The 143,764-nt window shown below is 31.6% G+C and overlaps 15 protein-coding genes and 1 long non-coding RNA gene across 21 annotated transcripts; 8 read left to right on the top strand and 8 right to left on the bottom strand.

Moving 5' to 3' along the window:
- Positions 1-3,003: 3,003 nt before the first annotated feature.
- LOC100776539 (transcription factor bHLH25) lies at positions 3,004-6,004 on the bottom strand. Its single transcript, XM_003539168.5, has 4 exons — positions 5,819-6,004; positions 5,275-5,748; positions 3,464-3,814; positions 3,004-3,373 (listed from the first exon to the last, which is right to left on the bottom strand). Exons 1-4 carry the CDS (start codon positions 5,855-5,857, stop codon positions 3,296-3,298), a joined length of 942 nt encoding a protein of 313 aa, XP_003539216.1. The 5' UTR covers positions 5,858-6,004; the 3' UTR covers positions 3,004-3,295.
- A 5,222-nt stretch (positions 6,005-11,226) lies between these two features.
- LOC102669922 (uncharacterized) lies at positions 11,227-14,632 on the bottom strand. 2 transcript variants are annotated; one of them, XM_014763825.3, is made up of 6 exons: positions 14,514-14,632; positions 13,471-14,388; positions 13,135-13,368; positions 12,939-13,060; positions 12,660-12,748; positions 11,227-12,193 (listed from the first exon to the last, which is right to left on the bottom strand). In XM_014763825.3, the coding sequence occupies exons 2-6, from the start codon at positions 14,379-14,381 to the stop codon at positions 11,849-11,851; spliced, it is 1,701 nt and encodes a 566-aa protein (XP_014619311.2). In that variant the 5' UTR covers positions 14,382-14,388; positions 14,514-14,632; the 3' UTR covers positions 11,227-11,848. The 2 variants fall into 2 exon arrangements, with proteins under 2 accessions (XP_014619311.2, XP_040862521.1); XM_041006587.1 differs by lacking the exon at positions 14,514-14,632 and having other exon boundaries at positions 13,471-14,431.
- Positions 14,633-25,346: 10,714 nt separating this feature from the next.
- LOC100818224 (uncharacterized) lies at positions 25,347-28,731 on the top strand. Its single transcript, NM_001252957.2, has 9 exons — positions 25,347-25,784; positions 26,072-26,223; positions 26,371-26,466; positions 26,559-26,621; positions 27,192-27,260; positions 27,509-27,611; positions 27,716-27,787; positions 28,255-28,343; positions 28,448-28,731. Exons 1-9 carry the CDS (start codon positions 25,361-25,363, stop codon positions 28,592-28,594), a joined length of 1,215 nt encoding a protein of 404 aa, NP_001239886.1. The 5' UTR covers positions 25,347-25,360; the 3' UTR covers positions 28,595-28,731.
- Positions 28,732-29,957: 1,226 nt separating this feature from the next.
- On the bottom strand, positions 29,958-33,464 carry LOC100814676 (acetylornithine deacetylase). Its single transcript, XM_003539156.5, has 9 exons — positions 32,806-33,464; positions 32,607-32,715; positions 31,364-31,502; positions 31,221-31,278; positions 31,111-31,128; positions 30,814-30,936; positions 30,482-30,635; positions 30,363-30,396; positions 29,958-30,275 (listed from the first exon to the last, which is right to left on the bottom strand). The coding sequence occupies exons 1-9, from the start codon at positions 33,381-33,383 to the stop codon at positions 30,172-30,174; spliced, it is 1,317 nt and encodes a 438-aa protein (XP_003539204.1). The 5' UTR covers positions 33,384-33,464; the 3' UTR covers positions 29,958-30,171.
- A 13,252-nt stretch (positions 33,465-46,716) lies between these two features.
- On the bottom strand, positions 46,717-48,436 carry LOC100790748 (transcriptional regulator SUPERMAN). Its single transcript, XM_014763824.3, has one exon. It carries the CDS (start codon positions 48,156-48,158, stop codon positions 47,376-47,378), a length of 783 nt encoding a protein of 260 aa, XP_014619310.1. The 5' UTR covers positions 48,159-48,436; the 3' UTR covers positions 46,717-47,375.
- Positions 48,437-66,446: 18,010 nt separating this feature from the next.
- LOC100810911 (AT-hook motif nuclear-localized protein 23) lies at positions 66,447-67,763 on the top strand. The gene has a single exon (XM_003539151.5). The coding sequence runs from the start codon at positions 66,797-66,799 to the stop codon at positions 67,547-67,549; it is 753 nt and encodes a 250-aa protein (XP_003539199.1). The 5' UTR covers positions 66,447-66,796; the 3' UTR covers positions 67,550-67,763.
- A 5,480-nt stretch (positions 67,764-73,243) lies between these two features.
- On the bottom strand, positions 73,244-78,046 carry LOC100790229 (auxin-responsive protein SAUR78). 3 transcript variants are annotated; one of them, XM_041006586.1, is made up of 2 exons: positions 77,039-78,046; positions 73,244-73,830 (listed from the first exon to the last, which is right to left on the bottom strand). In XM_041006586.1, exon 1 carries the CDS (start codon positions 77,414-77,416, stop codon positions 77,051-77,053), a length of 366 nt encoding a protein of 121 aa, XP_040862520.1. In that variant the 5' UTR covers positions 77,417-78,046; the 3' UTR covers positions 73,244-73,830; positions 77,039-77,050. The 3 variants fall into 3 exon arrangements, with proteins under 3 accessions (XP_040862520.1, XP_025980145.1, XP_025980144.1); XM_026124360.2 differs by having other exon boundaries at positions 73,590-73,836; XM_026124359.2 differs by lacking the exon at positions 73,244-73,830 and adding an exon at positions 74,158-74,577.
- Positions 78,047-80,459: 2,413 nt separating this feature from the next.
- Positions 80,460-84,243, bottom strand: LOC100789687 (AT-hook motif nuclear-localized protein 8). Its single transcript, XM_003538730.5, has 5 exons — positions 83,594-84,243; positions 83,461-83,513; positions 83,205-83,336; positions 81,164-81,313; positions 80,460-80,967 (listed from the first exon to the last, which is right to left on the bottom strand). Exons 1-5 carry the CDS (start codon positions 83,988-83,990, stop codon positions 80,680-80,682), a joined length of 1,020 nt encoding a protein of 339 aa, XP_003538778.1. The 5' UTR covers positions 83,991-84,243; the 3' UTR covers positions 80,460-80,679.
- Positions 84,244-89,328: 5,085 nt separating this feature from the next.
- LOC100803452 (AP-2 complex subunit mu) lies at positions 89,329-94,921 on the top strand. Of its 2 annotated transcripts, XM_006590545.3 has the most exons (14): positions 89,349-89,661; positions 90,159-90,336; positions 90,415-90,465; positions 90,568-90,658; positions 91,244-91,338; positions 91,708-91,797; positions 91,878-91,926; positions 91,997-92,135; positions 92,377-92,493; positions 92,996-93,086; positions 93,178-93,320; positions 93,635-93,749; positions 94,410-94,454; positions 94,563-94,921. In XM_006590545.3, the coding sequence occupies exons 1-14, from the start codon at positions 89,579-89,581 to the stop codon at positions 94,641-94,643; spliced, it is 1,368 nt and encodes a 455-aa protein (XP_006590608.1). In that variant the 5' UTR covers positions 89,349-89,578; the 3' UTR covers positions 94,644-94,921. The 2 variants fall into 2 exon arrangements, with proteins under 2 accessions (XP_003539189.1, XP_006590608.1); XM_003539141.4 differs by lacking the exon at positions 90,415-90,465 and having other exon boundaries at positions 89,329-89,661.
- Positions 94,922-96,155: 1,234 nt separating this feature from the next.
- On the top strand, positions 96,156-98,038 carry LOC100799548 (uncharacterized). The gene is made up of 2 exons (NM_001253035.2): positions 96,156-96,409; positions 97,628-98,038. Exons 1-2 carry the CDS (start codon positions 96,242-96,244, stop codon positions 97,859-97,861), a joined length of 402 nt encoding a protein of 133 aa, NP_001239964.1. The 5' UTR covers positions 96,156-96,241; the 3' UTR covers positions 97,862-98,038.
- A 3,601-nt stretch (positions 98,039-101,639) lies between these two features.
- Positions 101,640-105,707, top strand: LOC100789166 (MND1-interacting protein 1). The gene is made up of 3 exons (XM_003538729.5): positions 101,640-102,274; positions 102,368-103,911; positions 104,980-105,707. The coding sequence occupies exons 2-3, from the start codon at positions 102,376-102,378 to the stop codon at positions 105,475-105,477; spliced, it is 2,034 nt and encodes a 677-aa protein (XP_003538777.1). The 5' UTR covers positions 101,640-102,274; positions 102,368-102,375; the 3' UTR covers positions 105,478-105,707.
- Positions 105,708-108,388: 2,681 nt separating this feature from the next.
- Positions 108,389-111,537, top strand: ALMT21 (aluminum-activated malate transporter family protein). The gene is made up of 6 exons (XM_003538728.4): positions 108,389-108,921; positions 109,033-109,173; positions 109,474-109,746; positions 110,359-110,480; positions 110,581-110,724; positions 110,825-111,537. Exons 1-6 carry the CDS (start codon positions 108,612-108,614, stop codon positions 111,446-111,448), a joined length of 1,614 nt encoding a protein of 537 aa, XP_003538776.1. The 5' UTR covers positions 108,389-108,611; the 3' UTR covers positions 111,449-111,537.
- A 1,651-nt stretch (positions 111,538-113,188) lies between these two features.
- Positions 113,189-116,211, top strand: LOC100791104 (protein ABCI7, chloroplastic). Its single transcript, XM_003539127.5, has 3 exons — positions 113,189-115,338; positions 115,416-115,675; positions 115,810-116,211. The coding sequence occupies exons 1-3, from the start codon at positions 114,538-114,540 to the stop codon at positions 116,117-116,119; spliced, it is 1,371 nt and encodes a 456-aa protein (XP_003539175.2). The 5' UTR covers positions 113,189-114,537; the 3' UTR covers positions 116,120-116,211.
- A 925-nt stretch (positions 116,212-117,136) lies between these two features.
- On the bottom strand, positions 117,137-122,691 carry LOC100788093 (protein phosphatase 2C 29). Its single transcript, XM_006590544.4, has 4 exons — positions 120,833-122,691; positions 119,554-119,667; positions 118,741-119,005; positions 117,137-117,874 (listed from the first exon to the last, which is right to left on the bottom strand). Exons 1-4 carry the CDS (start codon positions 122,546-122,548, stop codon positions 117,750-117,752), a joined length of 2,220 nt encoding a protein of 739 aa, XP_006590607.1. The 5' UTR covers positions 122,549-122,691; the 3' UTR covers positions 117,137-117,749.
- An 8,949-nt stretch (positions 122,692-131,640) lies between these two features.
- On the top strand, positions 131,641-133,635 carry LOC100785811 (glycine cleavage system H protein, mitochondrial). The gene is made up of 4 exons (XM_003539121.5): positions 131,641-132,079; positions 132,214-132,302; positions 132,724-132,894; positions 133,299-133,635. Exons 1-4 carry the CDS (start codon positions 131,971-131,973, stop codon positions 133,425-133,427), a joined length of 498 nt encoding a protein of 165 aa, XP_003539169.1. The 5' UTR covers positions 131,641-131,970; the 3' UTR covers positions 133,428-133,635.
- Positions 133,636-134,900: 1,265 nt separating this feature from the next.
- On the bottom strand, positions 134,901-137,902 carry LOC100782418 (uncharacterized). Of its 2 annotated transcripts, none has more exons than XR_416651.4 (2): positions 137,684-137,902; positions 134,901-135,357 (listed from the first exon to the last, which is right to left on the bottom strand). It is a non-coding gene; the product is annotated as an uncharacterized lncRNA (long non-coding RNA). The 2 variants fall into 2 exon arrangements; XR_416652.4 differs by having other exon boundaries at positions 137,720-137,902.
- Positions 137,903-143,764: the final 5,862 nt, after the last annotated feature.

Below are 143,764 nucleotides of genomic sequence, written 5' to 3'. Positions count from 1 at the left end.
ATATCTTTAGCGAGTTAACGACAATATTTGAAACCTTTGGATAAAACACACATGTTATTTATGACAAAAATAACAAGATTGAGGTTTAAAATAAAAGAGATCATGGTTTGAATATCTAAGTCATAATCAGATAAAGAATATTAACTCATGTCTAATAATACCTTATGAGACTAAGGTTTGAAAGATATACATATTGAGAATAAAGACTTTATAGAAAAATAAAAATGAAAAATATACAAAGAGAAAATAAAGACTAAAGTCATATTTATACAAGAGGAATTAGAGGGATACCATCAAGATATATATACGTCTTCAATGTAAACCTAAAAGTACTTTTTTTGAAGTGTATTTGATTCGTCAAACCAAAAAGAGAGAACAAAAATATGAGCTTTTAGGTTACTAAAATCACAATATATATATATATATATATATATATATATAACCTAAAATGGTTTTCTAAATCAATTATATCAAGAATTGATCAAGAAAGTATTCTTTATATCATGTTCTTACTACAACTGGTTTAAATTTTTTTGCCAAGAGTATCAAAAGTTGCAACGGATATGATATCCACAAGCTAAATGAGTTGATAAATTGATATGGAAAATACTTTTTATATTAATTCTTAATACAATCAATTTAATTATAAGGTAATCTTATTTGAATTGAATAAAATTATTTACAATAATTTTTTTTCAAATATTTAATATAACTGGAAATTCAAATTTTGAACTAAAGATTCTTAGAAATTGAGGTTGTTTACATTTTAGTTCTATATTACTTAAGAATTTGACCATCTTCAAATGCTCATTGCGATGTTTTGGAATTACAGAAGATGCAAGCGAACTTGCCTCATTATTGATGCCTTTGAACAATATAGTACGAATATTTTATTCAATAATTTAGGAGAAATGTTATAATCATTATCCTAACTAATGAATTAAAAGTGATTTTTTTCCATAAAAAAACTTCTCCAAAACAATTTAATCATAATCTTTAATAACAAATTATTTATCAAATTTCTAACGAATATGATTAAGACACTTGTTAGCATGGGTCTTAAATTTATAATTAAACATACAAAAAAAATTATACTAGTACTTTATTTTACAATCCGATCCATATCTATAAAAGATTATAAAGAACACTTTTCATATAAATGAATTGCTTCAACCCAACTGTTTTCAGACTGGCAACATTAGATATTGAATTATAAATCTATTTAAGCTTCGGTGCGGAAACTTCTCTCTCGCATCTAAATGAACCTTTCTCTTTAGTCTATATGTATCATTTTTCTTTTGGGTAAACTAATGATAGTTTCAAATATCGTGCAATCAAAATTTTATATTTAGTCTCCGTTTGTCTGTACTTAACTGCAAATCTTTCATCAGATTTTGTTTCAATTAGAGAACCCACACGAACGCAACTAGGACTAGATTTTAACAATTTCGAGCTATAATGAAATACGTGCGCGTTGAAAATTAATAAATGTGTGCAGTTGAAGAATCCTTCCAGATCATATAGTTATTTGATGAGAAGTTTAGAAACATCTTCATCAAGATTTCAGGTGATTCTTAAATATGGAAAACAAGAAGAAAAATATATTTGAAAATTGGGATGGATCGTACTTACAATTAGAATGCACCTACTATAGCAATATTCAATCTGTGCTTGTCTGCTTAAGGATATAGCTACGAACACCTCCTCTTCTACCACATTGCTATCATCACTTACTACCACCAATATTATCATTATTTGCATCACTGCATCATTATTCATTAACATTAGTTTCCACTTTCAATTCCATCACTATTATCAAGAGCAGAGAGAAGGGGGACATGGTCGGGCCATGGTCAACTCCAATTTTCTAAGATTCTTTAAATTACAGTAAAATAACTCTATACAGTCGTAACAATATATAATTTTTATTTATTTATTTATTCTATTTGTTTTCTCATTTTTTTTGTACACATAAGTTTATGTATTTTTTATATAAAATTATTATTATATATTAATTTTTTACATATATTATATGTGTGAAATTTTAAATTAAACATATTTTTTAAGTTCATGTATGATAAAGTTTTGATTCTCTTGATTATTATAATTATTTTTATCACTATCAATATGATATCATCACTATTAATATTATCATTCTTATCATTCTTTTTATAATCATTGTGATCATTAGTACTACCATTATATTGCAAATGTTATCCTTAATATTGTTACTACCATTTTTAGTCCTCACTATCAGTATATCATTGTTGCTACAAATATAAATTAAAAAAAAAAAAAAAAACTACGATCAGCCTAGATAATTGGGAACTGCGGAGGCGTTGGATTATCTAGGCTGGACATGGTTGTGTAGGAGCATCGGCCTCGTAGAACTTCATCCCAGAAGATACAAATTATTAATTATTGATTAACAAAACCATGCAATCCTTTGTCAAAATTAATTTATATATTGTGGCGTGTAAGCATTGAAAAGAAAAAAGTGATTAAAAAAATAAAAGAAATGTAGAAGAAAAAAAAAAAAAGGAAAGCTAGAAAACTCCTTTTCCAGCGATGCAACAAAACCCAAATGCGCGGGTCAAATCAGGCATAGGAGACCCAATGATTACAAGAACTAAAAAATCAATTTTAAATTTAGGAATTCAAAAACAAACTTACTTCAATTTTAGGAAGTAAAAATATATTTAAAATTTTACTCTTATTTAAAATTAAAATAATTTATAAGATTAAAGTTGAAAAAATATTATACTATAATTTAAAATTTTAAAACATTTTGGGAAAAAGAAAAAAGATAGTATAATTAAAGAGACAAAAATATACTAGCTTTGCATTCATACACAAGCCAAGATGACAAATATGAGATACAAGAATACACAAGAACATCAATACAATACACAAGACAAGTTTTAAGATTTGACAAGTTTTAAGATTGATTTAGCGATGAAAGAAAAAAAAATCAAGAATTTAACTCCATTTACTAACAAAAAATTAATAATTAATATTTATCAATAAAAAATTAATATTTACATTAAAATTAAAGTTTCATTTAATTAATTCACATAAGATTTTAAAACGAAAGTTCGATAGCATATAAATTTTGTGCATTGAAATTGATAAGGGGAGGAGCATTTGAATGAACATCCGAGTTTCAATCAGTTTTGGGCGTCTGTGCCCCACAGTTCACACTAACATTAAAATATCATTATTGATATTAGCAACCACCACCAGACCATCCTGCTGGGACCAGACCAGACCAGACCAGAACATGTTGACGTTGGTGTTATGACATGGATTTCAAAGTAGCCACGCGTAGGTTTTTTACAATATCATTAATGGTCAAATTGTACCCCTTTTCCATCTGCAAAATCGTGACCACTTATTCGTGTAAGTTAAATTTATAAGATCACGAATCTCTAAAAATTAAAAACTAGTTTTTTGTTTTAATTACCTGAGCAACAATGGTTATGTCAAGTATGGAATCCCCGAAAGGAAGGACACTGCTACTGACAACAAAGAGATGGAATTTTTGAATCTCGACAAGTATTTTGAGCAAAAGCCCCTTCTGCTTTTGGCAGTGGATCCGAAGGAGCACGTCCTTCTCTGACACTCTCGCTTCCACACGGGGGAGTCTTTCACTGCCTTCTTCATCTTCACGTGAAGCTGAACCATCGATATCGTCTTCGCAGCTGAGCTTTGCTTTGTTCACCATCACCTTGTTCTCTTCTTCAAGCATTCTCAGACGCTCTTGCAGCTCTTTCACGTACTTTATAGCATTTCCCAGCACCGATGCCCTGTCCATCTGTTCATTCACCCTACTAGTTAATTAACTAGCTAAAATGTTTTGTACCAATTCACAATGATTATTTTCTAAACCTGTAGTACATGTTTAGGAAAAGGAAAAAATAAATGAACACCCCCCCAAATGCAATTAGACACATGAAGAGAGAGAGAAATATTCGGGTGTTATAGAGTTTAAGATACAATGGAAAGACAGAGATGGACATAGATAACATCATATATTAATGGAGTGTTTAAAATGAAACAGTGTTTATGTATTACTGTTCATTATTCTTAAAATTGTTGAATTAATCTATTTTCTAATATACTTAATTTTAAGTAATATTATTTATTTTTTTTTACTGTAATAAATCACATGTTGTTCAACAAATTTATACGGTAAATAAAATATTGTTTAATCATTATAAAATTCACAAAATTAAATTTAAAAATATTAATATGTTGGGAAAACTCGGACTTTCTCGCTTCGTGAAGTTAAGATAGGCACTTAGTAATTAAAAGTAGTAATGGGAGCACACGATTATAATTCTTCAATATGAAGATTCTTCCATTATACAAAGTGATAGTAGGGTTTCCAAGCTATTTATCTTCTCTCTCAGAGAGGCTTACAGCTTGAGGATAGAGACTTTCCAAGCTATTTATCTTCTCTCTCAGAGAGATTTACTCAAGCTTGAGGATAAAGACTTCCCAAGCTATTTATCTTATCTCTCATAGAGGTTTACTCAAGCTTGAGAATAGAGATTTCCCAAGCTATTTATCTTCTCTCTCAGATAGGCTCTCTACTTGGATTGACTCACTCTACGGTGGCTCACTCAAACTTGAGGATAGAGACTTCTCAAGCTATTTATCTTCTCTCTCAAAGAGACTTTTCCTCACTCTAAGAAGTGGATTCACTCTTGTCTTGGGATGGATAAGAATGAAGGCTACTACCCTTATTTATAATACTCCACCTCCACAATGAATGGTGGAGATTACTTGTATCTTAGGGTGGAGATTAATTCTCTAGAATGCTCCACACATTCTAGGAGTCTTTACACTCTTTTACTCTCTTCCATACTCTTCCATAAGATTCTAGAAGGTTTCACACATCTCTAGAATATTCCAGAGGTTTCCACATTCTTCCACAAGCTTCTAGATAGTTCTACGCTACTCTAGAGTTCTTCAGGACGTTCTAAAAAATTCTACACTTTTCCAGAAAGCTCCAGAATTTTCTAGAACATCTCCAATTAAGGAGGGATCCCAACATAATATTACAGTAAATTTTATGTAAATTATTTAAATCTATGTAAAATCAATTTCAAAATTATGATAAACAAATAATCGTAATAATTATACAGACACTCTTGAGTGCTACAAAATGACTTCAAAAAAATTATATTAAATTCTTGTTACTAATAAATAACTCCTTGTACTTGGAAATCAATTTAATCAGTGCTTTGTATATAGCGAACTGAAGAGCACCTTCTTTAAGCCGGGAATAAGAGCAGCTAGAGCGATTAAGCTCTGGCTGAGCTTCTCTCTTCGTTTTCTCTCGGCGATGATGTGATCCCGAGCGTAAGATGGGGACTTGTAGCTTCTTGGGCCTTTGGGGCTTTCAGTTTGAAAGTTGTGGTTTTCTGATGAACGTTTTCGGGTTTGTGGTAGTGAAACTGAAACTGAAACACCTTTGTTCTTGATCTGATTTGGGCTTAAGGCAGCAGAATCGGAGGAGTTGTCGAAAGACAGAAGAATCTTGGAGGTTGGAGAAGAAGGGGAGGAAGAGGCATTCGTTTTGGGCTGCTTGGTGGACCTTTCAAAAGTCTCCGAATACAAAGGTTGGTGCAAGTTCTCAAAGGCACTTGCTATCTCATGCGAAAGTAACTCGTCATCATCGTCGAGCAACGTCTCAAGGTGACTGTGTCGGAACAAGTTGCAATCCTCCGTTTCCTTCAACATCTGAAATCAAATGATAAAAATGGTAAAAAGCATTCACAGAAAAATAATGATCAAGAAGCGAATTTTTTACCAAATCAGATAACCAGCTGGCTTCTGATGCGTCGTCCATCGATGTAGGATACTATGATTATCACCTTTTGTTTCCAATTGGGCGCAGCACAGGACTAGACTAGACTTGGCTTCGTGCCCTCTTTGTAGCGGTGTAGTTATTTCTTGGGCCGCAATGCACCTACCTGCGTCCCCCGTGGCCATAACCCATAAAAGAGGTGTAATATAAAATATTCAAAACAAATGCACGTGGAGAAACAAGGCTTTGTAATTTTGTACGGTAAATAACCAATTTTGTTGCTGAATGTATAATTTATTGATAAAGCGTTTTTGAAATATGAAAATACAAAATTTAGTAATAAAAAGTGTAAAAATGCAATAAATATGTTGTCATGCCGTTAATTTTCATCCGTCATCGTTAATTAGTCTATGTGGCACGGAAAGACAAATTTGTAACTGAATGATTGTCAACGTGAATTGTCAGCATAGAAACATATTTTTCATAATATTTTTTTTTATTTTTCGTTTTTCCACTCCGTTAACAAATGCGTTCCTAAAAGATAAAAATGCAAATTTAGTCCCCGAAAATATAAGAAGTGTGACAAATATATTCAGATGTTAATAATGAATTGTATAAGAGAGAAATTATGAAAAAAGGGATTAAAAAAAGTAAAATACAGCTCAAGATTTGAACTCTTATATTTTGATTATCTATCCATTTATTAAATTGTTAATTAGTTTTTAATTAATCAATATAACTACTTATTTTCCAAAATACAATAAAATTCTTTAGTTTTATGATATAAAAAAAAATTGAGTTACCATTTAAAAAAATGAAAGTCTTTTATTTCCTTAAATTTTTTGTTTCTTCAATTAATTATTAATCTTTATTACGTACTTTGTCACAGTATGTCAAATGAAATGTAAGGTCGCTTAACCCCTAAATCAACGAAAGATACAACTCTACGTCCCAAAGACAAAGAATAAATCTCTATATTAGTTTTTTTAAAGTTAACCTATGTATTAATTTGAACATTATTACATTTTTATTTAAATTTATTTAGGTTCTTTATTTGCTAATAATTATTTTTATTTCATTCATATTATGTTTAATAATGGAAACACATAAGGTTTATCCAAGAGATTCTATCATATTTGAGGTATATATATATATATATATATATATATATATATATTATTGATTAAGGAAAAAACTTATAATTCCACTTTAGTTTTATCTAATTTAAATTTTGTGAGATTTTTTTATAAAAAAAATAGTTGATTAAATTCTATTTTTAAAATAAATAAATAAATTTGGTCCCACGGCCGATTATATTTTTTCTACTCAAAACTCTCGACATATTATTTTCAATCTAAATATGAAAGCACTTAAGTTGAAATTGTGATATGGAATAATTTTAAATATTAAAAGTGAGAAATTTAGTAAAAATTTGATAAAATTATAAGATATAAGATAAAGTTTTTTTAACAGCAAAAATTAAGGTTTGATAAGAAAACAAAATAATATATATATATATATATATATATTAAAAGGAAATTTAAAAGATATATTGCATAAGTACAAAATGAATAGGAGCAGTAAATTATAAACCCATGATCATAATAATAATAATAATAATAATTAGTCACAATGTATTATCAACGTCCGAATATATTTATCGTACTTTTTATACTTTTAGGGACTAAATTTTACATTTTCATCTTTCAGGGACGCATTTATCAGCAAAGTGAGAAGACGAAAAAATTAAAAAAAAAATATTATGACAAATATGCTCTTATGCTGGCAATCCATGTTGACAATCATTTGAGTGACAAATTTGTTCCTATGTGTCACGTAGGCTATTTTATTAACGGTGACAGACAGAAGTTAACGACATGACATATTTGTAACACTTTTTACACTTTCAGGGACTAAATTTTGTATATTCATCTTTTAGGGACGCATTTGTCAGTGAGTTACATATTAAGAGACAAAAGTGACTATTTATCCTAATTTTGTATAAGGTTCTTTGGTTAGCACTTGATATAATGATATTCACAAAAAAACAAAAATGTTTAATAAACACCCACAAAGTTATCTAACACTTATTGAGATAAAGAAAAAAAAACTATATATATTATGATCAGAATTTACCCAACAAAAAATGAAACCTAAAGTGAAAATTGAGTCTCTATTTTTAATAAAATAGTTAATATGTGTGATTCTTTTATTTTTTAAAAATAATAATAAATATTGGTAGACCTAAAATTCAACTTTTAATTAATTTACCCTTAAGTTTAAAGTTTACCTTGATTATGCTGTGATATGAAGAGAAATAAAAAGAAATGAAATGAAATATATTAGTGAGATTTTTAAAATTAGAAGGTGCTCATAGAATCATATATCATTACTCAAAAGCTTATGATCATGGTTGGTCTAAAGAAAATGAAACCGTAAGTAGAAATTGAGTCTCTATTTTTAATAAAAGAGTGATATATATGTGAAATCTTTGATTCAATATATGTGTTTTTTTATTTAAAAAAATATCAAATACCGATAAACTTAAAATTTAAGTTTTAGTTAATTTATCTTTAGTCCTACCTTGATTGTGTTGTGATATGAAAAGAAATAAAAAAAATGAAATATATTAGTGAAAATTTTAAGATGTCCATATATCATTGTTCAAAAGAAAAATTTCAGCATGAAAATGAAAAAATATATAAAATAATATGAATAAAGATAAACAAATATTAATGGGTGATTGTTGTTGTCCATGTTCAAGAACTTTTATATTTTATGCAAATCCAATCACCAATTCCATGGTGTTCATTGTTCAATCTCACCGGTTCCAACAGAATCTCGAAAAAAGTATGATCACAATGAACAGATACGACTAGCAAGAGTCAGAACGATTGAGCATTACTACACCACCAGTTTAGGGAAGAAGCACAACACAAACGTCAAAATACAGAAAAAAGAGTAAACTCTTATTTTATTCTCGATTTTTTTTTTGACAGATCTGAATTTTTTAAGCATTGCTAAAACTAGTATTTAAATTAAAAAATATCAAATAAATTTTTGAAATAAAAATATCTTAATCACATTAGTTTCTTTCGTTAGTTTTGTTAGGGACTATATTTAGAAACTATAATGATACAATTCAAGAATTAAAATGACATTGATTTCAATTTTAGGAAGTTATTAGATTTTTTTTTTGTAATTTCATGAATTATTATAGCAACATCTAAAAAATTTAAGAACTAAAATAAAATTTTACTTTGTAGAAAAATAATTTTGGAATATTCCTTCCGTGTTTATATTCAGAAATATAAAGATAAGAGAGATAAATAATTAATGATATGACATAATAATAAAAAATAATAAAAAGTGTTGATGAAATATTTATAATTTGTAAGTAACCAAATATCAAACACTCTAAAATATAATTTGATTTAGCAGCCAAAAGACCCCGTGTTTAAAAAACTATAAACATATTTTGTTTTTTGTTTTATTCTTATTTTTTTTTAATTTAAGTTTAGTTAGAATATATTGATAATAGGAAATTTTATATGAATATTCAATAAAAATATAAAATATTATATAATTTAAAACTATTAACTTATATAATAATTATTTAAAAAAATTATTTAATAATATAAAAAATACACTAATAGTATATTAAAATAAGATATTTTTTTGCTCTCGTTCTTAATTATTTTCGTTCCTCATTTTTGTTAAGACAAATAATGTGTCAGAATAAAAACTTTGTTACCCTTACATATGCAAAGAGGCTGTTTCTGGATTCGAACCCATGACTAACAAGTCACCAAGGCACAACTTTACCGCTGCACCAGAAAAAATTCAACACGTTGTGCAGTTGTGCCACCAAAAAATGCAACGTGACAAATTATACTTAGCAAGCTATGGACAAATATTTTGCCTTTTTCTGACTTACCATAGTACTAATTTCTTCAAAAATACGCCGTCTTGATTGGGGCATCTTAAAACATGTGTAACACATGAAAACAAGAGGAATAAGGCTATACCTAATACTACCTAGCAAGCACACAAAATATTAACAAATTATAGTTAGCAAGTTATTCATCGTGATTGATTTAAGTACTGATCGTCGTTGCCCACAAAATAGAAGGCTTTATCTCAATTTGTACAAGCTATGCTATCATTGCTATCATACTTTGTGAACGATGACAATATAGGACTATGTTAAGTCTTAACCTGCCTTTATTATTGTCTTCAGCATCTTTTTCAATTTTTTGGATCTCATGCTCTGCCATTATGTTTCCCGCACATGGACGAAGCCAGGCGGTTTTTTTTAGGTTAAACTAGATTTTTATTTTATTTTATTCATTCAATTTAATTTTCTATTTTTTTTTCAATTTAATCCTCTAATTTCTTAAATCGATATAATTTGATCTTTCTATCTAAAATATAACAAATGAGAGTTTAAAACTTTCATTAACTGATTTTAAACCATCACAAAATATATATATTTTTTAAAAATAAATTAATTTTAAAAATTAAAAAATCAAATTAAAAAAAATTAGGGGTGTTGTATATAATGTCTTTAAAACTAGGGTGTTGTCTATAAAAAAAATTAGGGGTGTTGTATATATATATATGTTTTTAAAACTAATGTCTTTAAAAAATCAAATTAAAAAAATCAAACTTTGTGGTTTGTTGTATATAATCATTTTTGAATTCTTTAAGTTTTTCTATGAAGGTAGAAAATATTTCCTAAATTTTAGGGGTGTTTGGTTTGGGATTCGTTTGTGATACTGTCGAGCAAGAGGTGTATTGAGGGCGCGGCAGAGTAGGAAAAAATGAATGAGAAATTTAGTGGAAACCTGGCGGCAGGTTGCACATGCGCCAAGAAGTATTTAAAGATATGCAACACAACACCTGACTACCCACCCTTAACACTCCAAAAACCACCTAATTATCCACCACCCACTGAAAGTGCAAAGCTCAACAAACACACTCAAAAGTCTTCTTCATCCACAAACAACACTACATTCTTGTTTCTTCAAATATCATATTTTTATTTCTATTTTCAAATAAAATAGCATATTATAAACTAAACTTTAATGAGGATCATACTTGTCAATTAACATTTATTTTTGTCAGCTACAGTAACCACTAAAAAACTGGTCCACCGGGATTCATTTAGGCTCAAAATCATTTTTTTTATATGTACTTTCCAGAACAGTGTTTTGTTTTTAAAATTTCATAAACTACTTTTCATAACACAATTTAAACAATGATTTTTAAAATTTGATGTGTTGTTGCCATGAAAGAGGAAGTTTGTGACAAAGAGAAGTTGATTAGAAAAAAAAAAGGTTATTTAAACAATAAAAATATATCGACACTCAAATGTTAGTATACACCTAGCGAGAGAGAAAGAAAAAATAAGTATGATAGGTGATATGATGTGAGAAAGAGAGATGGAGAGGAATAAGAAATTTTGGTGAGATGTTTAAAATAAAAGGGTGTCAAAATATCATCATTCTTTTAAAACAATTTGAGTTAAAAAAAAAGGAGGTGAGTGTACTTAGCAAAAGAAAACCGTGAATATAGCAATAGCCTAGACCAATCACGTTTTTGAATTGGGCCAGGCCCACATGTTTTAAAGAACAAATAACCCAGATCATAAGTTTTAACATTTTTAGGCCCAGATCAAAAGATTTCCCATGGCAATCCAGATGTACGAACACCTATAGGCCAGAAAATAATAAGAACCAAGAAAAGGACAATAACTTCCAAAGTAAATCAAGTCAAGTGCCATAAATTTGCAACGACAAAAATTCTGGAAAGCAAAAACAAACAATTCCATTCTAGATTCTAAATTATACGAAAGGATTAAGGGTAGCTAAAAAAAAAAAAAAAAGCGTTCTTCACATGAGGCATTGAAGACTTATCCCTAGAGAGAAGAATGGAAGTACCCGCAGGTTATGAATTATGAATATCAGTGACCCAGTGACACGCAACATAAAAGGACAACTATAAACAAGAGGTGTTCTTCAAATGCAGCACTCAAAACTTTATGAAACCCTCAGCGAGCAACAACAAAGCACTCGCAGCTTGCAACTCGTCTGAATCTGGAGTTGAAAGTGGTACAAGAGAGTCCTCAATCCCAACAGAACCATTTTCTTGTGTTTCACTTTCAGGCCAAAGTGAAACATTAATATCTTCTATAACTGCATCATGCTCTGCATCTGCCACTCCTCCTTTACCATCGGAATTCTCTCCAACCAGCAAAACTGTGTCTCCTGAAGGTTCAGATTCAGGAATTTCATCAATTATTGCCACGGCATCTCCATCTTGAGGATAAACATTGAGATCAGATGGCAAAATTGTTGCAGCATCTCCATCTTTTAGCTGCAAGACAGTAAGTATGCATTAGCTCTGCTTACATCTGCATAGGTTATCCGATGTCCTAAATGCACCCACCCACATATATATATGTATATCCAAATTATTATCAGTTTATTATGCCACTCTTAAAGTAGGACTTTTTTCCCACTTGACTATGATAATTGACTGAATATGCAATTTTATGATGCAACATACCAGTTGTGTATTCCAACGATTTTTTTTTTTTTTTTATGAGTATAGTAGACATTTGGTTTTCCAGAAAAAATACAGACGAGGAGTATACTTGGTGGAAAGGTTATAAGAGACAAATGTCATAAACAATCAACACATAAATATAATATTAAAAAAAATAGCAAATTATGATCGTCTAGTATTTTCAAGCTTGTCAATCAATATTTAAGTGATGGAAAAGAGAGATATCTTTGTTGGTCGAAGACAGCAGGTAACGAAATTTCACTCATGTCAATACCTTGAGAGAATTTGACACTGGTGTGCTGGCTGAGTTATTCGCCTTTTGTCCTCTGAATACACCCCAAAGGAAGAACATGCCATTCCAACCTGGCAAGCACAAACAAGTAGGAAAGGAAAAAATATTAGAAAAATGAATTAAAAAATAATTACTTATATAGTTAAAATCTAAAAAATAACTGCTAATGTAGTTATAGTGATAGTTATAGGGAGACAAACGTAAACAGAAAATGTTAATGTAGTTAAAACCAAGATATATACGACCAAAAGACTTTCTTACACTGGGAATAACCAGGCAGAATGTTAGATGGAAAAATTAAAAGCTCAACCCCATCCAAATTTCCTTTCAGAGCCAAATCATTATTCATCATGTAATTCACCAATTGTTCATAATATATATAGCTGCAGAAAGACATACATATGAGTAGACAGTATAAAACCAAGCTTGTTAGTTACAAAAGAAAGACCTAACAAACCTATCAGAATCATGTGCAAAAAAGTAGAGAGCGATATCATTTTCAGTGACTTGACTTCTCATAAATTGAGATGGCCAAGTCCTCAGTCGAGGTAGTTCCTCCAATATAATAATAATCTCAGAAAGCCTATTCGCCACTTCAAGAACTTCAACTGATGCACAATTTGATAAGTGAGCTTGAATCCCATCCCAAGTCCTTGCAATCCCCTCACTGTTGTGTATCTGAAACTTGCCTCTGCATGAATAATCACAAATACACAAGAAAATTCAAATTTGTTCACCCTTGAAGCAAAACAAGCTGAATAGTTAAACTAAAGACAAAGAAAATGGGTCATACAGCCATTTGTAATCAGCCTTTGGGACAACACGATGTGAAAGATATGCTGCCTCAACATGCACCAAGTTTCTCAAGTAGGTCTTTTCATCAAAAGCAGGATCAGTCCTTAGTTCATACATGGTCATGGATGTAGCAGCTTTTGTGGGCTGTTCACCTTGCTGACTCTCATTTTTCTCCTTTCCATTTAGAAAGTTTGGGTCTTTGTGAGTGTTGTGATTGCTTGCCAGGTTTCTCAAGTAGGTATTTCCATCAAAATCAGGATTCGTCCATAATTCAGACAAGCTCATTGATGTACCAGCTTTTGTGGGCTGTTCACCTTGCTGACTCTCATTTTTCTCCTTTCCATTTAGAAAGTTTGGGTCTTTGTGAGTGTTGTGATTGCTTGCCAGGTTTCTCAAGTAGGTATTTCCATCAAAATCAGGATTCGTCCATAATTCAGACAAGCTCATTGATGTACCAGCTTTTGTGGGCTGTTCACCATGCTGGCTTTCATTTTTCTTCTTTGCATTTGGAGAGTTTGGGTCTTTGTGAGTGTCGTGATTACTTACCAGTATTCTATGTCCAGGAAATGAAGTTTCACCACTAGATCTTTCCGGCCCAGAATAAAGTATTTTGTTTACCGATTTCAATTTAAACTTTTTAACAGGGACTAGTGGTCTTCTAGATAATAACTCAGCACCATTTTCCCCACTTTTACCAGTACATGAAGATCTAGATTTTAATTTTGAGCCTTTACGAGATTCAGAGTCTGTTGAACTTTCAAATAGATGCCCCTTCCTTTTTCTTTCAGCCACTTCAACTTCATCTTGCACTAATTTGTTAGTACCTTCCCTCGGCATGCACTCTTGACATGTCCAATCTTTACGAAGTTCCGGTTTTGCTTCTAATTTTGACTGCTCATCAGGATCCATACAATAACTGGTTGATGAAAAACAAACACCACAAATTTTACTACCTCGGAAAGCAAGAAAAAAAGACTACATAGATGTGCAGGTAATTGGAAAAAAAAAAGATAAGAATATGAAATAGTTTCAAGTACATACGTGTGCTCTGCGCCTTCATTGCACTTGTGACAAACAACGAGTTCATTGTCAAACCCTGATGCCCCACAGGTATCACAACGTAGAACCTGTTATCACATGGAAGCCAAGAGAGAAATAAAATATCCAGGAACAAGGTGTTAGACATAACTGATTTTTTTTTCTTTTTGAAGGGTGAGAGGGGAATAAAAGTAGAGAGATGCAGAAGAAAAATAAAGAACCATTGATAATATTAAAGTGAATTATATGGGAACATGCAATATGAGTCCTGAATTTTACATATAGAGAGGCAGAGAGATCATGAGTCCAAAATTAAAGATCCAAAGAAGCCCCATTAGATAGCATTTTTTTTTAAAATAACAAAGCAAGTGTCCAGGGCCCACAAAGTGGGCATGATAAGCTATGTGATACTCCAATACACACGTCAGCCCGGGCAAAGGACCACGGATGTATCACCCTTGGCAGTTAGACTCCCTGACTAACAGGTTATCTCTATGCATTTCATTACTTGAATATTGATGATAATGTTGCAACTTCCTTATCAAGTGTTAATTATCTGTAAGATACACATTATCTATAAGTTATAATTATCTACAAGTTGATAATTTTCTATAAGGGTTGTTACATCACTATAATAGTCTCTACAAACAAGGACTCAAAGCTCCTACTCCACTCTATAAGTATCAGGTTCTATCTCACCTTTTTCATCTCTCATTCTCACTTAATTCACGTACTTACTTAAGCATCGAAAAGTCCTTTGTATGACTGGTTCCCCTTCTTGTCCTCCTAACAAAGGATACTCATAGTCCTACATGTGAGATCATGGAGCCCACCTTGACCATGTCCACCCTGATGTTGGCCGGCTCCATATTTTGGTAAGTACAACAAACTTGCATTGAAATCTCTTTTTATGTGTGGAGGTGTGTTTCTAAAAAGAAAAAATTGTAACAGAACAACGAAACCTAGTTTTTAAAAACAGAAGACAAAAATAATCCAGCCTTTACCCACTCACTAGGTGGGTTGGTTAAATGTATTAAATGACCCCATAATGTTTAGTCTTAAACCATATTTATAAACAAAGTATTGACCTTCCTAATTGTTTCATTCATATTTTTTCTTGGTCTCCATCCAAGTGGTTGGCCTACCCTTCATCTGAATATATCTGATCTATTCTCTTTGTGGGAGTTTCTACTAGTCTTTCCTACACATGCTAAAACCATCTAAGACAAGTTTATACCATCGAGTGCATGGATCATCTGGCGTAAGGTTGTTCCAACTTACCTAGATGTCTCAAGTTCAAATATTTGATATGTAGTTGCATTAAATACTCATAGAGAACTTTGTCTCTCATAGTTGTCCTATCCGGCTCAAAAAGGATTGCCTCTAGGGAATGATACCTATGGTCTAAACCAAAAATAATTAAGGCGAGTTTATACCATCTTTTCTACAATAATTACCACTCTTAACTTTTTCTCTCTAATGCATTCATTATTATTCCTATCTTGTCTATTGTATACATTCATCCAAAGTAACATTCTCATTTATGCTACAATGAGTTTAATTTCCTTCTTTTTCAATGTTTAACATTTAGTTGCATACATGATTAAAGGTCTGATAGACATGCTCTAAATTTTTTCTTCAACATTGAGTGGTATCATATTGTTCAAGATATCACCCAAATCAATACTCTGTTTCATCCATCCCACTTGAATCCTATTTTTCCATCACTATCTATAATAGACCCTAAATACTTAACCATGTGACTAGTGCTACCTATTTTTCCATCGCTATCTATTTTTCCATATATTCCATCTTACACCTATTTAAGCAACAAAACAAAATAGCAAAATAGTTCAAAATACATTGCAAGTTTATTCCAAACTTTTTATGCTTATGATTCTTCAGAGGGAACAAAAGAATAGGTTTAAAACCATTTTTGATGTCTATAATTGAAATGCTTGGTTATCTAGTACCAAACATAACAAAAATATGGCTTTGGTACACAAGTAAAACACAATTAGTTGTTTTCTACACTATATCTCATTTTACTTCCCTTTTTTCTTTCAAATGCATCAATCTATCTATTTCTTCAAGCACCACCCAATCCACCCATTTTGGATATAGTGCTTTTAACTTTAAAAACTTCAAAATCTAATATCGAGCAATTACAATATTTTTCCTTAGTTTACAATCCACATAAAGAAGTCATCAATGGATTGGAAATGTTATAATAAACCTAGTTTCTTTTTCAACATTCAATTAACATAAATTACAAAATTACATTGCATCCACATACAAAATAAGATTTACATTTATCATGAAATTGGAAACGAATCACAATATGGGACCCAAGTATTAGTGTAGGTTTTAGGAAATCATCATAGGACAACTATTAACAAGGAGATATTATAGGCATATTAGGGTGAATTGTGTGTCACACCCTAGTATTTTAAGTTCTATAAAGAGGGATGAAATTCCCAAATTATAAAAATAAGAAGACCAAAATCATCATTTTCAAAGAATAGGGACTAAAGAATAAATTTGATTGAAAATTTAGGGACCTATAACACATTTTACCCCTTTTTCATCAAGGATTCCTTTCAATTGACCATATTTTTACTTTCAATTAGGCATTGAATGTATGAAATTTGTAAATAATATTGCACTATGAAAGGTAAGTTTTATGGTTCAAGCAAACTTCTTGTTAAAATTTATGATCCGTAAACCTTTTTTATGTGATTTTAATTTGGACAATACTTTTAGTTTTAGCAGATTGACAACATAGAAAAGCCTAATCCTTAAATTTACAATCACTGCCACATAACTCAATAAATTGCAAAAGAAAAACTTGATACCTCATCCTCCATCAAATCCGAGACATCCCTATAGTTTCCTAGTTGTAATTGTGAATATTCTTGCATTGCGGTGTTCTAATAACGGGTTTCACGACAATAGACTCCAGGAGATAATTCTTCTAGGGTAAATGACTTTACTCAAAGTGTTCTCCCTGAAAAGAGGGGAGATCAACAACAAAATATTAGAAAATTACAAAAGGAAATTTATTATAATTCAAGAATTTATAAATTATGCACCTTTACTGTGTTAGAATTGCAAAAAATCTATTAATGAAGAAATATCCGAAGGCAAAGTGCAAGACGAATTCTACCTATTAGAGTTAGGGCCACCATTATGATTACCTAGTGCCACGTTTGCGCTGTGCCGCTGTCCGATCTTCTGATGGATGTGATCATCTGAGATTTCTAATTTTTTCCACTTCTTAACCTGATTCGAGAATCTCTAATTATCAAAATTGGCCAACCAAACCTTTGGAATGTTACCAGATTCTTTGGCACGTTGGACCTTTTGATGTTTAGATGTGAATCCCTAAAAATAGGTTGACTTCTGGATTTTCTGAGGATGTGTCTCTGGCCGAAAGAAAAAAATTACGCACCTCACTACTTGTGTGCTGCCCACAGAGAAAGAGAGATCATGCCATCATTAATAGAGCACCAAGATGCTCTTTTGTCCTTAGTTGTTTTATTAGTGAAGCGTCCAATCCCTACACTCGATATTGCTGGCACTCGGCGAAAAGGCACGTCTGTTGAGCAACATGTGATGCAAAGACTACATGCAATCAATGTTTCTTTCATTCCACAATTAAAAGGCTGCAAAGAAGGAAAATCGTAATTGAGTAAATAAAATAATATAAATTATAAAAATACCAAAAAAAAATCCTTGTTAGAGCTAGCAATGAAATTGTATACTCAATGTTTACTGAGATAGTTATGTCATTTCTTATGCTATGTCATTTTTACCGCATTTTTTGTTTTGGCACATTTTGTTATCTATTTCTTAGCCACGTGGTTGAGTTTGTTTCATTTTCGTATCATTTTAAGAACACCAATACAAAGAAAAAAGATAGGTTAAATTAATTTGCAGGTGCCTGAACTATTTAACAATTTCTAATTATTTTAAATTAGGTCTTTCTGTCTAACTCCGTTAAGGAAAATTAACGGCAGAGACCTAATTAAAAAATTGATAACTGCGAAACTTGAGTTTAATTGATTGTCAATTTTGGTTAAGAATGATTAGAATTCCTTCACTTTACTGTTGTTTTTAATGAAATAATGAGAAATTTAATATCATTGTAATTTTTTACCAGTAGGATTCAAAAGAAGAAAATTTCAAGTGCTTCGGAAGAAAATTGATGCAAAAACTTGAAGAAAAAAGTTGAAAATTGAGACAGTTTGTTTAACGCACAAGACAAACTCACCACGTCTCCTCGCTTAGCGGTCAGCTCACGCTTAGTACAAAGAAAGCCCACGAGAAAGTCCAAAGGCATGCTTAGCGCGTGATCACTACCATACTTACTAAGCTCAGAAGGCCCGCTTAGTACAAGGTCGCGTGAATTTTAAGCTACTTTAGGCCTATAAAAAGAGTAGGAAGCAAAGAAAAAAAAACAGATTGAGACTCAAAGCTCTCTAATGAATACATCTTAAGTATGAGTATCTCAAATTGGGGAAAACTCTCTTTCTATGCCCATTATCCCTTTCTCTTCTTTTATCCATTCCTTTCCTTCTTTTATCCACATTAGTCCCTAAAGTGTAAAGCTTCTCATGACAATGAAAGGCTAAACCCCATTATTTGGAACCTGACATATCAACTCTTAATGTAATTCTTTCCTATTATCTATTTAATGTAATTAAGTTTATATTGTTCTTTTCTATGCTTATTTGTTTATATGGTCTGGTCACCAATGCTCATGTATTGTTTAGGAAGTAATGCATTGAAAAATGATTATTTTCTAAGAAATGGGAAAAAAACATCTAAATGAAATCATTGTTAGAAATAAAGTGAGATTTGTCTAACTTATTTTATGCAACTTTAATCTTAATGCAATTTACTATTTTTATCTACGTAAAGAAATTTGGGAGAGAAAAATAGATAAATTAGACTCTTAATGCGAGAAACCAAAGATAAAATAGCATAGTAAATGTGGGTGGAAACTAAGATAACATTAGATAGAGAAAAATTATTAACATTACATCACAAGTACTTTTGACATATTAGACCCACCACATTTTAAATTTTGAATTTACCTTTAAGCATTCAAACACATTATATCATCTTTATGTTCTATCTTTATCATCTTTTACTTTAACTCTTTATCTGATCTTATGTCGCTCTTTATCTTCTATTTTAAATTCCTTACCTTTCTTATTTTTTACTTTCTCCAAATTTTACATTTACAATTCTTGATCTCTTTTACTTTTACTCTTCTATTGCTTAAAAATTGGGTTTGCATTTTACTTTACTACTTGTGAGAATTTGGTGCACTTGCCAATGAGTTAACAAAAATAAATAAAAATTCTAGGACCCAATTGAAAAAAATATATTTAAGGACCTAATTAAAAAATTTCAAATACCCTAACAACCTACTAAAAACTCTCAAATTCTTATCAAGCCATTGTAGGTTGCTTTTGCAAGTTTGCACCGACTATTCTCACTTCTCCAAGCCAATATTATCACTTTTCTAGGTTCTAAACTCAATATTCTTAACCTCTGTAGGTTCTTCAACTAGTATTAAACTCCAAAGACATAAGTCTCCTGATTGCACTTATGATTTCCCCTTACAGTTTTGTTTAGATATACTTAATGTGTTTCTTCTGAATACACTCTTCAATTAAGTGATATTTTTTGTATGAATTTTAATTTACTTTACTTTTAATTACTCTATAGGTCCCTAAACTATTCAAAAAATTATTTCGGTCCCAAAACATTTTTTCAATTGGATCCTTGAACTTGTATTTTCCTTAATTAGGTCCTTACTGTTAATTTTTTTTTAACAAAATTAGATGAAAGGACCCAATTTAAACATAAATACAAGTATAGGGACCCAATTGAAAAAAAAATTTAGGTACCTAATTAAAGATTACAATTTACTCCACCTCATCTGAATTCTTTTCTTCCTTAAAGTCACTCCCTGGTTAAAAAACTTCTTCATTTAGGTGTTTTAACATAATGTGTTATATAGGAATAAAAAGTATATTAGTAACATAGCCAATAGGAATTTTGATATCATAATTATTTGTAATATCAATAAAAAAAATCAAACTTCAAAAGTAAAATAGCACTTCGAATCTAAAATAGTTCTTTTGTGTGTATATCACTAATTCATAAATGAATTCATGTTCAAGATCATATTAACAACAACTAATAATTCAAAATGCATAAATTGTTGAAACTCAATGGTTGAGAAGAAGATAGTGTATACTTCAGTTATATTATAAGGGAAAGGAATGAGACACCTAATGTCACCTATTCAAAATTGTGTATAAATAAAAAAGAACTAAAAACATTTTTTTTGGAAGCAAACATATGCAAGTTATTAGTTTTTAGCCTTGTGCAAAGAGAGTAAGGAACCAAAAATGACATTGAAAGAATATATTAAGAAAGATCTCACAATGAATAATATCTCTAAAAATTTAATTTTAACCAGACTTAATGGAAATTTAATTAAACTAAATGGTTAATGAGACCCGAAAGAAAAAGTATGGAAGTTCTCCTATTCGGATATATATGAGCAGATCAAAAACACTAAAAATGCAATGATTAAAGGTGGAGCAATGTCAATATTGGTGGAGCTATTGATAGTAGGAATTTAGGCTTTGCATAAAAGGTGCACGCACACATGTGCACGCACACACTATATCTTTGTTATTTGCACCTTTCTATTTTGTAACAACTAATAAAGTTAGTTAGATATAACTAATCTTTATAACAGAAAAGTAAATAATAACAATTACAATTAAATTGGTTCACAACATTCCCCCTCAATTTAAGCACTCTACTACAATCAATAATTTGTAAATCCCTCTAAAAACATCAATAATTTGTAAATCTGTTGGACAGTGCACCACTTCAATCAATATTCACCTTCTCTCTCAGAAAATGAAACTTTGCCCCTATATGTTTGCTTCTTCCTTGTGAGTCTGGGTTGTTTCTGCTTGGCATGTAGCAAATGCTCTAGCTATATATTCTGCTTCACAAGAGGACAATGCTACCACTGGTTGTTTCTTTGAGCACCAAGAGATTGGTGCACCAGAAAACTCAAAGATACAAGCAGTAATACTCCTAGTATCAATTTTGTCTCTACACCAATCAAAGTTTGAATGGCCAATCAGTTCTTCCTCTTCCTGTTTTGCTTCATTAGGGGACATTACTCCAAAGTTCTGAATTCCTTTTAAGTACCTTAGTACTCTCTTAGCAGTTGTCATATGAACTTGCTTAGGTTCATGCATAAACCTACTGATCAAACAAACTGCATAGCATATACTAGGTCTGTTATTGCAGAGATATCTCAAGGAGACAACAAATTGTTTGAATAGTGCTGAATCCATTGCTTCAGCTTCATAAGTGCTCTCTCAGTTCGGATTGGTCTCTACAAATGTAGTAGTTGGATTACAGTTTGCCATATTAAACCATTTAAATACATCAGTAGTGTACTTCCTCTACTGCATCATGATCCCTTCTGTTGTAGTTATGAACTCTATCCTTAGGAAGTAGGTCAATTTCCCTAGGTTTGTCATCTCAAATTTAGATTTCATCAACACTTTAAACCTTTCAATCTCAATTGAGCCATTCTTAGTAACTAATAGATCATCAACATAAAGAAAAATGATCACTAGACTTAAGTTTTTTCCTGACTTCACATAGACTCCATATTCAAGCATTTGGGGTCAAATACCCAATTAAATTTAAAAGGGACTAAAATGATGTTTTTGGAATCCACATCAAAGATACATCATTTTAAAATTTTGATTACGCCAATGTGACCAGGGTTCAACAAAATTTATAAAATGCAACTTTTATAACGTCTCATTTTCAAAGGTTTTTCAAAAGAGACGTAAAAATATCCAATAACGGTAACTAAATCACGAGATACCAAGAGAAGCTCAAACTAACTAGGAGAAAACACATAAATCATGGTTACCTCAAATAAATTGCGAAGGAATGATTGGAGACTCCATTCTCTACCAAATCCTCAAGTTGAGTTTTGAAGATTCCGCTCTGATTAAAGTGTTTCTCTCCGTGCGGTGGTCCGACAGCAAGCGACAGTAGCTTGTGGAGGTTAGTGGTGGTTGTGGGGTGGAGGAGGAAGTGGGTTAGGGTGAGGGTTTTGGGAAAGAATAAGAGTGAAAAATGCATTTTTTCACATTGATGACCGTATTTATAATTTACAAGACTCGTTTAATGAGCTCATCTCGCTAAGCGAAATTGAACTTTTGGTGTTTAGCGTGACATTTTTTGCTCTAAGCAAATTTTCTCTGCTAGTTGGAATTGTGCTTAGCGAGCTGGTCTCACTAAGATAGTTGTCCAAAGATGTTATTTCACAAATCCCAATGGTTAAAATATGTAGACTTGGGTTGCGAACCTACAGTCCAAGTTTGAAGGAGATCCAACGGTTAACAAGTTCAAGATCGTGGTTTTACCAAAATAGGTTTTGGGTTAATCTCAAAATCATAGAGTTCCAACACAAATTAATCAAACTCCACATAACCTAATATCCATACTAAGCAGTTGCACACGTATAATTCACACAACACTTCAACTAATCCAAATTAATCAAATAACACAAGAAATATATAAAAAAATCTATTTTCAGTTATTGAAATTTGAGGATGTTACAACCATCCCTAAAAATCATGTATGTATATAATATAAAAACATTTGATATTAGTTAATAGTTGAGTAGGGGGATTTTAAAGAGTGAGGAAGTAGTCATAGATTACATTGACCTATAATTAGGTATTTACTTTTGCCATTAAGGAATTAGAATGGTGGATTATACAATCATTACACACACAAAAAATGGTGTTACAATTTTATCCTAGTGAATGGTCATGGCTCTTAACAAATCATGTGTTCACATGTTATGTTCTTAACAACAAATTCAAGAATTAGTGAGATTTTTTTGTGTGAAAATAAGATATAAAATTTAAAATTTATTATTACGTGATCTTTTAAATTTTTTTAATGAATAATGGTGAAAATGACGATAATGATGATAATAATAATGGTGATGGTGATGACAATATTAGTAGTATGGTGAGACATGTTACAGTTGAGTTATAATTTTAAATTGTCTATTATTTTTAATCTTAATTCAATAATTATTATTAATTATTTTTGTATTCTCTTACTAGCAAATGTTTTGCTTGGAGTCTGTATATTGATACTCATATTTCACAAACACCTAGTTGACACCAATTATTTATTTATTTTTCTTTTCTTATATGTTATGCCATCTACTTAATGTTAGGTCATGGTCAATGTTACAATTTTAATGATAAATTGATATTAATAATTGAATCAAAATTGAGAAACTTACAAAATTATGATATTAAAATTATTGAATTAAAAATTAAAGGACCAAAATTATATATTGAGAATTATAGAGAACCAAAATTACAGTTTAATCTTTTTTTATAATAATCACATTTATTATGTATTTTACTTCTCTCTTTTTTCAATTTATTTTCAAGGTGTAGACAATGCAGGCCAAATCACATGTTGGCATGCTAATATTAGGAGACTATTCCTTGCAATTTAGAAAAATTAAGAGTTAAATATATTTTTAATATATGTATATAAGAAAATGTTTGTTTTTAGTTTGAAAAAAATGATCATTTTTTATCTTTCATTTATAAAAATGTGCTACAAGTGTTCCTTTTGTATTTCAAAAGAAATTGTATCTTTTTGGTATATCCCATTTATGAAAACAAGAGCTACATACAATACATTTTTATAAATCAAGTATCAAAAAGAAGAAAAGTTATTTTTTAGAAACTAGTAGTAAAAATTATCAATATTCTATTTACAAGAATTAAAAACGTATTTAACAAAATAAAAATTTAAAACGTACCTGGTTAATAACTGAACTACGCAACTTGCCATGTTATGTTCCAAGTTCCATGGTTTGTGGTAGTAAACCCAAATAAGAAAAAGACAAGATGGATGGATGGATGGATATTTTATCAACTACTATGAAATATCTCTTAAAAATATGAACCATTAAATATGAATTACCTCACCGTTACTGTTAAAAATGTAACTTAAGATGAGGAAAGCCTGCTGCGAAAACGACTGAAGATTTGAAGTAATATAGACCCAATAATGATACATAATTAAGAATTTATTTTGCTTTGCTTCTAAAGATTTCTTTCTTGTAGATTTTATCCCCATTAAATGAAAATTTATTAACTATGTGTATTAATAGTATATCTCATTTTCATTATATTTTTTAATACAAGTGAAATGCAACTATTGCAATAAAAACGGTCAGTAGTTTATTTTAGTTTAATTACTAGGATTGAGTTTGAGTGCTGTAATTGAGAAAAAAACTAAAGATATGACCTCTTGAAAAATATGTTTATTACACGAATAAATTATATAATATCTTATTTATAAAAAAATATTAATACAAGATATTGAAACTAAAGATATCAATTTACTAAAAAAAAGTTAATTGAGTACCAAATAAAAAATATTAGATACATCTAGTTAAAAATAAATATAATATCTTGTCCCGAACGATTGGGAGAAATGAAAAATGGAAATTAATCCGTGGCTTTACCATAAAAAAATGGGATTTAACGAAGTGGATAGTAGTAGTAGTTGCCAACAACAACGTTATCTCCACATGGCAGGCGGTGATTGGTCGTTGGGATATTCTCATCAATATTTCCAAGTTAACTACTCCACCTTCGAATAATGCTTATGCTCTCTCTCTTCCTCACCACACCCACAAATATAACAAGAGATGATGATGATGATGTTGTCGTCGTCATATGTTACATGTTCCAATTACCTCGGTGGCAATCAGTGAACAACGCCAAATCTTAAACTTGTTCTTTTGTTTCTCTTTTGTACTACTAGTTCTGAACATGGAGCTGTTGTCTCTGAGACTCACCCCTTCACCTTCTGCTTCGACTTCATCGCTTCCTGCAGCACTTGCTCACTGCTCCAAGCTATGTGAGTTTCAACCGCGGAAGAAGAAGAAGGTGTGTTTCGACGCGCCTAGGCTTGCGGTGCGGTGTGTGAAAGCCTCGGCGCAGCGAACCGGTGATACTATCGACGATGGAGAGACTCGGACTGGGTTCACCACACCTGCCATGGAAGTCACCACATTCAATCGAACCACTTTCACCGATGCTGCTGACTTTCCCGTTTGGGAAAAGATTGGTGCTGTCGTCAGACTCAGTTATGGCCTCGGTGAGTGAGTTTTACTTTTATCTTATTATTAAGATGGCATTGCACTAACTTTTTCGAATCTAAATTTTCAAACTTTTCTGCTTCCTTTTTTTTGCTTCTTTTAACTGAAGTACAGAATTGCTTTCTTGTGTAGTACATGAAGTAAAAGTGTCTGGAGAAAAAAATCTCTTTTCAATCAAATCAATGAATTTTCCACTTGGGAGAATGGGATTTTTGATTTTGTTTATTGTGAGTTGAACTTTGCTTTTTCTAGCTTGGGTTGTTTGCGATGAATTGCTTTGTTTCAGGGATTTATGGTGCCATGGCAGTTGCGGGGAGTTTTATATGTTCAATCACGGGAATTGACTCTCTGGGGGGTTTCCATCTATCGTTAGATGCCATTTTGGAAGGGCTTGGATATGCAGCTCCTCCAATTATGGCCCTTTTGTTTATACTCGATGTAAGTTCGTTTATTCGTTTTATTTGTGTTTCAACTTTTTGAAACCCCGTGATTGCTGGGAATATATATAGAAAAGGGGGGAAATTTGTGACTTTACTTTGTTCAATTGAAAGCTTCTAATTAATGAGCTGACATGGTAATTAATAGGATGAAGTTGTGAAGCTATCGCCCCATGCCCGTGCTATCAGAGATGTAGAGGATGAAGAACTGTGGAGCTTTTTCTATGGGATGTCTCCTTGGCAGGTAATTTGATAAGACTTGCTTTATTTGACATACTGAGTTGTTTGGAATCTAGTGCAATGATGAAGAAGGATCTAATTGATTTTACTTTACAGTTTATACTGATGGTTGCTGCAAGTTCAGTTGGAGAGGAACTCTTTTACAGGGCTGCTGTTCAGGTTTGTTTAGGAGCTTCTGCCTCTGGTTTTTGATTGTATATGCCAAGAGATGTCTGAAAAATAATGTTTGGATAAGCTTAAAATTGGGAATAATGAAATGTGTATTTTGGGTTTGATCCATCTATAATAGTACTATAGTATAATAATACCCTGTAAATAGTTTTGACTTCTATAAAATCTTCTATCATTAAATTCATTCCATAGTTCACTGGGTTCAGAATTTTCTATTTGAAAAGTTAGATATATTGACTGATAAAATTTTACAGCATATGACTCCCCTAATCCTTTGAATAACATAATATTGCAATTCTTTGCTTGTATTGATTTCCTTTTCTAATTAATGATTATTCAGAATGGAGAAAAACCTTTCTTTTCCCCTTCCAGTATCTGTATCTTGAGATCGATGAAAGAATATCACTCATGCTGTATTTGGTTCAGTTCAAACTTGTTCAGTGGATGAATAACTAGAATTTTATGATGAAAACATCTTCATTGTGAAAAATAAAATAAAAATGGTAGGCTTTGTAATCTTGTTTCCGTGCATAATAATTTATTCTTGCAATTCTACAGGGGGCATTGGCTGATATATTTTTACGAGGCAGTAATCTTATAACAGATGTTCAGGGAATGGCATCATTGGTATGTATTTGTACCATCTTTTTAGTTTTCCTTTCTTATGTTATAAGGGTGAGCCTTGGTGCAATGGTGAGTGTGCTTCCTTATAACATGGTAATAATGAGTTCTAGTTGCGGAACAAGAAGCCCCGTAATGGTGGGAGCCTCATGCACTTGATAACCCATTATTCCTTTTCCTTTTTATGCTACAAGTATAGGAAGCCAGAAGTTTCATTCTGGTGACTAACTTGTGATTTGTATGGTAAAATGTAGACCGGTGTGCTGCCTCCATTTGTTCCATTTGCTCAGGCATTTGCAGCTGTACTTACTGCTGTCCTTACTGGTTCTCTCTATTACATGGCTGCCTCTCCTAAAGGTGACTTTGTTTATTGCCCTTTTGTATTTTCCCTACTTCGTTCTCAGTCTGATTAAATGATGGCATCTCCCAATGGTTCTATCTTTTTTTTTTCTCTCTTTCAGATCCTACTTATGTTGTTGCACCTGTTTTACAATCTCGCTCTGGTCGCCAAGATTTGAAAAAGCTATTTGAAGGTTCGATTATTTTCCCCTCCCATACTTGGATATTAGAATCAATTCACATCTTTCTTGTTTACAGTCATTCTAGACGAGTTATAATTCTTCATCTATAGATTTATATTTTTCTTACAATGAAGTTGCTAGTGCTTACATTTGTGGTGTTTAATGTTTTTTTCACGATCATAATTTTTCATCTTTCTCTAAACAGAAGATTTGGGGCAAGTTTTGACTTGTTAATTTGCCAATGAGTGAGTAATGATGATACATTTAATCAAGAAAATGTCTTTCAACAACATAAATTACCATTTGATTAAAAAAAAGATGGAAAAACCAATAAGATTTCATTTCAATATCTATTTGTCATTAATTAGTACTCAGTAGGTTGTGTTGGTGTTTAGGGAAAATGATTCAGAAAAAAGGGCAACTTTGTGCATTTTCTACATATGATGTCTTAATCTCAATATTCTATTTCTGGTTTGCAGCCTGGTATGAGAAACGGCAAATGAAAAAAATCTATTCCCCACTTCTGGAAGGACTGCTGGCACTATACCTAGGTTGCGAGTGGATCCAAGTAAAAATCCTTAACTTCACATGTTATTTATTTCAAAACTATTTGGTTGTTTGTCTTGGATTTTAACTAATTTGTCTTTTTTGTTTGGAATGACTACGTGACAGACTGATAATATTCTTGCTCCCATTATCACACACGGAATATACTCCACTGTGATATTGGGACATGGCCTTTGGAAGATAAATGACCACCGGCGTAGACTACGTCAAAGAATCCAACAGCTTAAGTCAGAAGAAAAAAACTCCAACTAGATTTTGAAATATCCTCCACGACTGATTTTGGTTAAAAAAAAAAGTGTATATTAGTGTTGTTGTTGTATAAAAAGAATATATGTATACTCATGTTAGTTTTGGTCTCATACATACAGAATATGCAGGTTTTGATTGCAGAAATTTCGAAATAAGAGTTGTAACTCTTTTTTCCCTTAATAAAATGGTATAATCCAAAAGTGGATTATTTGGTCAATAATGAGGTTGCTACCATATATCTGTTGTTTCCAACTACGTTCTCGACCCTATTTTAGGATTTGTTTATATACTATTTTAGGATTTCTTTATGTATTTAACTCTGGACCACAATTGAACCAGTCATTAAACAAACTACGAATTCAAAATTTAATAATTCAGACATAATCAAATTACAGTTAAATAATAATAATAATTAAATAATACAAAATAATATTAAAAGACACAATATCGTAATTTTATAAAATTAAAAATAAAATATAATTTTAGGTTTTTATAACTCAAAATATACATAAAAGTTCAAATCAAATATATCATAATATTAAAGGCCAAATTTCAATAATACACATCTATGTTTATTAATAACAACACGTTTACATGTAGAATAAAATATAAAATGACAGTGATTCTAAATGTTGTACAAAACATATTTCATTAACCTACCGAGAACCAGTATTTTTTTCCCGGGTTTTTAACTCATTTTGTTTATTTATGTTTATCAGTTTTTCAATTATTTGAGCAATTTTTCTCTAGACTAATTGTGCACTTTATTTAAACCTTATTTTTTAATTTTAAATTGGTCCCAAACTTTTAAAAGATTTAAAATATAATTCCCTTGTTTAATTTATGACAAGTTAGTCATTTTTGAAAAATTGATCATTTTTAATTTTTAAACACAATTTTAAACTTTTTATGATAGATTCAAGAGGTGAAACTTATTTATTAAATTTATCTACATAAAAATTATAATAATCAACTAATACTTGAAAAAAAAAGACCATAAATATAATAAAAAAATAGTCTCATGAATAATTAAAAAAATAACATTAATTTGTAAATGTTTGATTAATCATGAGACTCATTTTTTATGTATTTTTCATTTTGTTTATCTCTTTTTTATATGAACATTAGTTAATGTTCATTTTCATAACTTTCATGTAAATAAATTTAATGAAATAAATTCTACATCTTAAATCAATAAAAAAATGTTCAGAATTGTGTTCAAAAATAAAAAATATCAATATTTGAAAAAGATTAACTTGTCATAAATTAAATATTTAAGATTTGTTTAAAACATCAAAAAATTAGGAAATCAATTTAGAATAAAAAAGAAGAAGATAAGTGGCTATATTTTAGCCTAAAAGAAAAATAAAGTGAAAGGAGCATTAAATTTTCATGGTATCAAAAACGTACTTTTCCCCGGAGAAATTTATGTGGAAAAAACTAGTTTCGCCTATCATGCTGAAGAAAAGTCAGTAATACCGAACCCTCTACACAATATAACAGAAATTATGTTCATATATCTGAACACGAACATCTTCATAGCCCACGAGACACCAGAATTATTAGTTCCTCTGCTATTCTCACTCTTCCAATTGAGAGATGATTCTCGCGAAGACCCGATATCCTTGGGACATATCCGTAAAGAGGCAGTACTCATTCTGGGCATGGTAAGTAGCCATTAGGCCTGAACAAAACATTAAATACAGTTTTAGGTATACTTTAATTACTTTCAAATTCAATATGCATAAAATTGTTGTTAGGCAGGTCATACCGTAGCCAGAAGTTTGAACATCAAAACCTTCTTCCTGTGACAGAAAAAAAGGGGGGGCTTAAGTAAGGAATGTGAGTAATACAAACGTTTTTCATGAAACAATGAGAACATATTTTCACCTGTAGTTCCCGAATGAGAGGCAAACTCCCAGTAATAGAGTAAGGCTTTACATACCCAACTACTTCTTCAGTTGCTTTGCATAAAACATGAAAACCTCTAGAATTAAGATCACAAGCAACTCCAGACAGTGCCTCATCAAAAGATAAAGTAAGTCTGTAAAGAAGGGTGAGGGTAATTAGTTACAGATAAACTATAGTTGAAGAAAATAACCCAATCAAGAGATCAAAAGAAAATATAAGTAATTAAATATTCTCAAGTAAAAAGGCTGACAATTTGAAGTTGAACACTAAACCAGAATTTGCTAGTTCAGGGAGTATTAGACGAGTCTCACCTTCCTCTTATGTTTTCATCAGGTAGGACATATTTTGAAACTGGACCCCTAGATTCTAGCTTCTGTGCACTCTCATTAATATCGTCCACGTATTCTTGCAGCTTTTTCATAACATCCTTTACACTGATAAAAGTATTAGGGCATTGGATATGAATATCCACAAAATAACTGAAAACTCTCATTCTATAAATAACAAATTCGCAATTGGAATAAGCTACTAGTAAAATAACGAACAAAAAATGAACCCATAACTTCCAAACAACTAAAATTTTGACCGTACTGTGGGATGTAGCTTACTTGTAGAATGGAGTTAATCTGCAACAAACAAACAAGAGAAAAGATATCTGTAATGCCACGCCATTCCTAGAAAATGCCTTGAGTAATTCTAACTAAAGAGGAGAATAAACCTGACATCTCCTGAAATTGTACATTCCCCTGGAATTTGATTGATTCCACCTCCTGGATCTGCGGTGAAGATATAATAATTATGAAATTTTGTAGGTTTTGTTAATAAAAAAAAGAAGTATGGAAACAGCTACCCAAAACTTACAACTCCATTGGGTTGGCTTCAGGGTTGAAGGGGTTGCAAACCCATAAACCTGTTCCTGAGGATGAGGTGGGAAGTCTGAGTAAAATCGCAACTGGATTTCCTTTAGAGCATCCATGGCTAGCTCTAGCGCATTTATAGCCTACAAGTAACCAAATAGAAGATAAGTTTACAATTGTGATACTTACAACATACATGCCTTGATTCAACTTGTGCCTCACATTATTATTCCTCGTCTACATAAACTTAAGGATACATTGTTTTTGCTGACAGCATTAAGTACATGTCGGGTTACTCATTAAGGACGTGAAAATTCATGTTAATTGGTAAACTACTCCTTGCAGCTTCTACATCTTTCTTTAAGGTGACGTGAAAAAATAGGCATGTGTGTGTCACAAATGAGATACAAAACATTCTATAATACAATTATCTGTTTGGAATTTGGATACTTGGTCCAGTACTCAAGCAGCAGGGGTATGGCCAAAGAAAAATACAAATATAGAATTGGCATTTCGTTTATACACGAAAGAATGAATAACCAGCAATAATAATCTTTGATATACACACAATCAAGCACGGGATGCATCCTAAGCTATTTTCTTCTCCTTACTTAATTTTGTCAAAAATATGCTTGGAATTGAAGGTGTATAACCATGGATGAAATTGTAGTACAACAGAAATATTTAAATTTTTACAGAAAGTAGAAAATAGGTAGTATCTACCAAACATTGTTGGGGTGGACTACCATAGAGTTGCAATCCACTTGCAATAGTCCCACATTTTTGTTATACCATGTATAAATTATTATAGCTAATTTTACCTCCCAACTTTCCCCTCTATCTGCCTGTTTTCAGCTCAATTAATCATATCCAAAATTTCAGCAGATAAAACCAAAGAATAGTCTTCATCAATCCTTTGTTATAACAATGTCACATTTGAACCACCCTACCCTTTAAATCCAAACAAATCACATCATAAACTAGCCTAGATGTCCTGACACCAATTACAAACCAACCCATACTTTTGTTCCTATTCAGGGTAGGCGGTTGAGAAGAACAACTTTCACTAGATACATCCATTCCCAAAACACTATGATGGACACAATCATAAATAAATGCAGAGTCCAGAGAAGCAATTACGCTGGTTCACTGACATCACATGTTAACTTTGAAGTCTTTGTCATAGAGAAAACACCATTGCTCAAAAAATAAGAACATGAATTGTAGTGAATAACGTAAGAGCATACTTTATGAGCTAATCCACTATGAAAGAGCCTCCCGGTGACGTGAAGTTTCCAAGGTATCATACCACCAGTCCCAACGCATGGTTGTTTATCCGCCGTGTCAATCCAATACCTGAGCAGAAGCATTACAATTGCTACTGACACATTTCTTTAACTCTTAATTTACAAATGCAAGAGATATATATAAGAAAGAAAGACTAACAGAGGGCCATCCTTGAGTTTATTGAGGAGGCCATCTTTGACAAGTGCATCCACACCAACACCAGTTATCGCAGAATTCTCTTCATTGGCGATAAAAACAGCAACAACACTTGACTTCAAATTGGGCTTGGTCTCCCCGAGCTTCCTCATGAGTTCCGTGACAAGCGCCACGTGTCCCAAACAGTCAGTAGTTCCACGACCCCGAAGCTTATCACCGTCAACGCTCAACGAAAATGGATCGAAATCCCAATCGTTGGGATTGGCGGTCACGACGTCCATGTGGCATCCGACGAACGAGAGGATTTTGCCGGGAACGGTGCCGGGGTACTCCACGATGAGGTTCCCTCTGCCGGCGTGGTAGGTGACGTGGTTTACGAGCAAGGGTCCACCGCCGGTGGTGGTGCTGAACGGTAACAGAACGTCCAAGACGTGCTTCACCACTCTGTCCTCTTGGGGAATGAGCTCCGGCGGGTTGTTCTGGACGTACTTCGATTCAGCGATCAGCTTCGAAAGAAGAGCCACGAAGGAGTCCCTCTCCAGATCCCCCAGTGTTGCTAACAAGTTCGTCGCCGCCGCCATGGAAATTCTCAATTCCAAATCCTTCTTACTCTTTCTACAGTTTTCTTGTTCCTAACTGTTACTGTTACTTCCAGTGGTTTTGTTTCAATTCACAGTTTCTCTCTTGGGCTTCTTGGTGGCTCATCTTGAAACAGGCCAGCCAGACTGAGATTACATTGGGCCAGCATAAGAATATCGATTCCAGCCCATATATTATTGTCTGTATGAACTATGAACTAAATTCCTCTTAGCTTAAGTATGCACCAATATTCAGATACAACTATCAAATTTTCACGGGATATAACTTTTAGTTATACTATTACTTAAATATTTAATATATATATAACACAAAAATGTCTTAAATGATTATTTTAAAAAATAAAAATAATAACTACTTTATAATTCTATTTTAAAACTTGTAATCTATGATTAATTTTTTAATAAAATTTAATAATTCTAATAAATTTTCAGTGTTGGTGAGTAATGAATATAATAATTTTAAATTGGAATTGATGAAGATGAGTTGTATATAAATAAATAGGCAGAAGAAGCAATATATATGAAAATTGAAAAAGACCAAGTGGGAATTGTCATATTCTGAATGGGAGCAAAAATCTCAAATGTATGTATACGTCTATATCTGTGCGGGAAGTGTCACTGTTAAGAACAGTCAATTGTTTAGAAGAAAGGGAAAAAGTTCCATGCAGATAAGGATAAGAGAAAGAGAGGCAATCAATGATTACTGATTTGTGAATGACTGAGCCCACACACTGACCACGACTAAACCTCAATCCCACTTCCCACACGCTTCACTTTTGACAGCCCGGAACCCATCCCATCACCACTACCCACTCTCCACTCACCCTCCCACCTAATCACCTAATTATGTAACATTGTATTTTTTAATTGAATGTTCAAATTATTTAATTAAATTTTAAGAGAAATTAATTTTAATTTAAGTACTTAAATGAATTAATTAATAAATTTGGTGATTATTTAACATTGTATTTTTTAATTGATTGTTCAAATTATTTAATTAAATTTTAAGAGAAATTAAATTTAGTTCAAGTACTTAAATAAATTAATTAATAAATTTGGTGATTTGATTCTTCATGTGTATGTTGTTAGTGAGTTTTAGTATTTTGTGTGTTGTAAGTTCATGAGTGTGATGAACATATAAATGATAAATTTATGATGTTACAATCTCTTATGATGTTGGAATTAGTGAATTAATTTATGATGACATATGATATTGATTTGAATGATCATAACATACATGTATTGATGAATGACATTACATGTGAATAGACACGTATAAGTTGGAGGTGTTAGGAAGACCCTCAACTTAGTGTTGGATGTCCTGGTGACTAAGGCCGAATAAACCTATAGAATTGATGAGTGGGTGAATCCCTAGATAAGTTAAGTTCTTTACAAGTCGTACTGAGGTAAGCCACTATCCACACTCATCTATGTTTGATAAAACCACACTTCTTTCACAAGGTTAATGCAAGTTTCCCCAACTAGTCAAAGCATAGAATACGACTGTGTTAAAGAATATAGTTGAGTTAATCGCTCAGAAGATAAAGTCTTTAAAGAGTAAGGAGTCACCATAACATAATATGATAGTTAAACGTACATGTGCATTGATAATTGTGACTTAAGAATGATGTGTTACTTGAGGAATTATATGAATACATGTCTCTTGGAAAAATGGGAGATTTATATATCTCTTTCAATACGTTGATCTTATATTTCTTTTATATGTTATTTTCTTTTAAAATGAGCTTACCTTTGTATTTTCTGTTGAACTATGATGATCATGTCATTTGATAGGGAGCAACTTATGATGTAGATTTCGAGAAACATGTTACTCGTGATTGATGTGGACTTGGTGGTGAACTTATGGGCAATATTTGACCCTTTTTCATTTATTCATGTTTTGTCATGGTGAGAACCAACTAAAAATTTATATATTTTAATGGATATATGTTATATTTATTTCCTAAATTGAACCCTTGAGTTTTGTTTGGAAATTTGTTTATGATGTTTGATAATATAGTACCTTGGAATACCCTAACCTTTATGTTTTATGACTCAAGGACTTTTAGGGATTAAGTTTATATGACATAATTATATTCATGAAAAAAAATTACATATATTTTTATTAATTAAACTAATTCAAGAACTTTAAAGGGACTTGAAATGAATCTTTTTTGCGTTAAAATACTAATGTTTCATGTCATAATATTTGGGGTTGTTACAAATTATCATTAAGTATTTAGTTACTTATGTAATTTTGATTTCTTAATATATGTTGAAATTATCATTTATGTTTTTTTCTTTTATATTTTAAAATAGAATGATTATTAACATTATGTTATATTAATTTAGATCAAATTAAATTTGACTCTCTCAAAATGAAGTTTTGGATGGGAGTCCCGTGATAAAAAAAAATATAATAAAAAGAGAAAATTAAATCTCACTAAAAATAGCTAAACAGCTTTATTATTGAAAACTAGTCCTTCACGAACTTGGCAAATTATTCACAATTATAACATAATATGTAAAAAAAAAAAAAAAAAAAACTAGAATGATTCTGTTTCAGGTGAATAATAAACCGAATTCATATTACTGGTCCCCTCTCTGATCGTAAATAATTAATTAATATAATTATGCATGCATAGCATAGTAGTACTATATTCAGAGAATAAATGCAATCCAACCTTTAATTTTTTTTTTTTATGAGAACCATTTATAACTATCTAAATTTAGTAATTAGTCGGTTGAATATTCTTTTGCCTAGCTACCTACTACATATGAATGCAAAGGCGCACACGGCACACGGCACACGGCACAGGGACATGAAAGAAGTACTAGACACTGAATTCATGGTTGTGAGAGATCTGAACATCTATATCAGAGACAGGAGAGAGAGCAGTGTTCAGAAAGAGCTAGGGTAAATAATATAGTAAGAGAGACGATATGATGATGGTCATGTAAATATGTAATGGTGTTTGCGGTAATAAAGCAATATTAATGGTTATAATATATATTATTATAGGTAGAAGAGATGAGAGGAGGGGGACCAAGGAAGATGATCAGTGTGCTGCCAAATGAAAGTTGAAGTATTCATGCAGAGCCCATAAATATACGCGCTCCTCTTAGCTGGCTGTCCTGCGCTCCTATGGTTTTCGCGGGGACCGCGACAGGGTAACGTTAATTAGACAAATGTGTCCTATATTTCTCAACTATATCATGAATCTAAACCAACCAGGCGCTATATATGTAGAGCATTACTGCTTACAAAAATGATTTGTGGACACCACGAATCTATTTCTTACCCAGATATTAAAACACACAAAAGAAAACAATATAATTATAATAAGTACTGCAATCTAATAGAAAGACAAATATATAGAAAACACACCTTTCAAGGACAGTTTGAGTTTAATTAACTCTTAGACCTAATGAAAGTTTGTCCTAGGAAATATCTTGAAATTTTCTCAAGAAGTACATTATCAAAAAATACCTTTAGGAGAAGTGTATAGCTGGATAGGGAATAATGTCCAATCCAGATAAGTGGGGATTGAAACTTAAAACCGGTCAAATACAAGTTACTGTTTTATTTTACTCGATCAACTCTCAGGATTGTCTTATATTTAATACTGATTACATTTTGAATAAGAGTTTCCCCTCCTACTAATTAAAGATACTTAATATAAGAAAAAATAATTAAAAAATTTGAAATCTATTTGATACATTCAACAGTAAATTAATTAGTCGTGGTAAAAAAAAAAGAAAAAAGAAAAAGTCATTAGTCGTAGTAGAAAAAAATTTATTTCTTACTATGACCTTGGTATAAACGTTTCTTACTATGTACGTCAAGGAAATACTAAGTTGAGGAAAAAAGAAATCTATTATACATTAACATGTAATGTATATATGTCCTCAAACTATTACTTTCTTTCTTAAATAGTTTTTTTTTTACAAGGCTTGAATAGTCTTTAAAAGTAAATCATTTGTTTAAATAATTCTTAAATGATTGAATATCTATAATTTTAGTCCCTAAGATTATGTTCAATACTATTTAGGAACTAATTATAATTTGAAGCACTTTTTTAATATTTGAATTTTGAGGAACTATTTGGAGTGATTTCTAATATTTCTAGAACGACTTAAGTAGTTTTTTTTTTCTTTTTCAAAACCGTTTACAACTCATCACCACTTGAAAATCCAAATTAAGAATTATCATCGAAGACTGAGGCAAATCCCGTTATCCTTTATAACAAAGATACAGTATCCGCATCTTAAAAGGCACCAACGATAAAAGAAAATAATATTTGCTTACATATCCATGATCCGGATACTGAAGAGCAGCCTTCCTTTATTGTACAGAACATTTTTGTTTTATTTGTAAGATCACTGAACTGATTCGTGTGGTTAAACACTGACCTAACGTGAAGCAGTTTAATTTATTTGTTTATTTTTTAAGTCAATGAGTAGGAATCAAAGGGGATAAAAATTGTATATATAAGGTAGTACTATTGTATTCATCTTTATACCAATTGTGTGTTAAAAAATTAAAGACCAATTCCCATATTAATTTATAGTCACCAAAATAATAACTTTAGCCTCCTCTCCTATCTCATTATACTTATATTTCTATTCAAATAAATAAAAAGCAAAATAAAATACTCAATGTCGAAGAAGTCACTTGACAAATGAAAAAAGAAAATTAAAATAACTCTTAAATATACTCTTATTTAAAGGAGAGACTTAAATTTATAATATAAGGGAAAACTAATTATAACAAATAAAAATAAACATATTAATAAAAAATGAAGCATCAAACTGAACTAAAAAATTTATAAATTTTCATATTTTAATGTTTTTTTTAAGAATTCATATTTTAATGCTAACATATAATAAATAAAACATTTGACTTAAATTCAAATCCAGCATAATAGTGTGATTTATAATTGTAAGGTGGAGTTATAAATGTAATATTAATTTGTATTATAAAATATAGTGAATCACAAAATATCTGACATCTACATTTTTATAATTTTTTCAATATTTACAATTAAGCTTAAACTTATTCAATAAATAAATTTTTCTTATCATAAGTATTTTTTAAAATATTCATTGAACTACTATTAATATTTCCTTTTTTAAGGAGAACATTATTAATAGTTTCTTATACAAAAAATTACAATAACATTAAATACTTAGAGTAAAATTTTTATCATTCATATTAATGTTATCGCATTCCATCGAATAGACCGAGTGCCTTGCAACTTTATTACTTTAGTGCATCTTGGTGCATGGGAGTATGTCTCAGTCTCGAATAAACTAATAGAGTAATAGTTTTTTTTATCCCAAATAGGTAAAAGTAAAACTCCTAATAGGGGCCTTGGGCCTTATGTATTTATTTTTTTCGATACAGAGCCGTATGTATTTCAGACTATCTTGTGGATATACTTATAAATATAATCGTCATTAGGCGTGTCAGGTATACATTTGACACCTATAAATCATTCTGCCAAAATTTATCTGTCTATTTATCTGATTTCCAGCAATTTCTTAGTTTTTATAGATATAAAATATATATATATATATATATATATATATATTGAATTAAATTTACATTGAATTGGTTTATCACTCGATTGTTAAATACTTTTAATTATAATTTTTTTTTAAATAAAGGAATTTTTCTTGCTACATAGCAGAAAAGCTACCCAGTTACTGATATAAACCCACCCAATAGAATGCCTCTAGAAAGCATCGATCAGACGAAAAGAACCCCTCTACATATAGGCTATACCACATACGTTCCACAACAGTATGTGATAAAATAACAACGATTAATAACTTCTTTTTGGCACTAGAAAATTCAAGTTATTTTCATCTTTTATATCCTAGATTTATGATCCGACATAATGGTTCAGAACATTATCCAAACTGCTTTCCTTTCCACATGCTCATACGATACACAATAATTCTTGGTGAGAAGATATAATGTGGATAAAATACCCAAACGGGTATTTAATTATACGTGTGTGGCGTTAATCATCAAGTTCAGTCAGGACACATATACACTAGTGAAATTGTGACTGCCGTAAATCTGTGACATTACTCGTTGGTATAAAAATGTAACTAAAATAGGCGATCCATATATGATTTGAAGATGAGAATGAAGTGATGTAATATGCAGAAAGCTCTTAGAAAAAAACTGAAGATCGGAATCAGCTCTGTTGTTACAATGGACATAGCATGTTTATGATTAATAGGATATGGTCGAGGTTACAGTAAATTTGAGAGTGGATATATATAAGAATGTTGTCCAAAATGACCCAAGTGTGAGATATTGGCCAGGCCTTTATGATGGATAGTCTTATATACACTGATGATGAGTATTTGATATTATGACAAGGAGTTAGTGGTGATTGAGGAAGAATTGAAGTTGGAATGGCCATGCTGGGCCATATGTAGTCATTATAACTGTGACAAAACGACATCATCAACCCAACAAAGATCATATGATTATTTTACTCACATAAAAGTCATTCAAGTTTAGGATATTTGGGTTGGTTTGGACCACATGCACGAAGACATATTAAGTATGCAACAAAACTGGAAAGCTATATAAATGTACGCTTCCTGCTCTAGCCTTTCTCAACAAAGATTGCACGCCAATGCTGCTGCTTATTAACTAGCAAGAACACATGCAAATGTACCACGAGGTCCCCTGTATAGTTGTAGCCCACTAACCCACATTTATTGTCCCTATATTAAGCTTGTTTTAGGAAAATGTTTGGTAGATATGCATTGGGGGTCTACGTCCATAAATCATTAGGTAGTTCAAAGATTATCCATTCTCAATGGTTTCAACCATTCGGATGTTTGTACTATTATTTTTTTGTTGAATCAGAATATACTTTTACACAAAGTCAAAAACTAATTGCCATATGTACTGAAATGATTAGTAAAATCTATTTAAAGGTTTTGCCTCTTTTAAGATATGTTTTTTCATGGACACAAATCAATGATTAAACTATAATCACATATATTTAAATAATAAAGTTATTTATCAATTATATTACATGATATTATGTGTTTGAACTATAAAGAACCGCAAATTTTTATTTTATTCATTTCACAAATAAACCATGGAATTAAATATCAATAAATCTTAAAAGTTATATGTTTGTAAGATATGATCTCACATGAATATTTTTAAGAAATTATTCATTGTTTTTTTTTTTCTGAATAGAAACTGGTCATTACTATAAGACTTAAATAATTCTCTCACTTAAAATTATGTCTCTAAATTAATAATCTGTTCTCGTCTTTTTACTGGGAAACAGTAAGGAAGAAAGAGGAAAGAGGATGGGTAATTTATCTTGGAATCAGGCTCAATCTATTTTTAACACGCTACCAGACTATTCAATCTCTGTAAACTTCACACTAGCAGTGCAAAGTAGTAATGAGCAAATTAATTAATGGCAGAGACCCTTAACTCTCTTATTAGCTTGTTTTTGAAGGTGCATGTTTTATCTATCTATTGTTTTGGAAATGGTGATTGGGTATAGCTATTTTTCTTTGGGCAAATATAAGAGTGAGAAAAATATTTGAGCTTTTGAGGAAGGACATGGATCTTTAGAAGCAGGGCAGGCCTACTTAATCGAAGAAAAAGGACACCCATTTGCCGACTATTACAGACTACAACAGTTCTATTGTACTGAGCAACTCAACTCAGAAAAGAAAAGAAATATCTGTTACTTTACTTTATGCATTCTTCTTCTGAGTTTAGTTGCTGACACGCTACAAATATAGAACTAAACACACCATTTTAATGAAAATGAAGCTTAACAGAGAAACACGTCAGACACTGCTCCCCACATTTTATAGGATCGCCGAATGATTGTTAATTTGTTTCGACTCAGTTTATACATTTGATAATTATAATGCTTTTTGATGTCTACATTTTATAATCATTTTTTGGAATCTGGATTTTATAATGTTTAAATGTACTGTTTAGGACAATTTGTTTTTGTCTTTCAACTCTAAACTAATGAATTAGATTCTCAGGTTTGGGTAGCAGCAGTTTCTTTTAACAAATGTAATAAGAGTCTTTGGGCTTCCGGTGACTCCGAATATACTCCTAAGCTTTAATTGTGTGGATTAATTATGGTTCATAAGGGGGTGGTCTACCCAGCTATATAAGCACTTATCATGTTCATGGATTGCGCGATACCATATTAAATTTTATAGTGCAGCAAAGGCATTCGAAAAATCCCCTTAAAAACCGGTTCATAAGGGGTGGTCTACCCAGTTATATAAGCACTTATCATGTTCATAGATTACCCGATGTGGGACTATTCTTAACAATCATATTTTAAAAAATTATCTTTTTTTAAGAATATATTTTAATATGTATTGTTAATTGAGTTATATTTATTGGGTGAATTGGATAGATAGAAACAATTTATAATATATATTATACTATAAATATTATATTTTATTATTCATTATACCAATGTTTTTTTTTCTCACATTAAATGTTGAATAACATTTGAGATGTGCAAGTATATTTTTCCTCGAGGCAATAGTAATATTTGATGCTAGAAAGCTAATCATATTTGCTAAATCTCAGCAACTTTGTGTCATACAGCATTCTAGTAAATTGACCACAAGTATTGTGGAGTCCTGGGTCAATCATGGGTTGGAGCTCATATTGTGGAGTTGAGATCCTCTTTTCTTGAGGTTGATTGATGTGAATGGATAAAAAAAAGAAGAAGTTAAAATTATTTTTTTAGTCTCTCAATTTATCTCCAATTTTAGATTTGGTCTCCCTATAATTTAATTCACAAATTTGGTCTCCCGATTTTATAAATCCCTACAAAATTGATCCTGAAAGTCCGATTTGAACGTTGACCGTTAACCTAAGACGTTGACTGTCACGTGTGACTGCCAAATGTCAATGCCACGTGTCAATGTCATGTGTCAACGTCTGAGTGGTTTCTTGTAAATGCTTTATTTTTTGTAAGTAAAATTATACTTTTGGTCCCCCGATCTTACTCCAATTTCGATTTTGGTCCCTTTATAATTTAATTCGCATATTTGGTCTCCTAGTTTTATAAATCCCTTTATAAATTCAGCAGAATTTCATTACTGGAGAAGTTGTATTTCAAATTTTAGACAAAAATATCATTGTCATACATAGGTCACTTAAGCATTCATATACACATAATACCGCATGGGGAAGCAAAAAAAGAAAAAAAAATAGGGGGTTGAACCTGTTAAAGTAAGAGATCTGAAAATTTCAGACCCAGGTTGAAATTCATGCGCCACTTTCTCAAGTTGAACAACCCCGGAAGGGGGAGAATGATTTTTCTCTGGGTTTCAAGTGAGTGAAAAACTTGCGATGAAAAAGAAGTACGAGATTTATCAAGACCTACCATGTTTTTAGCACCAATGGTTAAATCATTCAAAAGATCAATTTTGTAGGAACAATTTATAAAGAAATTTATAAAATCGAGGAACTAAATGTGTGAATTAAATTATAGGGAGACCAAAATCAAAATTAGAGTAAAACTGGGGGAGCAAAAGTGCAATTTTATCTACAAAAAATGAAGTCTTTAAAGTGAACCACTCAGACTTTGACACATGGCAGTCAATGTCTGAGATTAACGATCAACTCTCAAATCGGGCTTGCATGACCAATTTTGCAAGAATTTATAAAATTGAAGGACCAAATTTGTAAATTAAATTATAAGGGGACCAAATCCGTAATTGAAGATAAAATGAGGAACCAATTTTATAATTTTACCTAAAAAATAGAAATAAAAAGAAAAGAAAATAATGAGAATAAATGATGTGAAAGAGAAATAAGAAATGAGGTTAATATTTTTTATCCATATTATGCTTCTTTTCTTTTCTTTTTCGACGAAAATCATATCATGCATTTTAGGGGCTACTAGATACTAGATAGGTGCAAATCTATAGAATAGAGCATTTCTAGCTGCAGCTAAAGAGGCCACTTAGACATTTTACAATCACTAATGAGTTACGCAACTGTTGTCTTAATTTTTCCACAGACGGGGACAGAAAGTACATTGCCTCCACTTTTGCAGCTTTCCTCCCTTTTAAATTTGATCACATTTTTATATGTTCATTCAATTTTTGGCCTCCAAGAGCCGTTGGGATCACAGCATTTTGGATTCTGTAATCTTACATTCTTACCTAAGGATAAAACTTTTAAAATGAGATTTTATTAAAGGGAAAAATAGTATTGTATCAATGTACATATAACCTTTTGTTATCTAAAAAAAATTCATATAACCTTTTTCATCGAAAAAAATGTTCATGTAACCATTATTAATGATTGATTTAGCAGCGAGTGTGCAGATAAATTAGTACAATATTATTCCAACTTAACCAATTATTTTAAGTTTGAATTTTTTATATGTAACTGTGTATGGTTGAAAGTCATCTGAAAAAATAATTTTAAGACAAAAATATTTTTGTAAAAGAATCAGAATTATTGCTTTTTTTATTTTATTTTTCTTTTATCAGGTGAATTATATTGAAGCATACACTCTAAAAATTTCAACTATAAAATTAAACATGCATTATGTTTATCTTAAAGTAAAATTTTTATTGCTAATAATAATCAATCGGACTTGAGCATAATTATTTTTAATAAAAAATTAATAGTTGATTTATTATAGTGATAAATAAGATGTGTTTTTTTTATGAACGAGATTTGAATGTTGCTAAATGGAAAATCACTTTTATCTAAAGTCTCTATTTTTCTTGTTTCTCTCTTACATAAAATTAATTTTAAAGATTAGTTTTAAACTTTCCACCGAGTGTACAATAATTAAACTCACACAAATTATTTTAAAATTTAAATAATTTTATTTTAAAATACTAAAACTAATTAATTTACCCATATCAACAACTACAAATATATTGTTTTACTGATTGTGCCTCACCGCCTCACAGTATTTGTCGGGGTTGATACTGGCTAAAATATTCTTTCACTTGCCAATTGAGATGCCGCACGAACATGTCACACGTTTAAAAATTATTGTTTTGTGGAGAGATATTAGATATTTTTAAAGGTTTTTCTTTTATCTGCAATCGAAAACAAAATTCTCCAGGCAATCACAATAAATTGAATCATACTTCATTTTTTTCTTAATTAAAAGAATAATTGAATTTCACTTAATAATCAAAACTACTGTTAAAGAAATTTCAATTTTTTTTTCTCAAACTCTTTCATAAGTTAACTAACTACACAGTTCCAACTGCTGCATGCCTGCGACAAACGTCGGTCTTTATTTTTTACTAATACCATCAAATACTTTATTCTAGGGGCGGATGTGAAATGGGCCTGATCCCATAGATTCTATTAACGCGAACAAAACTCTGTCAAAAATTAATTAATGCGAACAAGAACCGAGGAGAAAATTTGACTGCTTCGAATTATTAGTTTGTTTCAGATTTTAACTGTAAACTTGATGATTTTGTAAGAAAAGAAACTGTAAACTAGATAATATTAATTTGGGTATGGAACTTGAGTACACAAAACCTTATCTGATTCGATCTAAATTGGACTATCGTTTTAGAAAATTTTAAATTATATGCTGGTACTTTTATAGCTTTTATATTGTAATTTTATAATTTTAGTAAGAAGCACTAACAAACACTATATTATTGATAAAAAGTTATCAAAACAACATAATTAGAAGAAAAACTCGTTAAATGTAAGGTAGAAATAGAATTCAGTAAAATTTATAATTTGTAATAAATTTTAGTTAAAAATAAAGAATATTTTTAATATGTTGCTAACTAGTACTTCTTAATTATAATCTTTAGACTATATTCTTCAATCACTGATTAAAAAAAACTATTGTTTATCAGTTTATGGTTGAACGAATATATAAATGTAGTAATCCTGTGAAAATAAATAAATGTAGTAATATAACGACAATAAGATGGAATTGGAGTGGAAGATCGAGTCTTAATTACTATCCATCTATCATAATCATAAATTAATTAACCTGTGCTATTACTATTATATACAATAATTCTAAGACTTCCTACAATTTTTTTTAAGATAGATAAAAATTATTGAATAATTATAATTTTTTTAAGTACTAAATGAATTTATTTTTTATTTAATTTTTTGATAAAAACATATAAAGGTTTATTAGATTTTCAAGGAGATATAACTTTACTCTATTGTAATACAAAATAATGTTATATCTTTTTATAATATACTCTTACTAATCTTCCTTAATATTTTAGGAAGAAAGTATTAAATACAAAAGTAAACGCACTTGAAGTCTTAAAAACATATTAAAAAAAATATTTTGTTCACTTAATAAGTCATAGGATTAATAAGAATAGCATGTAAGAAAAATTAGAATTATTCATATACACAAAATGTGTACTACGAATTATTTCATAGAATAGTGTTATCATGTCTGAAATGGTGTAATTAAGATTTTTCTTTTGATTTTTAAATGAGTAAATAGTGCGTGCATTGATATTATAAATATTTAATATTATTATTTAATCATAAACTATTATATAATAAATTTGTTGACTTTTATAATAATTATCTTGAAAATTATACTAATTATGATTTTTAATTGGTTGATGTTATAATTTATTTTACATTCACAATGCATATAAATTAAACTATTTTTTTTAGTGTGTACATGAACGTTACATTTTTCGTGAGAAAATGTAAAATTAGCAATGCTCTTATATATAACTGAAAATAGAGAAGTTATATCGTTTTTTATGTGTATGGGTGGATGGATGAGAGAAATATAAATAATAAAAAAAAGAAGAAGAAAAGAGACATGAATGCGATAAGAATTGAAGAGATAAATAAAAAAATGGGGATAAAAATGAGATGGAAGAAAAAAAACGTTTGCATGATAATAATAACCCTAACACGATATATATATATGTCCAAGGCAATCATGTATACTTGTACCTCTTGCTAAACTTTAGCCTCCATATTCCATAATCATAAATAATTAGTTTGCTGCATTTCATCTCTTAGAAATATAAGCATTTGGAAGTTTAATTTTTCTATTCATACCAAGCTTAATTATTATACAGTTTAGTTACTAAAGATTATGTACTAGCGTGTTTATCTCTATGATATGAGTTTTTACAAGGATTAAAATCTAATGACTTTTCCCATGTATTTCATAAATTAATATATACAGGCTGCAGACTCAAATAAATATATGATAATAAACCAAAAGAAATATTGAATAAAATGAAAATGGCATATTTGCAGTTTTCTGGGAACAGAAAGGTGTGAACGGTGAAGATAATAATATATTACTAGGTTTACTTAGTGAAGGGAGGAAAATAATCCCCACGGAAATGTATGCCCAGACAGACATGTATGTACTTAGACAACTCTAAAATAGAAAATGACACTTCACTGCAACCTTTTTCAGTGTCTAAATCCAAACCCTAATCTCCCCCCATAATTACTGATAATATATTTCTCCAAAAATTAATACCAACTTACAATTGATTTTTCTTTTTGTTTGAAAAATTTACATGTGGTACCTCTCTCCTTCTTTCCTATCCCCACCCCCTGCTTGCTCCTCCCTCCATCTCCATGTGCACCTTCAGTCACAAAACATTCACACAGATAAAAATCAATCCACCAAGAAAAATAACAAAATTAAACCCAAAACAAAACCCACAAGCCTATCAGCTATACCAAAAGGTGGACATGGTAATGGTATAACAAACATCTACAAATAACAACACTCTCCATATCTCTTCCTGTCTTCCACACATCGCTGCAGTTAAAAAGAGAGCAAAACAATAATATTGTCGGACTTTAATTTTTCTCAGAAGCTACTACCAGCAGTACTATATATATATATATATATATATATATATGGTTCACACTATATAATATATATTTGATATATTTCTGATGAGCTTCTCAGGCAAGCTTTATGAGGTTGGTGTTGGTTTGTGGCCTAGGCGGAGCTCTAGATCAAGCTCTTCGAGGTGGCCATTATGATCAATAGAGGAGGAAGTTGCGGATTGTTCCACTTTGCTAGAGTTATAGCACAAAGAGGAAACAGTAGTAGTAGTAGTAGTATTGATCCCAGTTGCGGGTGCACCGGGAAAATTAAAGGAAGTTTGCATCAGAAAGTTGGTTGTAGGATAAGAAGAGATAGAGAGAAGAGTGGAAGGAGAAGGAGTAGTGGGGGAAGGTGGGAAGGGTGGTGCAGTACTACTAGGGCTTTTGGGCAAGTGGTAGAGGAGGCACAAGCCAGCATTTGCAACAAGGTCTTGAGGAGGGATATTGATGAAGGGTGAAGTGGGAAGAGAAGAGGTCATGGGGTTGGAGGAGGAGGAGGGTACTGGAGCTTGGTGGAGGCGAGCGCGGTCGCGGCGGTGGACGTTCATGTGGCCGCCGAGGGCTTGGGCGGAGCGAAACTCCCTTCTGCAGAAGGTGCAGGTGTAGGACCTAGGAGGCCATGTGGTGCCCATGATGTTCCTTGTGTCTTCTGCAAAAGCTCTGACCTCCCAAGAGTCATCATCATCTTCTACCTGCTGCTGCTGATGTTGTTGCTTCCTAGGGTTCCACATCCAAGTAGAAGAGGAGGTGGTGGTGGTGCTGTTAGGGTTTTTTGGTTGAGGTTGTTGTTGTTGTTGGGTTTTGGGGTGTTGGGGTTGCGATAGGTTTTGGATCTGGGTCATGGAGACTAGGCCAATCTCTGCAGCCATGGTACTGTCACTGACATTTAAGATAGATAGAGAGATGGATGGATAGGGAGATGGATGGGGATGAAATTGAAGCAATATTTAAAAAATTTAAATTGGTTTAATAAGGGGATGGGGTTAATTAAGCAAGGACAAAATCAAGCTTTAGAACATCAAATCGAATGTATCACCAATGCTTGAAGTAAGCAGTTGGAACATAGTGAGATTCACATTATAGTAGTGATGGGATTAGTTAATTATTAGTCCACACAACTGGTTTACCTTGTTTGCTATGGACAATTTCTTTCCTTTGGCTTCTACGCCACCGAAATATCTCAGGCAGTACTATGTACTTTGTTTTTAATCTTTAACCCTCTTCCCTCCCACTGTTTATGAATTTCTTAGCTTCAAAAACTTGAAATCCTTAAAATACTGAAGTGAAAAGAATATTACAAATATATAAATTAAAACCTCCACGGAAACCAGCATAGAAGTAAAACAGACTGTTTTCGTTTTAGTTTAATTTAATTCTTTGTACTAATTAACAGTGTAAAGTGTTTTTGGGGTCAACTAATCATGTCAATTAATAAGTCACGATATATATAATTTTTATAAAATTCAATGAATATATTATACATCTCAATTTCTTATAACATGACATTGTAAAAACTTTTTTTATACATTATTAATTAATATATAAGCAAATTTCTCTGTCTCTGTTTTGTTTTTTTACCAAGGGACAATTGTAATTTTTTTTACGGAACCATTTTACTGTTAAACATAGATTTGTCATATTAGTCCTGAAATATAAAAATTTCCATTTTTATATTTGAAAAACGAAAAACTTGTCAATTCAAACTTCCATTTAATTAATTCAATATATAAAAATGATTAAATTGATCGACATTTTTATTTTTCAGTTTGAAAACCGCTACTTTCATCTTTCAAAAATTAACATAGTTATCCAATCATATAATATTTTTAGAATTTTATTTTAGTGGGCAAAAACGAGTTTTCAATTAAAAAAATATAAATTAATTTTATACCCATAAATATACTTTAAAGGATTATATAGTAAATTAGTATAATTTCACATCAATTCAAAATTTACTTTAATAAGACATTAAAATTGTGAAAGATTTCAATAAAAAAATTCCAACCAAATGAAAAATATATTACTACATTATTTATTTATATAAAAATAAATAAATTTGTAAGCTGAACCACACGATTTTTTTTTGTTCTCCGTATGTAGATATCTTTCTTTAGAGGTAATATTGTTGAAGATATTGTTGGTGACTAAGAATAATTACTTATTCAAATTTGAACATTAGTTCATTACATTATAGGAAACTAATTTAAATAATTAAATTTTAATTCATCATATAGTTACTCAAAATCATTTTTTATAAGACGCTTTTATATAATACGTGATCTGTCACATTCTTTACATTGGTGTTAACAATATACAATTTCGAGAACGCGTCCAACATCAAAGTGATGCAAATAGCTTTTTCCCTTAGCCACACGAGAACACATTGTACTAATAAAACTCTCACCTCGCATTTACAATATAAATAAAACTTGGTAACTTTGCTTTCAATTACTTGGAAGAATTAACTTAATTTGATTAAATCCCAAACTTCTAATAAATCCCACGAGTTAGAATTAAGCATACTTGTTTTTTTTTTTACTAGCTAGCCAGACAGAATAAATTAATAATACTACAAACACAGAGCATTACATAATTTGTCAAGAGTCACTTTTCCTTGTTAAAAGTTGTGCTGTTATTGGATGGCCCAGAATCAAATCCCGACTACCTAAGACATTCCATGGAGATCTTACAAAATATATATCCTGCATTCAAAAGAGATATGAATTGAACTTTTTCTCCGCGAGCCATGCCGCAACTGTGACATATGCATAAGATTTTGCTGATGCACTTCTCTCCTTTCCAGGTCGACATATATATTTGAGGGGATATATGGTCCAATAATACCTTCCAAATGAAAACGTTAACCTTCAAAGGTATCAACTTTTCCCAAAACAAATTGAAGATGCTGCTTCTGTCTTGTTTACTGTCTCCGAGAGATATTGCCCTCTTTGCTATATATATATATATGCTTATATCAATCACTGTGTATTTGCCTGAAGGATCCGTATTCCACGACTACCTGTTCAATCCATTTTCCCTCAATGGAAACAAAGTAAGAAACCGTATAAAATTGTTGTAGCAAATTCAATTTTCAATGAAAAGAAAATTCTTTCTCTTTTCCCACTTCCAATGTCACAGTCGGTCCCTCCACTCAAATCAACAACCATCACCATCCCTTAATTGATAGTAGTATCTATGATTAAAGTCTGAATGTTAAAGACATTTCCAACAATCTGCGAATCATGCCAAAAGCTATAGTCTCTCTTCACCATCACTAACGAAGTAACGATCTTTATAGCTGATTTTTTCACCCGATTTGCCTAAATTTGTGAGCAAATAATTTGTTTATATATAAAATCTGTATTGAAAAAATGGCACATAATTAAAATAAAATTTTAAAATTCTTGTTCTATAATTACAATGCATTTTGAAAATTCTAATTAATTCCATTAAGCTAGCTAGCTCAAGATCGAGAGTAATTCTTTCATAAACACAACGTTTGGAAACAAATCTAATCAGAAGTTTAAAATAGTATTAAAATAATTTTAGCATAAATTTTTCTGTAGATTTTATTACTATTAATTTGAATTCTGTTTTAGCTAGTTTTGCTCAAGAAACTATATGCTATATGCCGCTAAGCCTGTTGGGTGAGTCAAAAATTAAAACGCAGTAATCATACTTGACGGCCTTTAAAATACAATTATCAAGTGTACATTAGAAATATTTTATTATTATGATTATGATTATGATGATCGGAGAATTAAGGATAAGAATAAAAAATTACCTGTACACTTTTCTTATTTAAGACAAAAAAAGAACTGCCAATTAAAAAAATATTGATATTAAAAAAAGGCAGTGATTTATTTATTGTCTTCATGTCATTATTTAATTGTAGGAATAAAATAAATAAAGAGCAACAGAGTTGAATCCCGAAAAAACACCGGGTAGCTCTATAATGCTCTCTTTTTGTAGGTTTCTTCTTGTCAACACGCAACCGCCCCCAGGAGAAAAACCTTTAATTATGCGCGTTTAAGGATTCAAAAATAATAAAATTACAACTTCGCCTCACTTCAATGCGTTATATAGGACAATTGATTAATTAATGAAAGATAGCTCGTGAAGAAACATTTCCTGGAGACATAGCTTTCTTCACCTACGAACACCCTCCTTACGTTCTTGTGTCGCCCCACTAGCTAGTCCATGCCACCAAATGCCCAGACATCAAATTCACCTCTTAATTATAGTATATGTTACGTTCATTAATTAAATAAATAATTTCATATATATCCTACTTATTGAAGAAGTATAACCCTACTTTTATAATGCACCAATATTTAACTTCAAGCCAAGGTTCAATTTCTTTCATTGTCTCAAAGTCTAGTGAGTAACGAATGGTTTGGATTTTGAAATTGAATGGCAATAAAATCTATCAAGTTAAACTATGTCACTGTCTTTATCGGATTTATTAATCTTATTTCGAAGTATATTCCTCGTGACTGGTGTCATTAATTCCCAGCTCTCGATTGTTTTGCACTTCGATGATTATATATGTCATATCATATTGCTTGATCAAATAAAGACAATGATAAAGGTCCCTCAGAAAGAAGACAAAAGGAGAAGAAAAGGGAACAATTCTTCGAAAGTTGCATGACAACAAATCTTGCATATGTCTTTGTCAAATTTACTAAACTAATCTTTCGTAAAGAATACTTTGAAACTAAACAACTCATGTTCTGAAACATTCAGTTAACATACGATTTCATCTTTAAACTGTTTTTTCCTCCAATTTATCTTAATCCATACTTTTATGTTGTTCCTATATACCTCTGTTCCTTTTCAATTACAATTATGTAATATTTTTCACTCATTATTTATGATGAAGATGAAAAATATTTTAAAAATAGGTAGACATAAGGACATAATTGAAAATAAAATAATTAATATTATCTTGAATTCTTAAATAGACAAATAAATAAAAGTTACTATTTGAAAAAACTAAATTACGCTAACCATCTCTAAAGTTTCATAAAATTACACAAATTCTATTTTTTTAAGCGTACTCTATTTTGTTGATTAAAACTTATGTAAGTCATCTCACCAGTTTAGAAATAAAACCTATCAAATAGAGAACGAGGCCCATATACCTGACAAGACACACATGGATTTTATTCAATAAAAAAGAATTGTGTCGTCAAAAGAATATTAAAAAGTACATTTCAAACATTGTCATTTCAAATTTATTTTATTCTCCTAAGAGTGATTAAGTATCTTGGTGTATAATGTATTAAATAATGAAATTCGTCATTCTTGTTTTTATAATTTTCATTTTTTAAAAAATAATTATGAATATTGTTTAATTTAAATACTTATATTTCTATATTTTACGTAAATTTAATTAATATCTTAACTTCTGTTTATTTTTATAATTATTATATATTTTTTAATAAAGTATAAAAATTACCCCTCTCTTTTATAAAGTTCACTTTCATTTACATCCTAAATTTTAGTCAGGTCTGACTTAACTTCTAAGGCAAACTCATTAGGATTAGTCTAGAGTTGAAAATTTTAGGTAATTAAATTAAGTATAAACTTTATTATTGCTAACACATATATGTATATATAAACACGTTAGGCTTAGAAAAATATATGTTGGCTACAAAGGTATTTTCACTATTTTGAAACTGAACGTGTGAGCTAAATGAACAGAAGTAATTTGGGCAGGCCCACGTTCATTTGTTGAACGTCCAACGTTTAAAAGTGTCAAAACCCGACAGAGGTAAATTAAACTTTTGGGCCTTTGGAACTCTTGATTCTAGTAATTTTTGGCCCAAAAGGACTATGATTAATACCAAAGAATGAACATTTCAAAACTCTTCTCGTCATGGAACCAAAAATAAAAATAAAACAAAACTACTTATTAGCAGAAACAGGCAGACCTTGAAAAAGACTCTGCATAGCACTGTTATTTGAATCTTATAGATCCAATTCGCGACCAAATTTGGTTGGAGAACGAGTTAATAAGGATTCAACTATGTCACTGGACACACAAAGTTCTATCCATTACTCATTAACATTTTCTACATGAATTTGAAATTACCAGAACCAAGACCATGAGAACTGTAAAGGCTAAGAAGAAAGAAACGGTTCCTAAATTCCAAAAGCACTGCACCTCATTTACTGTGTCTCTTAGTTAGGGCCTCCCTTCTCTTACAACTCGATATATACTGTGTTCCTCAGAAACAATCTCTAGTCTAAGCATAAGTATTCAGGTTGCATCTCATACCCGAAATCTACTTATTAATAATATATCAACCTCCTCGATCAGCTACGCATCCAAAAAAATTTCTGACAAGAAATACTTTATAATATTTTTATAAAAAATATATCGTAAATTTTTACAAAATATTTTAATTTCTATAAATTACAATTATTTTTATATGCATTTTCATTGAAAATCCTACGTGATTATTTCATTGTTAATATTTTTAAAAAAAATCTTTATATATATAACAAAATAATTATTCAACCATTTATTTTCTTTCATATAATTACACATTCTATTCTTCCCAAAATTAATTACAGAGAAATATTTTAAATAAAAAAATTCTCTTAATTCATTTTTTGTTTTATTTGTAAATTGGGATGAAATTACTCAAATGAAAACATGTAGTATTAACAAGACATTAAATAAAACGGTTTGCTCTATTGAATGTATTATTAGAGAAATTGGAGTATTAAAAATTAAGTTATTATTTTGGCCTCTAATTTTTTAGTTCAATTGAGTCCTTTTATTGTTAAAAGGCTCAATTTGATCCTTTAATTTAAATATATTAGATTCAATTTAGTTCTTTTATTTTTAAATTTTATAATTAGATATTTATTTTTTAAAATGGATTCAATTTGGTTTAATTTTTTGAAAATATTTAAAGATGATGAAAAAAAAATAAGATCAAATTGTATTCATTTTAAAAAATAAATAACCTAAATGAACTTTTTAAAACTAAAGTATAAAATTGAACTTAAAAATAAATTAGAGAACCAAAATAATAATTAAATTTAAAAATTAAAAAGAATGAAATAGTAAAATTAGCATCAATTTCTTCTCTCTTTTTTTATTTCTTATATTTTATTTATATATTTTAAAAATATTTTCTTATAGAAATAATACTTATTTTTTATTACATATATATAAGTAAAAAAATAAAATTGGTGGGCGCAATTGCCCCCACAATGCAACAAGTGGATCCGTCTTGTCCTCAATCATAATAAATGACGTTTAAACGTATGTTAATAAACATTTATATGCTTTTTTTGTTTTTACAAATCAACATTTATATGTTTGAACTTTGATATAATAATATTTTTTGAGTTTAATAGACATGAGTTTAATTTTTTTTTACACCAACAACTAATTAGAAATCAAAATTAACAAATTTATTATACTGGAGAGATTATGAATTGAAAATGAATATTAGTGCACGTATTATATACTCATTCATACTTTATTAAGTAGTAGTAACTTTTTATTTCTTAAGATGCTTGTTGGAAGATATTTCATTTTTATGTGTTTTCACCCAAGTACCTAACATACTTATGTTTCTGTCATAAAACATAAACCGCATAATGACTTCGTTTTCTTCATTTCTTGAGCCTAATTAATTAAGTATTTCCATTTAATTAAATTTAAAAATATTGTTGCACGTGCCAACAGAAAAACAAAGTAAAGAACCAGCAAGTTGAGAAGATAAATTAAAACCACCCAGGCTACCTATATGAATTATGATAATAAAACGACAATGTGGCGTCATTATCACCACTTGGTCCACTATTAATTTAGTCATGGTTTTCCTTTAACCTTTTTTAATAGGGCTAAACAATTTTTTAGTAAACCACGGGGAACCTATGCTAGCTTATAAGTTGTAACGGACCAAGGTACTAAGACAAATCAATTTTAAGTAAGGCCCCTTTCTCGGAAAGAACAAGGAACATTATATTATTAATTTCATGTTGTTAACAAGTTGGCCACTAATTAATAGGTGTTTCAATGAAACAGGCTTTTCTTCGAAATGATGGCCTAGACTGGGCTGTGTTTGACAATTTAATAGGTGGTTATTTGGATTTTTTATTCAAGTTCGCACAGCTATATGTATATATGTGGAATGGTTTTCCATGCCCTCACAATCATATGTTGCAGAATTATTGCCCTTTCGCTTTAGGATTAATCTTGTTTTGGCTCTCAAGTTTCAACTATGAAGTATGAATCTCTTTGACATTTTCAAAAGGCCACCTCTTCAGAGTTTGAAGATGATTAACCCCTCTTATGCAAGTTAATTCTATAGAATATAGACTATATCAAAGAATTAAGCAAATTAACCACAAATAATGAGTATCTTGTCTGCATTAATGCCGACATGCATCTACATGTTTTAATTTCGACTATAATATCATTCTTTGGTTACCCATATGTTTGTGCGTACATGTTTTCCACCATAATCAACGTTGGAATTAAGAAATACGAAATTTAATCAAGGATTGAAAGAAAGAGGGATTTAAATTACCAAGTAGTAATCCTGATGGTTTTGGAAGGTCATATAGGGAAAACAAAATTCATGCCTATTTTTATCTCCGAAAACCAACCATCTTCATAGTGGAAGCACTTTTAGGAAAGGAAATTCACACAAAGAAAACAAAATTTGAACATAAAATTACAAAATTTAGTAACTATTTGTATTTTTTAATCAAATAAATAAATAGTTATTAGTACCAAAATTAAATTTGAAGGTTTAATTATAACATAAAGGCGGATTAAGGACATACGTTCCGGAATCGTGGGGAAATCCAAATAAAAATAAATAAATAAAAAAAAGAATATCTCACTTGTCTTTTAACCAATTAAGTATTATGTCTGTTATATATATATAGAAAGTCATAAACACAAATTGTTCAATATTTGTGTCTCTTGACTCTTAATCAAAGGTTGAAGTTTAATCATCAATTGGAGAATGGAGTCGTTACACTTTATCTAAAGTAATAACATAAGCAATTCTTTGGCATGAATCGAAGGCTGGCATAAATATAAACAATCTCAGGTTTACGAAATTTATATGACTAACAGAACAATTATTAAGGAGCTATCTATTTGTGTTTTTTTTAAGAAAAATGTTTTTAATTTAAAATTCGAATATAATTTGTAAATATTAAAAAAAACAAAAAATATATATATATATATTTTAGCGCTTATTTTGCATCAGCTAAAAGCAGAAAAAAGAATTAAAAACAATTATTTAATTTATGTTAATGCAATTTATCTACAAGCAACTAAATTGCTTAACCAAATTACTGGTTATATTGATAAATAAAAGTTTTTTACAGAAGTCAAAATGGATTTTATATGTTAGTACTATTGCAATAGAAAGATCCAAGTAGTCAGGTCACGGCTTTCTTTTTTTCTCTCTATTTTATAATACAATATTGGATACTTATGTTGGGCAATTTGATCAAGACATGCTCATTTGATAATGATTGATCCGAAAGAGGAAAATATCCTAGGTAGGCATGGCATTTCTATCATCAATCTTTTAAGATCAAGACCGGAAAGACATATAATAAAAAAAGCAACTGGTTATTATTTTATGTCTTCTTATATAGAAAGTTTTCTCTGAAGGAATTATTGGACGAGTATATGGCATACTAATACTTTTAGATAAAAAAATATAATTAGTATATTTTTATATCGAAGGTAGTTAATTAAGGTGAAATGCGAAAAAATATTTATTTATTTTAAAAAAGTTTACCTTATTGGACGAGTCATGGACGCTAATAAGCTGACAATTGAAGTTATATATTTTACGATACACTTAAAATATATATATATAATTTCAAGTTCACGAAGTTACAGGTTAAGTCGCGTTGCTTGATTGCAATATATTGTTTAAGACTTGTATAATCAAGGTGTAGATTAACATTAATAAAACATGTTACTTTTCCTGATTAAAAGAAGAAGTTAATTTGAACGTGAGAGAGATGGGGGAACTTTAAGTAGTTGATTGAAATGAGAGAATTTTGCATTATTGATAAGTTGCATAATTAAGTTCGTATTCATTTTTTTTAGGAGCATGAGACAAATGTAAATTCTCACTTTATGAATTTTAAAAGTTTTCTTTATCTTGAATTGGAGTATCATTTTTCTTATGATAAAAAAATGAAAGCATGTGGAACCCACTCGGATTTAAATGTGTTATAAGGTTAAATTAATTACATCTTTGGCTTCCGAATGCTAGTGACGAAACTGATGTTAACCTTTGCAATTATAATAAAGATGTTTAATTTAAATTATTCCAAAAGAGGACAATTTTGTTTGTGAATTTGCACTAGAGATAGCGTTTGCTTTGAAAAAAAAACGAAAAGGATTAGTTTAATTTATCTTGTTAATTAAAGAGTACGATAGCCATGATCCTCATTGTACTGTTAAGCTGTAACCACTGTCATGATCTTCATTAATAAAAAGAAAAAACAAATAGTATAACTATTAATGAACAAAACATACATGCTAAGCATAAAACCACCGGTAGCGGTTTTATATAAATATTTGAAAGGATCATATATATAGTGACCTTTACTTTGTTTTTTCTTTTCTCACTTGAGCGAAGCTAACGTACGAAAATGAATCATTTTACATAAATTAAATATTACTAGTTGGAATTTTTTTCCATTTACTAAACCTTTCCTTGACTCGTCATCTTCTCATTTCATGTTATGGTTCAAAAATAAAGTAAAAACCATAAGAATGATTTATCATCCATTTTCTTCGCTCAATCTTTAAATTTTTAATCTCTTTGGTTTGTGATTCTATTCTACCGTTTTAATGCTTCTCAGCTTGACAAATTTCAAACCATAATTGCTAATACTCACAGAGTACAAACATCATTATCCTCAAAAGGTGTTTGATCTACATTTCTCATCGTTGGATCGTAAAGTGAACGATATCATCTGCATATGGGTTTGACATGAACTTTGACAATATAGGCATATAGCTGATATGATAAAATAAGAAGAGGTGAGTGAGGGGATTTACGTACGGTGTTGGAGTTGGTGGTAGTGGACCTCCGAGGATGGATTAGAGTTAGAACCGTCCAATCATCATGTCAAGGGTGGTTGTTTAATTTCCTTCTTTTTCCCTTAGTGCATGTTGGTTTGAGTGAAAAAAGAAAAAAGAAATAATAAAATGATGTGTGACCTATATTTTTATACTTTAATTTAAAATTTTCATCTGAATTCATATTCTTTCTTTTCTACTGAACCTACCATTAATTTCTTTCTATAGTGTCTTGGAGCCTTAAGAGAGGACCAAATCCTCTTCCTCCGTCTCTATTTTGTCCTCATCGTTGGTAGGTCACAATTGAGCGTGATTGCATCAAAATAAGGAAAGCCTAAAATTCAGGGACCTTGTCTTTCGTAATTCCTATCCTTCAAATTCACCTCTTTCTACGTTATTCATCTCTATCTTTATCTTCAAATTCACACCGACCTTGCATTAAGCAAGCACCATTCATGCATCACAGGGATCCCAACCACTTCCAGCTTATACGTTAAACCTATTTATATAGAACTACACAACTATTTCCCATGTTATGTTGCAAACGGTAGTTTGGTGGAAGGAGAAAAGTCTCTTCTGCTAAAAATTTGTAGCCACCAAAATGTAAACAAAACATAGTAGTCCAGGTCTTACTCACCTTTCCATGCTATACCTTTCTTGCTGAAGTCAGGCCTATCAATATAAGTTTACTATTATTTATTGGTGATTGGATTGAAAAGTTGGTGTTAATTTTCTTAAATAAGGTGTTTGATTAGCTAGTGTTTCAATAATAGAAATTAATTATTGAGAGTTGACAATGATCCACCTAATTAAATTTCAACCTAATCTAAGAACATTTTAATGAGAGCTGCTCACGTGATTCTTAAATTTAAAAACCACTTTCTATGCAGTTTTACTAGTAACAAAGTGATTGACATGACAATTTGTATGTAAAAATCATTACTTATATATAAACAATTGTTGATAAAAATTGAGACAATTATTAATTGTAGAAACCATTTTTAATATTTAAATATTATAGTCATTATACCACTTGATCAGTAAAAAAAATATTTAAATCCTTAAATCTTATATGGTATTGGATAACCAAAAATATATTAAGCAAATTCATCATATAATTGGACGACTAGATGCTCTAATATCTATAAATATCTTTTAGATATACTAAAGTGTTAATGACAAGTTATAAAATGAAGGTAAAACACTTTCTTAACAACCGAGTAAGCATGCAAAATTAAAGCCTCCACTCAGCTGGTAACATCAATCTAAGCGAGAACGAAAATAGTTTGGATGATACATACGTGGCACCAAAGATAGTAGTATTCGAACTACTTATGAGCCCGCAGCGGTGAGAGGGAAAGATTAGGTATATATATACGAGAGAGGAATAAACACACATCTACTAAAGGATTTTTAATCCCCCATGGATTCAAGGGTCTGATTGGTGTCAGTTTCCGCACACAAACTCAAAGAATTTTTTATGGAGCACACAAATCACTGATGCTTTGTTTAGATGTTGACAGAAAAATGAGCAAAAGAAAATGAAAAAGGACAAAACAGACACAGTTTCTTCGATATATGAAAAAAAAATTGAGTTTCACCTCAGTAATAGTATATCTTAAAAAAATATCGTTTTACGTATTTGAACAAAGAAAAATGAATTAAAGTGATTTTTTACTTAATAATGAAAAAAATGAGTACATTAATTAATTTTTATATTTTTTTCAATATATTTTTCTCAAGCTTTTAATTCAAATGGCTTGTAGGTTCCCTTTTTTTTTTTTTTTCTGTTAACCGTTTTTAGAGAGCTTTGATAACAAGAAGGAAGACTCTCGAACAGATGAATTTCAGGAATCATTAAACTTTATATTTCATGCAGTTATGTTTAATTTAATGTATATTATCTCTGATACTTATTATAAGAAATAAGTGACATTGCATATGTTTATGAAAAAAATTATAATCAAAAGATAATATATTGAATAGATATGTACAAGAGATGCTCAACTAGTAAATAGAGTTTACCCATATATAAAAGACAGACCGGGGCCAACATCGACAAAAGTCTACCAGCAAACCTTGTTATAATGCTTACCAGCTTATGTAATGCAGTACGTAGTTGATTGCTTGTCAAATATGCCAAAGTAAAAAAGTGAGTGCGGACTGCGGAGGAATATTCATCCTGTGTATTCAATCATGGAAATAAGTGTTCGCAATAAGACTATTAGAATCTTTTTTAAAAGTTAATAAAATTGGTTAGTATTTAATTAAGATTTTTTATAACTTAAAAAAGATATTTTAGTATTTAAAATTTATAAATTTTAATAATTTTTTAAAGATAAATTTTATAAAAAAATTTAGTAGAAAATACACATTAAATAATACTATTTCATCAAAATTTTAAAATTTTATGAGATTTTTTTTCTTTTCATGTCAATTGAAATGTTTTTCTTTCTCCATCATACATAATTTCTTGTTTCTTTGTTGAAAGCGATAAATATTTATAATTTTTTTCTCTTTCGACTCATAAAAAACATATATGTCCTAAAATGATATAAGAGATCTTTGTAATTTGTTGAATTTGGGACATCTTAATTATATATTTATTTTAATAAACATAAGAAATTGATTCATGTATAAGTACATAAATATATAAATAGTTTTTTTACATGAGTTTTTTTGGTACATCTATAAAGGATGTTTGAAATAATTGTTAGACATATTTTATGTTTAGTGAGATCTTATTATGAGAATCATTATAAGTATTCACACTACTGTCACATATAATTTATATACAATTGATATGATTGATGAATAAAGGAGAATAAATCTATTATACTTGTAAATATGTTAGAGAAAATTGAAAATTGATTTGTTATATAATAATTTTAAAGTTTTTTGTATATGATAAATTTTATTTAAAGTATTAGGTAAGAAAATTTCATGAATTTTTATCAATAATTTTAAATTAAAAAAAAATAAAGAATCATTTAAAATCTTAAAAATCTAAAATATCCTTTCAAATCAATGAATTCATATTTTATAAATTTATTAGAATTCAAAAATTACAAAATGTTAATTTAATTGTAAAAGTCTTTTAAAAAAATCTTTAAAATCATTACATTTTTTTAAAAAAAAAAATCTAAGAATTTTTTTATGTCAAAATAATATTTTAAAATCATAATCCAATACTCCCCTTAATTTTTTCTTCACGGGCACAAATGTATTTTTTGGTAGAAATAATCTGACAATCCTCTTTCAATAGATCTGCTTGAACGATAAAATTTTCTTTGAATATTTAACATTAGATTAAAACAAGTCTGCACCAGCAAACAACTCATTTTATTTGATTTTTTTAATAAGGGAGACATGATTAATTGATTACCTTAATATCATATTTTAGATGTTTTAGCATTTTTATGTATTTTAAAACAATTAATATTTTAGAATTTTAAAGTCTAGTTAATATTTTTTTAAAATATATCTTTACTTAATATCTTGTCTACTAGTAGTGAAGACATCAAAAATAAAATATTAAATTTTTTTTTGTCTAAATAGAATAATATTTATTTTTATTTAATATTTCTTTATCTACATACATTTATCCTAAACATCCAAAACTACAGAAAAGAGATAATATCGAATTTTTGTTTTGAAATTTAAATTTAATGAATGAATTAAGTAAACCTTTAATTTCTGTCTCTCTTAACTAATGGAAGAACTGATTTGATTAATTTTCATGAGTCTCATAATATCACATAAAATATAAGAATTTTTATTTTTTCTGTAGTGATAGAATTCAATTTAAGTTTTTGAATTTTACTACACACAAAAAAACAAATAAGGTTTTTCTTTTATGTCAAATGATATTAAAAAATAATATTTTTTAAAAAGTATAAATTTTTTAGAGTTTTTTCTCTTGAATTTCACCTCCATCATAAAAAAAAACTATTAAACAAAAATAATGTTAGATTTAGTGAACTAAGAAAATGCACGCATGTGTTTTCGGATGATCCCTTAGGCCATAATTATTAGTTACATCTTGTGAAGATAAAAGTATGATTACACTTAGACGTACAGTCCAACGTCCAGCGATTATATGTAATAAGGATATGCTTCGCTAAACGACATAATTTGTTTTTTGGACAGCCAATTTAATTAATCAAGTGTTCATTTATAAGCCTTTATTATATGATAGTATAAATTATATATTTGTTTATAAAAGCTATTGTATTCAAATTATTAGTAATATAATTAGAAAACTATTAGTTAATTATTTTATCAAATTTTAATAGTTTACATAATACATAAAAACTCTATTAAACATTCCTTAAGTAATATATGTCAGATTCTACCTTCCAATGGTTTCAGTCACATTCCTATATATATTGTAAGTTTTCAGGAAGCAAGCTGTTTCTTTTATAAAAGTAAAATTTTCTTTTCAGTTACCATTTCTTTTATAAAAGTAAATTGTGTCCCCAGTATATTTGCAGTGTAATCACGTAAAAATAAGGGAAAATGTCCAAGAACAGTTTGAACGACTCCAATAGATGTATGTGTTGATTGGTTGATACTTAATTTCTTCGTTGGTAAATTGTCGTTTCAAGAAATGGAAATCTGTAAGTCAGATTCAACTTTTGGCAACAATCAGAGGAGAATTGAAGCTGGATAATTGATTCTCAGGAAGGGCTCAGACAACCTTTTCTTTCAGGTGGCGTATACTTCAGGCCCTAAGCCGTTTGTTTATTTTATTAGATTATTACTGATTTACTGTATTTAATAAAGCAGTATATTTTTGGTATATCATCAGGATTTAATGTACATAATTTTAATAGATCCAAAAACTAAAAATTAAAGCAATACAATTTAACTACAAATAAATTTAATAAATAATGTGTGTGTATTTGTAGGTATGTAATTTTATAGTAAAAATTTACTTATATTTTGAAACATATATTGCATATTAAAATAAAGTAGATTGATGATGAAATATTAAATAATTGTTAAAACATGAGTAAATTTTTTTAAAAATTGAATATTTAAATGTGTAATTTTATAATAATATTTACTTATATTTTAAAAAACACACTATATGTTAAAATATGACTTAAATATATTTTTAATTTCTTTAATTTGTGATAGATTCATTTTTATTTTTTAAATTAAAAAAAAGTGTTTTTTTATTCCTAAAAAAGAAGTAGATGTAAATTAACAAATTCTACACATATTTGTTAATTTTGCCAATGTACACTTGTTTTTTAAAAGAATATGTTACCAAAGTAGCAAACTACGTAGTAATTTTTTTAAAGTACATAATACTTATAAGAAATAAATGAGTATATATTAGCAAATTTCACATGTATGTGTGTATGTATGTGTTTTAAGACACCTATAAGGCCATAACATCGATAAAAGATGAAGAATTGGTTGGGGGCGTGAGACAACAACCACAGCACTCCCACTTGCATAAGGCCACCCTCTCGCTTATTTTTAATTATTAATAATTGTAATTATTATTATTTTTTGCCTCGGATTAATAATTGTGATTATAATAACAACTAAATTAGAATTTTATGGTGGAGGTAGTAACTTTACTGGCTGCGCTTCAAGTTTCCAAGTTAATCAACTCAAATCTAATATGGTCAACTTAAATTACATAAATAAACCATATATGGTTAATTAATGCCAAGCTCCCAATTACAAGATCCCCAAATTCAATAAAAAGTGTCTAGCTTCTATATCACATCGGCTAACCCCATCCACACATTATATTCATCCAATACTTTTTTTTATGACAATAGTTTGCTATTTTTTAATAATTTATCTAATTTAAGTTCGAGAATTGTGATGCTTACTGATTTTAACACTCAACAATTTACATTCGATATAAGCAGAAAACAAAGGATAAAAGAAATCAAATTCGATTTGATCTTAATTTGATTCAATTATAGGAAAATGTTTTATTTTTTCAAAAGCACTTGATATGCCACCAAGTAGACTTACAATCTTAGAGTTAGCTTGGTTTAGAAATTTATCTCTATTTTTTTAAGTTTGCATTTTCAATTATAAAAAATACCATATTATTTTTAGTTTTAGTTTTCACTTTCAATTAATAAAACATCACATTATTTTTTTATTTTCTAATTTTAAATATTTTTAAAGTAAATAATGAAAAAATATTTTTATAAAAATATTGAAAATAAAAATATTTTTTTATAATTACAATAAAATAATTAAAATTATATATATATATATATATATATATATATATATATATTCAAAATAAAGAAGTCTTAATTTATCTTTACAAACAAATATTTATCTTGCTTTACTTTTAATTTTATGAGGTTAAATTTATATATAAGTTAAATCTATCTTACTTCAATTAATTAAGTAGTGTGTATGACCAATTAAAAAAAAAGTAATGTGTATGAATTCTCGTAAATTTATAAAACATGTGTTTAATTCCTATACATTAAAAAAATCATGAGTTGTCTAAAATGAATTGACGTATACTTTAGAAAATAATGTATACTCATAAGTTGTTATTAAATAATTACTCATTTTGTCTTATAGTAAGTATCTTGTTAAAAGAAAAAAATAGTGTTATTTTAGTTTTTAATATAATATTAATACATTTTTCTGTTTGACAAGATGAATTAATTTGTTTATTCTATTTGTATTGCAAGTGAATAATACTAATATGGCATGCTCTGTGATATGATATATGTCTCTATTTTCCGAATTAATTCGCAACCATTTTTTAGCTATCATCAGTATCCGTATATTATTGTTGCAAGGTTTGACGTTTTGTTATTATAATCATGCTATACTGTCATATGGGAAAAAAGGCAAATATATTTATGAGTTTGCTAAATGAACTTTCTGTAGTGAATTGTCAACAAAAGAATTAAGAAGGCTTAGCGATTGTAGGCGTTGTAGTACGTAGTTGAGTATACATCAATTTAATTTAAGTGGTGGCACTTCTCAAGCAGAAAAGTTCTATCCTTTTAATATATGCATATAAAATCTTTTAAAGTATATATTATATAATTCTTGTATTATAAATTTTTTAAAAAATGTTGTATATTTAAATTTTTATTATTTTTTTTTTGCAAAATGTTGTAATTATCAAAAGGTTATGACATTCTTCTGTGTGTATGTAAAAGAAAAATAAGTAGACGTTGATAGTAGATTATCTTTTCTTTTTTGGTGGAGGATAGTAGATTATCTAGTCGGTAACATAAATGAGTTCAATACAGTTACTTTTTTTATATTACTAAGTGAAATCTTATCTTGGATCCATTATTATTAACGAATGAGTTAAGATTAAAGTTAACACAGAAATTACTTCATTCAATAATAAAAATATTGAAAAAAATTTTAATCAGTGAGGCAAAATATTATTTTATTTTATATTAAAGTAGAAAAATATGTTTAATAAGATTTTTGGAAAAATGGTAATTTGTACGACATTAAAAAATTGACATATTTCTAATTAGTCATTCAATTATTTTTATCATTTTAAATTTTATATAGTAAAAAAATAATCAAATGTAAAAATTATAATAACACTGATAATATGATAAATTAATAATATATTATATTAAAAATAAATTTATTTATATAATACAGCATATTTTATTATATATTTGAAACGTTCCTCACATTGTACTGAAAGTCAAATCTACAGCACTTTTTATTAATAGTATCTGAACAAATAACATGATCACAGTTAGTATTATTAACCAGAGTCATTTTATACTCTTCTTTTAATACTTTATAAAAAAAAGTATTAAATAAAAATGAATATATTCTATATATATATTTTAAAATACTGTGAAAAAGATAAAAATTAAGTTGGATAATAGATACTTTTTTATCCATGAAATATAAGTAATAAGGAGAGTTTATATCCTTAATATTTAGTTGGGTAATTGATGTCTATCTTATAGAAATCTATGAGTTGAATAATATTTGTAGTAATTAAGGATCGCGTAGTAGGCACGCTCCGGGAATAGAAGTGACGATAACTTGCAACCTATTATTTTTGGAATAAGAAAGTGCATTAAAGATTGATATTCTCACCCAATTATTAAACTTTGTCTCCTTCCCTCTCTCTTCTCTCTTTCTCCTTCTGCTTCCTTTTCTTTCCCTGCACTCCATCCACCGCCGCTCCTCCTCTTTATCGATTCAACACAACACAAGCTTTCTCTCCCTCCATCCATATATGTTATATTTATATACAGACGCATACCACACTTCCCTTAAAATAACCATAAACAAAAGAGAACTCCTTCCTATTTATTAATATCCAGCTATATCAACACCCAAAAAATAAACTAGTATATATTCGTTTTTTTTTCTTTGAATAAAAATTGAACAGTACCTCTCTCTTCCTTTGATGTGTCTATGGCTGGTTTGGATTTAAGCACGGCTTCACCCTTCGTCCAAAGTCTCCACAGACCAGACTTCAACCAACAACACGATTCCGGAGAAGACGCCAAACAATCAGCAGAAGATGGGCCACATCACCAGGGCGATGTGGTGGGGCGGCGCCCGCGGGGGCGTCCGGCGGGGTCCAAGAACAAGCCGAAGCCGCCGGTCATCATAACGCGGGAGAGCGCCAACACGCTCCGCGCCCACATCCTCGAAGTCGCCAACGGCTGCGACGTCTTCGAAAGCGTAGCCAGCTACGCACGCCGCCGCCAGCGCGGGATCTGTATTCTCAGCGGCAGCGGAACGGTTACGAATGTGAGCCTCCGGCAGCCGGCGTCGGCGGGGGCGGTGGTCACGCTTCACGGCAGGTTCGAGATACTGTCCCTGACGGGATCGTTCCTTCCTCCGCCGGCGCCGCCGGGGGCGACGAGTCTCAGCATATACCTCGCCGGAGGACAGGGGCAGGTGGTGGGTGGGAGTGTGGTCGGAGAGTTGATCGCTGCGGGACCGGTGATTGTGATGGCGGCGTCGTTCACGAACGTGGCCTATGAAAGGTTACCGTTGGAGGAAGAAGAAGAACAGGTTGAGATATCTGGTGTTGCTGGTAATAATAGTAACCCCTTTCCTGATCCTTCTTCGGGACTTCCTTTCTTCAATTTGCCAATGAATGTTCAGTTGCCTGTGGATGCCTGGGCGGGAAACTCAACTACACGTTCACCATTTTGATCCACGGAACTAGGTCTTTCAATGCTTAATTTCTTCAAATGAGATCAGCCAATTCATGGAGTTTACATAAATATAAATGATCTGCTTCTTCAATCTTTTTCTTTTCATGTTAAGAAGGATGTCGTTGTTTTACTTGTTCTATTTTAATTACTTTAGTTTTTATTTTGAGATTTTTCTTTATTATGGAGCTATGTATATCAAATGACTTTTAGTATCTTAATTTGTTGTTTCCTTTTTCGTATTAGATATTTGAGCGATTCAGCTCACTTGCACTAGCCTCATGTTACGAACCACAAATATATATGTTCAACATGAAGCAATAACTTTCAGTTCATCTCGCTCGCTAGTTAACCAGCCATTCTGCTATATTTCATATGATCATCAACTTGCTAGTTGGCTTATATTTAAAAATTTCAATACCATCTCCTCAACATAAGTTGTCGGTTTAACGAGTAACAAATTATATCAAAAGATAATTAAATATGTTAATTTGTATTTTGTATATATATAAAAATGCCCAAGTGTTGCTAGGGATTTTTAAAGAAAATAAGGGTGGGCCATTTTCGGCATAGAATTTATTGATTAATTAACGGTGGATATTGAGGTAACTGGCTTGCTATATATAAGAGGAAAGGGTTTTCTTCCTTTCCAGTCTAGAAGAATTTCTAGCCACTTCTGCTAAACAGATCATGCATTTACATGAACTAAAACAGTTTTGCTTGAAGGAATCTTTACGCATGACTACTTCTCTATTATTTGCTTCGGGCGAAATTAGCTAGTCTTCAAAAGTCTTCCTCTGTATCTACCAGTCTTTAACAAGTTTTGATCAACTCAACTTGATTATAGTGTATGCTAATTTATCGTAGCTAGCTCTATCATTATTATATGCATGCATCATATTGTCTTAGTTATCTTTTTTTAGCTATGGAAGTCAAAATGGGTTTCCTTCAATGTTATCAAATTTTAATACGATTTAACTTAATTGAATTTGACTAGTAACTTAATTATGAGAACTTAATTTCAATTGTAAAGCCTTGATGTTAATTTTTGTTTAAGGCAATAATGTGGAGTTCTATAAGTATATAGATATTATAAAGAGAAGTTAGCTAGAGATGATGAATAAGCTTCAGAAAAAGGTAAGATATATTAAATTGATTTTAATATCTGCACAAGAAGATTGATTCATTTTCCTTTCTTTTCTATAATGTATTGTTGAACCTTCAATTTTTCTTATCATCAATTCATATATAGCCAGATTAAACAATGAAACATATTAGAGTAAGTGATAAATAGGAGAAGCGCCAGTTCTGCTGGCATTTACCCTAACCTAAAACTTGGATCATGGATCTTATGGTGATGGTTGATGAAATCACACTCCAAACAACACCAATCTTCAAACTTTTAGGAGGGCAATGGAGAAGCGTTTCAAGTAAACCGTGCTTGAGGGATAGTAATTATAACATCATATTGCCCTCCACATGTTGAAGAGCATACGCATGCTAGTTGTCAAGACTCAAGATGATTATAAATTGTGGGATATTGATTGCATTATAAGCCCTCTTTCCCGGCCTGAATCGCTCTGATCTTACAATTTCTGACCTTGTTTTTTAGTAGCTTGAAGGGGTTAATTAGAAGTACTCCGACTTAATAAAATTATAATATTTATCTATGGTTGGATAAGGTAGCTAGGTTTCCGGCGCCCACAACTTAAATATTGCAAAGATGTTTTATGCCAACATAATCACTAGCTTTAATTATTCTCCACTTCCACTTACTGCATCTCTAATGTAGATGCTTTCTTGCTTAAAATTAAATGATTTGTTTAACAATTTTTTATCATTAGAATAAATAATTTGTGTTATTTTATGTGAGTTGTTTATATAAATAATTATTATTTAATTCATTCTTATAATTATTTTTTAATTACAAAATTAAATGTGTCTTAAGTTAAATATTTATTTTAGTAACTTTTATATTTAATTAAATTTTTGTTTAAAATTTATAAATTTATGTGACAATGACTCACAAATTTTAGATAAATAATTTATTTAAAGAAGCATATAAATATTCATTATATATATTGGCTTGCGTTTCCGATTGAAAAAGTGCTGGCTTTGCGCTCACGAAGTGAAGCCCTACCACGCTTTCTTCAAACAATTCAGTTGTAACGGCGCTTCGTTGTCCTCCCACGATTGCATATGATTCCACCAAGCACTTCGCTTCGAGTATATGCTTCATTGCTTCTAAATTCTAATATATTACCCTAGCAACCAATCTGGGGATAGCTAGAGAACTATACCTTTACCTTCTGTATTACCTTTAGTATAATATTAAAAATGCGGTTGAGTGAGAGAGAGTGATAACCTATAATCTTTTTTTGAACAGCAAATCAGTTATATTTATAAATTGTTAAAGAACATGTGATAGATGCCACAAGCAGTGCCATCAAAAGAACCATATGTTTGCAGGTTTACAAAACCATAGTTCAAACCCATCCAAAAAAAGAAAGTACCCTATCAGTAGCAGTAATAACAGTTACTGACTCCATTACAAAGCTATGGATAGATTTCCATATAGGAATGCATTCATGATCGTTAATTTAATTTATGTTTCAAAATTAAGGAATACGTACATTAGTAAATTTTAATTTTAGTCTTTCAAAAATACATCTAAAAAGTTTAACTCTAAATTACTTTTCTAAAAAAACAAATGAGCCTGTAGGTTAACAAATCTCTCTCTATATATATTTATTGATGGAAACTTAATTAGAATGTAAATATTGATTTAATTCTTAAAATTAATGAAAAAATCTTAGGTGTAAACTTATATATCCTCTTGGAAAGGCATCGTGCATTTTACTACAAATTTCATGGCATTCCCTTCTTTAATTGTATACTTCTGGGAATTTTTGGCTATATATGACACGAGATTCTTAATTTGTCGCAGGTTGCTAACAAGAAAATTTTGTGTGTTACTATTGTAGCTTATATATAGAAGCAATATTTTCTTGACCCTATTGCGTTTCTACTTACTGTACTGAGAGAGAATCGAGAGAAGTGTCGTCGGGGTTTTTTTGGAACAGGAGATGCTCTAAAATACAGTAAGGATATTGGCTCATTAGCTATCCTACGTACTTTCAGCATCTTCACCAATTTACTCCTACAGTTGTGTGTGTATGATATATGGATAACTTGTTCATCAGTAACCGTTTGTAACTGTTGTAGTCTATAAATACACCTAGAGACCATATATACAAGTTGTATAATGATGAGGACCAACTAAAGGTGCTCATTCCATGATTTATTTTCCAATTAGAGGAAAGTCTCCTTTGAAATCAGTACAAGCTAAAAAGTATAGGGTTGCTTGAAGGTGATTGTTGTCGGAATTAATTGCATCAATCAAGTGTGATGAGATTGTTTAATTAACTCTATTTTTACTTGAGATAAGTTAAACAACCGATTTTGGAATAGGTTGTAAATTTTCTTACAATTTCGTTAAATTTGTAGCATTCCTTAAACTTGCTAAAAGCTTTTAATTTGTTAATTCCATTTTTTTCTCAAAATTAAAATAAACCTGCTCAGATCCGAACTTATATATATATATATAGCCGCGATAATTCATAATAGCTGCTTCAATTTTGTCGAGGCTGAAGGGGGAATAGTTAAGTTTTAATTTCTTACTGCAGAATTCAACACCATCAAGTTCAGGCCTCTTCTAATTAGGTTCTGAAAATAGATCAGAATTAATATTTTATTACTATTTCGTATTTAACATCTCTCCACCCAAAAAATCCCTAATTTGCAATGCAGACATTTCATTTTTGCATAATATTCTTGACTTTAAGCAAGTGTGAAAGAAGATTTTGCATCTCCTTCTTTAAGGTAGCTTGATCCGGATTTCTTGCATGTAGGTCAAACTTCCTTATTTTTCAAAGTCTGTGATTTCTTGTAGGTCAAACTAGGATTTTTCAAAGTCTGTCATAGACTATAGCAAAATTCAGCCGCCTCTTAGCAACTGGTTTTTAAGTCGCATTGATGAAATAAATACCGCACTTATATTGATTGACACAGAAATTGATAAGGGAGATAAATTACATTTGATGAATATTTCAATATTTTTTTCGTTATCCAGTGGCGGCCGTTCAGAACTTCCGATTTGCAATTTTTTCTTCTTCTTTTAAACGAATGAAATGAGAAAGTTATTAAATCTCTTAAGTATCCGGAAATAATATATCCCACAAAAACTAATGGCTTTATCTCGAGGGAACATATTCCAGTTTTATGAAAATCTTAATCATAATTAGTAATGTATTATGATAAAGGTTAACGACGAACCCGATAATATATAATATTATAGAAGAGGTATACGACACCTGAAGGGTAGTTGGGAAGAAAGATTCCAGTGTCTGCCAATTAACATAAACAAATTGGCGCAAGTGTGGTTAATAATTAGGTAAGAAAAATAGTTAATTAATAAGGTTTAAATAAAGGAATCAGATTGACTAAGTCGTCTGTGCAATATAATATTTCATCCTAATGCTTACACCCATTTGTTTCTAAGCTGTCAACTTCTTTTATGCATTTCCATATAATAATACCATATAGAGCAGTTGAATTTTATATTTCTTAAACAGTTAAATAATAGTATTTTGTTTGTATTTAATTACATGTATTATATAGTGATTAAACATGACCACGTTTCGAGGATTGTTTATATAAATATGGTTTTGTCGTATATCGGATTAGCGGCCTTGATGGATGAGGCCAAAATAATAATGATGTCAAAGTGTTATAAAGAAGTAACTATGAGTTTATTAATCGAGCATCAAATAAAAAATGGCATGAGAGTAATATTAAATTTAAGTCATGATGAACATTTATGTTTATTTCTATATATGTAGCAACATATGAACATGAAAACTTTATGATGTTATGTTATAACATTCTAGTAATGATGTTGTCGTAACTCCAAAAGGTGCCACAGAATAAGTTGATTACATTGTTTATAATATCCACAAAAAATATGGTTGGAAGTAATCATAAGTATATATGAAATAATAATATAGCAATCCATAGTTTTAGGAAGATCAGTAAATAAATGAAATTATTTTAAGAAAAAAAAAATCGTGTGATTCTTGATGTTAGGATCTTTTATCTGTGTGAATTGTTAAAAATAGTAGTTTGTGAGGACTTAAGATTTCATGCTTTAAATTTGGACCTAGTTTATTGGCAGATAGTTAATTCTTTTAAGTATGGTTAATAGTGTGTTTAATTTTTAATTAGTGATGTGTATATAAAAAGATTTGTTAGGACATATAATACTTATTTTTATAATATTTATACTTTAGTGATGTTTGGTTAAGATTTTTTTTAACAATAAATATTAATTGTTAGTAGAAATGATCAAATTCGTGATATTTTTTTAAAATTATCTAATCAATTTTATATTTATCTGATGTTCGATTAAGATAGTGATACGGTGATAGAAATTGTAGTTGTAGAACCATATTAACAAATTATCCGAAGACGATACTGATTATGCACAATATTACATTGTATCTTAATTTTTTAAATTACAACTTAAAGCAGATACATTTACTAAGGACATATTTTAAATAAAATTGATATACATTTTTTTAATGTTTGTGTAAAAAAAATGTATAATTTATTAAAAATATAATTAAAAGTGATATATATAGAACTGATAGAAGAATAAATATATTTTTAGAAGAATAAAGGATGTAATAAATAACCAAGTTTCCGTCAAAGCTGATTTTGTGCTTGCTTGAACTTTTTCTTTTCTTTTCATTTTCCCTCCTCTTTCTGTTCACTCAAAATTATCCAATCTCTGGAGGCAGTTCATTGCTTAACTTGCTTAGATTTTGATTTTCGTTCGCACACTCGAGTGGAAGGGGCCACTCCCGAAGAATACTATAAACTGCCATTTTCTTCAGCTGGTGGAGTTTAATTATAAGCTCCATTAAAAAAGAAGAAAATATTGGAATTAAGGTAAACGAATTTTTAGTCAATAAAAAAAATTGCAATATGGTGCTATTATTACTCAAATATTATTTTCTTGTTTTTTCTTTGTTATTAAATTTTGTGGGGGCAGAGACATGATGGGAGGACATGAAAAAGCAGCTGCAGAGCGTCACCCAAATCTGCAAGTACAGTATTGGGCCAACAACCTCAGCTCCACATTTTCTTGGACCCTTTATGAAGTTCCTTTTTATTTCATACGGAAAATATTAAGGCAATTACTTCTGCACTCCCAATTGCACCCTGCACCTTAATCCAGAATGTAAATTAAGCTTTCTGGAAGGTTAAAAAGATGAAGAAAGTAATTATGGAAGTGCAGAAAGCAATTGCCGAATATGAAATATGCTGTGAATCATATTCATAAGAAACTAACTGTCATGAAATCGGCCTATAGGGAACTGCTATTTACACTTTCTATATTTTTTCTATTACACTCCCATTTAATTTCCTTTCTACAAAAATACCCTATAAAATGCACTCCTATTCATCTTTGCATGAATCTCTCTTTTGATTTTATTTAAAATCACTAAAATTGTTTTTAATTTTCTTTGGATATTTGGATATGGTCAGTAAGGAAAACTTATAAAGTGTCTTAGTAACAAGGGAAGTGGAAATAGCAATTCCCTTGGGTGGTTCAACATTACAGAAGTAAGCCCCAGATATAAAAGTAACAGTTTCGGATCTTGCTAAATACACCATCGAGGGTTTGCTAAGTTGACCCATTTCTTCTCATTAATTTTTTTACTATCAATTATACCCTTTTAACCATGTTTCTACCCATCCCATGATTTTGTCTTTCTCGTCTTCCCTTCAAACTGCCTACCACCATCGAAAGCCATGTCGACCTCTATTCCATCGCTGACATCGATTCTGACGCGATGAAATTGGCTTCGTTCAACCTCAAAATTGGGGTCAATCATTGCCCGCTAGAGATTGAAGGGGGGTCTCCTATTGTTTGAACCCTTTTGTTCTCAAGATGGTAAAGAATCACTATTAATGAAAAAGAAATAAAATCAGATCTGCAAAAAAGGACACCAAATCTGCACTAAATGAAATCAAATATGCACAAAACTAAACCAAATCTGCAAAAATTGAAACCAAATTTGCACAAAATGAACCCAGATCTAGATATGAAGATGATTTCTCTCTCCTCATTTTCAATGGCAGTCCGTGGTGGGTGTGGGCACATCGTCAACGGTGGATGCCATTTGCCATAGGTCAACGATGGAAACCAGCGCGTGAAAATCTTGCTTGAGGGTGCGCGACGGCTATCACTTGCCGAACCAAACGACCGGAAGTCGTTGTCATTAGTTGTTTTGTCAGATTCAAGTTTTAGTTAGATCTGGTTTTTATTTCTGGTGATGTGGGTTTTTCGTCGAGGACAATGCGACACCGACAACCATTCTTCTTCCTCTCGACACCTTCTAACTTTGCTTCTTTGAAGCAAATCACAACAATGAAGTCGTGTTTTCTGTTTTGGGAGTTTAAAATTTGGATCTAATTTGTTGTTGTTTGGGTTTTGGATCTATTTGTACGTACTATGGAGTTTGCAAAAGGGAGTAAAGGTGACTGATAATAAGATATAGGTGGTTTCAAGGTAAGGGCAATTTTGTGGAGGTTCATGGTGTGTGGTTATAAGATTTTGCGGAGGTTCACGGTGGAGAGGTTATTTGTGGAGACAAAATGAAAAACATAATCATGGGGTGTAGAAACAAGGTTTAAAGGATATAATTGATAATAACAAATTTAATGAGAAGAAAAGGTGTTTAACTTAGCAAACAAGGAAATGTATTTAGCAAGAGCCGAAACTATATTACTTTTATCTCTTTTAAATTGTGGCCTGTAAAGAAAGGAGAAAATTCTCTAGTTTTTTGGGACACCTCTATTTTACGGTATGATCTTGGATTTTGAAGAATTTTATTCTTAAAAGTATTAAACTAAAAAATGTTATTTCCATAAAGATGTTTGGTTCACATTTAATAATTTTAGAAAGAATTAAAACTTATTCAATTAAAAAAGTGAGTGAAAAAGAAATGTAGAATGAAGTGGGAATAGATAATTCTTATAAATCTCATTTTGATAGGAATATGACATACCTTTCTTTCCTTTTGAGAATAGATTCAGATAAAAACTTGAGAATATAACTTTTTTGGGGGAATAAAACATATTTTAGAACATACTTTCTTATAATTAACATGAGAATATTTATTCTCCTCTCATATTTTTAGAAATGAAAAAAGATGACATGAAACAAACGTCTCCCTAAATATTTTTTTTAAAACTGTTCTCTAATTAAAATTAAAATTTTATCTCGATTATCGGCATAATTCGTTAGTGTGTATCTAATTGTTGTCCAAAAAATAATTGTAGCCTTTGTAGGGAAAAAGATCAAAATAATAAAAAAAGTTCCTTTTCAAGGCAAGTAGAGGGCAGTTGATTATTGACTGGTGACCTACAATTTAAGATGCCTTTCAAGTGTCTTTTGGATGCGAAAGAAATTTTAGTTACTATGATGCTGTTGGAAAGATTCAAGTAGAAACTTCATTTAGCAGAAAAAGTGTTAATGAAGGATGTAGTTTTTCTCGATACATTTTAGCTACCGTGATGTTTTTCTCAACGTAAAGAAGTCGACGATGAGGTGATGAACACCCACAGTCATAGTAATGCATAAATTCAGATAAAGTACATCCTTCTTCATTACTCGTTAGAGGAGCAACATAAGTGCTGAACATCAATTTGACAACATCCATGACATGTAAATAATAACACTGACAAGAGAAGGAGTATTTATTTATTCCAGCATCCTCATCCGTTGGAAGTCAGTTATTAAAATTGAAATTAAGTAATGAATCGCAATACATTAATTAGGCATTAAATTAAACATGTCGCAAGTCCGGGGAGTCGATAGACAACACATTTCAGCTAACAAAGAAAGATTAGAAGCTAATAACACCTACACCCAGAGCCTGAATGATGAAATGAGATATCAACTCTTTGATTTTGACAACGTGGTTATTATTGTGCTAAGCCCCAACCTCTTGATGTGTATGTGAAGTGGTAAATTAGTCCAAATCAAGATAAATAAAATGGTGGTGTGTGGAACAATTAACCATCGAATCCAGTTTGCGCAGTTTAGATAATTACTTAAACGAATATTCCATTCACATTTTTCAATCAACCAAACTTTACTTTCTAAAATTAGTCTCATTAAATTAAGATAAGATCTGAGAGATAAATTCGGCTGAGGCATATTATAATTAGGTTCACGGGTTGCTTCGTAGGAAAAGTGAGCTAGGCATAAGAAATTAAATGAAACTGAATGGATGAGATTTGGTAAAATCAACCATGGTGTGCGTATAATAATAGTATATATATACATATATATATATATATATATATATATATATTAGTAAGTGTTCTTTCCGTATCTGAAATTTATAAACCAGAGTACCTGTGATTACATTTAGATATCGTGAGTGTAGAAGTCAATAATCTCCTTCAAATTGAGCTGGAACAAAGAAGAAGCATCGTTGTGCATGAGCCACAGCATGTGTTCGAACAAAATGTCATCCACATCCACAAAGATCACTCTCCTCTCACTCTGACTATGATTCGACGTGAAGTGCCCGGCTGGGTCCTTCTTCATAGAGATATCCATCAAAATCTGAAACGGGTTCTCTTGCAATATGAAAGGCTCCACCAGAAACACCCTCTTCTCTTTTCCCACCACCACCTTTACGGGCTCCTCCTTAGGAAGTGCCATGTAACCCATCCGTGAACCCGTGGAACGACGACGGATCAATGAAACTGGCATCACCAAACAATCCATGGATGCAACAAAAGGCAAGGGAAGAAGAACAAGATCGATGAATTTATGGTTGTGGCTCTTGAACCTGCCACGAGTTAATGTAAGTATATATAATAATAATAGCTTATTATATAATAAAGTTTTGGTGTAAGGGAGCAACAGAAAATGGATTTTCTTTATTTAATTATTTAGGTGACCATAGGAAAAAAGAAAGGGTTACTTTGGATGTATATTTGGGTGATGACTTGCGTTCTGCAAATGGCAAGTAGCCGTTGGAGAAAGGATCCCTTCGACTGCAAGAGGACAGTTCTCTACGCTCGCGAGGATGCGCGTGGAAGCGTGAAAAACTGTTTAGCGCATGCTGTTAAAATAATTCTATCATAAGCTTTTTACATAAACTTTATTATTATTCGTTTAACACATTTTAAGTTTTTTGTATTATTTATTTTAATTGAGGATACACGCGTTTGAGGTAGAAATGGCGCGTGGGCCAAGTTTGGTTTGCCGACTTTGGTCAACAAGACATTGGATTAGGCTTAGGCTCTCTACTCGGACACGCAAGTTCCAAGCATCGCTAGCGGACGGTTTTTGTAAACGTTAATATACCATCTGAATTGCTTAAAATAAATGTATAAAACTACCAGGTTGAATTATAAATAACTCTTGTGGATATATCATAGTTTTATGACCACAATAATAATAATAATCCTTGAACATAAGTGACTATCAAGCACATTTATCACAACGATTAATTGTCAAATTACGTATTTATTCATGGTAGGCTAATTATTCGTCCTAATGTTATTATTATTGGTTATTTTTGGGTCGTTGACCTCGTAGTTTCAAAAGAACTAAATATTGTTCTAATTTGGTAGTTGATGGTAATGTATATTGTTACTATCTTTAAAGGAAGGATATAAATTACTATTATCATACTAGAGTAGATTTGAAGTTACACTCCCGGGATTTGTAGAAAAACAACACATAGCCATGTGCACTGTATTCGCACCCCTTAATTATTACTAATTAGATGAAAACGAAGATTTCAAGTGATTTTAATTATTGTTAAAAAATTAGGTAAACGAATTTTAGAGTATAGTTACTATTTAGTTTGTCGGTGATAAAATTTGTCAATTCCGCGTATTAGCGAGCATCCTTCTATCCAGCTCAATAGGTAGTTCACATCAATCAATGTTTGTTTGAAGCCATTCACATTGGAATAATGGCCCGTTTACACGTACTTTTATAGTTTTATTAAAAAAAATTGAAAATTCTAAAATAATTAAATAAGTTGTCTTAAATCTCTTAAACTATAAAAAAATGCTATTTTATGAATTTTAAAAAATGTAAAATAATTAATCAAAAAAATATTTTGAAAAACTTATCTAGTGCATGGTTCCTTGTCGTTATCACTTATCAGTTCATAAGTTGTGCACTTGTGACTCAATTTAACTTCTAATCCATATCCATTCCATAATCAATCAATACCTAAGTGTAAATTACCAACCAGCCAACGATATATATATATAAAAGATTACCAACCAACGTGATTTTGGCCACATTAATATTTATCTGCCAAACGCAGACCCACTTATCAAAGTATGCCCTTTAGCAACGAGTGTTTCATATATATTTGATAATGAATTTTGTATACCAAAGGGGAAAAAATGTTGAGAGCTAACTGCACCATACTATGAATATTTACAACTCAAATAAAATTCTCTCTCCTAGAAGGTATCATTAAAAAAAAATCATTTGCATACTCTTATGTTTTTTATGTATAGCTGGAATCATTTTATTTTAAAATAATTATTTTTAAAAATATATTCCTCACAAACTTTTAATTGATGGTTAGTTTACCTGAAGGCTTTCAAGATATCAATGTTAAATTAATGGTTAGCAATGTCTATAGGCATTATTGTTACATAATCAATGTTAAAGTACGAAAGAGGTCAAAAAGAGGATTCAATCTTTGAGCACCAATGAACAATTGTTTGTTGACAAAGTCTATGAATACATTAGAGGTGTCAAGCCTACTGTTAGTTGGTGTTCTGTTATATGGAACCCAGCAATCCCTAAGATGTCTTTCATTTTGTGACTTGCTAGAAGGAACCGACTGCTTACTCTTGACAAAATTGCTTTTTTGAACAAGGGTTCCCTCTTTCCTTTATGTTCAAATGAGACTGAGTCAAATGCTCATTTGTTGAAATCTCTCCAAGTTTGGGCTCACATACGTGGTTTGGCTCCTTTACAGTGACTCTTTAATTAGGGGCAAATCCACATCAGGTGTTCAAAAAAAATTAAGTTGTCTGAATATAGCAATTAAATTATGTTGTCTGACTATAGCAATTACAGTCTACTGCATCTGGCTATCTAGGAACAAGTTGATTTTTGAAGATTATCAATTTTCTGTAATAGAGATTATTAGCAAGATTAAGTTTCTTATGTATAGACAAGCGCACCTGTTGCATTTGTTTTAGTATCTTGGTATAAGCCTTTTTGTATTAGGGAGACTTTTGATTTTCTCTGGCCGTGAGGTATACCCCATTTATTGTTGTATCATTTTGGATTTAATATAATTTACATTTTTTCCAATGTTAAAACGTAGAAGCAATATATATCCCGCAATATAAGTATGCATGTCCAGATAATTCGAGGACAACATTGCCTGGAAAGAATATTTTTACTAACCGAATTACATGATGAAGCGGAAGTAAACAAGTAACCACGAAGAGGTTGAGCTTCGATTGAGGTCAGTTTTATCTTCTAAGCAAATTAGTGTCTTGCCGTGGGGCTCCTTAATAACTTTTCTATAAGGAAACCCCAAGAATCTACAACCTTTTTTTTAGGAATGTAGCATTCTCAGTCTAATGCTCTCATTCACTCTTCCTTCTCAAAAATTGTAACAAGCATGGGAATGTAATATTCTCAAGTGCACATTACTGAGAATCTTCCTTCATAACTTACGACAAACGGCTTGTAACAAATATTTTATATCCCACGTCAAGGAATATGCTGCTGCTCGGTTAAGGGACTCATATCTAATGAACGCAACCAAACGCTATAACCGCTATCACTGTTTCAATTATAGTTTGAAAATCCTAATCCACGGGAAAATAAAGGTATGTAAATAAATTTAGACCTTAAGATAGATTCTCCTAAAATCAGTCCCAACCAAAACCAATGATGCATGTTATATTTTGGAATTTGACCTCTAGCTACTGCTTTGAAGAATCATCATGCCAATACCCTGCTTCTGCAGAGTTGGACTTAAAAACGCATCATCACTGCTGAGTATGGCCAGCCCATAATTGATGTTGGTACATCGGCATGGTATGAATCGGCTGGCTAGCATTATTATCGTATAGTCCAGGGCCTCCTGGCCCCTGACTAAAATGACTATTCTCATTATCTTCAGATGACTCAGTTGAAGGCCCTTGAGAGGTAGGAGTAGTTGGAGTCCGAGAAGCACCAAAGGCTAACATCTGGGATGATGGTGTCAAAGAACGTCCAGATTTCAGGTAACTTGAGCTAGACTTTTTTCCATCAGCAATAAAGCTACCCAGAACGATCTGTTGATGATTTTTTTTAAGTCACAGAAATAATGATTGGAGTTAGATCATTCCTTCATGCAGAAAAAGACTCTTCAATACCCAAGAACTTAGGCACACAAACACAATGCACTCTATATAGGCAGGGAAAAAAATTTCAAATGTAGGTCAATTGTTTACAATTTGACATAAATTTTATACCATTTGAGAGCAATACCTGCACTGCCGTTGCTGCAGTAAGGGCTCCAACAACTTCACCACCCAATACTCGTCCATCAGGACCTGCTAAACTCACACTCAATGCAGCCATTCTGTTATTGTCAGATTGTAGCGTAGCAGCTTTAAGTGATATAATTTCAAATGGACCCTGTAATGAAAAAGACATCAAGTCAAGTGAATTAAACTTAAACACAAAGTTTAAAATTAAACTTAACATAAGAATTAAAGATGCAGCTAAACTTGGCTCCTTCTCAGGAAAATAAAGACATTATTAAAGCAGTTTAAACCCCATCTTTAAATACCTTTACCAAATAGGTGAGTGTAAGGAAGATAGGAAGTAGCCTTCAATAAAAGCAAATACAAGAAAATGTAGGTTTTCACACACAGCAGCATTTACACAAGACCCAAGGGTATGCCTGTTCATCTGTATTCCCAATTAAACTTTTTTCTTGTTTTCAATGCATTCAATAAAGAGATAAATCAACAATACAGCAAATGGATCATTTGGTTTCAATAGATCCAATCTAATGGTAGCTACCAACTAAAAACGAGATACTTTGTTTTTCCCTTCTAATTAAGCAGTACTAAAAATAAAGTATAACAGGATAATAAAAAAGTTTGGTATATTCGATTATTTTTAGTTCTAGTAGTCACTAAGCTAATCTTCACTTCTACATGGTCAGAGTTAAACTAAAAGTTACCACTTATGCACCACAAAAAACTTGCAAGTGTGAAGGCCAAATGAGTATATTTCATAATCTGGGAGTTTTAACATCCTAAAACTTATCAGCAATAAAAGATCCCAAGTTATTGGAAGGGACAAGGTTGTGCACGTGACAAAGTAATATTGTGTGACAAGCACTTCAAATTCTGCAAGAGCTTTTCTTCACAGGAAAATTTATTTGTACACACAGAACCCTATAGAACTATAGCATGCTATCATAACATTCAGTTCCATCCACAACAACAAAAAAATAATTTTCAGGGCACATTTTTTTTCAGATTAAATTAAGTGTTTAAAACAAAAAAAACAGAGAGCCTCCAATCAATTTAGGGGTTTTAAATCTGTTCATTCACACAGTTAAATCAGGATTGTGTGGAAGAATTTATGCTTTATACCTAACTGAGTATGCAAAATTCAGTTGATATTTCTTTCCATAACAATTTTCAAAGCAGATCTACCTAAATGGTTCCAGTGATAGATTCGAAACTATAAAATCCCACAAAAAATAGCATATAATGTTTTTTTTTTAAATTGCAAGAAATGTAATTAAATTAGAGATATGAGATACAAAACAAAAAGAAAGAGAATAAAAAATATGGCATTCAGAATCTCAGATAAATGTTTCTGATAGATTTCACGTTTAAAAGCTTGATGATTTATGCTTTAAACCTGATTGAGTATGCAAAATTCAGTTGATATTTCTTTCCATAACAGTTTTAAAAGCAGATCTACCTAAATGGTTTCAGTGATAGATTCGAAATTGTGCAATCCCACAAAAAACAGCGTATGATTTTTTTTAAAATGCCAGAAATGAAATTAAATTAGAGATACAAGATACAAAATAAACAAAAAAATATGGCATTCAGAATCTCAGAAAAATGTTTCTGATTGATTTCACGTTTATAAGCTTAGCCATACTCTTGTAAACATAATTTTTTAATTATGTGCCAAAATATAATAGATAAGTGTATTTTCAAATTCTGCTTGGCAAAGCACTGTTAAAATGCACATAAGCAAAGCAAACAAACATATAATACATCAGATCATTGCCAATCAATATAGAATAACAAAACTTTTATACAGTTGACATAATTTTAATAAATGGTCCGTGAGTGCAATTTCAGCCACATCGTCAAGGTTTCGGGCTCACTGCAACGACATCACGGCCACAATTATCAAGAATGGCATCAAAAATCACAATCATGACCGCAATTTAAAATCTTTCAATCAAGAATCCCGACAAAACCACAAATTTAAAACCTTTTTAAGAGTTGATAATCTTTATTTAAAAGATTGTAATTGTAAAAGGATGTACCTCATAGGCCACAGTACCCGCGGGCATGTCTGGTGCTCGAATGGTGACATTGCGGGTTGCACCATTAGCAGAAAGAGTGCAAACTGTCCGAGGTCCTTGCTCACAAAAGGCCACAAGCTTTGCAGCAATATCCTACAAAGACGAGAGAAACAAGAACACTGATAAGTAAGCAAGAAGAATTTGCAACACAAATAACCAGCAATATCATATGTATTATCAATTTATCATTGTGCTCAGTGAGTGAGTGAGTGCATACCTCGCCAACTTCGGCGGTGATAACATGGGGAGTAAAACCAGTTCCAGGAATTCCTGAGCAATAAACAAAAACACACACGATCAGAACAATTTAACAAACAAACGAGAGAACGAACGAAGAAATAGATAGATACCAAGAGCGTCCATCTGCTTCTTGCCGGAACCAGGGGGGCGACCGCGATGTTTTTTGGCGGGAGGATCGGCGGAGGAAGCGGGAGCATGGGTTGGGCCGAGGCCCAACGCAATGTTGCCATCGGGCGAGTATTTTCTTGGGCGGCCCCGCTTCTTCTTCGACGATTCCGAGGCGGCCAGCGCGCAAGGCTTCAACGCCTCGAACGCGCTGTTATCATTGTCGTTGGTGTCGTTGTTGAGAGGCTCCGAAGGAGGAGGATTGTTGTTGCTGCTGCTGCTGAATGGGAATCTGGCGGTGACGGGGGACAACATCGAAGGGTACATGGTGGGTCCCACCGTCATGTTTGGCGGTTGTGGTTGCGGTGGCTGTTGTGGCTGAGGCTGTTCACGAGAATTCATCGCGGATCGCAGAGTGGCGGCGCGTTGAAATGTGAGGAGAGAAGAGGACAATGAGGAAGGAAGTGTGGGATTGTGATTTGTGAATGTAAACACCAAGTGATTGGTGCGAATGCGAGTGCGAGTGGAAGGAAGAAGAAAAAGGGGAGCGGTATATATAAGAGATCACGGGGGCAGAGAGGGAACACAACACATCATCAGAGGCGGGGTATTAATTTAGGGTTTTAATTTTTAGATTTCGTTTTATTCCCTTTCCCCCAATTTATTATTCTCACTTTCGTTTCGTCATCACGCTTTGACAAGATTTGGATACGATAGTTGCCCATTTGCCGCTCTCTGTCAACTTCATGCTTCTCTTTTTCACTTCTTTCATTCTCAACTAAATTATATTTCAAAAACATTAATTTACTGCAAAATTTAACTCATCTAAATGTGCTATCGCTGTGTTTTTACTGTATGAAAGGTTTTATATTAAAAGTATGATTATATTTTTTAAAAAAATTAAAAGATAGTAAATATTTTTAAAATATTAGACATTTTTTATTCATTTAAATATTAATATTATAAATGTCATAAAAATATTGTTGTTATGGAAGTATAATAAGGATGAGCTTCCCCACTCTATTGACAACTAATTGTCCATTTTGTCTTCGTATATTAATCGTTGACAATTATGCAATCTCTAAAAGCGTAGAAACTATGTATGAGTATATCTGATGCATTACACAACAAATTTTTTTGACAGATGAGTTTAAGATAAAAAAAATACTTTTTTATTAATAAATGTTAATTATTAGCGAAAGAATTTTAATTCATGATTTCTTTTTTTTTTTCTTCTTACTACATCACCAAATCAATCTTATTTTATATTTTTGATGAGAAAACTACTTAACTCTTTATTCACATTACCTATAAATACTTTAATGACAACCTTAGCTAGGTATGCACTATTCTCATGCTCATATTGTTACATTATCTCCAGACTTAAGTGTCAAAATCTCTATGTGTACACTCCGATTTGCTTAGACGCAGGTAGTTGAACCCCTAATTGGCTTGGACGAAAAAAGTTTTAGAAAAACTTTTTAATTACGAGACATTGCAAGTTTGCAACCAATCAATGTATCAGCTTGTACAAAACAATTATAATTAGTCTAACTAGTGAGATGTCTTTAATGATAACAAATTTAAAAGTGGGTAGTAAAAACAAATAGACTTACAAGATTTGTGAAAAGATTAAAAAAATTATCATAGTCATTATTTAGGAACATTGTAAAAGATGTGAAGTTTTTTAGAAATGGAGGGAAGAAAAACAAGTAAATTTTAGAGGGTTAAAATTTGGAGGGGAAATGATACTAATACACTCTTTTAAATATGTTGTTATCAGCTGAATTTTGTTAAATGTTACAAAATCATGTGTGTCACTTTTTGTTTAATACACATTTAGTTATGTGTCTACTTTGAAGATTTCTCAGAAAATTTTCGCATCTTTTTAAGATTTGGCATGAAAATTAAAATGTACGTGTACTAAAGATGTTCAAACTTAATTTATTGAATCTACATCCATAATTTTATAATTTTTAATAAATTTTAATTTATAATAAATAATACATTAGAAAACATGTGTCAAAATGTTTAGTGTTGACATTTTCTTTTGAAGATTATAAAACATATAATCTATTTACTATACCAATAATTTTTCAAATATATCTATAATTATAACTACATCTCTAGCTGAACCCATGTCTACAACTAAGAGTAAACTTAATATAGTCATAATTATAGTCAATATAAAAGTAAATATGTATCTTTGTTTAAAAAAAGAAGAAGTAAATACGTATCTGTAATCTATTACCTATATCTAAATAAACATTCGCACATACTAAATATAGATATAGATTTTTTTTTGCTTAATTTCTTTTACACAGACTTAAATTGTTTTTTACTGCCGGTAAAATAGCATATTTTAATTTTGGTGTCTAAACTTTATTTTTTTCGATTTTAGTAGCTTATATATTTTGTTTAGTTTTATTACTTGGTGGTAGTGACCTTCAATCAACTTATGGCATAACTAATGAAGTGTTACATTAGTAAATTCAAGTCATTTAAAAATTACTGACTTGACAATCATATCATCTTTAAGTGGTTATCTATTTTAAAAATAAAAATTTATCCGATATCAAAATCAAATAAAAATAAAGGTTAGATATCAAAATAATATACCCTTGTTTTATAAGTATCAAATGTTATTTAAGTCTACCGTATGAAAATAATTAGGTAAAATTATATTTTTTGTCTCTCAGTTTATCTCCAGTTTTCTAGTAATTTAATTCACGAATTTGGTCCTCATATTTTATAAAATCGTGCAATGTTGATCCTCCATGTCACAATTGAACGTTGACCATTAACAGGTGATGTTGATTATCACGTTCTTATTGGATGATGACTGACATATGTCATGTTTTGATTGGATATTAACTCCATGAAAGATGAAATGCATTATTGTTTTCATTGACCAATCAGAACATGACACGTAACAGTCATCATCCAATAAAAACATGACACGTGACAGTCAGCATCACTTAACGTCCAATTGTGGCCTGGAAGACCAACATTGCACGATTTCATAAAATATGAAAACCAAATTCATGAATTAAATTATTAGGGGACCAAATCCGAAACTGAAGATAAACTAGGGGACCAAATTTATAATTTTACCAAAAAATTATCACCATCATTACACTACTAAAATTCTTCGTTACATTCTTTTTTCTCTTTCTTGGCGTGATATTTTTCAAACCACCAAGGCTTCTCGAGTAGCACTTGAAAGATTACGGCACCAATGCCCATGAGTTGTAATGAAGTATGGTTGAGCAACTACAAGCATCTGATTCAGGAAAGCGAATAATATAAAATGACATCGGGAAATCGTAATTAAAGGATAAGTTTAGGTGATTTTTGCATGAATTAGAATGAAAGAATATAGTCATTAAGTGGAATGAGTTTAGGTGGATATCACGTAACAATGACAATGACATTTTTTTTAGCTGCGAAAGAAGAAAAATAAAGGAGTAGAGAATTTATGTGGTGTAATGACAATGATTTTTTTTTTGTTTTAGGCCTAATAACCTATTGATACTTATAAAATATGAGTGTTTTAGTTTTTGTACTTCCCCTTTATATTTTGTTTTATTTTGGTATCTAACATGTTTTTATTTGATTTTGGTCCTTTAGAATTTTGTATATTTAAAAAAAATATGTGTCGTGAAAATGGAAATGACATGACGGTTGAATAAACAATTATCAAATAACCTGATTTTTTAAGTGACACCCTGTTAATTACATCATGTTCACTAACAAGGTTTTATGATATTGTGTGAGATTTTCAAAAATAATAAATGATTTTATCCTTCGAAGAAATTTTTTGTCTATTCATATGTTATAAATATGAATAGAAGTGACTTTTTATCAAAAGACATCAAATGTAACTTTTCGCCAAGAATCGTGACTTGTGAAATGTGATTCTTGATCGAGAGTAATGATATGTGACCTTTCACCAAGAATAATGAGATATGTCTCTTTAATGGTTATTTTTCTTAACTAAAATACATGAAATATTCTATATAAAGAACCAATCTAAATGCAAAATAAAAATAACATACTAACACAACAAGAGAGTAGAAACACAAAAATCACCGGATTCGTTGAATCCATAAAATTTCCTTTTGTGCATAGAAAGATTAAGAAAATTATTATTTGGTAAATTGTCATGGACAAATATATGGATGTGCGAATCATGCCAAGGAATTCCATTGTATTTCAAAGAGGATTTAGTGGAGCATCTTATTGCATCTATCTTAGGTAAATAATCACTTTTTGTCGTTGATAAATGTATCCCTGGAAGATAAAAATATAAAACTTAGTCTCCAAAAGTATAAAAAAGTGTGATAAATACATTTGATCATTAACTTTCATTTGTTACTATTAATAAAATAACATATGTAACATAGAGAGACGAATTTGACATTGAAATGATTGTCAGTGTGACCATGATAACTAAATTAGACGAAAATGATAGTATGATATCGTTTTTTGACATAAATGTCAATAATTTCTTATTGGATGAAAATGTAAATATTTTTTATTGGAGAAAAACGTCAATAACTTTTTTTGGACCTAAATGACAGTACGTTCCATTGGATCGAAATGTCAATAAGTTAGCATTATTAGATGAAAATGTCAATAATTTTTTATTGAATCTAAATATCAGTATGTTTCTATTAAAATATTTTTTTAGACTCAAAATTTCGTTTTATTTAAGGGTAAAATATAATTTTAGGGTAAATTTTCGTCATTTTTTTATCATTACAAGCATAACATTACAATAATCACTTAAAAATATATTGACAAACTTAATAATGATGATAATATTGATTATCAACCATAATTTGTCTATCAAAATAAAAATTATCCAACATGAACATTGTACCAGTTTACCAAAATAAACATTGTAACAATGTAACAATCATTACAAATTTTTTCAAATTATAATAGTTAGTCATAATCTATTATAAATAAAAAATAAATATATCTCATATTTCACTTCTTCAAATCTTGACTATTTTATTAACAGTGATGGACGAAAGTTAATGACCAAATAACACTTTTTACACTTTCTGAGACTAAATTTTGTATTTCCATATTTAAGGGACGCATTTGTTAACGAATTACTCATACAGGGACAAAAATATTTATTTACCCTATTCCTATCCCTAGAGAGTGGGAAGACGGAAAGTGAAAAAAATATTATATGACAAATATATCATTGTGTTGACAATTAAAGATAGTTACGCCAACACTTATGCTACTTTATTAACAGTGATAGATGAAAATTAACAGACAAATATATTTGTCGCACTTTTTATACTTTCGGAGACTAAATTTTGTATTTTCATATTTTAGAAATATATTTGTCAGTAAATTACACATTCATAAAAAAAGTGACTATTTACTCATCTATCTTTTATAAAAAAATTGGTGAGTTTGAATCAAACATAAATGTCATTGTTTTACACCAGCCCTAAAGAATTGTATTTTTCTTTTTTCTTGCATGGTCATTACATGGATGGTTTCTTCAATGAGTAACAAAATTTATCTTTAAAGTATTTAATACATGATAACTTGCAATTATATAAAAATATATAAAAAATTTTATATTATGGTGTATTTTATTTTTAAATAAATTTTAAAAAAATTATGTAAAAAAAAGACAAAAATATATTCCCCTAAAAAATATAATCAGTTCAGTAAAAAACATTCACGAGAGACGCACGTGCCGTCAAAGTGCATTGCTGAACGGGGTTGGGGTGTTGCCGTATTGGTGTGCGGTGTGCCAAAAACGCTGACTCGTCATTCTCCAACATTTCTTCATTTTGTCGCGCTCCTTCTTCTCTTCTCCGTCGACGACGTTTGTTTGCTCCTCCTCCTCCTCGAAGCCACAGATCTGCTGCGGAGCTACCGTATCCTGTATTTATTCTTCTTCTTCTGTAAGCTTCTTCGTCGGAGAATTTGGAATTTGATACACTGGATCGGATATGCCGGTGGCTGCTTCCGCTATATACTTCTTGAACCTCCGCGGAGACGTTCTCATCAATCGCCTCTACCGGGACGATGTCGGGTAACATCTCTTCCTACTAATCTAGTAATCTCTACGTTGCCGCTTATTGAAGATCTTTAGCGACGAAAATTAAATGAAAACGAACCGTTTTTGTTGTTTGCACTCTCAAACGTTCTATTCTATGACCTACTTTTTCACCATTTTTTGTGTTTAACGAACTCGTATCTGGAAAATAAGCCGTACTTGTTCGTGTTTTACGTGCTAGGCTCGTACTGGTTGTTTGTAGGAAAACAATTAGCATGTTTGAATCGAAGGCTATGTGTATTGTGTAGTAACATAACGGTTTCAATTTCAAACAATTTTCTTCTATGCGCTGAATGTTTCCTTGTAATGCAGCTTGGACTAGTAAATAGTGATTGAGTTTGTTGATTAAGGAGCTTTTACTTTTGGAATGCCCTTCTTGAAACCCTGGAACTTGTTGTTTGAGCTTGTATGAAGTTTATTTGTGATATCATGGGGAACAATATTTTAGTATCTTCTAATTCGTAGCTTTACAGGGGAAATATGGTCGATGCTTTTCGGACACATATAATGCAAACAAAAGAACTTGGTACTTGTCCTGTGAAGCAGATTGGTGGCTGCTCTTTCTTTTACATGAGGATCAGCAATGTTTACATCGTGATTGTTGTCAGCAGCAATGCTAATGTAGCTTGTGCTTTTAAGTTTGTTGTTGAGGTATTTAACCTCTTGCTGTCACTGCCACTTATCTGATGATGTCTGGCTTGGTCGGTTAAATTATGTTTCATGATGCAGGTTTATTGTATTCCATCGTTCCTCAACTCTGATACGAAGGCTTTACTGCTTGTGCACTGCTTTCTGTCTTCCAATTCTTGATATTTGACTATAGTTAACACTTAAATTTGGCTGTATAAAATGATCATGATTGATAACATGTCATCTTTGCAGGCTGTTGCACTATTCAAATCATATTTTGGTGGTGCCTTTGACGAGGATGCAATTCGCAATAATTTTGTACTCATTTATGAACTCCTAGATGGTATGAAATTATGTGGTGATTTGTTAAATTTGTTTGATTTTGATGTTGGTCTGTAATGCATGCTAATGCTGTAAGTCAGTGCAAGGGTTTCTGGAAATATTAAATACAAGTACACTAGTCATAACATAATTTTTGTAACTGGGTTTTCACTGGAAAAAAATATAAAGAATTTCTAAACTAATACATTTATTTATGGTGAAAAAACATTCAGGCTAGGAAGGGGAAGGATACAGTTTCTTTGTTGCAAACTCTATATAATATTGGTAAAAGTAGCTCACCAAATAGTTAATTCCATTTGCCCTTCAGAATTCAAGGAACTACCATAGTTATATTAGGCAGTAAACTAGGACTTTGCTAGTCAAATGTAACAGAAGTAGCTGGTTTTTTATTCATGATATGTGAAACTGCAACAGTGCATTCGCTTGATAACCGTTGTGCATCTATCTATTTTGTCAACAGGTTGAAACAAATATGTTTTGCCAATTCAAACTTTGCTTAATAATAAAAGACCAAATAGTGTTCTCATGACAGAAAAATATTTATCATTTGAATGGGTTTATGATAAATATTTACACATATTTGCAGAAATCATGGACTTTGGTTATCCTCAAAATCTTTCACCGGAAATCTTAAAGCTTTATATCACTCAGGAAGGAGTGCGTTCCCCATTTTCTTCCAAGGTTAGTTTGCACATGCTATTGTAAATACATTGAAGTGCATGGGCGTGGACTTGATAGAACTCAAACATGGATCACATTGACAAGAAAAATAAATAGAAAAAGGAATCTTGGATAATAGAATATATATAATTCCATGAATATATGAAAATATCAAATATCATTTTGTGGGAGGGAGTAGAGGGGAAACAGCTCATCACAGATATTCCTGTTCAGAATGTGACTTCACAAGTTAGTGGCTGTGTGCGCATGTGTAATCTGTCTGTCCATTTGTTTTTTGTTGAGTTTACATTTTTTAATATGTTGTGTTGTTTGAATATTTCACCAATCCTTTTGTTCATCTCATCTCGTGTGCAATGCTTGGGGGAACAGCCCTCAGATAGACCTATTCCAAATGCAACTTTACAAGTTACCGGTGCTGTTGGTTGGCGGAGAGAAGGCCTTGTATACAAAAAGAATGAGGTGAGTTGTGTACTATCCTACTTCCATTCTTTATCATTATTACCTTACTATTGCAGGTTTACAACATTGATCCATTACAGGTCTTCTTGGATATTGTTGAGAGTGTGAATCTTCTTATGTCTTCAAAAGGTTGGTCATGAATTTTCATTGTCTTCACATTGATGTTTGCTTGATTTCTTGCTAATTGTTATGATTTTAGGTGTTGTTTTACGCTGTGATGTTACGGGGAAGGTTCTTATGAAGTGCTTTCTTTCTGGAATGCCTGATTTGAAGTTGGGTTTGAATGACAAGATTGGCCTTGAGAAAGAGTCACAACTTAAATCTCGTCCTACTAAAAGGTAGTTTTCATTTGGACATGATTCCTTACATTTTCCTTCAAATGCCTTTGATATTCATTGTCATTTGAAACTTGTGTTTGTCCTGTTACATTATCATAGAGAATTCTGTTTACTTTTTTTTTCCTTCTACAATTTAGTCCGTTTGGTTTGTTGTACTGGGAGGATAGTTCATCCTTATGTTTTATTTGCTCTGGTATTATATTCATATTGTTTTCTATTGTCTACAAAATCTATTTTGCAGTGGTAAAACTATTGAGCTTGATGATGTCACTTTCCATCAATGTGTAAATTTGACAAGGTTCAACTCAGAGAAGACAGTTAGTTTTGTGCCACCTGATGGTGAATTTGAACTAATGAAGTAAGCTCTTGCCTTTTCATTGTATCTCATGCTATATAAATTTTTGTGAACCTACAACAAACGTATTAAATTTGTACTTTGGTGGGAAAAAGGGGCAGATGGGTTTGCAATTCCTTGCCTTTGCCCTTATTGTTCTTGATTAACTATTTAACTATTTCAAAACCACTCTTTGTTGTTTTTTCTACTAGGCATTTGATAATCTATTTCTTGGTAGATCTTCAACATCAAACTTTGATTGGGACAATGGTTTGTTGGCATCTCTATGTTATGATTTAAGTTTTCTATCAAATAGCTTTATTCCTTATATGATACCCCAATAGGTCACCAAAAGCAACATTGAATGCTAGTTGTGATTAGGTTCATATTGCCTACAGCTTTATTACCATTTTGCTTCACTTGATATTATAAAATCACAAGTGATATAGGATCAGGTGAATTCTTGACAGTGCCAGAATGGCCATTGGTTTTGTCTAATATCTGCTAACATTACTTATATTGGTAGATATCGTATCACTGAGGGTGTTAATCTTCCCTTCAAAGTATTGCCAACCATAAAGGAACTTGGTCGAACACGGATGGAAGTAAATGTTAAGGTTTGAACATTTTCATGTTCAAGGTTAAATCTATTGAAGGTTATCCATCCCCCATTCATTTTGTTTATTTATTTATTAACATGTTTTTCAGGTAAAGAGTGTCTTTGGTGCGAAGATGTTTGCACTAGGGGTTGTTGTTAAAATTCCTGTGCCAAAACATACTGCCAAAACGAGTTTCACAGTAACATCTGGCCGAGCAAAGTATAATGCGTCTATTGATTGTTTGGTTTGGAAGTAAGAGTCTCACTTGATCACTTTATTATGATTACTATGTGAAATAAAGGTTATTGCAAGTGGTTTAGACCCTAATTCAGCATCTCGAGTTACATATAAAGTGTTCCAAGTGAAAACATAAATCTGCATTTTTTTTACTCATTTTATATTTTAATAATCATGCATGAAATATGTTGTTTTACATTGTTATTGACTTGTTGTATGATGATATTCATGAGTCATGACAGGATTCCCTTTTTTTTTTTTTTTAAATGTTAGTGTACTGTTTACTGTGGTTTTCGGTACTAACATTCAACACTGTTCTTGATTTGCAGAATAAGAAAATTTCCTGGGCAAACTGAGCCAACCTTGAGTGCAGAAATTGAACTTATTTCCACAATGACAGAAAAGAAATCTTCGACTAGACCACCAATTCAGATGGAGTTTCAGGTTTGCTATCAGTTGCTTTAACAAATTCCATGAAAATGGCTGGAACACTTGATTGCCTTAAAAGTATTTGTGAAAGCTTATTCATGAAAATGGTTGGATATATAATTAAGAGTAAATTACATTGATATACTTAAAGTTATGTAAGATTGCACAAAATCCACACAGAACCCTCCTGTTTTTTCTACTCCTATACTGATCCTCTTAATTATTTGAAAAACATTACACTGATACCCTTTATACATTACACTAACCTCCCCATGTTTGTTAAAAAACATTACACCGTATCTTCCCTTGAGAGGTTGTTGTAAATGTTAAAAGAGAATGGGAGGTTTGTGCAATCGTACGAAATCTCAGAAAATGCCAGTCTAATTTACTCTAATGAATCCAGCTTTATTGCATATATGTGTTTTAAGGAAATTAGGAGTTAGGACTTGTATTATCTAATTCAGTTGGGTGTAGGTTTAGGGCAATGACACAGCCTTTTCTTTGTCTCTCGATAATTTTTTTTAAACTTTTTCTTTTGGTAAGTTTATTTGCCCCCTGCTGCGGGCAAAACTTCTAGTGTAATAGTACATCACATTATACTGTCGAGATTCTCTCTCCAAACTGTGGCTTACTGTATAGTAGCTTGATGTACTAGTCTTATATTTCTTAACACAGGTTCCCATGTTCACGGCATCTGGTTTACGAGTCCGTTTTCTTAAGGTAATCCATCCTGACTTACTAGGCTTTTGTTTTGTTTTAAACATTGATACATAGACACCTTAACATTTACTTAGAACTCAGTATTTGTTTCTAATTTACTCTCTGAAGGTGTGGGAAAAGAGTGGATACAACACTGTTGAGTGGGTTCGTTATATTACAAAAGCGGGATCATACGAGGTAAGGTGCTAGGCAACACATGTGGAAGCGTCAGGATTAATTGGTGGAGATTGAAACAGTCCCAAATAATTAAAGGCTCTGTTCCGTGTAGTTGTCCAGTTATAGCTGAGTTTTTTTGTTAAGGTTGAGGGGTCCCTCTTCATATAGTGTGCTGTCAAAATGATTGTGGACGTGGAAATCAGTTGAGTATATATATTTTTTTTTACCTTCAAGGCCAGCTTGTTAATGGAATATTTTTTTTATATAGTGTACACATTGTATTTTACTTTAATGATAATTTTTATTGAGTAGTGCATTCTGTAAATTTTTTGTTTCACTTCATGTTGGCGTTGATCTATACTGAAGCTCCTCCCTGAAAAAGATAAATGTGGGAGTGATAGCAATACTATACCAGCACATAATATGCCCAAGAGGATAGTCAATAAGCCAACATACCTCAGAGATTACGAGTGAAGGAATGCAGGGCAGGATTGTCAATTGCGGAAAGCAATCTCACCACCATTTCAGCATTCTGTTATAACCACGATACTTATCCCTTTCTGTTATTCTTGAATATTCAGCACTAGCAGGCCAATGAGTGGCAGCAACAACCATCACTTGTATTTCATTATAAATATAAAAAATTATGAATAAAACAGCAGAAAAGAATTATCAAATACCTGTTAATGGAGTTAGCATAGTGTAGCTTAGCCCTTGTCCTTAACAGGAAGACTACTGATTCGTTGAATGGAGGGAAGAAGTCCTCTTTTAAGATAAGAAAGCAAAGTCATGATAGATAATGAATTTTTCTTCGGGAATCTTGATTCTGATAGTTACACATATTTCTTTGAATTTTTTTCCTCTTAAATCCGAGCGTTCCCTTCCATTTAATAGTTATCTTTTTAGTGTAATTTTTTTATAGCGTTTATCAATAAAAAAAAACCAGTTTTTGTATTATTATAATTAGATTTAAGGAACGAGATCATATATTTTCTCAAATAATATTCCATTATAGTATAATAGTCAAATGATATTATTATAAGTAAATATATTATATTAATATGATTAATATAAAAAATAAAAATAACAAACTATATATTATATAATATCGGTGTAACTGTGTAAGAATAACAATATTTTTTTTTACAACAATAACATAATATTTAAACACTAAATTTTTTTAAGACGCAAAAATTATAATAATAATAATCAATAGAGATTTGAGGATAAAAAATAAAAGAGAAGTGTTTTTTTAGAGAAAAAAGGAGTTTTAGAAACATGTTAATTTTAATGTAAATTTTTTATTGATTAAAATTTATTAAAAATTATAAAACTAGGAAAGAAACATTAATTTTTTTTAACTAACATCGGACAAAATATATATAAAAGACTGTTTGAAAAAGTGTTGTAATAAAAATAGAAGAAAAAAAATATGATGGGATGCAGCGGATGTGGAACGTCGAATGGGGTATGAGAGTGGATTGGTTGGTTGGTTGATTAATGATTATAGTGTTATATATACCGTCCCTTGTTTTCTGAGTTTCCGTGCAGCAAAAAAAAGTGTGAAGTGCAGAGGGATCATTGACCTGCTGCGACGAACACGACGTCGTTTTTGTTTCCCTCTGTGAGTGATGGGATTCTTCAAAAGGGTAGCTGGATTTCTTGGGTTTGGAAACCACAAACACGATTCCAAGGATGAGACCGACGACGGTCAACCTCGAGTGAGAGAAACCGTCGTCGATCGCCCCCACCTCGCTCCCGTTCTCACTCCCTCTACTTCCGGCGACGGCGGAATTCAGGTCCTTCCTTTCTTGTCTTTTCAATTCCCCACATTCACTTTCTAAACCGTTCAATCTAATTTCGGAAACCTAAATATTCAGTGCCCTTTCACTTCATGTTAGCCACAAACTAATTGCTTTGATGTGTATTTGCATGCAGTCTTTTTTGTGGATCTTATATGCCATTTCTGATTTTTGTGTCTTTTTTTTTTTCCTGATCGAATCTAGCATGAATCCACGGATATGATATAGGAAGGAAAAGAAAAACATATGTCCTTACTTTTGGGACATCAAGGCCGCTTCCTAGGATTGTATATAACATGAGTCTATAGTTCCCGTGTTAAGACATTTTGTACGCTCGTACACTACACAGTTGTAAACATTTTGGAATTCCAATCATCCTTAGAAAATAGCATCTTATAATGTTAGTGTTTGTGAAGATCATGCAGCTCTTCCATTGTTTTCACATGCTCTTGACTTCCTGGTCGTTATATTTCATCAGAAAAATAGTAGATAGGTATGACATATTCTAATGTTGCAATGCCAATTTGTATACCAGTTTTTGTCTCTATTTTCTTCATTTTGCACAAGTAACTGAACTAGTAAGTCTTTTGTTTCTAGCTTTATGGGGGTGCTTTAGTGATTTTTTTGTAAGCGCATGAATGAAATAGGAAACATTTGGCTGCTTTATTTGTACTGTAACATTGCAAAATCAGGTTGGAGGTCTCATAACATTGGGGAGGGGTGTGCTTGCATGCTTATGCTTATCGTATTCTATTGGAATTAGTTCATCTAGTATAGTGTTAAAATTTAATCTGCTATCTATTTCCTTCCCTCAGAGAGTCAGAGTACATGAATGACTAAACAGAACATTCCTCAACCCAAAATGCAATGAGGACTATGTTAAGGGGATTATGTAAAACTTGAATTGGTAATGGTAAACTTTTAGATGGCTTGCTCTATTTCATATATTGTTTCAAAAATAGTTCTCGATTAAAGAGGGTAGACATTGTTGCTAACTAGGGGTATGAGACATTCATGATCTTACAGTTATGCCTTTTACATTTTTTTGGTCCCCATGGCTAACTGTTTTTGTATTAAGTGCACTGGATGACAATAACTCTTTCTTTAGTTATATTAAGTTTGGGAGTTGCATGGTCAGATAAATTTTCCATTGTTAAATTATTTACTGCCAGCAGGGGTTTCATATTTCTGGGTTTTTGTGTTTCTCTTCTTCAGGGTCTGGATTGGTATGTAAATCATCTTAGGATGGATGAAGATGGTGATTTAGCAGATCAGTTCCTTGATGAGGTTTCATCAGAGAAGCCAGAAGGAGTTGCAGTAGATCATCATAAAACACAAGCAAGGTTTAAACTGAAGAATGGGACCAAGTCAGTCAGAGTGAAGAAACCGATCCTATTAGGTGGGAAAATTATTCCACAGATTGTGGAATCCCACCAGGGCAGATTGTAGAAAAATTTGATCTGGCTATTGATTATGGTGGTCTCATGTAAGTATTGAACTGTTGGGCGTATGATTCTGCTAATTATTTGTGACAGTTTGTACTTCCTTATCCTTTCTAACTAGCTAATGCTTAAACTGTTTGCTATGCTTATTAAATTAATAAAGTTAATTTTGGATTTAAAAAAATCGGTAATCAATAATGATGGCACGTTGTACCATCTGAACTATTTAAGATTACTGAATTATCAGTTCCGCAGCTTAAGGCGAGAATCTTATTAAAAGGCAAGATTCTCGAAGCAGCTTCCATGGGAAGCTAGCCAGATAAATTCCAACCTGTACTAACCTTCTAGATTGATGTATATACTACGGTGGCTGGTCTAGTTAGAACGGTTGACTTGGTTTGTTGAACTTGAGCATCCTAGATGCGCCAAAAAATTATAGGGAATGTTGATTTTTGTTTAGAATTTTTTTTTTATTGTTGAATATATCAATTATTAAGAAGGGGATGTCAATGTTACTTGCACGCTACACGAATATATCTACTTGGTGGAGAATAAGAAAAGGTCGTTTAAGGAGGTGTTTTATATGGAGTTGAATAGCAATAAGCAATAAATAGTGTAAAATAAGAGATTATACGGAAATTACGTACGTGAAAATGAATTGTGCTTGCTACCAAAAACCAAGGTGAATAATAACCTTCAAGGCTTCAATTCTCGGGAGGTCTTGATATGGTTTGGCCAGGCTAGAGAAATGCATAACTTCTCGGTTGACATGAAGCCGGTGAGATGAATTAGCATATATGAAAATTGTAGTGGTATTAAAACGGGCTGGACCAATTGTCTAATAATTGTTTCTGGTAGAACTGATTAGTCTAATATAAAGTATGGGTTTCAAAATATCACGGGCCATGCTATTCACATACCCTTTTTAATCTTGGCACTGCTACCAATTTTTCTTAATAATTTTGGACAAAAAGACCCTTTATGAAAATTAGTTTCTGTAAAATAAAATTATGCAAAGTTACAATTTTTTTTTGACAAACATTAATCTAAATCTTGACCATTTATGTTTGATTATATGATCCATATTTAATCCTCTCATTCTTATATAAGACACCTTCCTCTCATACAAATTTGTGAGACTCCCTAGAGTCCAATAAACAAAATCATTGCATTTTTTTAATCAAAATTCATGTTTTCCCCCTAATTTTCGGAGAGTCGATTTTGAAGTTTAGAGATTATGGGAAATTGGGAATGATAGATTCCCTTACTTTTTTTTCTTCTTATTCTGGCAGTTTAAAAACAAACAATTGTATTTAAAAAAATTAAATTTTGGCAATAAAATAGCATCCTCTCATGTGGACATATCTTATGAGAGAAAATATCTTATATGAGAGTGAAAAAATTAAATTTGAACCATATAACCATAAATAGAGGGTTGAGATTTAATGTTAAAAACTCACATGACATTAAATCTTGACCATTCATATTTGGTTATATAATCTAGATTTAATTATCCCACTCTCATAAAATAATTTCATTTCATATGATATGTCCTCTATATAAAAGACATATCTTAGGAGGGAAAACATCTCATATCAAAGTGGGATGATTAATTCTAGATGGTATAATCATAATAGAGGATTGAAATTTAATATCAAAAAGTCACATGACTTTTTAAGTGATTATATGATATTAAATTTTGACCGTTCATGTTTAATTATACGATCTAAATTTAATTCTTTTACTCTTGTATAAAATAGTTTGCTCTCTCATGTGTGTATATATAAATATATTTTGGAGGAAGATTGGAGTATATATGAAAACTAATCTTGGTAATGTAATTGTGACGAAATATCGTTAAAAAAAACAAATTTATTTATTATGTGTTTAACTCTTATGCAAATATTTAATTTCTTAGTGTGAATAAAGGGTATCTTTTAATAGATTTTTTTAATAGATGGTAAGAAACAATTAATCTCTTTTGAGATATAAATTTAGGTGAATTTTGTCCTTTCCAACCTGTTTTGGGTGAAGCAATGATATGAAGGAGCTAATTTTAATTTGGAGCGTTTTGGTTCACTAAACTATACACTAATAATTAAACAGATTAATGGAGTGGGATTTTTATCGTTGAGTTTGAAAAAAAAACTGAGTGAACTCTCAAATCAAATCTAATCTAATCTAATTGTGAAGATACTGATTTGCAGCTACAGCCAAGAGTCACTTATTGTTATATGACTTGCTTTTCGCTGCAATATTAGTTTGTATGTAGCAAGAGAAAACGACTGCCAAGTATCTTAAGTCTTACGCGCGCCTTATACTTACGAAAGTGTAATTTTCAATAGAACGTGACATTTTAAAATGAGTGGAACACAAATGTTCGGCGGAGTGCTCATAACCATATGTGAGCTGTTGGAGAACACGGGGCAATATCAAAGAAACGATTAACGTAAGAGATGTCCAAATCAGTATTCACATTCATGGGTTTTTGCTACCTCATCATGCTTCAAGGACGTTTGTTGAGTTAATCTACCCAAAGGGTGCTTATGTTGTGATTCAGAGTATATATATATATATATATCGGCGCAACAAACCTGTCTGCACATGTTACATGTTGCGGGCAGATATAAGTCCACAGCACTATCAGCACACACCAAAATTGTACCATTATTTTCTTTTCTTTTAAAACTCTTTTTTTATAGAAATTTATAGACATCTTGCTATTCTTTCCATCCATTAAAAAACCAATATCTTATACACCTGATTCTAATTCCTTGGTATATCAACTCTTTAAATTGATTAGTTATTTTGTGCAAATGATTGAGGTTTAGTTTGGTGCTTCCGGAGGTGGCATTTTGAAAGTAGTTTATAATGGTTTTCAATCGTTAGACAAAAAATGTCACACTCGACTATCACATTATTATGTAATAGAGAAATTTAACTGGAGAGACCAAATACCAAACGATAAATAAATTTAGGAATTGGGACCAATCGAATTTTAGTTGAGAGTTTAAAAATAAAAATATTCAATATTAATAAATGGATCAAAAATATATTTTGTGCAATAAAAAACTGGATACTTTGTACCAAAATATGTTGGAAATAAATTTTGGACAAACCAAAAGGATGAGCCTAAATCTTATAATATTTGTGTCATGTATAAAAAAAATAACAAAGATTATAATTATTTCATAACTACCTCTTAAAGAATTCTCCGGTGGACCTATGAGTGAAGTGGTCCACAATGAATTAATAATTTTGACCCGTTTCTTAAGTCATTGCCATTAAAAGCATAATGCATTTAAAGTTCATTGACATTTAGTCCCTTAGATAAATAAATTGTTGTAAGACTTTTCTAAATAGGTCAAGAAATTCAAAACATTAATATTGAGAAGGTCCGATGACAGCAAACCCTAATTGCCTTTTGGGAGCACATGCCTCCTACCGATTTGAAAGTCATGGACAGTGGTGGAGCTTGACAAAAAAATTTGAGGGGGCAAAGTCGTAAAAAATATTCATATATTGAATATTTTAAATAACATGATTATATTTATTTATTTTGGGTGAAAACGTAATTCTACAACTCAAAACACAAAATAAAAAAAAAGTGAAGACGTAGAAGAAGATGCTCTTCAATTCTTAGTAATTGTGGCCACGAGCTCCCGTGCTAATTGTCAGTTTTTGCTCTCCTGTGACTTCGAAACAATGCCCTCGACAACAACATCGACGGTGTCAACAACACCATTATTTTCACCACTTGCAACGAATGAGGTACCGCTACTCACTACCAATCTCATAACCTTTTTCATTTTTTTTATGTTTACTTTCATAAAAATCAAAATTTTCCACTCAGGCACATTTTATTTGATATTTTTTTTTATAAAAAAAATAGCCTAAATTTTTTAATCGATATGCATAGTTTTTTAATCTTCTTAGATTGTGGATCCAATGATGTATGCTTAGGAGTAGAGATTAGAATGGTATTTCTGAAGTGGTTGATTTTGTAGGATCGAAATGCCTTTATCATAAATATTGAGACTACTTTAAACCTAAATCAATTTTTACTGGACTGATATAAATGAATCATTTTTAGTTTTGTTCTAAGAGAAATGCTAATAATACAAATTCTACTTTCAATTGAAAATTGTTGGAATACATAAAATTGATTGACTTTCAAATGAAACAAATCTACAGTTAAAAGAAACTTCATACTCGTCCGTACCAATATATGTTGGGTCTGGATTTTGGACAAGCAAAGAGGATGGGCCCAAATGTTATGTGGTCGAGGGCCCACATAGAGAAAGCTATAAATTGATGAAACCCGAAAGCATTGCCTACTAACTTCACTTCACAGATACGAAGTGAACTCCTCACGAGTCCGACACTGCTATCGCTCTCCGCTCTAATTCACCGATCCACTGTGAGTATCTCTGTTCTTTTTCATTCTCTTTTTCTCTTTAATTTTCGTCATTATATGCATGTGTTAAATTAATTTATTCACAAAACAATTTAGGGATAAGTATGAAGAATAAAAACAGTCGAGCTAATCGGAAAGCTCGTTCGGTGAAACCCCCCGATTCCTGTTTATCTTCTTCCAATTCAAACAAGAAATGGATGGTTCCCTATAAATTCTACGATGTCAAGGGTCCCAATTCCGAGTCAAACCCTAATGTTGACTCGTCTAGTTGGGTTTTGTGCACCGAGGTTCAATTGGAAACCATTCTGTTGAAAAACATTGAAATTATATACAATGACACTGTGCCAAAGCTTGTTGCTTTGGGCTACAGTGAGGAGATTGCTGTCAAAGCGATTCTGTACAATGGACATTGTTACGGTGCCAATGATTTGGCAACAAACGTGCTGCACAACTCCTTGGCTTGTTTGACAACGGGGACCTTGGACTTGTCTGAGTCCAGCCCTGCGTTCCCTGATATGAAGAAGCTTCAGGAGTACTCTTTGATGAACCTTGTGTCTTTGTTGAAAGAGGTGAGGCCCGATTTAAGTAGGGGTGATGCTATGTGGTGTCTCCTCATGAGCAATTTCCATGTGTTGAAGGCGGGCGCCATCCCGGTTCCTGTTGGAAACACGTGCCCTCCTCCTCCTCCTCCTTTGCCCGAGCTTGAGAACACGGGATGGAGATTTGCGAAAGAGGGAGGCTTGGGTTTTCCTTTGAATGGGCTCTTTTCTGATACTGATATGACTATACGGTTACAGAGAGATATTGAATTCCCAAAAAGATTTGACCTTACTCCTGCCATGAAAAGCTTGTTGAAAAGAAATGTTGCAATGTTTGCTGATGGTTTTAGGGCTAACTCAAAACAGGTGCAGCCGCAAGCCAGTGAATTTCCTAGGACTGGCTCTGTTTCGAAATTGGGTTCTTCATCTGCTTCTGGGACTGCTGCAGTCCTTGGTGAGCAGCCTGGTGACTCTCACAATCAGAATGACCAGGAGGACTTGAACTCTGTGATGAGTAAATTTCTTGATCTAAATATTGATGATAATGTGGAGTTTGTGCCAGAAGACGACAAGGAGGAGGTGATAGTCACTCTAGTTAATCAGATAAAGGATCTTGAGAAACAGGTCAAGGAGCGGAAAGATTGGGCTCATGAGAAGGCAATCCAAGCGGCAAAAAAGCTAAGCAGTGATCTGATTGAGCTGAAAAAGTTCAAGATGGAAAGAGAGGAGAATAAAAAACTGCCGAAGGAGACAGGGGCAGCTGAGGAGCTGGACAACCCAACCATGATGAGACTCTCAGAAATGGAGAATGCCTTGAGAAAGACTAGTGGTCAAATGGACCAAGCAACTGCAGCTGTCAGAAAACTTGAGGCGGAGAAAGCTGAAATCAAAGCAGAGTTAGAGGCTTCTAAATTAAGTGCATCAGAGTCAGTCACAAGCTGTTTGCAAGTTGCAAAAAGGGAGAAAAAGTGCTTAAAGAAGCTTCTGACTTGGGAAAAACAGAAAGTAAAGATACATCAGGATATTTCAGATGAAAAACAGAAGATATTGGAGATACAAGAAGAACTAGCTCAGATTAAACAGTGTGCAAAGGAAACTGAGGTTTATTCTTATCATAACTAAAATAATATCATAACAAAAATAACATGTTTCTAGGTGAGACATTAATATGGGCCATACTAGTGCAACACAGTTGGCTATTGTCATATCGAAATCTACATTTTCTGCATATTGTTTTAGAACATTTTTCACATGAATAATTGAACATATCTAACTTGAATTTGGAGTTTATGGAGTGATTTTGAAACCTTACATGTCTCATGTTTATGTCTTCTGTTTGTATGTTACTGGTTTAGTATTTACCATTAGGGATGAGATAAAATTGTTCTCTCTTTTCTTTTTGTCCATTTCATACATTAGAATGATTGTGCTTGTAACAATGTATGTACTCTGTGAATCATAGAAAGTGCAAAAGAGGAGTTTTATTGAATGGTACACATATTTGACTTTGGGCATTTGTTTAAGGACACAGCATGACACCTTCAATCCTAACAGGGTGCTTTAAATTGCTCTCGTGCATTGTGTTTATTATGTCTATGCTTCTTGGCATGTTTATCTATGCATGTGCATGATGTTTTAAGATTGTGATTTATGTGCATTGTCTGTTATTTTTAATTTGAAATCACTTAAAATTGAAGTGATTTTACTTGAATGAATTCATCAATTCTACTAATATTCTGGAGTCGCTCAATTTAATTAGAAAATTGCTCCCAATTATCAAGTTTAGCAGTGTGCCAGTGTGCATTTGTATATATATCCATCAGTGGATGTGTGAAGAACTCATGTCTTTCAGTCCATGATGATCCTACACATACATTATTGGTGTTTTCTGATTCATAGTCCAGAAAGTGAATCGTTGTTATACCTGAATTTTCTATTGATTGCATTCAGGTTGATTATATGCTTATGATTTAATCATCAATTAACTCAATACAATTTCTTACCATTTGACCTCTTAGCTATGCAAACAACAGTTTCTGTCTGGTGCTTTATTAAATTTCTGTTCAGTGGTTATTCCTTTTTCCTGCCTGAACTTTATGAATAAAACTATCTGTGTATCGGAGCATATGCTTGTTAAGAAAATTTATTCTGCATAATATCTTATGACAGGTAACGAGGAAGGAAGAGTTGAAGGCTAAGGAAGAAGCCTTGGCACTAATTGAAGAGGAGCGCCGTTCTAAGGAAGCAGCTGAGGCTAATCATAAAAGAAATCTTAAAGCTTTACGCCTGAAGATAGAGATAGATTTCCAGCGTCGTAAGGATGATCTCCTTAGGCTGGAGCAGGAGATTTCACGCCTTAAAGCACCTGCACGGTCTACTACTTTGCCTACAAGTGAGTCTGAGGATGCAGAGCCCCAGAGAGAGACACTTGCTAAGCTTCTGCTAGAGTTAGATAATGTGAAGGATTTTTCTGGAAAAGAAATCAACGGTGATAGAGAATGCATTATATGTGGAAAGGATGAAGTTTCAGTTATTTTCTTGCCATGTGCACACCAAGTTATGTGTGCTCGTTGCGGTAAAGAGTATGGGAAAAAGGGTAAAGCTGTTTGTCCATGCTGCCGGGTTCCAATTGAAGAGAGAATTCCTATATTTGGGGCATGTTCGTAGTCTTACATCGGTAAGCTATGAATATTTTGCAGAAAAACTATGTTCTGCCGTAGCTTATCTTTTGAATGTCTGAAAATGAAAATCTATTATTACTACCTTGAAAATAAGATAGGTAAATACTAACATGTGCTTTGAAGGCACTAGTCAAGGATTAAAAAATATAAATGATTTTAGGATATGAGTAAACTGTAAAGACTTGAGTTGTTTATGCAACAAAACTTATATTTTCATTCTTGTATGGCGGTTTCTGGGTACGAGTCTAAAGCAACTGCATTATTTGCTTTGGTAGCTTACGATTTTACCCCGCCAATCTTATTAAATGTAGAAGATATATCAAGGGTACACGATATTTTGCCCCTCGAGTTTAATTTTTTCAGTTCACGCTATTTTATTTGTTGTGTACTTAATCTCTTTGAAATTTAGGTTAAAATGAAAATTGGTGTATTCGTGATTTTGTGGTTAATAAGTCTAAAATGATTTAAATTAAATAAACTTGATAGAATTTCACGTTTTACTCAAACGTTGGAGAGGCTTAATGACAAAAAAGCTTAAGAAAATAAATTAAGAAAATATTACATTATAGGAAGACAAAGTGTAATGTAATATTCTTTACATATGGTCCGGTCTGATTCATTTGGGATCAAATGGGCCGATCTGTTTATAGGTTTATTTATTAGTTGTATTTCTACTTCTCTTGGAGGAAAAATTCTATTTATACCTCTTTATGTTTTTCTTCATGTCTTTATTTCGAAAACTGATTTATGGAATGATAAGATACACTATGGAAGTTAAATTTTGGATTATTAAAAAAATGTGGGGGAAGAGGGTTGTGGACTTTGCAGTAAAAAAAAAGAAGGTTGTGGAGTTAACAGAGGAGTTGAAATAGAATTCCCCTCTTGACACAGCGAGTGAAGGAAATATTTTTTGAGTGTCTAAGTCTCTAAGATGGGAAATGGTTTGAGAATTGCACTTAATTATAGTTTGTGTTTCGACTTGGGGTTTTAGAGATCATGAATAGTTGTTGAAGATACCTCTTCTAACGCCATAAGAAAGAGTGAAAAAAAAAGATTTTATTCTGACGTGATGAAAACAATAAATCGTAATTTTAGTTTTGATCTCTTTATTTTATTTTTTAATTATATACAGCTTTGGTTCTTCATTTTTTTAGTGAATTAAATTTCTTTTTAAAATTATGGAAATTCACTTTTGACATGAACGTAGCTTTAGGTCTGACAATATATATTGGGTTGTGTTAAATTAGGCTTAAAATATTAATGCTTAAATTTTGTTAGCTCAAGTTTTGTTGGGTTATGTAAGTAGTGCGCAAGCCTGATCTCATTTTTGATAATTTTTTCCATACCCAAAGTGAAAGAATCCGATCCTAACCCTCTAAAGTCTCAACCGATTCGATCGTTGGGGTTGATGCATGACTGGTAGGGGCACAAATTGAAAATTTGTTCTACCATGAATGAAACTGAACAATACAGATGCCAATTGGTTTATGGAGCCACATGTTGAAATCTCAGCTTCAGAGTCATGGAGAAGTTGGAAATGCACGAGAGAACCGCTTAGTAATGGAACAAAACAAAAAGAAAAAGAAAGAAATCAACCCCAGCTGTTTGAGGACTGCAGCGTACCCATTGAGGTTCAAAAAAGTTACGTTAATATCAAATATATAGAACAGTTCACACGGTTCTTCCCCTTTTATTGATACCATTTTATATATGGTCATTAATGGTTGTATTGCCGTTTTCCCGTGAAGCACAATAGGAGTCAACACCACCTTTGGACTATGCTATCTATACAATCATAGTATCATTAACACATTGCCATGTTGCAGCTGGCAGCAGCACTCTTTAATGCCAATGAAACTCTCAACCAGGGCCAATGAGTCATAAGGTGATTTCGTGATTGGAAGAGAAGCATAAGGGTGAGAATGATGAAAAGATCATAGGTTCAAATTTTTTCATTAACATAACATATTAATTACTAACATTTAACTATAATAATAAAAAAATCAATCAAGAATTTCTTGCCAGAGCTAAACAGTTGAAAGCTGGAATTTGCTAACAAATGATATTCAAATAAAGACAATAAGATTTGAACCTATATAATTTTCTATATACTGTCCAAAACCTTCTTAATTGAGCATTTATATATATATATACTAATACATTAATGACTAAATTGTAGTTTTAATCTCTTATAAATTATTAATTAATAATTATGATTATTAAAGATATTGAATTAATAATAAATTAAATAAAAGTTATTAATTATTGAAAAACTTTAATAAAAGACTATCAATTTAAATATGGGATTATTAATAGTGGAGTCACATGTGACAATAAAAGTAGAAAAAGTGTTTGTCCAAAAAATGAGGAGCACATTATTTTAGAAAATTATGGTTAATAATGTTTATTTTATTTTTTAATAATTAATAATTTTGATTAATTTATAATTAACTTAATAACTCAATTAATTAAAATTATTGATTAATAGTTTATATCGAAAGAATCAAAGTCATAAATTTTGAAAAATTATGAGTAACAAAATTAGAATTTAGCCTGGATTAATAGGTGAATGAATGCGCTTCCCTTTTGTTGAACTTGAACCTATGTTCTGCGTTGTACTTTTATGTACGTAATTGGTCGGTGCAACTAGTCACCTTCACGATTTTCAACAAAAATTTAAGCTAGATATAATTTTAACTGTTGTGGTGAGGAAAAATCGAAGCATTCTTTACTGATTTTTAATGGTTGGCATGTTCCCTTATAATATTATCACCAAGGTGACATGGAAGCAATCACCACAAAAAATAGTACTAGTATAATTTTCTTTAACAAACTTTTGAGGACTTGAGAGAGATACTCAGTTAAAAAGCACTGCCACTTTAATGGAATGCACGTGAGCGTAGAAATGACAGCCAACTTCTCCCTTTCAGCCGCGTTATAAAGTTGACACTTGCTTCATGGACAAAATCGGAGTTCTCTTTTCATGCATCTAGACTCCCCATTAACCCACAAAATGACCAAAATATCCGTTTTTAAAACTATTTCTTGTTGCATTTCGACATTGTCACTATAGTCTCGTCTCACTCTATAACTTGCACGTACCTTGATTAATTAAGAAATATGGTTCCCAAAGTTTATGCTGGTCAGGAAATGGCAGTGGTTGAGAATGAGAATTGCATGATGAATGGGAAGTGGAAGAAACGTGTGCATGTTTTTGGTGAGAGGGTGATGAGATTTCCTAACAAGGCTTGGCAGACTACGTGGAAAGTGGGACGTGAAGACCCAAGAAGGTTGATCCATGCATTCAAAGTGGGTTTGTCTCTAACTCTTGTTTCTTTGTTGTATTTGTTGGAGCCCCTTTACAAGGGGATTGGACAGAGTGCTATTTGGGCTGTCATGACCGTGGTTGTTGTGTTGGAATTCACCGCAGGCAAGTTATTCTCTTAAATATATCAAATATACTATAATCAAAATTAATTACTCTTACTACTGCATGGCATGTGTTGGATGATCTTAATATTTTTATTTCTTTTGGTTCCAGGGGCAACTTTATGCAAAGGACTCAACAGAGGATTGGGGACATTGTTAGCGGGATTATTGGCATTTCTTGTTGGGTATATTGCAAGTGCATCTGGCCGAGTCTGTCAAGCTATTATCATCGGAGCTGCAGTTTTTTCTATAGGTGTATAGATTAATTTGGTTTACAATTTAATTTATAACAAATCAGCCAAAAAATAAAATCAAGACTTAAAAGTCGAGGTTCCCTGATAAAAGGACTATTTTTTAATTATTCTACCAATGTTAAACACTGTGACTAATTCACTTCATTTTTAGTTTTAAAACTTATATCACAATAATTAATCCACTCAATGAAGATAACAAATTAAATTATTATTAGCATAGATGGATGTATTGACAAATGACAAGCTTGTGATTGCCATGATGACTAAATATAACTCTTGAACTAAATTTGTTACTGCAGGAGCTCTTGCTACTTATATGAGGTTTATTCCCTATATAAAGAAGAATTATGACTATGGTCTAGTTATATTTCTCTTGACTTTCAACCTGATTGCTGTGTCGAGCTACCGGGCTGAAAATGTCTTGAAAATTGCACATGATCGCGTATACACCATTGCCATAGGCTGTGCTGTTTGCCTTCTGATGAGTCTACTGGTATTTCCAAATTGGTCAGGCGAAGATCTCCATAATTCCACGGTTTACAAGCTCGAAGGCCTTGCCAAATCTATAGAAGGTATACAAACTCATAATATTAATCAAGGAAGCATAATCTTTAGAAAATAGCTGCATACCATGCTATATCTGTAGTCTAGTTCAGTTGATTGAGCATGTGAGTTTTGTAAATTCCTGATATAATGTTTAATTCTTATGAATAAAAAAAATGTGTTTGTGTGTAGAAGAGTGTCTACGTGCATGTGTTGATGTGGGTGTATGTGTGTGTGGGTGTGCAACATGCAAGGAAAATTATTATATGATTTGGGATCTTGTGGTTCTAGCTAAACTCCATGTCACAGTCATTTTTAGTTTACTAAAACGAGTTAAGAATTAATAGTGTCCTGTGCAGATTGATCAAAATCACATAATCCAAAATCATGTAATAATTTTTCGTGCGTGGATATATATGAATGTGTGCATAATCATTTGCGTGCATTTATGTGTGTTTGTGTGTGCACGTTAATTTTAATTTAAATTTTCCTATGCTTTTTTGCTATAAATATTAATTGTATTTGCCTTCATCACAGAAGTCCCAGTGGTTTATAATACTTGTTTTCCTTATCATTTCCTGTGCATGAAGTTTACTCTATAATTTTAAGTTAAAACAGTGGAGGTAATTAAAATGTTGCAGCTTGTGTGAATGAGTACTTTTACGGAGAAATTGAAGGCTCTGGGGATATGAAATTATCTGAGGATCCAATATACAAAGGTTATAAGGCTGTTTTGGATTCAAAATCCATTGATGAAACACTGGTAAGGCATTGAGTGAGTCATATATTAATTAATTCATTTTAATACATTCATTCTCTTGGAATTGTATGAAACAAGGGACCTTCTATTTTAAATTGGGCAGGCATTGCATGCAAGTTGGGAGCCAAGGCATTCAAGGTACTGCCACAGGTTTCCATGGCAGCAATATGTAAAAGTCGGAGCTGTTCTTCGTCAATTTGGTTATACTGTGGTAGCCCTACATGGCTGTTTGAGAACAGAAATTCAGGTAATGCTTCATAAAATTGATCATTATTTGAACATTCAGTAATTCTTCAAGATTTTTATTAATAATCCCACTAATGCCATGATTTGAAAATCATTTTTAGACACCTAGATCTGTTAGAGCCATGTTCAAGGACCCCTGCATTCGGCTAGCAGCAGAGGTATCGAAAGTACTGATAGAACTTTCCAACAGCATAAGGAATCGCCGGCATTGCTCTCCAGAAATACTCTCGGATCATCTGCACGAAGCCTTACAGGACCTAAACACTGCCATAAAATCTCAACCTCGACTCTTCTTAGGCCCCAAAAACAGGCACAACCAAGCCACCAACATGCTCAAAATAGCTGCCGAACAAGTTGGACAAGAAAGACATGGAAAGACCTCCCTTTCAAGTGTTAAAACCGACTCTTCGGCGTTGCTGGAATGGAAAACAAAAAGGGTTTCAGTTGAACAGACAAAGGAATCAGAAAGGAAGTCTTTGAGGCCGCAACTGAGTAAAATTGCAATAACTAGCCTTGAGTTCTCTGAGGCGCTTCCTTTCGCCGCCTTTGCGTCTTTGCTTGTGGAAACAGTGGCTAAACTGGACCTTGTCATAGAGGAAGTTGAGGAACTGGGGAGACTAGCATGCTTTAAAGACTTCATACCCGGGGATGACTTTGTTGTCACTTGTCAGGAGCCTCGAATTGACGTGTCACAGAACCATTTACCTTCTCATGGAGCCGACTAATTAAGAGAACAAAGATGGATAATCTCTTATCTGTTATTTCATCAATCATGCTCATGGATATTAAATATAATTAATATATTTCATCAGTATTTTTTTACTACTATTAGTAGTAGTAGGAGGATGACGATCTTTCAGGTTATAAAGTGCATGGATGCATTCAGTGTTTGTTGATGGGAACAAATATGTCACTCTGCAATGACCCATTTCTGAATTTTTTTTAAAATAAAAAATATGCTAAAAGGGATTAGGGATTAGAGAAAACGTTACCTCCCTCACTCCATCGTTTCTTTCATTGCAACTCCATTGTTCACGCGGAGACACGATGGACGCGGTCTTTTTTCGGCACCATCTTTCTCTCTTCAGTCTTCGCGCTCCCTTTTCTGGCACGGTCCGAGGCGGTCTCACTTCCCTCACCCTCTTCCGGCGAGGTAGGTACTCTTGGTGCTTTTTGCATTTGACTTCTCCGAGGTTTATCTGTTATGTATTTTGAAATTGTTTTGAAATTTGATATAAAAAAAATTGTTTTTGGATGTTCTGACTTGTCAGTTCCCATGCTTTGTTTTCTTCATCATATGAAAGATTCGTATCTGTATCATAGTAGTCAATAGTGGCCGCTATCGTACCGGAGTGGACCCACTTTAGGAGTCGACCGTTCCGTGCCGCGATGACGGGACTGACAACTAAGAATCGAAAACCTTTCTCTTTGCTCACAATATTCTTCTAATGTTAACATTCTCATTAACTCATTTCAATTTAGTTTTTAATTTTTTATCACAATAGTTAATCATTCAACAAAGAGAGAGCAAATGATTAGCATACAAGGACCTAGTGACAGCTGAAACTTGTTACTGCCTGAGCTCTAGCTTCATATATGAGGTTTATTCCTTATATATAGAAGAAATGTGACTATGGTCTAGTTATATTTCTCGACTTTCAACCTGACTACTATGTCGAACTGCGGGGTTTATAATGTCTAGAAGATTGTACATGACTGCTTATACACCATTGTCATAGGCTGTGCTGTGTTTTCTGACGAGTCTAATGGTATTTTTAAATAAGTCAGTAGAAAACCTCTATACTTCCATGGTTTACAAGCTATTTAATCTCAAAAAAGAAAAACATTCTAATTAATTATGTGATTTAAGAACTTAACAATAAAAAATAAGGAGCTTGACGTAAGCTTTCTTCCATGTATATATGACTATTACATGTATTTCAAGACTTTGTTGGGTGATTCTCAAAGCTGCATATTGGACTGCCTTATCAACTCTAAAGTGTAATGCACCCTTAGCTTTATTTTAAAGAAGAAAGAAAACACTAATGATAATGGCGGTCAGGTAGCAAGGAAAAGTACTTGTAAAGATAACTCGTGTATGCCTAATATCTACTATAAGAAGTTATTATTGGAAATAATTATGTATGCCTAATATCTAATATATTATGTAATTAATTCTAATTTCAATAATAAATTATTGTTATTTTTTTTATCATTTTTATACTGTTTGATAAAAATAGTTGATTTGATAAAGTCTTTTATTAAAATTAAAGATTTGTTATTATAATAGAAATCATGCAAATGAGTTATAATTTTAATTTTAATTTTTTTTAATCATAGAATTATTATAAATAAAAAATTAATAATTTAGATAGATCGATATATATGTGATAATATTCATTGGATGAATATTAATATATCTTACCTTAGACGATCAATAAAAAATCTTGGAGAAGAAATGTAATTCATCATACTAATTAATAAGTCATTTGTTATATTTTAATTTCGAATATCTAATGCTTCATAACACTAGTTGAATATATATAGAATATAATTAAATATTTGTAGGATTAATGGTTATTTAAAAAGGGATCCATCTACTTAAGGTTATGAGTTTTAGTTCTATAATAAAATTAAGACATTGGTCAATACAATTGAGTGAAAGAAGAAATAAGTTTCTTAAATTATTTGTGGTAAGTTAACTTATTAGATTTTGACGATTATACCTAGAGTTAACTTAGTTGTATTGATGGAAGAAAAAATTATATTATTTTTTTAATTATTCTTAAAAGTAAATTATATATATATATTATTGATGTTAGTCAGACATTAAAAAATGTTACTAGATGTCTATCTTGATTAATATATTAATTTAATTAATATATTATCGGCTTAAATTGAACTTATGAGATCATACACAAATAAATATTTTAATTTTTGTTAAAGAAATTATTTAATATTTAATGATTAATTAAATTAAAAAAATTAATTTGTTCAAATAATTAATTAATTTTTTAAGTGAAATATTATTATTTTGTTAGCTAGCACTAACAATATAGGTAATATTAATGAAAACTTCCGATTTGTTAGGAAAAGTGAGTTCTACAGTTAGCTACAAATGAAGCTTTTTGCTGCACACTTTAAGATACACACCCACTATTTCTCTTCTGATCCTTTTACTAAAATATTTTAAGAATTGTTTTAATTCTTCTGTTGTGCTTGTGAAAGTAGTTTGATAAACCGAAGTTAGTCTTGGTGTGGATAAATGAGAAATCCTTATATTATTGAAGAATTTTGATGTTTGAGGAAATGATATCCAAGTATTTATAGCATAATTTTACTGTAATAGTATTTTTGAATCAAAATAGATCCTTTATTTCGCTGTACGTGTTATGAACACAAGCTATTCTATCAGTCATCGGGGCATCCAGCATTAACAAGCATAAATGATAAACATACTGAATGAAGAAGCACTTCAAGTTTCTGCTTAGTGTTCAAGAAATGGATCTTGCAGCCAGCAGGCATATACTAGTGTAGTGTAAGAAACATGCTCATTCCCATAAAAGTCCAGTAAGTTTTCTTGTCTCGAGTAAGGTGAGACATGTTTGGTAGGAGAAGAAGAAAAGATAGAATTAATATGGATTGTTGGGAATGTGTGGGAGAAGAGTGTAAATAATTTTAAAAAAGACAGTAGAGCTTAGTATATTATTTGCCATAAATCTCTTAGTGGGCTTGGAAAAGATTAGGCCGAGGAAGGCCCAGTTGGTGAGCGAAGGAAGGAAATAAAAAAGTAGTAATAGCTTTGAGATGATTGATGCAGGAGAGGATGAATGGTATAGGGTTTTCCCCGGCGGGATACAGTCCCGTAATCCCTTCTTCATCCTGTTTTCCTAAAAAATTGAGAGTCCAGCCGCAACGGGCCTTGAGCTCTGACCCCTACGTTCTGGAACTCGCCGAAACCCTAGAAGACTCCTTCCCCTCCTCTCCCTCCACCCCACTCCCTCTCCAGAACCTCCGCCTCTCCTCCTCCCAATCCCTCCTCTCCACTCCATGGCCCTCCCGCCGCGACGAGCCCTTCCGCTTCACCGACCTCTCCTTCATCCGCCAATCCCGCATCCTCCCCGTCTCCCCCACCATCTCCCTCCTCACTCCCACCTCCCACCTCCCCAACGACGTCTACGTCGGCTCCCTCTCCTCCTCCTCCCCCTCTCTCCTCCAACGAGTCTCCCATTTCATCTGCCCTTTCCCCATCGGCGACCTCTTCTTCTCCATCAACGGTATCGCCGCTCCCGATTTAACTCTCGTCTATGTCCCCGAGGGCTGCCACGTCGACATCCCCATCCACTTGGACTACATGCTCCCTCCCACTCCCTCCACCGATGATTCCGACGCCGCCATGCATCTCTCCAATCCTAGGGTTCTGGTCGTCGTCGAGAAAGGAGCACACGTCAATATAATCGAGGACTTTCCCGCTTCTCCAGAGAATCAGAATGACTCTTACTGGAGTAATGCCGCATTTGAGGCAGTGATTGGTCAAGGTGCAAAGCTTACGCATTCTTATATTCAAACTCAGTCTTTCCGTGCTGCTCACATCAAATGGACCTCCATTCGCCAGGTCAGCCTTCTATTCCCTTTATGTGCAGGAAGCTTCTAGTACATATGAGCTTCTGTGTTAATTGTTTTTCCATGCAGGAAGCTTCTAGTACATATGAGCTTACAGAGGTAAGCACGGGAGGAAAACTGGGGAGGCACAATCTTCATATCCAGCAATTGGGCCCAGACACCGTCACTGAGTTATCAACTTTGCACTTGTCTGTTGCTGATCAAACGCAGGATCTCCACAGTACTCTTGTGTTGGATCATCCACGCGGCTATTCTCGGCAACTCCATAAATGCATTGTTACACATTCACAGGGACAAGCAGTTTTTGATGGAAACATTAAGGTTAACAGGTAGGAATTTCTGTTTTTCAGCTATATGTGAATGACCTACTATGTTTCATACGCACATTGTGGACTGAAACAGGTGCATTTGTTTTCAAATATCTTGTGTCCCTCTATATTAGTAGTGTTCCATTGTTGTGTAGGTATGCTCAGCAGACAGATGCAGGACAGTTAACAAGAACCCTTCTGCTTGAACCTCGTGCGACTGTAAATGTTAAACCGAATCTTCAGATTGTGGCTGATGATGTTAAGTGCTCCCATGGAGCTGCTATAAGCGACCTGGAAGAAAGTCAACTCTTATATTTCCAAGCTCGCGGCATTGACATAGAGACTGCTAGAAGAGTTCTGGTTTTTGCTTTTGGGAGTGAGGTGATAGATAAGTTTCCTTATTCTTCCATTAGAGACAGAGTGCGTAGTCAGATTAAGAATTTGTTGGATCCATCATCGAATTGATCATCATTTTAGGGGTGTCCTGAATGTAAACATTTTAAGCTACCTGATACAATGATAAACTGAAATCACAATGAAAATCGTTTCCCCAAAAATTGTTGCCTTCTGCTTCATGTATTTCTTTTAATGTGGAAAATCATTTCCTTACTGGGTTTGTATAAGTTAAACATGCACCATACTCATTGAAACATGCATGGGAAGCCATCACACTACTTTCACAATGACTTTCTTGTTGGGATTATCTGTACGCTTTAAAAATAAATCTAATCTTAATTGATTCCTCCAGCTAGAGCTACCTCTCCCTGCTCAAAAAATTAATTTTCTTGGAGTAACGTTGAGCTGTAAAAATAGGCCGGCGTTGAGCTACCAAAAAAAAACGAAGTCTACTTATCCCACAATTGGCTTTTTAAAATCCGCATCTCCATACAATACATGTAATCATTAATAGTATTAATGTATCTAAAGCATACAAAATTAATAGTATTAATGCTTCACCATTGCAATTACAGCCTCTGTGGCTCATAAATGTGTCTCAACATCTGCTGCGAGTAATGTGAGTAACTAAACATGTTGAACATAATGTTGGAGTTTTGTACAAGTTTGCAGACAATTTTAATGTACAAGCGCAGACATGTTAAGAAACTAAATTTACTTAAAAGTACGTTCAACATCCAAAAGTATTTTTTAAAATGGTTAACTAAGCATGCCCTCAGTCACCTGTATGAGGTGGATTATTTCTGCTGAATTGGTCAATTGAAATCATTATTCTTGTATACCTTTTCTTTTTATTGGGGATATCCTCTCCATACTTGGAATCAGTTGCATTGGTAACACGTTCAAAGAAAATTCAAATTCTTCAACCAAAAACAGAAAGTTAAGATTTGAACATAATTGCGGCGTAACTGATTGAAATACTAAATCACACAGGAAAATGAGAAGAGTATTCGATATCGTTCGTTCTATCTATTGTGCTTATTTTTTAGCTTTCGCTCAGGAATATTACATTCTGAAACTATTAAATGCAATGATCACATTGAGATCTCTAATTCAGAATCATGTGAATCCGCAATGGTAGAAATCCACCTTCAATTACATATTTTCATCTGACTGGTGACTGCTCTAAAGTTCAGTCAGTACATTTGTATCCCCACCAATATACACCCAAATTCTCTTGGCCTTAGAGAAAGAAAAAGAGCAAAAAGAAAAAGAGAAAAAAAAAAAAAAGAGCCTCAGCTACTCAAAATTTCTCTCATTTTTCATCTCTATAAACCTGGACAATAGTAGGGTAAAGAGATAGACTACGACTGGAACAAAAAAAGAGAACAGTTTAAAAAGGCTTTACATTGTTCTTTCTCCTAAAGAGACTTCCCAAAACCCGTCCGCAATATACCCATTCCCAAGCTCGTTTAAATTGCATTTTGCATCTCCCAATTCTGGATATAGGTGGCCTCTTCCAATTTAATATTGAGATTCTTCTATTCACAACTTATGTTGTTAGACCAGAATGAACATCTAAAAAGACCCATGAAAAATGGGTCAAGTTGGGAATTTTGGCACTGGCTTCGAGGCACCTCAATTATGATATATGATATATGTATACAGAGTTACAGACAACAGGGAGTTGAGTAAGGTCTCACGGATACTTCCCTGATGATTTCCAGATTCTTCCTTCAAGTGATACCACCATAACGGTAACATCATCATGGTACTTCCTCCGATCTCCTTGAGGGATATCCAGCAACTCATGGAAATCCATTCCTGCAACAATTAAATCTGGTCATACACTAAATATTGCACTGATTATTTTCTTTCCTATCTTATTTTCTTGAGTTACTTTAACACCCATCCCAGGCTGGGGTTGCAAAGTGCAAACAGCCCACTAACATCAAACTGACATTTCAAAAACAAGTTTTCTTTACAAGAACCAACCAATCCTATCCACATAGACATGACAACCCTCCAGGATAGTCCATAAAAGGGACATTACAGGTATCAAAGAATAAAAATGTGAATATGTAAAGTCAGTTAATTTCTATAGAATAGAAAATAATTAAGTTGCTGCTCACAAACTATCAAAGCAGTGGCCCAGAAAGTTAAGAAAATGAAAGCATAAAATTATACCATCACCCAATAAAGAAAATGCCACAATACTTCCAGGGCATTACATTATTGAAACATTTTTTTTAAAAAAAAAACATGTTTTAAACTATTTACCACATACGCTTCAGATATAAGGGGGGAAAACAATTCTTTCAATTTTCCAAAATTATCCTCTGAAAGATTGTGTTAACAACTTGGTTATTCAAGCAAAATCCCATTAAAATATATCCTCAAAGTTAACAGGAAGAGGCACAAATTTAATGACTGAGTTTGGCCATAAAATATAGGTTTATGTCACCAAATCAACCAATCAAAAAAGTTTGAATGTTATACAGATATTGACTCAGTTTGAACAAACATTGGGAGAAGACAAATGGTTTTAGTTATACAAATAAAGTATCAATCCAAAATAAATAAATAAATTTCAATTTCCTCCATTTATGTAACAAAACAAATTGAAGATGTTCAACATGACTGTATGCAAAGCTATAAGAAAGATTAATGTGATAAGAAGACTTGTTTACCAGCTTTTTTAGCTGCACGTAGGAGCAGCTCCTCTATTAAATGCTGGGCAGGATCTCCATCTGGAAACTTTTCCATGAAACTCTCAACTTCAGAAACCACTTCCTGATTGCTAAGATATTGATACAACCCATCAGATGAGAGGATCAAGAACTGGTCTCTTGGGCATAATCTATGGTGACGTAATGAAGGACAGCAGGATATATATGGAGCAGTGCCAATATATTCATTTCGAAACATTTCTAGTACTACATCATTCCACTTCGGCTGCAGAAACATGCAAATCATACCATCAAGTCAGCATACATTTGCATACAATATTTAAGAAGTTTATGCATTGAAGCCTTGAACAAGAGGCATGATAAACAAGCAGGGTTCCATTTTCTGAGTGTGGATGAGAATGGACATGTGCAGCAGTGCCACACTAAAAAAAGTGAGGTTGCATGAAACATCTCTTCCATAGCCAGAGTGGGAAGTTCGGTATACTCTAAATCCAAGGACAACAAAAGACATAAAATCTATGCACTAATTCTCGAAGTCCAAATATAAAATAAAAATTTGCAGCAGGTTATTCAAAATAATTTAAACTCAAAGTACACTTTTCTGGTTAACATTAAGTCCTAACTTGTTCTCTGCAAAGTAACTTTTTATAGAAAACCAATATTTCATAAATAGATTGTGCTGTTCCTAAAAATGACAACCAATGCTTCTAACAATAATGGTGGATATCATCTTCACTCATCTTCACGTATACAACAAAGAGAAGTAAACAGTAATAGTGAAGTGATATTACAATAGATTATTTTAAAAGGCACCTGTTTCAAAAATCCAGCTCCAAAAGCTCTAGTAACCTTAAGACGGCCTTTTACTCTATCATTTACAATACATTGGTTATCATCAGGGTGCTCATTCTTAATCCTAACAACTTCCTGCAAAACAGTAAACTTCAATTTCAGACAAGTGATATGAATTGATCAGTACATGAGTGAAGGAAAACAAGACAGAATTAGTAGTATCGGAACTTATAAAATAAATAATTAAAAAGGAAACAGCAAATAACCAGGAAGCCAAAGATCTAATTCTTGAATATAGCACTCACACGACTCATTAATGCAAGCTATGAAGTCAAAAACTACACATCTTTGATATAAAAGCTGAATGCTGAATTTAGTGAAAGTCTGAAAGAGACAGTTCATGCTTGGACACACGTCCAACACAAACGTATAATGCAAAAATCACGTTACTTTGGATTAAATACTCAGAAGCTATAACCTGTTGCTTCTGAATGGATGTGCTTAAGATAGAGAGAATTGAAACCTCAAAGTAAATGCAAGTTACGAAGTCAGAAACTAGACGTCACTTGATATAAAACCTGAATGCTGAATTCAGTGAAAGTCTGAAAGAGATAGTGCATGTTTGGACACATGTCCAACACACACGTATAATCCAAAAATCACATCAGTTTGGATTAAATACTCAGAAGCTATAACCTGTTACTTTTGAATGGATGTGCATAAGATATAGAAAAAATTGAAACCTCAAAGTAAATGCTAGTTAGAAAGTCAAAAACTATATGTCATTTGATATAAAAGCAGAATGCTGAATTTAGTGAAAGTCTGAAAGATACAATCTCATTCCTGAATTGGGGATGCACAAAGACAAGCAGACACAAATGCACACACATCACACATGAAGAGAGGAGTAGTAAAACTTAATGGGAAAATGAAGTATCATTAACAGTAGATGAATACCAGTATGAAATTCCAGAAACCTACCAAAGAAATTACAGAACAATTGAAGGACACTGGAGCCTTACAATTAATCGTGAAATCTAGCACCCATGAGTAAGAATGTAGAAAATGTTTTAGCAGAACTGCAGAAGAAGGATGAATAAACAAGACAAGTAATGCAATGTGTGAATAAACATTGAAGCCTTACAATTAATCACGAAATTTTGCACCCATGTGTAAGAATGTAGAAAATATACTAGCAGAAGAAGGATGAACATAGACAAAAACAAGACAAGCAATGCAATGTGCGACTGTATGAATGGAAACAGGGATAAGTATCTGAAATGCCCAATTATAAACTTGCCTCTTCAATGCTGGTGCTGTGGTCAGTGGAGAGCTGCAATGCAACCAACCTCCTTTCCTGAGCAGGACCCTCATTCCTCAACACCACACCACCTTCATCCCGAGCTAAGTTCTCCTCCACTATGCACTCCCCGCTTGACTCAACGTCTGCACCGCCTCCGGATTCCTTACTAGCATGAACCTCTTCACACTCATAATGTGCCACAATGGCACGGCTATCCCCGACATTCATCACATAAACATCCTCATCCCTCATCAACACAACCAACAGGCATGACCCCATCAAAGCAAGCTCCGGATTGGTATCAATAAGCTTATCCGTCATATCCAAATACGCAAGCTCAGTCATCTCAAGCGCCCGAGACAACGCCCTCAAAACCAACTCATGATCCACAGGCCCCACCTTCTTCTTCCTCCCACCGCGACCCTTCTCCTCCTCCTCCTCCTCCTCCTCCGCCACCGGATTTTCCTCCTCAACCTTCTCCTTCTCCTCCGCCCCCACGCCCAAGCTCCACGGAAACAACCTTCTCCCATGACCCTCCTTATGCCTCGACAACCCATGCTTCAACTTAGACAAAATCAACCACCGTCTACTACCTCCAGAACCCTCCTTGCTAACACTGAGAGCATCATCCACCGAAAAGGCAAACCTATCCGACCCGGAAAGATCAAGGCCGTCCTCAGCATCATCATCATCCTCGGCCAGAAACTCCCACAACCTCCTTCTCCTACTCTCAGTCCCCTCCGCATGAAACGTCACTCTCTTAACCGATCCTTGGAGAGAATTAGAATTAGACTCTTGTTCAACCTCCCAGTCATTGTGGGATTCAGCTTCATTATGCTCTACTGCCTGCACCTGCGGCTGCGGCTCTGGTTCTGGCTCTTCAAGTTCCCAAAACAAACCCTGGAGCTCTTTGTGAAGTGCACGGTAAAGATTACCCATGAGAAACTCGGGCGCATCAGGGCCATTGAAACCGTCATAAATCCCCACGAACAGCCAACCCTGTTCTTCCGATACAACCACATGCACACGATCCTCCCCCGCTTTTCCCAGCGCCCACTGCACATTGCTACCGGTTTCGCGCTCGTTCTTCGCCTCCGTCTTCCCCTTCCTCCCCACCGGGCGCTTCTTCTCGGAGAGACTCCTCTGGAAGGCTTTTCTCAACCCTGCAATGCTCTTCTTCCGCTTCTTCTTCACATAGACTGAACCACCAAGCGGAGCAGAGAAAGGCACTCCCGCGGAGCTGGAAACGGCGTCGTAGAGGGGTCCGGAGAGCGAGCCGCTCTCAATTGGACCCGAGAGGAAGAAGGCCCGCCTCTCTCTCTCTTCAGCTCCTCCTGCTCTGGGAACAGGCTGGAGGGGGATGGCGCTAAAAGAAGAAGTTCCTTTGAAGCCATTGACGGTGGCGTCGTCGTCGGTGGGGAGGACGGTTTTGGGGACGGAGCTGTTGGCGCTGACGGAGGCGCCGGAAATGGCTTTGAATGCGGTTTCGGGGAAATCGGGGCGGTGAGAAGGGGAGAAGCGGAGGGAGTTGGAGGGAGAGAGGGAATGGGAGGGAGAGAGAAAACGAGCGGAAGATCTAACGTAGCAAAAGGAATGACCTAGGGTTTCGTCCAATGGCTCCGTCTCTGCAAACACCAGCTGGTTTTGGTTAGGTGTGTGGTTGGAGGAGGCTTTGAAGCAAGAAAACATGTTGCAGAGTCCATTGCTTCCCATCACATTTCACAAATTTAAAAGGAACAAGAAAGAAGCAAACCACTGAATGAGTGAAGAGAGGGAAAATAATGTAGCTGACAATTACTAGTATTTATTATTTTATTTTCTTGCTTTCAAATCCAAATATTTGTTGTCTTCTGTGCACTTTCTTGCCACTGTCCGACTTTGACGGTTACATCAGCTGCCCATTTTTTCTTTATTTTTTAAACCCTTCTCTTCTCACAGATCATTAATCACTTTTAATCAACTTTTTTTCCCATACATTTATTGTCATTTCTGTTCATAATAGTATTTTTAATATACAGACAAAGTCATTTAAGAAAATTTATTTTATTTTTTAAGTTAAAGTAATCCACCAGTCAAAAATAAAATAAAGTAATCCAATACTTATATAAAATCCTTTAATAACTTCTTATCTTTATATAATCAAACTAAAAAATAATGTAATTTATAAAGAAAACGCTGTTGAAAGAAAATACTTCAATAAAGATAAATCAGATTTTTATGGTGACTAAAAACAATTCTGAAAAAGAAAAAATAAAGAGACAATAAGAAAATAATTTTGACATTACTTATTTGTGAAAATACTTTTTACCTTGTATGTTTTTTTCTTTACTTTTAATTACAAAATCGTCAATTTTCATTTTTAAAATAAAAATAATGAACCTTACAGTTTTGATTATTCATAGTAAAAAAATAATTTTCATCAAATACTTACTTAAATTTAAAATAATTTAACTTTCTAAAATAAAAAATTTACTATACGCAATAAGATAACGATTTATAAATATCAATTAAATAGTCAGTGATGAGAAATATAATTAAATATATGAATGTTACCTATATGTAATTTTAAAATTTTAATTAATGGGTGTAGTTCTTCAATTTACACCTTGCATTAATTAAAAAAATTATATATACTATTTAAGTATTTTGTGTTATAAAAGTCTTTTGTTTTATTCGGTGGATAGTGAATACACAGTTTAAGCGTTCCTGAATAAAGTATGCAATATTAATAAAAAATACTAAATGTTGTACAGAAAAGAAGAAGAAAAACAATAAAATAATAGAGAAATAAAAAAAATTAAGTGATGTTTAAACGTAAATATTTGGGTGTGAAAAAATATTGAGACTCTTTTTATATAACGGCATATCACATGCTTTATAAATTGTAAAGCTTCACATATAAACTTGTAAAAATAAAAAATAACAGAACTTTTTTAATTTAATATTAATATTAAGGTTAATTTATTTATTGCATTAATTTATTTATTTAATACATTTATTTATAGCTAATTTTAAGAATAGACTATAAAAAAAATAGACCGTAAAAGATACTTTAACTCATGTATAATAAAAACACTTTATATTTCAAATCTAGTAACACTGTTTTATACAATTAATTAATATGACTTGCGTTAATTAAAAATGAAAATGAACGATCCGTATTTATCAACCAGTATTTTTTTAATCCGAGTGAAATTTTTTTAGTCGGATAAGATTATTAAGTAATAAAATTATTTCCTAAATATGTAATGTAACTGCATATTCAATACTTAAATATAAAATATTTGATTAAGCTATAACAATCACATATCAATTGATCTATACGTTTAATGGCTATCTGTGCAAACTTTTTATCTTTAAATATCTCATTTATATAAATAAATATTGGGTGCTTTATTGCTTTTACTTGATTCTTAATATATTGTATGAATAACCATTTATTTATTAATTATAAAATTAAAAAAATTAATATGTATAATCATTTATAATTAAATGATAATGTAAAAATCATTCAAACAATCCATGTAAAAAAATAGATTATTTACTCATATTGTACAATTGATTTTTTTTAAAAAAATGAAAAAATATTCTATCGTATCCTTTTTTTCTTGTTATAACATTATTTCATTATTATTTATTACTTATTTTATACCTTTTAAAATTTTTCAAGAACAGTGTTTTTCTTCCATGTGATATTTGTATTATTATTTAAATAAACTTAACAAACTTGTAGTTTTTTGTAAAAAAAAAAAAAAAAACTTGCAGCTTTCAACTATCAATCCTAATCCATCAATTAGATTCTTATATTTTAGCTACCTAGCTCTTTGGATTTCAAATACTTTTTTTATCAAACACGACCTAAATTTATAAAAGAATTAAATGTTCATACACTATAAAATAATTTCAATTTCACATTATATTTTCATTATAAAAATTAATAAATATATCATATACTGTGAGTATGATTAGATCCCATTATAAAATTATTTTATATTATTGATGCATGATTTATTTTTTTATAAAAATAAGATTGTGAATTTTTTTTGTTCTATATCAATTCATATCTCTGTCACGTTTTATTAATGAATTTTTATTGGTTTTTTAATCAGCATCCTAAAGCAAGAACTCGTATAAGAGGTTCTGTTTGATTGTGAGGAAAAATAGAGTAAGCAAAAATAAAAGAAAAAATTTTGAAAAAAAAAAGGAATAGAGTCAAAATAAAGTTGAATGTAGAGCTATTTAATTAAAGATAAATAGGTGAGAAATATAATCAAAATAAGTTAGTAATTTATTTTGTTTGATAAAATAGAAATACATCACTTTTAAAAACACGTAAAAGTATAATTATGCCCTTATTATATTTGTGTCGGCAACCAATAATTTAAATTAAATAATAAATGTAGGATTAAAAGAGACTTTTTACACTCACACATGTCATGCTTGTCTAATTAAACTTAAGTCTATCATAAATCTCACACACTAGACAACCAAATGTTTATGTATATGTATGTATGAATAGTAGATAAATATTAAATATTTATAATGACTTATTTATATTATTCAATTAATTAAGTTAAACTATTTGGATAAATGATTTTGTCTGGTATAGAAATTCTAAAATATCAAAGATAAAATAAAATAAGAAATGCTATTTTAGAAGCTTAAATTAAATAAGAATTTAAAATTATGAATTTTATTTGATATTTTTTTAAGTACAAACTTCTTAAAATTTCGCACATTTAACAAATTTTAAGAAGTAAGAATCTAATTTTTTATGGTTATCCTTTTACTTATTAGTAATTAAAATTTCGCACATTTAACAAATTTCTTATATAATAATACTAAATTTGCATCGCAACCAATATATATATATAGAGTTTACACCCTTTTAAATAATTATTCATTTTAAAATTTTTTTAAAGCTTTGTCGACCCTCTGCTGAAAAAAAAACAAAAACAAAAGTCTTTACGCTCTGTTATGTTTTTTTAAAGCTTTTGATTATAACATGATTAATAAGTTAAAAACCTTTCATACTTTCACTTCAAAATTATTTTTTCAAACATCAACCAAAAACATCATTAATAAGATTTTTTTTAAACACATCGTTAATAAGTTATACATCTTAATAATGAGCTAAAATAAATCTCTGATGTCAAAACTAGTCCATATGTTTTTTTCTATAAGATCTAAATTAAAAATGATTCTTGCTCTTTTTTATAAGACAATTTTTAATATTTTTGTATTAATTATTTTTCAACTAAAATAATTAAATAGAAGAGAGGTTTTTACTGATAAACATTTAAAATAGAAAGAGATACATTAATGATGATGTCATTTTAAAAAAATACATAAATTTCACATATAAATAAAAAGGTTAAAATGTAATTTTTTCCTTATTTTTTAAAATTTATAATTTTAATCCTCATATTTTTTAATTAATTGAGATATTTTGTTTCTTACTTCTAAAAAAATTGTGATTTTAATTTTTTTAATTGAGACATTTTATTTTTCACTTTTAAAAAATCTATAACTTTTTTTTGAATCAAAAAAGAGGAATATATTAATTCAAAAAGTCAGATAAGTACATGGCGATCTCATGAGATCCCACCAGCATCCTTCGACAAAAAAAAAAACCCAAGCCCTATAGCATCAAAGTTACTATATGCTTTCTAAGCTTATTGTTATACCAGCCCCTGTATACTATGTTATCTATGATATTATCAACTATATTTCTATTCACATTATTCTTGAAAACTTCATCATTTCTATATAACCACACCTCGTAAAGAGTTTCAGTGAATGCTAGTTTCAGGAGTTTAGCTTTCCACCCTTTCTTTCCAGTTTCTCGAATAGCCCACTTGAGTTCTACATCCCAAGTTCTAGGTTCATGAGTAACTTCAATCCATTCAAGAATCTGCTCCCATATGGATTTTGTAATTTTGCAGTCAAAAAACTACATTGATTCCTCAGACTCCTTACATAAACTACATTGATTTTCTTTGATCATTCCAAATCTTTTCAGTCTATCTTTTGTGGCCATTCTACCATGACACGTCAACCATAAATTCACTATAGCTCGGGGCCTTGCAATGTTATGGTTCAACAGAAATCTCTACGGTACCCGATCAGATTTATCCATCAGCAGGTTATACATAGTTTTCATCGAGAATTTATCTCTCTGTATCTGATTATTCCATTCCTGTTTCAGTCTGACTTTCTCTCTTTGATCCAAGATATTGTTGAACATCCAAGACCAATGACTCCGACTATCAACCTGCATAATACTCTTTTTTTTTAAGTAATACATATGTATCCACTTAACCCAAAGATTATCCGATTTTCTGCATAGATTCCACAAACATTTCATCATGGTTACCTGATTCCAAACAGTCAAATTTATAGCGTATATAGGCTTGCATTTGAAATTCACTTATAAATTTTTAAAAAATGAGACAAAATATATCATTAAAAAATTGAAAACTTTTAAAAAATGAGAGATGAAATATTTTAATTAAAAAATAAAAAAGGAACTAAATTCACAAATTCAAGAAAATAAGAGGATTAAAATTATATTTTAATTAAATAGGAATAAAGGGAGTATTTTTTTAATCAACATTTCAAGAATAAATTGATTCAGTCAAATTCACTTTTAACTAAAATTAATCACTCCCTTTATTTTAAGCAACGTTTTAGCAAATTGTTTCAATTAGTTGTTGTTTTGCAAAACTAATGAAGTATTAATTATTTTTTATGGAATAATTGTTAGAAATAATTAATCAGATACATGAATATATTAGAAAGTTACATAGCAATATTTTGAAAATTCCAAGCAATGGCCTGAGGGTGCTACTTAAGAAACTAGTAGTAGGACAATTTTTTTTTATTTTATTGAAATGAATAAAATTTTCATTGTTCAATATTTTTTTTTTCTGATTCCTTATAATTTCAACAATAAATATTTTAACTCCTTCACCGGTGCTTTTAAGACACTAATCAATAAAATCCTAATATTTATTAATGGAACTTAAATTATCAATTACATTTTTAATAATTGTGTCGAAGCCTTAAACCTAATATAAAAACAATTGTATTCATTTTCAAGATTACGAAATCTAATAAAATCACACCTATATGCATTTCAAGCAAAAGCTGACTTTCACGAGACAAGAACAATGTTTTTGTTGAACACTAAATACACGCTAGTTGAGCAGCAATCAGTAATTATGCATGATGGAATCGGAACTTTGAAGTTTGAATGGGAGAATCTAGCTCAAATGCTCAAATTCTCAAGTCTAATCAAATTCTTGTTGCTGATGTTATTTTACTACTTTATCTAGTGCTTTTATAAGGAAGATTCAGTGAGAGGGGAAAAGGTGAACATTAATTAAGATTCAGTCACAAGTACATGTCATTTATGTCACAAGATCATTAGGATTAGGAGTTAAAAAGATATTTTATCTAATTAATTTTCTTAAAAAATAGAAATAAATGTTCATTATAGTAAAATAATATTGTATAATTTGTTGAATTTATAATTTATAAAAATGTAAAGCATAAAAAAAATTCTTAAATAACTAGACATCTGCTCATATAATATAATTTATTTTGTTATTTGGTTAAAAAAGAATTATCGAAATAATGCTAGACTCTGAAATCTCCAATAATATGAAATAAAATTCAAAACCTGTCTCTATCTGGTGTCTGCAAGTCAAAGAGTTTGTTGGTTGGACAGACGCATGGAGCTAAACGACGAGGAGCTTCAAAGTCACGCGACTGTTGTGAGCAATACCTTTTTTATTTTTCTATTTTTCTTGTTGAAATAAAGATTTTAATAACTCCTAACATAAACAAACGTATATAGTATAGTATACAAAAAGGAATCACTTCATCTGGTTCATACAATCTACCTCCATCTATGATTGTTGTTTTCATGACAAATTTCTAAATCCGAAAGACAATGTCAACGTGATACCAGATATCAATATGATATGCCATGTTCCGTTGAAAAATCGTGTTTATACACACTATGCATATATTATATAGTCATAATTAGTCCTATTCTATATTTTAATGTTATCACTTTTATCATACGCGTGTGATTTCTATTCCACTTGGGTCTTCACCATGGTTCAAGACGTCAGTGAGTGACACGTTACAAAATTCGTATCATTTTTCATCGTTTTCTTTCTTATCCGTGCCTTTTTTTTTTTATAACTTCAATGGGTTTATGAACTGGTGGACAATGATGCCAAATTGCCAACTAACTACTCTACGAAAGTTTAGATAAGCTACTTAGCTACTATAAGAAAATAATATAGAATAAATATATAAGAATTAAATTTTAATAAATTATTAATAAAATATTTTATATTTTTAATTAATTAAAAAATAACACATAGTTTTAAAGTAATATTGAAAAAAATAATAAAATTCAATTATATAACAAATTTTTATTCATTAAAATGAATAAAAATTTATAATAATTCATCTATTTTACTCACTCAAGCTCAATTCTCTTAAAAAAAACAATTGAATTTTCTTAAATATGATAAAAAAACAATATTTTTCGGTGACTGTTTCAAGAATTTAAAGTTAGACTTTTTTTTCAGAAAAAAATAGACTTAAAATGGGGAAAGAGAAATTATGAATTGTGGAGTTTATTTGGCGGGCATGGGGTCCACGACATGCATCAGTTGGTCAACGACCTTTGACAGAGTTGCTGAAACTTAGGTCCACCATTTCGGACTTCGACGTCATCCTTGTCGGGGCCTTTTGTCATTTGAGTAAATTTTTATTTCTCTTTGAGAAATTTAAACGTCATTTTGTTAATTTTAAAATTTTTACATTTAGCAATTAATAAAAAAATATCTTTAATATAAATTTTAAGTTATTATTATTATAAAAAATAAACTTATTATATATAACAATTTTTCAATTGTCGATTCAAAATAAAATTTAAGGACAGATTGAAAGTCCGGTATGTTATATTGTCTGATTTAAAAGGTATACAATTAATGTTGCTTAATAATTTTGTGTATAATATATCACATTATCTGTTGTCAATACGTTCCTTTTTGTCTTTTATAGGCGAAAAAGAAGTGTCATTTCCATGGATGGAAAATGTGAAAGATATAGTGGAGAACTGGAGGTTACATAAGTATATAACATTTTCTCTTGCTTCACATTTCTTTTATTTGTTATTTGCTTCCTTTTGAGGATAAAGATTAAAGAGAGCCATTAAAGAAAGACACCTACCTGTCTATTAGTAAAGAGAGACATACAAAGAGAATGTCGGTTAGTCATAAAAATCCTCCAAATCACAATTTAAAGAAGAGTCATAATAAGAGACAAACTGTTATTCAAACGAAATGCAAACAAAAACATACATACGCAACAATTAATGTTTGCTAACTCTTTTTTTTAAAAATAAAAAAAAAATAAATCTGATGTACAGTTGACTTAATTCACATTTGTTAGACCAGAAACAGGTCATTCACATTAGTTAGCCTCTTTAGGATTCAAACTCGTATTCACATCATCACATGTCTATTTTACGCTTATTTATCGCCAAATTAACTCCTGAGGTGGGACTAATGTTGGTTAATACTTGATCAACAAAAGTGCGTTGCAACTTGCGACTTGCAATTATGAAGTATGTACATAAATAGAGGTGATAGATATTAGGCACAAAAGAAATTTTATGTTCTTTTGGGTGCACGATCAATTGGGCGGGCCTGAGATACAATGCACGCAACATGTTTTGGGCTATGCAGGGTATGGTTTTTGAACACTGAAGCACTATGTAAAGCCTGGGCTCTTGATATATCTCTCTAACTATAATTTATAGTTCCAGAAATATACTTCTAGAATGCTATACGTTATTTCAGAAATATATTTTCAATAATAACAAATCATTCCTCTATCAAAGTACTTAAGAGTTGTTGAGGATTGAGGTCTGAATAGTTGACGTAGACTTTGATTAGAAGATGAATGAACATACTTAAAGGGAAAAAAATTATTGTTAAAAGCTTTTCTTTATAATTAAAGTGTATAATAGATGAAGTTAGTCAAGAACATACCTTGAAACATAATGTTACATGAAGGAAAACATAAAATACTGTAGTTGATGAAAACAGTATTATATGATGAATATATATGGTGAATATGGTTTAAAATTAAGATTTAAAGAATAATAAGATAGAATGAAAAAAAAATTTTAAATAAGATTCAAAGAACCCTAATGATAAGATAAAAAATAAGACTAACAAACATGAATATAAGATAAATGTTTATCTTGTCAATGATTTTTCTTTTTGTATTTCTTGTCAACGATATTGATTCCTAAGTGATATTTTATCAAAAAAATATATATCTATTCTGAAAGTATATTTTTAGAACTATAAATTACAGTTCTGGATATATATTTTTGGAATAGGTATATTTAATTCTTAAAATACATCTTTGGAAAGCAAAAAAGATATACATCTTTAAGTAAAAAGGTATATTGGGTAGTTGGGAGGTAGAAAGGGATGCAGTGGTGTACTTAGCGAAAGGGGTGTAAATAGTAGGAGCCTAAAGCATATAAAAAAGCCCAAAAACGTATGAGGCCTACTTTAATTTTGATTTCGTCTTCAATATTTTGGTTTTGTCTAGTTCTTCAATCAAGTGCACGCACTTCATTTGTTCGTTGGGGTAACCCCCGTTAAAATCCATTTGGTCTCGTGTTACAAAGTAAGTGTAAATGTGTAATTAACCCATGCAAAGCTACATATGGAGTCACCGACAAACATTAAAATATTTGTGTGGCGAATCTGGAAAGGAGATGATCACGAAAGAATAATTAATTAGCTTTTAGAAAAGAAAGAAAAACGGGAGTGCTGATTTTGATTCATTAGCGGATTGTTTAATTGAAATAGCAACAAGTTTAGCCTTGATTTTTTTTGTAAGGTTAGGCGAAGGATAATAAAAAACATAAGGCAGAACAAAAAGAGGATGAGGCATTCGCTGCCCACCATTCATCGAAGATAAACTTTGAAAAACCATATATGAAGAGCTCCATCTTATTGTTTCAGTGATATATTAATAATAACCAAAACAGCAGAGAGAAGAGAAGGGCTACACAAACACAATCTCTAATGGCACTCAGGATGTGGGCTTCTTCCACTGCCAATGCACTCAAACTCTCTTCTGTCTCCAGACCTCATCTCTTGCCTCCTTTTTCTTTCTCCAGATGCTTATCTTCCGGTATTTACACACACTATCTATTTGTTCATAATATATGAATATCAAAATATCACTTTATTTTTGTTATCTATTTGCATGTGGAAGCAGAGGCCTAATTCACTTGTTTTGCTCACATCTTTTTGCTTGCTTCGCAGTCTTGGATGGACTTAAGTACGCTGATTCACATGAATGGGTCAAGCACGAAGGCTCAGTCGCCACCATTGGTATCACTGACCATGCCCAGGTTGGTGCTTGCACCTCTTCTTAAGTGAAAATTTGTTCCTTTACGAGTTTATTCACATCACCTCACTTAGTGAGATAAGACTATATATTGTTTTGCTCCTGCTTGCTAACCCAGTAATAAAGCAATATTTTTGTTTTTGGGTTGTTTGTCCTTATTATGTGCTAGTATCAACTATCAAATGTTATTGTGTAACATCCTTTTTAATAACATCATGGTTAGTAGGCAAAGGTTGCTAATTCCTGTTTGCTTATGTTAGTGGTTAGAACTTTATTCTTTACAATTTAATGGAAAACATTTGCACATGTTTTTGGGAGGGTCTATGTATACAGTATAAAACTATACAAGTGTGCTGAATTAAAGTTTAACTACATACTTAAATAATGTTAGCACAAAAGTGAAGACTGAAGGTGTCGAATTGCAGGACCATCTTGGAGAGGTTGTGTATGTGGAGCTGCCAGAACCAGGTGGCACAGTTTCCAAGAAGTCTGGCTTCGGAGCCGTTGAAAGTGTTAAAGCAACAAGTGATATAAACTCTCCAATCTCGGGGGAGATCGTTGAGGTTAACAAAAAGCTCACAGAAACGCCTGGCCTGGTGATCAATTCTAACCCTTACCCTATATCTCTGTACTATATATATATATTTGGTCTAAGGAGGACTTTTGTTGCAAAAAGCTAAAAAAAATTCAAGACCTGCGTGAGGTTACTTATTACCATGCACAGTTAGGGTAACAATATTTACACTATCAACAAATAAGAAATTATTTTAGGTATAACATTTAAAGTATTAATTATAAGAGTCAAAAAAATTATGGTACATATCAGTTTTTAATTGATTGACATTGTAAAAATCTCACACTATGGGTGCATATACTATTTACTCTTATGCATGACTATTTATTTTGATATTGAATTGAATTACAGTGTTGATTTGCCTTGTCTTCTAATCCGCAGTTTATATACAGCTCATATTTATTTTTCTACTTTTCCCACTTTAAGGTCAACTCAAGCCCATACGAAGATGGATGGATGATCAAAGTAAAGCCAAGCGATCCATCTGAATTAGATTCCTTGATGGGTCCAAAGGAGTACACAAAATTTTGTGAGGAAGAAGATGCAAGTCATTAAAGTTTGAATTGAATTGGCTCCTGCAGTTATGTGTGGGACTGACTGTTCTTCATATGTTTATGATCTTATTACCTTCTGAACAGTTTTTTAATATGCAACAGAACTGTTTCTTTCCATTTTTCCTTCCCCTGCTATTGTCTCTTGTCACCGACACTTCAGTGTGTCTACATTCTAATTTCTTTAATAAAAATATTTTTATTAAAGATAACTATTTTGTCAATATAATTACTGTGATTAATATTATTTTTTTTTGGGTAAGGAAATAGGTATTACTTTAAAAGAAAACTAATATGAAAAATGAAATAGAGGAAGTGCTTAACCAAATGCATCATTTGAAACAACAGAGCTCATAATATTCTGTTTGAAGCAGGCTTTAAGAGTATTTCATGATTTCTCCCCTCATTAATTGACACTTTGAGGAGTACAGATACAACATTGTAGTTTTAATGGACACACAGATTGTTGCAATACTTGAAAACCAATAAATTATGATTTTCTTGGACCTTTAGCAAGATTTACACCCTGAGAACAATACCAAAGTAAAATACGAAACAAGCTCCTTTATCAAATAAAAGAGATTAAGGTCTAATTTAATAAAGGAGATTTTAACTTCATGAACTTTAAGTCTAAAAAAAGTTGTAAGTTGATTTTAACTTATAAAAAAATTAATTTACGTTAGCTCCTCATTTTCTTTTGCTATAAATAATTATTAAATTAGACCTATCAATGATAGAGAAAAGTAGTTTGACTTTAAATCTTGGTATAAAATAAAGATCAAGAAATAGGCACGTGATTTGATGTTGATTGGAATTTACGTGTGCTTAGTTTCTCATTTAAGATTCATATATAGAGAAAAATCATGTCAGACTATGGAAAACAAATTATTAATTGTGTTATAAGTTTCATATTTAGATATCTTGTTCTTCGAATCATAAGCCGAAGTGGACCAACTCTAAACTAATCAAAATTCAATAATAGTAATAAAAAAAAAAAAAAACACTGCCAAGCTAATGCAAAATTTGTTGGCCGCAACCCCAATGACTTAAAATTTATTCAAAATATATACTACTATCAAGAATAGTATACAAGATTGCCGCGTGTTTCTTGCCCTTGATTAATTACAAGACTCTAATGAATCCCATGATTTAATTGTGTGCCTTTTATAATTCTTGCAGACCAGTTGTCTGAAGGCCTTGGAACTGGTAGGTAAGTGACTGGGCAATCTGGATTAATTCTCTCCATCCTGCACCGTTAAAATGTTTAAGACCAATCAGATATCATATATATATATATATATATATATATATATATATATATATGATATCTGATTGGTATGGCTAGATCTTGTTTCCTTTTACGTCATTTGGTTTCTTCACACGTAAAACAAAGCTTTTAAAAAAACAAACAATCATCTTCTGAAAATACTATTTTTTTTTATATTTTTTAAAAAACTTAAATAAAATTCTAAATATATTTTTCAAAATATTTTTTGTTATAAAAGAATTGAAACAAATAGGCTCATCCACATAACAAACCAAGCATGTGACTGGTGAGAGTATCTACATGTGGGTTGCAAGATGGCCCACTTAGTATAACCAATTCACAACAATTGGCACAGCAGAAATTCATCCACATAACAAACCAGAAGGGTAGCATAAGTTACCAACAGTCTGGACTCCCTTGTAATTTATCAGATTTCGACATCAGGAGATTCAACATAGGAGATTGAAATCAATTCAGACCTAAATTTGTCATGCCAATCACCTTTTGGTCTTGCAAATCCGTCTGTGTCCTTGCTTTCAGGCACAAAATCTGAATCCAGAATTTTATCTGGTAAAGAATCAGATATAGCAATAAGCAACTCACGTGACAGCTCCTCAGATGCCTTATTGCTCGGTGATTTGCTATCCATATAACTTTCTGCTATTTCCTACAAGTCAAAATTTGTTTTTGAGAGATCATCCAAACAATCAGATATCGATGTTTCCGACATAATTGTGTGTGCTTCATTTCTTTCCACTCAATTACTATCATTATCATCATTATTCCTTTTTTTTTTCATGTCAGTAATAAGGGGATTGAAATTATTGCGTGCATTTCATGTACGTGTGCATTGCTGGAGCATACCAGTTTTGGATATCTCTCACTCTCACACACACAGCAACCATATCGTAAATAACTACTAAAATGAATTCATATACTAAAGGAAAATCATTAAAAATTAGCAAACTAATCAGTAATTTAACCGAAACACTAAAAAAATGGACTAGCAGCATTGAATGGCATATGGGCACTTCCATATCACCCTTTTTTTTTAATATTTGAAGAGCCACAGAAAAATTATTACAGCAGCAGCAACATGTTGTAAATCCAGTGTTCAGAAAATATTTTCAGGGCCATTCCACTAGTACGATCAACCCCAACACATTGAACAGTCATGTAACAACGATATATGCAGCAAAAATAAAACTACAAATAAGGGCAATTAGGTCAGCCACAGTAACACCAATAACGAAGCAAATAATGGTGAGAAAGTATAAAGGAAACAAGAAACGAGAGTTGGTAAGGCTAAGATAGCAACAAATGACGATGATGCTGTCTAATTGAATAGTTTAGACATCCATAAAACTGGTGACATTATTAAGGTGGTGAAGATGGGTTCTACATTCCATGGTGTATTTTGAGTAGTTTGACAAGACTAACGATTAGCATGGATGTAACCTAGGTTTAGTTAAAGTTTGGTAGACAGGTGTTGAAGATATACAATAGAGACCCAAAGAGATCATTGCATCAAGCAAGGATAGACTTTTAGAGCAAGCATTCCAAGTGGTCCTTGACTTGGAGGAGTACTTGGAATATCCAACAACTGAGAAACTCTGGTCAAAAGTAGGGAAGACAGCATCTAGGAGGCTGAATGAGATCACCCGCAGCAATAACCCTAATTCCTTTCAATGCTTTCAGGCAGCATTCAAAGTCCTCTTCTTCCATTGAGGCTATAAAGGCAAAGGAACTATAATAGCTAATTCAGGCAGAAGGGGTAGCAAAGAAATTGCGAAACATAATCAAGCCTTGGGTGGATGCTTACAGAGTCCCACGTGCGCAGTCTAACTTTATTTTCTTCACAGTTTTATGTCTGTCTTTGATTCTCTACACCTGCCTAGATCTGATTTCTTTTGGAAGGCATCACTAAATATTCACTCAATCAAAACAGCAAAACCCATTCTGATTCTTCCTATTAACTACCATAGAATTCATAAACCCGAAACACCAAAATTGGAGATGGTATGGCGCCACCGATTGAAGCTGGCAAGAGGGCTTTGGAGATTGAACTAGTGCTGCCACTCCTGTTGTTTCGGTAATTGAGAATGGGCACTAGTGTAGCGGCGCTAACCCCAGTATAAAACTAAGGAATTCCAATGCCTTCACTTCTGTAAGTTCTTTCAAAGTCCCGCACCCCCACCCAAATTCCTTCGATTCTTCTTCCACCCCAAAATCAAGCCTTCACTTGTTTAAAAGCCTTTACTCTTCTTTCACCCTAAATTCAAAGTCTTCCCTTCTTTTAGCAAAGTTCTAAACAAACTTCTCCCCCCTCCTCTCCCCAAGCCAAATTCAAAGCTTCACTAAACCATAATATTAAATCTCCATCATTCCAACAAAACCACATTTGCTTCAGTTGCAGCCAAATATATAAAAAGCAAAAGAACGCGAATAATAGATTAATAGTGATTTGCAAAGGAAGCAACAATTATTCATATCTAGAAGACCGCAAGTGTGTGACATGGCTCCATTCTTTTTGGATCAAAATATTAATATTATTACTCCATCAACTATTTTGAATCCTTACAAAATCATTTTCAGCACTAAATTAAATTACGAGTGATTCGGCTTATTTCATCAGGACTATTCACTCATAACCGTGAAATTATTATTATTATTATTGTCGTTGTTTCTCTTCAAACCAAAGTGTACGGAACTGGTTTGAATCCACGGGATCAACATCAATAAAGACAATTCCATTATTATCAATCAATTTAATTATCATGCAATTGATTTGTTTCAGTCAGCGATCAACATCTCGAAAAGAGCGTTGAAGGAACCCTAATATTTGGGGAAACGAGAAAAACTCAGACCAGAAATTCCGAAATTGTTCGAGAAAAGAAAAACGAAGAAGAAAGTTCCGAATAATATCAGGAGCTTATTATATTCATGCGAAACAAAAGATCGGTGCAGAACATGCGAAAATAACGAAAACGCACAGCAAAATTTACGGATCGAGAAATGGACAATGGCACCTTTTTTTCAGCACTCGAGAGATAAACAGCTCTTCACCCTTCACCTTTTCCTTAACCCCAATTTTTCAATACTCTTTCCTAATTTTCGTGGCCGATAAGATTTAATAGTAAGATAATACTATTTATTTATTTTTATTTTCTATTTCAACGCAGTGGTCAATATAATTGTGCGGTTTACATTTCTACAATACAATTACGTATACTTGGGTTTGGATATATTTAATTTATACACGAGAAATGCTATAGGGGCCAAAACCAGGAGACGGAAAAATCCCGAGACCCACTAAAAATTTGACATCTGTCATTGAAATTACATTAAAACATTAATTTAAATTAACATTTTGCAATTTAATGTCTTTCCGAAATAGCCCTTCCCCACACATTCTCACGCACGTATTTGGGGACTCGTACAAGACGACCAAGTCAATTGCGATGTCGACACCGGGCGAACCGCAACCCTTTCATCATTCTAATTGCGTCAATCTTGGCAGCACAACGTTCAATTGATTTTTCTTTTTCAATTTAAAATTGTAATAGAATGTAGAAAGTTGATCAGTGTGGTTTGCACGACTTTATGGTTGTTGTGACGATGACCTTTTGCTTAAAGGGAATTGATCAGGAACAGGAACCGGTGCTTCCTCATCACGAAGCTACCAAATTATTTTGTTGTAAGAGTATGGGAAAATTGATTAGGAACATTGGTCTGTGGTTATTGTTATAGCAAAATGTTTTGATTATGAACATTGATCTGTGACTAATGTCTTGTTGAACAAATCCTTATTTCCTCCTCCTTTTATGGTTTAGTGTAACTTGATTCATCAAGCCAATGTTCTGCTCATTCAAAAATCAAGATGTTGGTACGGACAGGATTCTTAATCCGTGTATATTTTATGGTACTGGAAATTATTTTACTATATCGTTTGCTTCAATTTTTTAACTAGTGTTGCTGTATTTGTCTTTTTTAGGACAGCAGTGTTGAGCAAGATGATTTCAAAGTCCTGAAAGTTGTACATAGTCATTCAAAAAAAGTGTTGTTGAATTGGAGTTAGCTGGTTCGGGTTCTTAATATGACCAATGGATATAGCCTTTCACTTTCAGAGAAGAATATGAAGACTTGTTGATATTTGTAACAATTGAGAAAATTAAAGTAATATTCGACAGCAAATCATTTTGTGATTCTTCAAACATTAAACATAGAGCTTCTGTTAGTAGAAGTTCCAAAGATAACTTTGTTTATCAGCTTTTTACATCAAACCTAATAATACATAGCAGAGGGAACAACCTTTATAACAATGTTGCCACTTGCTCCACTCAGTAAGAGATGCTAGTCACCAAAATTCAGAATTAAACTGTGAACATCATGTAAACCGTTAAACAATAGAAATGTAAGCATGAAGATGTCAATTTGAAGTCCTCAGGGTCACAGGCAAAAGACAAACAGAATGGGATCTGCGAAGGGAAAAAAGGGTCGCGAGATTGGTGATATCCCCGCGCCATTGGAGGATGAATGCTATGGCTGCCGCGACACAGAGCCAAAGCCTCGTTTCGCCAGAGATCCTTTGTCTCACCGGTGTCAACGTCGTGGAAGGATGTGTGGTACAGTGTAGAGTGAGAGTGTTTGAAAGGATAATTTTGGAAATAAATTAAATAAATATTTTATAATAAAATCATTGACAAAGGCAATTACTTCCAGCGCTTAATCCGAAATGCAAATTTTTACATTACAGAAATCTGGAATGCAAATTAAATTTTGGAATGGGGTGCAGTTAGCAATTTTACAGGTGCAAAAAGTGATTGTCCACACATTAAATTTCCAATCTGTTTTCGTTGGTCTTAAGCCCAATTAGCCTGGACCGGTCCTCTCCTCTTTGTCCCTCTTATTTAGCTTCACTCTATCAGGTTAGCATCGACCACTGCTGTGCTTGTTATTATGTCCATTGTTAAAAAAATTGTAATTCGGCTAGTTCTATTGTTAAGCAGTATGTTTAGATACGGGAATAAGTTTTAATTCAACTTCTTTTTTTATTATAAAATTTTATTTATATTGATCAAATAAAATATTGGCTAAAATAAAATTTTGATCCTTAATTTAAATTTGTAGTTTTTATGCCTTAAGTTTAAAATTCTTTGTAGTATCTTGTTAGACTAAACCCTAAACATGTTTGTATTATGCTATGACTGTAAAATTACATTTTTTTTCCTTTTGTACAGTAATGGTTCATTTATTTCTTTCTCTCTATTTTTTTTTCTTATTAAAAGTTAAGTTTCTAATATTATGTTCAGGCTTGTTCACCTTCTGAGTGATGAGTGTGCATTATTGCTACATTATTATATGCCTATAACTTTGATAGTTTAGTTGTTCTTTCTTAATTTGTTTTTGGCAAAGTAATTAATTGGGTATATAGCAGTTTCACACACACACACACACTTTGCTTCTAAAAAAAAACTAGCTAGGCCCCATTGTTTATTAAATGTATCATAGTTATTTTTTTCCTTTTGTTGTCATGGGTATTAACCTAGAACATGAGAGATTCAATTAAAAGATTTGATTTTGTTGCTCTTGTGAAGGCTGAAGATGAAAAGGACTCATTGAAAAAAAATCTAGTTAAAAAAGTTAGATGTAAATCGTAGTTGTCAAACAATGATTAGATTTAAAGTGGTAAATGAACAATGGTAGGTCATTTATCATATGATAAAACATAATCATTATTTTGCACTTTCACATAAGAAACACTTGTTACGTTTTGTTCAAAAGATCACAAAGTATAAGACAAATATAATAAGGTTAATTTAGTCATAAGTGTAATTAACACTTTCAACTACATTTTACAAGGAGTAAGAGGTTCTTGGAAAGTCGAACTCACACAAAGAGATTATAACTTTCTAATTTAATAACCTTTGTTACTAAATTAATGGATAATACTTTTTTTTTTTCAAATTATATGATGTTTAAGGTTTTGACATAAATAATAAAAAATATAATTGTCTGCTTGTTCTATGTAGAAAACACAATCTTTTTTTTTTTTTACTTAAACTTGAAAAGATTTATTAGACTCTAAGCATCTCTAACTTTAATCATCATCAATTTTTGCCTTGTTCACATTATTGTAAGAATCTCTCGGTGTGAATTCAACATTGTGACATTGTGACATGTAGTTGAAAGTATCAATTATACTTTATGCTTGAATTAAGCATATCATTAATACAATTTACCTCATCCTTCGTGATTTTTTTAGCATAATGTAACAAGTATATCTCAGGTGGGTGTGTAAGATAATGATTATGCTCTTTCACATGATGAATAACTTGTCATTGTTCATTTTTTACTTTAAATCTAATAATAGTTTGGCAACTACTCCTTACATATAAATTTTTGAACTTGACTTCTTTCAATGGATCCTTTTCATTTTTATAGCTTTCATAAGAGCAACAAAAAGATTTAAATTGAATTTCTCATATTCCAAGTAATCAGGGGCGGAGGGAGGGGGTCCTGTAGGGGCCACGGCCCCCCAATTTTTTTCAAAATGTACCTAAATTATTATGAAAATAATAATATAGCCTCCCTAAAATTTATAATACAATTATAAGAAAATTATTATGTTAGATGATACTTAGGAAAATAAAAAGAGAGAAATATACAAGTATGATAGTTAACATAATCTAATGTTTTCAAAAGAAGTAAAGAGAAATTATAAGTATTAATGAAATGTTAATAATGTCACACGTGTCTCCAATTTTATAGATCAACACTATAATATTTTTGAATTTTGTCTAATAAAATTTGACATTTAAAATAAATAAATATGGGTTTTCATTTTTTGTTTTAAATGTTAGTTGTTTTTTTTACAGGTTGGATTTAAAATATGTTATTTATTAGTTGTAAATTTTTTATTGATTATATGTAAGGACGAAGTAGTGGGTTTATGTTCAACCAAGAATTTCTCACTAAAGCCAATGATATAAGCATATGCTTTGAGAGGCGATATTCAGATGTGGTAATCTTATCGTTCCATTGGAAACCCAAAGTGTTCATTCTTCGTTTCTTTTTTAAAAAAATTTCGGTGGCTCTTTCGATCCAAAAGTACTATATCGATAGAAAGGTCTAAAATGATATATATATATATATATATATATATATATTTGATTGATTGCCGCCATGATTATCATATGTCTAAACTCTAAGGACTTAAAAAGAGCGGCGGGAGCGAGTAAGTTTTATTGCCTTTTTTTTTTTTTAATTTGGGAATCTATTATCTATTTAACAAACAAGCTTATTAGGCAACCTAATTTAATTAGTGGAACATCCTAATTGAGGGAGGGTAACGAATATTGGAAAACAGAGAGGAGATTGTGTGAAAGCAAATGTAGTGCTTTGCTTATTCATTAATTTTGTCCACAAGTAAAGGGTCCTTTCCTTTTATCAAGGGTCCTTTCCATTTATCAAGTGTAAATTTATCTGTCAAAACTAGTGAGTAGGAAGGCTCCTTCTAAGGTTAAATTTATCTACTTTTGTTTGCTTGTGTTCTTTAATCATGGAAGTCACTGCACTAGCCCCACCTATAGCTTCATCCAAATTACCCCATCACGCAAAAAGTATTAATTAAGATTGGATGACATAACGAGTCTAATTTGAGCCCAACATTTATTTGGTTAACATTAATTAACTTTATAGTTAAATTATTGGTGAAACAACTATACACTGAATAAGTCAGTTCATTTAGAAGACAACTAAGATTAGTCTGGTGGTGGAAAGTTTTGATTACTTTTTTTGTGTGTGTGTAAGTTTGGATAACTTATCCAATAAGTTCAAACTTTTTTTATCAAGAAAAAAGTTGGTTAATAAAGAGAAAGACATACACACACATTCATAATACATACACATAATCTTTATAATTTATAAACCTGGGTCACCTCTTTTTTAAAAAAATAATAATCTGGGTCACCATTTATAAACAAGAGGATATCTTATTGTATTTGTCAAAAAAAAGAGAGGATACCTTATTGTAATTCTTTTTCTTATGATAGGTTTTTTTTTTCACTATTATTTAATATTTCTTTTGATGTTTTTTTTATCACTAATTATTTATAATTTCATTTTACATTAAAAAAATCCACCTCATATTTTAATTACCTTTGTTGTTTTATTAAAATTTTCTTTCTCCTATCAAATATCAAGCAGTTAATTATGCTTTGTAATTAATCTTTTAAATTTTTTAATTTACATATTTTCCTCTAAAACTAAATTACTTGTACTTATTTAAATTGAATATGTTTTATAATTTAAATTTTCATTTCAATTTAAAAATACCCATGCAATGTATGAGATATTTATTAATATGTTGAAAATTTAATATTCTTTTTGTGAGACATCTTTTGATTTGATTTGTTGGTTTAATGGTTAATCCTCCACCGAAAATGTGTCTGATTCATTTTACATCTATTTTTCGTGACAACATTTTAAAAAATTTAACAAATAAGAAGAAAATAATGTTTTCGATCTCAATCACCCATAATTTAAATCAAAAGGACTGGGGAAGGTTCCTTCTAAGTGTTAGTTTATATCCTTTGCTTGATTACGTTGTTTATCTAAAGGCCTAAAGCCACCGCACCAGCTCCAGCTATATATATTATAAGAAGCAAAAAGTGAAAAAACAGCAAGATTGGAAGCTTGGAACTAAAATATGAACGAAGAATTTCGGATCCTCTCTCCCAGGCTTTTGGTGTTGCTATCCATGGTGGCATCGTCTAGTCAAATCTGAACCGTTGAATGTGTTATAATAACAGATGAGAAATAAGTTAATAATATACGGTGGAAATTTTGATAGAAAATAATTTCTACAAAAGTTGTTGGAGAGGGATATATCCAAATAAACTCATTGAGCTAGTGACACCCAGCCATCATTCATCCTTATACTCAATAAACTTTTTGTTGTTTGGAAAAGGAGTTAAAATTTAAAAAATCATACGGTCCCTTTATTCAATCATATATAACTCATGATAAGATAGATAGGAAGTATTTGGTACACAAAAAAAAAAAACAGGAAA

This window comes from Glycine max, chromosome 11, assembly GCF_000004515.6.
Source record: "Glycine max cultivar Williams 82 chromosome 11, Glycine_max_v4.0, whole genome shotgun sequence".
NCBI classification, from domain to species: Eukaryota; Viridiplantae; Streptophyta; class Magnoliopsida; order Fabales; family Fabaceae; genus Glycine; species Glycine max.
This window is presented reverse-complemented; position numbering and strand designations above follow the sequence as displayed.

Bases quoted from the DNA above. Each gene is read 5' to 3' on its own strand.
- ALMT21 (XM_003538728.4), top strand. From the start codon at position 108,612: ATGGTTCCCAAAGTTTATGCTGGTCAGGAAATGGCAGTGGTTGAGAAT. The intron at 109,174-109,473 runs GTGTATAGATTA...TTGTTACTGCAG, and splicing joins AGCTGCAGTTTTTTCTATAG to GAGCTCTTGCTACTTATATG. The intron at 110,725-110,824 runs GTAATGCTTCAT...AATCATTTTTAG, and splicing joins GTTTGAGAACAGAAATTCAG to ACACCTAGATCTGTTAGAGC.
- LOC100810911 (XM_003539151.5), top strand. From the start codon at position 66,797: ATGGCTGGTTTGGATTTAAGCACGGCTTCACCCTTCGTCCAAAGTCTC.
- LOC100785811 (XM_003539121.5), top strand. From the start codon at position 131,971: ATGGCACTCAGGATGTGGGCTTCTTCCACTGCCAATGCACTCAAACTC. The intron at 132,303-132,723 runs GTTGGTGCTTGC...GTCGAATTGCAG, and splicing joins GTATCACTGACCATGCCCAG to GACCATCTTGGAGAGGTTGT. The intron at 132,895-133,298 runs GTGATCAATTCT...TCCCACTTTAAG, and splicing joins TCACAGAAACGCCTGGCCTG to GTCAACTCAAGCCCATACGA.
- LOC100814676 (XM_003539156.5), bottom strand. From the start codon at position 33,383: ATGGCGGCGGCGACGAACTTGTTAGCAACACTGGGGGATCTGGAGAGG. The intron at 31,279-31,363 runs GTAAGTTTTGGG...TCTTCACCGCAG, and splicing joins GAAGCCAACCCAATGGAGTT to ATCCAGGAGGTGGAATCAAT. The intron at 30,276-30,362 runs GTATGACCTGCC...TGTTTTGTTCAG, and splicing joins TGTTCAAACTTCTGGCTACG to GCCTAATGGCTACTTACCAT.
- LOC100791104 (XM_003539127.5), top strand. From the start codon at position 114,538: ATGCAGGAGAGGATGAATGGTATAGGGTTTTCCCCGGCGGGATACAGT. The intron at 115,339-115,415 runs GTCAGCCTTCTA...TTTTCCATGCAG, and splicing joins AATGGACCTCCATTCGCCAG to GAAGCTTCTAGTACATATGA. The intron at 115,676-115,809 runs GTAGGAATTTCT...ATTGTTGTGTAG, and splicing joins GGAAACATTAAGGTTAACAG to GTATGCTCAGCAGACAGATG.
- LOC100788093 (XM_006590544.4), bottom strand. From the start codon at position 122,548: ATGGGAAGCAATGGACTCTGCAACATGTTTTCTTGCTTCAAAGCCTCC. The intron at 119,668-120,832 runs GCAAGTTTATAA...ACTGTTTTGCAG, and splicing joins ACAGCACCAGCATTGAAGAG to GAAGTTGTTAGGATTAAGAA. The intron at 119,006-119,553 runs GTGCCTTTTAAA...ATGTTTCTGCAG, and splicing joins GAGCTGGATTTTTGAAACAG to CCGAAGTGGAATGATGTAGT.
- LOC100776539 (XM_003539168.5), bottom strand. From the start codon at position 5,857: ATGGACGACGCATCAGAAGCCAGCTGGTTATCTGATTTG. The intron at 5,749-5,818 runs GTAAAAAATTCG...ATTTGATTTCAG, and splicing joins CCAGCTGGTTATCTGATTTG to ATGTTGAAGGAAACGGAGGA. The intron at 3,374-3,463 runs GTAATTAAAACA...ACGATTTTGCAG, and splicing joins ACATAACCATTGTTGCTCAG to ATGGAAAAGGGGTACAATTT.
- LOC100789166 (XM_003538729.5), top strand. From the start codon at position 102,376: ATGAAGAATAAAAACAGTCGAGCTAATCGGAAAGCTCGTTCGGTGAAA. The intron at 103,912-104,979 runs GTTTATTCTTAT...ATCTTATGACAG, and splicing joins AGTGTGCAAAGGAAACTGAG to GTAACGAGGAAGGAAGAGTT.
- LOC102669922 (XM_014763825.3), bottom strand. From the start codon at position 14,381: ATGGATCCTGATGAGCAGTCAAAATTAGAAGCAAAACCGGAACTTCGT. The intron at 13,369-13,470 runs GTATGACCCATT...TTATTCATGCAG, and splicing joins AAGGCTGATTACAAATGGCT to AGGCAAGTTTCAGATACACA. The intron at 12,749-12,938 runs GTAAGAAAGTCT...TGTGCTTGCCAG, and splicing joins TCTGCCTGGTTATTCCCAGT to GTTGGAATGGCATGTTCTTC.
- LOC100803452 (XM_006590545.3), top strand. From the start codon at position 89,579: ATGCCGGTGGCTGCTTCCGCTATATACTTCTTGAACCTCCGCGGAGAC. The intron at 91,339-91,707 runs GTTAGTTTGCAC...TTGGGGGAACAG, and splicing joins GTTCCCCATTTTCTTCCAAG to CCCTCAGATAGACCTATTCC. The intron at 91,927-91,996 runs GTTGGTCATGAA...TTATGATTTTAG, and splicing joins TCTTCTTATGTCTTCAAAAG to GTGTTGTTTTACGCTGTGAT.
- LOC100789687 (XM_003538730.5), bottom strand. From the start codon at position 83,990: ATGAATTCTCGTGAACAGCCTCAGCCACAACAGCCACCGCAACCACAA. The intron at 83,337-83,460 runs GTATGCACTCAC...TCGTCTTTGTAG, and splicing joins TCACCGCCGAAGTTGGCGAG to GATATTGCTGCAAAGCTTGT. The intron at 80,968-81,163 runs GTATTGCTCTCA...AATCATCAACAG, and splicing joins CTGCAGCAACGGCAGTGCAG to ATCGTTCTGGGTAGCTTTAT.
- LOC100790229 (XM_041006586.1), bottom strand. From the start codon at position 77,416: ATGGATTGTTTGGTGATGCCAGTTTCATTGATCCGTCGTCGTTCCACG.
- LOC100799548 (NM_001253035.2), top strand. From the start codon at position 96,242: ATGGGATTCTTCAAAAGGGTAGCTGGATTTCTTGGGTTTGGAAACCAC. The intron at 96,410-97,627 runs GTCCTTCCTTTC...TCTCTTCTTCAG, and splicing joins CCGGCGACGGCGGAATTCAG to GGTCTGGATTGGTATGTAAA.
- LOC100790748 (XM_014763824.3), bottom strand. From the start codon at position 48,158: ATGGCTGCAGAGATTGGCCTAGTCTCCATGACCCAGATCCAAAACCTA.
- LOC100818224 (NM_001252957.2), top strand. From the start codon at position 25,361: ATGTTACATGTTCCAATTACCTCGGTGGCAATCAGTGAACAACGCCAA. The intron at 27,261-27,508 runs GTATGTATTTGT...GGTAAAATGTAG, and splicing joins TTCAGGGAATGGCATCATTG to ACCGGTGTGCTGCCTCCATT. The intron at 28,344-28,447 runs GTAAAAATCCTT...ACTACGTGACAG, and splicing joins TAGGTTGCGAGTGGATCCAA to ACTGATAATATTCTTGCTCC.